This window comes from Barbus barbus (assembly GCF_936440315.1).
Source record: "Barbus barbus genome assembly, chromosome: 25".
Taxonomy (NCBI): domain Eukaryota; kingdom Metazoa; phylum Chordata; class Actinopteri; order Cypriniformes; family Cyprinidae; genus Barbus; species Barbus barbus.
In genome coordinates this window covers 7,493,913-7,620,420 of record NC_136753.1, presented here as the reverse complement: position 1 = coordinate 7,620,420, position 126,508 = coordinate 7,493,913, and the positions used below count along the sequence as shown (strand labels likewise).

Below are 126,508 nucleotides of genomic sequence, written 5' to 3'. Positions count from 1 at the left end.
CAAAATTGGACGGTTGAAGACTGGAAAAATGTTGCCTGGTCTGATGAGTCTCGATTTCTGTTGAGACATTCAGATGGTAGAGTCAGAATTTGGCGTAAACAGAATGAGAACATGGATCCATCATGCCTTGTTACCACTGTGCAGGCTGGTGGTGGTGGTGTAATGGTGTGGGGAATGTTTTCTTGGCACACTTTAGGCCCCTTAGTGCCAATTGGGCATTGTTTAAATGCCACGGCCTACCTGAGCCATGTCCATCCCTTTATGACCACCATGTACCCATCCTCTGATGGCTACTTCCAGCAGGATAATGCACCATGTCACAAAGCTCGAATCATTTCAAATTGGTTTCTTGAACATGACAATGAGTTCACTGTACTAAAATGGCCCCCACAGTCACCAGATCTCAACCCAATAGAGCATCTTTGGGATGTGGTGGAACGGGAGCTTCGTGCCCTGGATGTGCATCCCACAAATCTCCATCAACTGCAAGATGCTATCCTATCAATATGGGCCAACATTTCTAAAGAATGCTTTCAGCACCTTGTTGAATCAATGCCACGAAGGCAGTTCTGAAGGCGAAAGGGGGTCAAACACAGTATTAGTATGGTGTTCCTAATAATCCTTTAGGTGAGTGTAAGTCAGAGGTCAGAGCATGCATCAAAATGCATTCAAAATTTCAAAAAGATGCCGTAACATGGTAAAAAATGTGTGTTGACCAAAGTACAAAAACCAACCAAAAAGCCCAAAGCTACTTCAAAAAAAAGAAAAGAAAAAAAAAGCAGCCTACTTTTTGCAGAGTAGCATGTTTCATAGCCCGTAAACACGCGAAGAACAGCTGCTCCCACCAATGTTAGTGCAAAGTTTTGAGAACATAGAAACTGTACTGTGTTTTGTTAATGATGTAAAGAAGACCCATCAGGAGCACAAATGCTTTCAGGACGTCACAGATATCGGTGACGACAAGACGCTCTTCCAAAATGATAGCAACGTCAATGGTTTCTTGGTCAATGGTTCACTTCCCATTGCTCCTCCTCAGTCACATCAAGATGCCCATGTCATCTCAATTCATGAGATGGCTGAAAAAAAAAAAAAAAGAATAAATTCTTTACATACAATTATAACAATTTAATCAATATAGAATACTACTGTACATTACTTCAACTACAGTAATACATTGTTAAAAATATTTAAAAACAATAACAAGCAGCAATAACGAGGCTAAGTAAAAAAAAAAAAAAAAAAAGGCACAAATTACATGAGCATGGATAGGCATATCAGACCAACTGCATCAAGTACTGTAGTTTCAAGAATACAAGGGTGCTTTAACACTAGCACTTTTGGTGTGCACCAGGTTCAGCTGATGTCAGAGTTTGGTTCATTGGAACCATGTAAACTATCAGTTCTTCTACTGTTTATCTGACATTGTAGCCATTAGGGAAGTGTGAGACTAGTCGACAAAACCATTCTAATGCTGTTAATCAATGCTGAAAACACCAGTGGTTTAAACTTTTTTTTACTGGCACATTCTCGCATGTATTGCTTCATAGTTTTACGAAGACTATATTCAATTTACTGTCATTTTAATGTTCCATTTTACATACAACATATTATTAATAAATAAATATTTACTTATATTATCAGTCTTGGCCACGTGTTCACGAGAGTATCATGACGAATATGTGGTGCTGCTGACGCAGGAGCCGGCATTCTGACGTAGAGCATCTATGTGCTGTGCTTTGTTTACGAGCAGAGGAACACACATGCGACGTGGTACTCTTGTGAACGTGCATCGCAAACTAACACAGAAAAGAAGAAATTGTTGAATAAAGTCATTATTTTTGTTTTCTTTGCACACAAAAATATTCTTGTAGCTTCATAAAATTACGGTTGAACCACTGATGTCACATGGACTATTTTAACGATTTCTTTACTCCCTTTACCTTTAAGATCTTGAAGGTCTTATGGGTTTGGAACAATATGAAGACAAGTAATTAAACACAATTTGTATTTTATACTATCCCTTTAACTGTGAAATAACTTTTAAACATGAATCTCCTATAAAATTACATTTCAGTTACTGTGTGTTTGTTCAGTGTGTTTAAAAATGTTCCTGCCACTGATGCATGGAAGGGGTTAAAACATGCATAAACTATTTTTACCTGCAAAATGCACAAACAACTAACACAGCTCTTAGTAAAAATACACAACACAATACTGAATGCTTGTAAATACTATATATATAGAGAGAGAGAGCGAGCATGGAAATACAGAGAAATTAATCACCAAGTACCAAAATTTCAGCCAAACATTTTCTACTGAAGGGAAAAAAATTTTTTTTAGGGTGAACTATCCATTTAACACTATTTTGGCTTTATTTTAGTATTGTGACATTGTGTATCATGACATACAGTAAGTGCTGTGTACTATATTGAAAACTTACGTGTTACAACCGCAGATAACCATTTCTTCTATTACCAGAACCACATCACTGTAGATTGATAGTGCTCATTTTGGTCACCCACAACTATAATGCCAACAGACATGAATTCCTCTTGAGAACCTTTACTTTAATGAAAACAAAGGGAAGCGTTAAAATATGCCTTACAATATTAATAGTCACAGACTCCAATAAGTATGTGCACTTATAAAGTAAAAAAAAAATTACATGATACAATTTGTCCAAGCTCTAAAATGCGAGTCATTCCCATCTGCATAGCACTTTGATGGAGAGATGCAACTGCAGAAGGACTTGCTGAAGTCCATCCAATTATGTGCTGATCTTCAGTGATTCCAGAATACCATACCCATGGAAAATACAGAGACATGTTATAACAACACTATAAATACAAATACAATCTTGACAGAGAAAGTCAAATGTCTTTGCAAGTTTACGTTTCGATTACCAAAATCATATTTTACAATCCAGAAAAGGCTTTTAAAATTACATAACAAATGGGAGAATATTTAGTATAATATTTATATGAAAAATCCTGTGGAAACGCGTGTATTTTGAGGCTTAAGAGTGCCGTGAAACTAACACTGGCATACATTTAACTACAAAATACGACGCTTTAAACCATACTTGTACAACATACGTAATTGTAAAAACTTGTTAAACCAATAAATACAAATATACTTACCAAATGTGTTGGTTTGAGAACATTTTCAAGCTCTGTGGAGAAGCTCACCAAGTCTTCTTTCTGCAAGTCTTCACGAGATCTCGCGATAAGTGACGTTAATAACGTGATATCCTTGTTAAATTGATTCAACACATTTTTTGGGGCAAATGGCTAGTTTGTCAACTTAAGAACTAATTGAGATAATGAAAAATGTTAATATTAAGTTGAATGAACAAATTCATATACTGCAAGTTGAGTCAACTTAAAAAAGTTAATTGTAACAACTAAAGTGCGAAATTATTTTTTACAGTGTATATCTCTATAAAATAGTTTTCCCCCCTGAATATTTAACCATTGACTGTAGCCATTCAGCAGGGGTGCCTTAAGATAACCAGAGGCCCCTGAGCTACAGTATTACAGCAGGCCCCCCTACCCCAGAACTTTTTTTTAATTTTTTTTAAAGCTTCCTGACAATGATTTATGTCAAATTTTTATTTTTGTTTTCTTGTTAATATGTCAGATAAGTTCTGGGGTAGGGGGTGTTTGTGAATACATTTGGATGGGTTAAATGCAGAGCACAAAGTCCGAGTGTGGGTCACCATACTTGCCCACACACCACTTCCCTTTCCCCTTTAAGGCAGCTTTAATCGCCTTTTTGGTAACTTCATGCCTTAATTGAAGGCATAACTACGACATTGCATGCACGTAGTTTCTTTCGCTGTTTGAGACACCTTTGTGCGTGTATTTAAAGAGCGCGCTACGAGCACAGTATCTTTTGCGCGCCTGCTTGAGTTGCGCCTGGCGCGGAGGCGACATTAGAGCGCGCGTCTGAAACGTCTCCCGTTTGATGTGGTCATAAAGACGTTCTGCATCTAAATAAACGCAATCCTTTTCAATAAAAAAAGTGACAGAGGCAGCAGTTGTGAATGGGGTCGCCAACCCTAGCCCCGCCCCTGCGTTAGATATTTGTAACGCCTTAATCTGAAAAAAATCATCGCCTGCGTTAACGCGTTAATAGACATGCATTTTTGAAGACAATACTGAATAAAAAGACTGATAAAAGATTGCATACAGTAGCTAATAGATCTAGTGCTGCCAGGGTTTGGAATCAATGAAGATGATTATTTTTAAATCTTGAGCAACAATCAAATTCTCTGTGCAACAGATAAAGTATTATTACCAGAGAATGTTTTTAAAGCAATTTTTGGCAGTAGTATCACTACAAATACGAACACTTGAACTGACACTGATAAAATTACAGAAGAAAAAAAAATTTAAAAAGAGTTGGCTCATGAAGGCTTTTTTTTGCGCACAAAAATTATTTTCGTAGCTTCATACAATTAGGGTTGAACCACAGATGTCACATGGACTATTTTAGCAATGTCCTTATACTTTTGTGGGCCTTGAACGGTAGTTGCGTTGCTGTCTGTGCAGAGTCAGAAATCTCTCGGAATTTATAAAAAATATCTTAATTTGTCTTCTGAAGAGGAATTTATGGGTTTGGAATGACATGAGGGTGAGTCATTAATGACAGAATTTTTGGGGTGGAGTAACCCTTTAACATCCCACGAAACTTTCCGTGAACTGTTTCCAGCAGAACAAAGACATTCATACAGGTTTGGAACTACTTGAGGGTGAGTACATTTTCATTTTTGGGTGAACTATCCCTTTAATATCAATGGTTAGTAAGAAGATAGTTCGCAAAAGCTTTTATTGTTTTGTTTTTTTTTTTTTTTTTGTCTTTGTAGCCTAATGGATGTCAGTGGGTACCTAAACTGTTTGGTTAGCAAAATTCTTCAAAATATCTTCTTGTTCAACAGAAGAAAAAAGTAGTTTGGTACGGGACAGGACTATCCCATTAAATGTATTAAAATGGTTACAGGTCTCGGTTTTCTAAAAGAGGTCTAATCAAAATATTACCAACTCACAAGACACGTTGAGCAACGAAGAGGCTGATGAACAGCTAAAAAGCATTTGGTTATTGGACTGAAAGAACCGTGTGGGTGTAAAGGACGATCCATTTTCTGAGGCATTGTGAAATGTGTTTGCTCCACCACTTTACCTCGGTGCTGCGGGTCAAGAGGCCTTAACGCTAACAGACACGTGCGATGCACCATTGTGCGCTGGACCACTTTGATACTTACTTGCGCTTGTAGAAGCTGTTCGTGCGGAATCACGGGGGCGTTACACCGTGTCACGGCCTAATGATAAGATCTCATCACTGTGACAGTTTATGCAACTGCCATCCTCTCCCTCCCTCGTCAGCTCTGCTTGTTCCCTTTACCAAAAGCGTGAGAGAAACCGCCCTTACTATCACATTTTCTCGGCACCTGCTTTAACAATTGTTATGTGGGAAAGACGTCCGTTCACGAGGCCTCAGTTGTCATGTCACTGGCCATAATAACATCCATTAAATCAGACTCAATCAGCGCGTCCCTGGAGACGGCAGTCCATGATTAACTGGTCTGTCACCCATCATTTGACGCGCCATTTGTCAGCATCACTCTGCGGCGCGTTGGGTAGTGCTTCAAACTGAAACATTACCGCACGAGCCACATGCTAAGAGGACTGTGCTATGAATGTTTTAGCAGACGGCGACTGCAACGCTACAACAGAAATAGAAACAGCACCAGAGTTGAAGGCTGCCAGGCACTTGGAGCGGGAGTACAGTATGGGGGCCGTTGCTAGGTAACGCCAGAGCCCCGGGCTCGCGCGGAGGAGCATCCTCGCGCCCAATAGATTTGCATCCGCACTGTCATTATGGGCAGTATCGTCGTCATCCTTAAACGCTGGTTTCATGTTACATGTGCAGATTAATTTCGAGCGGTGGGAAGATACACAAAATGCCTCGTTTTGTATTTCGCTCTCTGCTATCAGACAGAATCTTTTGCATTGGCAGAGTTTCGTTCGTGAACGAGTCCGTAGTTTTGAACGAATCGTTCGAAGAGGGTTTCCAGCCTACTGCCTCCCTGTTGGTCAAAAAAGCGTCCCCATATAGACCTTTAATATGTACTTTTATGATTATGTAGTCTGAGAAACTGCGAATTGCTTGAGTGAACTGCTCGAATGAATCAAACTGAATCGACTTGTTGAATCGATTTGATCAAATGAGTGATTCATTTGCGATCCCGGCATTTAGTTCTGATTCTAAAAAGGTCATTATTACTAAAATATCATGGGGAATGATTCTCAGGCCGGTGTATTGGATATTATTTATAATGATGATGATATTTATTTATCAGTTATAATTAACAGCGGCTCGTGCTACATTGAAAAGCTAGCCTTTACACTTCAAACTTGACGAGCAAATAGTATTCGATTATGAACATTTAATTGGTTTGACCACCACTTGACTGAAAGAGAATGGGAACGGAACTGAACAAGACGACCTCGTTAGGAAACGAACTGAATGAAGGACATTCCGTTCGTGAATGAAACTAACACGGCATCCCGTTTGTGTACGCTGAAAGTCGACAAAATGAATTCAGTAAAACTGTGGTAATTTCTCGAATTTCATAGTGTATTAACGTGCATATTTTAATATTGGTTAGAAGACTCGTTTCGGTCCACATTTTGGCGTATTGGTTGAGGAAACCATTAAACAGACAAAAAGACATTTGTGTATGTATTATGATATAATATAATCTGCACAGAACAAATAAAATGTTTTGGTTAACGGGTTCAAAAGATTCGAGTCACTGGGATGAATCACTTTCACCAATATTCTCATTAGCAAAAGACTGGATAGCATTATAATTCCTTTGGCACCCTCTGCCGTTTTTTCAAGTAATATTCTCGTCGACCACTGTTAAATCAGTTGATAAAATACTACAATTTAACAGCTCCAAGTTTGCAATTATAATCAGTTTAGAAAGCCAGCCAAAGGCCCTATATGTGATGAATCATCTCTGTCCCTGGTACTTTTTAGTTTGCCTACAGAATAACTTACTACAGATATTGCAGTCTTGAAGTGCTATCAGTGTCTTCTCTGCAACAAAACTTGCAAATTGCTATTGACAGCACATGGAAAATAATGAGTGCACACAAAGTCGTGGTCATAGCAGTTTTAATTCACACATTTCAAATAAAACAAATAGAATTTCTCTTACACATTGTCTACACACACGCCCACATCCAAGCACTTAAGTAACAAAAGTAAACATGTCAATACATAAAAATACCTTGAACAAAGAAGAGGACAATAACTTTTTAATAGGTTATAATAAACTTTTTTGTTGACTTGATACATTCAGTGAATAAGTATAAAAGGTATATGAGATGACCCTCGGTGTGCAAGGATATCTGTCAGTATGCCTATTGTTGGTAAAAGCAGCATTATCTGGTACAACAGCAAGTCTACCAAACCACAATTTCATATCATTATCCGTTTTATAAAGATATCGAATTAAGTTTGCATGTCACTGTTCTCTTTAAAAGCTCAACTGCCCAAACACAATTTCATTATATTGGTCAGTTAGATATACTGATATATAGATATTTTCTGATGTGGACATAAAAAGAGGCTTTCTTGTAAGCCACTTTGGTAAGAAAGCATCTGCCAAAGAAGATAAATGGGAAAATGCAAATGTAGACTTGGCATGACATGGGGGTAAAGGCATCATAACTACTCTCTTTAAAAGCCATAACAAGATAACTGACTATAGCTTTACACCATTTATTTCCCACAACTGCTATCACTTCAGCTAAAGGCCTTACACAGGAGCACATCGAACACTCAGACTCGAAGTTTAACACCCTCAAGTAACTTTACAGTAACATAAGAAGGTAATTACTTGTCGAAAACAGGGAGTAAATGCCACTTTTCATGTTTTCAAGAGTGAAATTTTGTGCATTTACAGATTTTTACCCAGTGACAATGCAATGTATATTTTGTTGATTTGCAATACACTGATTATAAAGGTGTTACACAGCTTTTATGGCAGGCACTTACACTTAGAGCAAGACCCCATAGTTTAACGGCTAAAAGCACATAAACACCATCTGCCAAAACAATATGCTTTTTAATCATCACACGGGACAAAATAGTGATACAACCATGACACCTTTCCCCTTGTGATTGCCACGGACAAACTTTCTCATTACCTCTAAACAAGAACCACATTTTCACCAGTTACCACACGTTTTCACTCAATAAAACTAGTGGTGCAGACTGCTACTCTATAAATATATTAAATATGCATTTAAGGATACAAGTGATATTAAATGGCTAAAATCCATCTATGTTTGCTTTTCGTAAAAAGCAACTATTTTAAGCCGACACGGAAATTTATTGCTTGATGTTTTTTCTTGGTGAGGGAAAAAGATGCAGAGGACTGAGAAGACAAACAGAATGACCCTGACATTTGTGGGGGTGGAAATGACCTGCAACATGTTCCCTGAACACTGTGACTGTAGCAAATTGGTTCTGCCTGCAGTTCAGGCCTGGTCCATAGGTGGCGCCGGTGTACTATGGTGCGGCTGAAAGTCTGCTGGAATCCCACAGTGGTTAAACAGTGGGGGTAGAAGGTGCTTGGTTTGGGATGTTGGTGACGAGGGCAAGGATGAGGGGGTGGAGCGAGTGACAGGCACAGTCTGAGGCAAAGCGGAGAGGGCCGAACTGGGCTGAGAGGGAGCTGAGGGCACGGGGGTCATTGGCGTTGAGAGGGCTGTGGACATTAGCAGGCCATCCGAGGCAATAAGGCTGTGAAATTGTGAGGAATCGTTGAGGGGGAGGGCGAGAACGCCCCAGGAGCCGTGAGAGATGTCCTCGTCCTTTCCAAGTGGCAGTTCACTCAGATCTGCTTTGGAGTTATCCATCTTGGCTAGAAGATGAGGCTGTCTCTGTGAGTATGTACTGTCTGTGAGATGCCCCACAGAGGATGGAGGAGTGAGAGGGGGTTGTGGTGATGGAGGTGATGGGGGGAAAGCATCTTCAGAGGTGGGAAGCAGACTGGGGTCCAGCTCCAGGCTGGAGAGAGTCTCAGCAGATAGCCGTCCACTCAGTAGATCCACAACTCCACCCGGCATGCTTCGACAATCTACAGCTTCTACAGCACCAAGCTCAGCCATTCCACTTAGACATGCAAGGGATTCTGGGTATGAGCCCATGGCCTGCAGAACGCGAACTAGTTCTTCGGCTTCCTCAGAAGTGGGCAACAGCTCACTATTCTTGCCTGTTATGACAAAACAAACATGAATTATAGAATACCAAATGACTGTAAACAGACATACGAAGCAAGGAAAGTAAGTAGATAGAAATTATCCGAAAAAGACAGAAAACTATGGAAGCCCGTTTCCGCCACTGAATAAAAAAAATTTAAAAAAGATTTATAAAGATATTATTTCTCACAATTGCGAGTTTATATCTCGGAATTCTGACTTCTTTTTAAAGTCCAGCTCTTTTTTTGGGGGGGGGGACTGATATGTTCTCAGAATTGTGAGTCAGAAAAAAGTCAGAATTGTGAGTTTATATCTCATAGTTCTGACTTTATTTCTCAGAATTGCGACTTTGTGTCTTGCAATTGCAAGTTTATTTCACACAATTCTGACTTTATTTCTCAGAATTGTGAGTTTATATCTCACAATTATGAAAAAAAAAAAGTCAGAATTGTGAGGTAAAAAGTCGCAATTACATTTTAAATTTTTTATTCAGTGGCAGAAACGGACCTCCATAGAAAACAGATATTATAAGGCTAGGTAAAAATATACATTTTCTGATTAGATATAAATTCTTAAAATTCCATCATCAAAATTTTACTTTATGGCAGGGTTTTCTACAGCCCCACAGAAAGAGAGATCATATTTATTCTGTCTGCAGCCAAACCATATGGCAAATAACTTTATTTGGATCATGTAGTTTATTATGTAGTATTAGTGTCAATAAAGACATTTATAATGCTACAAAATATTTCTATTTCAAATTCAAATAAATGCTGTTCTGTAAAACTTTCCATTTACCAAAAATCCTGAAAAAAAAAAACTTTCTTGGTTTCCACAAAATTAAGCTGTTTTCAACACTGATAATAAGAAATTTCTTGAGCATCAAATCAGCATATTATGATTTCTGAATGATCGTGTGACAGTAAAGACTGGAGTAATGGCTCCTGAAAATTCAGTTTTGAAATCACATGAAAAAATTACGTTTCCAAAACGTCAAATAGAAAACGTACTTCAAATTGTAATAATATTCCACAATATTACTGTTTTTACTGTATTGTTGAACAGATAAATGAAGCCTTAGTAACCTTCTTTCAAAAACAATCTTACCATTAAAATTTTTTTTATATTACCTTCAAAAAGATCAAAGTCCTGCAGGTCATCAGGGAGTCGAGGAAGAACATCTGAGAAATCCTCCTGATTCAACTCCAGGTCATGTGGAATGTCGCTGATGTCATTAGTGATGTCATCTGGAAATTCATCTGCACTTAAATCAGGAGTTAAAGGACTCCTACAAAACACGAAGATGATGAGTGCACACTTACAGATACACACAGACACACACATTCAAACAGACTTGGCTCTCACCTTATGCCAGAGGGCTGAGTGGGCAGGCACAAGACGGAAGGCATTCCCAGGTTACCCTGCGGTTGCGCGGGAGGAATGGGTTTCTGAGGTCGCCTTGGTGCTCCTCTCTTTCCTTTCTTCTTATGCTTCTTAGTGAGTGCTGGAGGCTTGGCTTTCTTCAGTGGTCTGTGCCGCTGAATCTGCTGGTGGTGGTGGTACGTTCTCCGGCTGATATCACCTCGAAGGAAATTGTCCTGTGAAGTACCATTAGCACACACGGTTAAATTAGTTACTAGTAGTACTGTCAAAGGATTAATCGCATCCAAAATAAAAGTTTTTGTTTACATAATATATGTATGTGTACTGTGTATATCTCTCGTTTGGCTCTGTTCGAAGGCGGTCGCATTTTTCTTCCCTCCCTCCCTCCTGAACTTCCCTGCTTGCTCTCTTGTATTGTCCTGTCCTTCTTAAGAGACTCTCGCTGCACTATTTACAAAACCGAAATTATGGATCTGATCAACTGGTCTCTAAATGCAATTGACACCATCTTCTCGAGTAGGAAAGCGGGATCTGGAGAACCGAAATGTCCCGCTGGGACGTTTGCTGCTGGCTACACGATGGACGCATGGGAGAGATGGCGGGTCGTGTGTCTGGCGGCTCTCTCCGTGGAGGACATTCGGACATATTCGGAACAATGATAACTGGGTTTCTGCTATTTGGATTAGGCGTTGCCCTAAATTATCAGAAAATTAAGGAGACGGGACTGGCTATCCAAAACCTCTCACGGCTGCCCGTCATGAAAAATTGATGGACATGGAGATCAGAATGGACAATGAGAATAGCTGTGAAACTGGAAGACAGCTGTTCGCACTAAGACAAAACAATCTTATCTCTTTCCGGCTTCCCACAACAGAACGGCTTGGCAAGGCCGCTCTGGTATCAACTCTCCGGTGAATACTGCAGGGAGACGCTCTTTCTTCCATTCCCTCCTCCCAAAAACACCTTGTTATTGTCGGGCGCTTGTGCTCTGTCCAAGGACGTTTCCATGGCAATTGCTATGTCGCATCACAACCTGCGAACTGAGTCGACTGGTTTGGAGTGCTGGCGAAACGGATTTCAAGGCATACGAACTCACACGAACTTACACATACACACACTCATACACCTCCCTAACCCCATCCCACGCCTTCGTCGCTTCATCCTGTCAGGTGTTAACGGGTCCGTGGGTTTGCGCTGTAATGGCTGCTGGCCGGATGGCTGTTTCGTCTGAACTAGGATTACTATGCAAGTTATGTTCCTGTGTTGACTGTGCTTTATGCTGAGGTTTTTTGTCTGTTCTCACACTGCACTCTCTTCCAAGAACGCAGTGCGAGGACACTTTTTTTTCTCCTCTCTTTCCTCATGTTATGCTGTATTTCTTCTTCTCTATTGCATTTCGTTGCCTTGTACCTACATGTGCAATGACAATAAATTGAATCCAATCCAATCCAATATTTATTATAAATACATACATACAGTAAATATTTTGAAAATATTTACATGTATATATTTATATTTAGGGGCCAAGCATTGCATAGGCACCTATTATATCCGTTAGCGTTCTTATTCTTCCGTTTCTTCCGCTGTGGAAGTCTATGGCAGCCCATAGAACTGATTGCGGGAAAGTTGTAAAATTTGGCACACTGATAGAGGACAGTCTCAATACTAACCACAGCAAATTTGGAGTCTCTAACTCAAACTCTCTAGCGCCACCACTTGTCCAAAATTGTAATTGTTACACTAATAACTTTGGCCACAAAATGAAAATTACTTTTCCCTCTGAATCCTTGGCTCAAGCAGAGTCGAATGAAGTCTAAAATTAAAAAATCGTAAGGTTTAGTTTTTTCGCTATATTAAATTGTTCATAAAACCTACTTTGTCGAACTCGTCCTAGACGGTTCGTCCGATTCTAACCAAAATTGGCTCAGATCATCTACAGACCATGCAGGCAAAAAGTTATGGAATTCAAGTCGATTCATCCAAGCGTTCTCAAATACAACACTAACGAATTTGCAGAAAAGCACGCAAAAATGTATCTGAGGCTATATCTCCGCAAGGGTTTGACGGATTGAGACAAAACTTGGTGTGTGTTATAACAACCATGACCTGAGGCTACCTGCATTGTTTCGGCACTGTGCCACCTAGTGGTCAGGAGATATGAAAAATGCTTATTTTTGCTTATAACTTGTGAATGGTTTGGCCAAAAATCATAAAAATGGTAGACTTTAGATTCGGTGCATCATGCCGAGTCCAACCATATCCAGTTTTCCCATGTCAGCCATTTTGAATTTTGTAGTAAAATGCTATATTTTACAAGCGCATTAATGTATCGTTATGAAACTTGGTATGGGCAAAGTCTCTTTAAGACAAGTCATGTCACTCGGCGGCCATCTTTGAAACATGCAGCTCCTATCACTTTGTATGGGAAACATCAAATTCTCCAAAACTGTTCACTAAGTTTAAGATTAAATTTCATATTTGAAATCACCAATGAAATTGGACAACAACTGTGTCAGAAATGTTGTTTCTTTTGCTCAAGTAGCGTAAAAAAGCTTATTTCTCAGGCTAGATCAGCCAGTGCGCATGCGCAGTCCTGAGCGCGCGTCTCAGAGCGCTGACTGTTTCTATAGCAACCGGGACTTCTACCTGCAGCTGCAGTGACGCGCTGACTTTACAGATAAGCGATTGGCTCTTTCATGCAGTAGTTCATTTCGGCTTCCTGCGTTTGAGCAGCCATATTAAGCGTTGCATTTTTCCCCATTCAAAACTATACGAGTGACATGTCTTGGGTATTCTATAGTCTTTGGTATGGGTCATCAGCACGATGCCCTGAAGAAGCCTGAGAAGTTGAGGCAGCGCCACCTAGTGGTAAAATCAAAGATTCAAATGCTTATAATTTTGGATGGGGTTGATTTATTTTCACGGGAGTCACCTTTTTAGACTCCTGAATCCTTGCCAGCTATATACTATTTTGATAGTAAGTGGTACAAAAATGCAAACAAAGTCAACAGTCATTTTTCATCTACCTACACACAAATATGTCTATAACTCCAAAACAAAATAAGATATTTTCACCAAATTTGGTGCACACTCTAAGGACATGTAAAAAATTTGGTGGGATTGTGCCTCTTGGTGGCGCTATAATTGAACAAAACATGAAATTGCAATTGACTATAATAGGGTATTATGATAAAAAAAAAAATCTTTACGAATGTATTGGTGTACCATTATGAAACTTTCCATTGAGACCATGACCGGAAAGTACGCAAAACGTTGAGACAGTGCCACTTTGTGGTCAAAAGATATAATGAAATTTCAAATAAATGCTAATAGCTTTCTGTGAATTTTGCCTATTGTAATGAAACTGGCATTAATAGATTCCTTTATTCATGCTGAGAACAGTGATACCAATGTTGCCGTAGTCAGCCAAACTTCCTGTCCGCCATTTTGATTTACTTTAAAAACCTACTTTTTCGAACTCCTCCTAGACCGTTGGTCCGATTTTCACCAAAATCAAATCATACCATCTTCAGACCATGCTGACAAAAAGTTATGGATTTTGTGTTGATAGACAAAACAGTTTTCACATACCCATACCACAACAACAAATTTGAGGCATGATACCAAAATGACACTTGCTTTGGCATATTGACACCAAACTTTGTGTGTGCCACTGTCACCTCACACAGGACACACCACATCGATTTGATAACGGTGCCACCTGTTGGTCAAACGTGATAAGCCAATAAATCATATTACTAGAGGTTTATTTATGATTTTTCAGCCATTTTGACTAAAACAATCCTAAATGGCTTCAATTACTCATTTCTGCAGTTGGTCTGGTGCTCCATGCTATGCTTAGCTCCTCATTTTGCCGCTGATGTGCTTGGCCCCGTAATTGCTGCTTGCAGCTATATTCTTATATTTTATATTATATATAAATATATTTAACATAAACATAACATTTTTCATAAATATATACATCCATGTGTTTGTATTTATATATACACATAATAAATATACACAGTACACATACATATATTATGTAAACAAAAATTTTTGGATTGCGCTTAATTGTGATTAATCGTTTGACAGCACTAGTTACTAGCAAAAGTTTTTACGCAATAAAATAGTCTTCTGTTTCTCACCATTTTCTTGGCATGCTCATCACAAAGTGGCGTCTGGTGCGTGATGTCAAAGACAGGGATGGAACACTGAGCTCCATCTGCAAAGCGAGCGGTGCAGCTTGAGAACAGCTGCTGAGAACGGTTCTGAAGGATATCTACAGAGTGCTATTAAGGACACAACACAGGGAACACAGACAATCGTAAAACTTTAGTCAATCACCAAAGCAGATGGTTTGTTGAAAAGTCACAGGACAAATTGTTCTGAAATGAAAGCGGTTTGCTATTACTTTTACGGGTACATTTGAGTTTAGTTCCGACTAATTCAAAGAATAAGAACTTTGAGAGGATACGCTGAAAGCAGTGCCTGATGAACGGTAAGGCTGAATTTCTGCAGTCTTCACCTTTCACGACAGCCGAACACAACCCTGAGTCATCTCCAGCCAATGGTACTGCAGTGCTGTGGAGTCAAAACATGCAAGAAAACAACCACTGCAACATAAATCTTACAAAGTAGAAAACTAAATCATTTGAGTCAAGTACTGAATGCTGTGTCATGCACATTAGGAGTGTAAATCAGACATTTCGTTATGACATGATCTGACATCGTTTCTCTTTTGATAAGCCGTTAAAATATTTTCGCAATACAATTACGATTTCATAAGATTCAGAGGCCTACACCTAACATATCTATATTAAGATGATACGTGATATCTTACACAGCCTGTTGCATTTTTATTAACTCACAAAAGAAACCAAAATATGAATAATTAATTTTACTCTTTGAAAACTGCTAATCCTGTCTCTCAATTGGGAAATCTACAACTAAAAATACATTTTAGGTTTTTAATCATTTAGAAAAATATAAATAATAAATACTGAAAATAATCAAGTTGCTTATGAGATGATCACTCGTCTGATGAGAGCTCATCAGTATCTTGTGTAATGAGATAAACAATGACAAGTCAAGAAAGATCATATCGATGTATTGTTTATTTATCCCCTTAATGCACATGTGCAGTTTTACCTGGAGGGCGTGGAGGTCTTTTTATATTGTTCCTGAAAAAGCTGTGCAGTGTGGTGAGGTTCCTCTCTTGCTGCCTGCAGCAGGGCTTTACGGAGGGCATGCTGGGATCTCCTCTCTCTCCTGAAGCCCCTCTGCTCTCTGCAAAGGTGCATGTGTTTTTGTCTCAGGTATGAGCAGAAGCCTGCCAAACGCTCAGCACGGGAACTGCTGGCACTATGAGACGGGAAAGAGAATTCTCTACATCAGCACTTTTCAAACTGTGGGTTGCAATCCTCTGTTGGTTCACAGTGTAAGCATTCATGCATTGCCAGAAATATGAAAACAAAAAACAAGTTTGTTGGTTATCATATTTAGATTATATATGTCACAAATCAAGAAAGGTTTTTCCTGAATTGAAGAAACAAACATACACCACAACCTGATGACTTAAAATGATGTAAAATAAGACAAAACAAGCATTCAAATTAGCTAAAACAACCAAAAAATTCATAAAACCTTAAAACTCCATCTGTAATTTATAATGAAGCAAGTTTCAAGTTACATAGTGTAGCTTCAATCGTTATGCAGTAAATCATGAGCAACTGAAAAAAGCAATACAAATTCAATGGTTCAAATTAGTGAGAATCCTGAAGAACATTCAGCTGTTGAAACTTCTGGAAAACTGAATTTCTGGAATACTGTTGTGGACGATGGGAGGGGGTCAAAAAGAAAAAAACATTACCTTTAATGATTAGTGAAGCAATTTAAGCCTTTATTGAAGGTCTATTCAATGTTTGTCCCATTTGTGAGAAAGGAGGACATAATTACTGATTTGAGATTAGATTATTCTATTATATGAGAAAGAAGCCATGGAGTAAAGCAAGCTGCAGTTTAGCAATCTTTGTGTTTGGTAGATGGATGATTGTCAGACTAATGGATGACTGTACCTTTCCCCAAAGTGCTTCTCTTGTAGTCTCTGGCACTGATATGACATTAGTTTCCCCACGTCTCCATCTTCCTCTTCACTGTCTTCTGACCAGTCAAACCCTAGAACACAAGTTGTGTCTGTCATGAAATCAAACTAAAACTCAAATAAATTTTAAAATCTCAGGTCACAATTACCTACCTAAATGTGGGTTTAGGTCTTGGTACCTCCCCCTGTATTGGTCCACCAATAGATGGAACTTCTGCAAACATGGAGCTTGTTGTTGCATGGCAACTGAGTGCATTTTTAATAAACATCTATGTATGTCATCACGGCTTGGTGCCATCCCTGAAGCTGCAGGGACAACCTTTTTGTCAAATGCATGATTAAAGTCCAGTTTAATTTTGTTATCAGCTGGAGCCAATTCTATTGAGCCCTGAAGAGTTGATGAGGTTTTGAATAACAAACCTGAACGAACTGCGGGGGATTGTGAGATTTCAGCGAGAGGGGAGGAGGGAACTTTGGGTGTTTGTGTGGTTCTTCCAGTCTGGGGAGGAGTGAGGCAAGGACGTGGAAGAGTTGAAGATAAAAGAGAAGAGGTTCTGAGATGGTTTGGGAAGGCTGGATCCACACTGTGATCTTGCTGTTTCTGCTTGTGGTTCATAGATTGGCTTTCTTGGGGCTTCTTCAGGAATGTGCCACTTGATTTAAAAAAATTTCCCCCCCTGCAAAAGGCGAAGGGATCTGAGGGGAGTAGACAAGCTAGGGAGGGTGGTGGGGATGGAGGTAAAAGCTCAAGGCCGTTGTGGGTCTTCAGAGCCAGGGATGGAACAGTAATGTTGAGGGCCAAAGACTCTATTGTATCTTGTTTCTTCTTTCGCTCCTTCTTGGGAAGGACACCCATAACCTGAAGGTGACTATTACAATACCTAAAAGACAAACAGGTTCTTTTTTCAGTATTCTTTAAACATGCACATTCTTTTCTTTGAACATTTGTTAATCAAAAAAACCTACTTTCGGTCATGAGCCTTGGGTATGGGATTGGTGCAGCGCTGGCTATTGTACTTGGCTACATATTCGCACTGCCTGAAAGGAGCGGTCCGGTCCTCAAGCACATGACGGATGCAGAAAGCATAACCGTTGAGCCGGCGTTGCTTGCAAAGCTTTGGGCTATATGAACACAGAGGCTTGTGGTCCACCTCCGAGTAGTGGATGTGTTTGCCTTCATACATCCCAGGGCTGGAACTCCCCGGAACATCAGCTGATGAAAAAACGGTACGTGAATGAGACAAAAATGTGAAGTCAATTCTGCTTCTTTTGGAGTGCAGGAACAACAACCGTTTGATAAGACACATTCATGTTTTTTACTCAAAACTGAAAATGTGCCTTACATTTACTGTCAATGTTATGTATGAATTAAAAAAATATATATTTTTTTTAAAAAGGAATCTATTGTGTTCACTTTATTCCTGGTATAAAATGGGTTAGAATACAGTGCACAACTTCTGCCCTAATTTTTTGCCCCAATTTGCATATATTGGACAGTCGGCGTTGACAGATTTCCCAGCAAATTGCATAGTCTATAACGGTACGGACTCAGTTTCAGACTATAATTTTATCAAGTTGGCATATATCAAACATGTTTGATATTTTGAGATGATTTTACAACACATACTCTTTTGATTTATCATGCATCTCCTATCAATGAGGCACTTTTTTAGTGAGATTGTTGTGTTCTTTGGTAAAGGGTGATCCTCAGTGGTCTTCCCTGTAACATTTACAAAATCGGCAAGTGTGTGATGCTTAGTATTTTATTTTTGTAGTGTGTTCCAGCCTTTCCTGTAATATTCGTTTTATTAATCTCAATTGTATACAGCTACCGTTGACCCTGCAGCTGCCCTAAACTGTATAGCCTGCAAACACTTAATGATAGTTGACATTTGTAGAGCACAGAAATCAAAGCTCTCAGCACTTCCATTATTATTGTGCTCCTTCATGGTGTATAAGAACCAATGTATACGAAACTACAAAGGTTATGTATCAATAATGAAACATTCAAACAACTATAATAAAAGCATAGATATAAAGACAAGCTTGCTTATCTGCAGGTCACGTCACATTGAATTTAAAGTAGCTTTCGATATATATGTTGCAGTCACCTCTAACATCGAACAAATCTGAACTCTGCGTTTCAAAGCACTCATCAAAGCATGCAGTGTGTAGGCTGTTCAGCACAAACAGCTCAACCCATTAAATATTAAAGTGACAGGAAGCAGGAAAAGTAGCCCCTGTTTTAAGCAATCAATGACACATGAGAAAAACAGCTAGTGTGAGCAGAGCTTTTAGCAGGTGAAGCACTAAATCAGAAAACGATGGCTCATAAAAGCGTTTGGGCAGAGTACAATACGTTTGACATGCAAAGCAACTTTGAAAACGCAAGGGGACGGTGGACAACCCGCCTACTACTCTATCATGTACTTGGGCAGCACTATCAGTTACTTTTGAGGCAAGGATTGAGCAAGTTGGGTGTAGCGCCTGAAGTAACAATTTAATTCTTTTTACGGAAGATACGGCCAAAATCAGCGCGGCAGAATCTATTTCTTTGTTGCGCCGTTCAAATATTTCGAACGCATTTTGAAACTTTGTAACTGTCGTCGGAATATTCATTTAAGCGCGAGAGAGACTCGGGACCAATAATAAGCAAAATACCGGTCAAAAAAAATACGCGTTGTCCACGACCGGAGATATTTGTAAGTTTGGGGAATTATTTATCAGGTAAATTTAGATTAGTTTCACGGGTTTAAGTTGTAATAATATTGCAAGAAAAACAAATATCAGATACATATTTTGACGGCAAGTATTCCTTTATTTCTGCGCAATTCGTAGTTACCGTTGGCCTGTGAAACCTCCCGAATCCCCCGAGTCGAGTAACGAGGCGCCCGCCTTGCAGTGCGTGATAAGCGGGCTTCCGCCTTTGCTTGAGTCCGTTGCTTCCCGGCAGCCGCTCAGTCCCCGATTGCTGCGGCCTGTGCTAAAGAAGCTACGCGGATCGTTTCATACGGTCGACGGCTGCTACTTTCAACGGGGATTTTCCGCCTCTACCTTCACGCTTTACGCTAGCAGATGTAGTTTTTTAACGCGTGGATATAATTTTATACGAATCCTACTAGCATATCTTTGTCGATTATTGAAATAAAACTAGCCGTACACAAGGAGAAGGGGGTGTTGGTTTAGTCATCGGATGCGAGGCTTCTTACAGCACAACTACAGGCACTGGGGGGACATGACAACAGCCAACAGTGCAACAACAACCTCTGCAACCATTTTGGAATTCAACTTTCTATGTTCATTGTCGGCTTTTAGAAAGATGACAGATCTCGCACACACAGAATATAGATTGAGCGTTTGAGTGTCCGGCTGTCAGGAGTGTTCAGACCAGCGTGAAGTTGTGTTTAAGCCGCAGTCATTGATTTTAAGTTTGAGGGATCTCCCCCAAAGTCTTTTCCGACAGCCTCCTCTCACGCGTCTCATTCATGCCTGGAATGACATCACCAAATTCAATGCAATCTCACGTGCGAAGATAACTTTCTTGTCAATCACATTTTCCCTTCCTTGCTATCAATAAATGTTATCAAGATGGCTTGTGATCAAGATCGACATGGCTTGTGATATAAACTCTGAAGCAGGTGTTAGTGGGGGGTAAAGAGATTTTGAAGTGACTAAGATTGCCCCCTATCAACCTTCTTCAGTGATGTAAAAAGTGTTACATACTTTAGGGCATGTAAAAAGTATTATCAATAAACTGGAACTCGCCATAATCAATCACTCTGCTATTAAATGTAATTTAAAATATTGAATTAAATTTAAAATTAATTCAACAGAGTTGTCAAATTAAATATTTTTAGAGCAAAACAGGCTGTTGCATTTAATCCAGCATCATTATTAAAAAGAAAAACAATCAAGATCCTTTTTTTAAAAGCATTTTCTCCTTCCACTTCCATCCTACATTCTAAATGAACCAAAGCAGATTTTTTTTCTACTGTGCCCCTGCTTTGAATAATTTATACCAGCGATGTGAACGGTGACGATAGTATATTGATATAATACATTTTTATTTATCATAAGAGCTTTCCAAAACAAAGCAGACGTCATTCAGCCAAATCATGGGAATGAAAACTTTACAACACCCTTCAAAGCCTATTAAATATGAGCAAGATTCATTTCACACTTTTTTACTGCTCTGGTGAAGTCTTGACTATGCAAGAGACAAACAGCAAAGTATGCTGAAATCCAGGTATGTGTTTGTACATGTACTTGACGATAGCTACTTTTGTTCATATTATTATGGACAGATTGGTATGCCTGAAAGAGTTTTAACAAATTGAGGGCTCATCAACTGCTGCTGCTCCCTCTGTCACAGCCTTCACACACTTGGCCATTGTCTGAGAGGCTCTGCTGATGGGGTCTGTAGAGGAAGACAATTGAAGGCAATGGTAAACTACAGGTTTGAAGACATACAATTGGTTACAACATTCTATTCACACAAGAACTTATGAAACTAACTGAATGTATTTGTTACTCTACCTGTCATGTAGAAATCCTTCACAGTGAGTTGAGGAGGGACAAGAGGAGCTGCAAGTAATGACTGATTCACAGCCTAAGGAGAACAGGAGGACATTATTGAACTGTTTTAATAGTGCAGACTTAAAACAAAAACTAATATAAATTAAAAAAAGAACACTGACCTTTGAAAGCTCATGGGCCTGTTTGAAGTAATTGGCTTCCTCTACATCATCATATCTCACCAGGTTAGGAGAGACCTCTTCCAGCCGCCTTCGCACCTCATCCACTGTGTCATATGGCAGTGTGACTCCCGCCAGCTGGGCAAACAAAAACATGAGATTTTCTACTGACCAACCTGAATTTTATTCTAAATACAGAGGTATATGAACAATATTATACACTATTAAAGACCAGGTTTTGAGAGCGTACCTCAGAAATAGCACGCAAAATCTTCCAGTCCTCACGTGCCATACCAGGAGCAGTGACTGCCACTCTGGTCTGCTGGGCACGGCCCTCTGTGTTGACGTATGTACCATTCTTTTCGGTGTATGCAGCACCAGGCAAGATGACATCAGCCATGCCTGCACCTACATCTCCATGGTGACCTGATAAGCATGTAATGGCATTAAACCCAAAAGAATATATATTTGGATGCAATCCGCTTACCATCAAGGCCCCAATATACTCACGGCAAAGTTGTTTGTCGTTCTTTGCTTAGAGGTAAAATGTTGGCCTGATTTTTTTTTTTTTTTTCCAAAATGATGTCACAACAGTTTGTTAGTTTATTGGGGCCTTTAGATTGCAGTATAGAAACAAAGTCTACAGTATACAAAATATGGAAGTGTGTTTACTGACCCTGGTAAATGATAAAGCTATCTTTGGGAAGATCTGCTCTGGTGATGCAACCAGCATCGGCTCCCAGGAGAAACAGTACTTTGGGAGGGTTCTTTCGGATGGCATCAACACCAGGTTTGTAACCCAAGTCCAGGGCTGCCACTTGACTGGCCACCCTGAGGTCACAAACACACGTATAAGACAAGGTAAATACTTGTACTAAAAAAAATAAAAAGTGTCAAAATTCACAATTCTTTAAATCACACAGAACAGAAATGAACACACTTATGACAGTATCTGACCTGTGTAGCACATTGAGCACCTTCCATCCCTCCTCAACGCCACTGCTGGCCCGAGAATTTTGAGCAATTGTGGACACAGCCTTAAAGATGGCTGCCCCATCCTCCCTCTGGAGAGAAGAGCTACCCACCACTACGACAGGCTTTTTGGCCTGAGCTAGGACCTGAAATACAAAAACAAAATTCATTCAAAATTCTGACATCATGCTTACAGACAACATATGACTTAAAGCTTCAAATAAACTCCAACACCAATATTAAATGCTACCTTGCAGAACGGGTGTGTTCCAGCAGCGATCTCCTGCAGAACTTGTGTGGTTTCACCTAAATGGTTGTAAGAGTAGCTCAGGTCCACCTTATGACCCACCATGGCCACCTGGAGCTCATTATGCAGCCAACTGAAAGATGAAGACAAAAAAAAGAAAACAGTGAGGTGGAGTAAAATGACACCTAATCAACTTTTTACAACTGTTGAAAATATATTGTACAATGGTTATACCTCTTACGGACACGTGAATTGAAGAGAGGAGCCTCATAACGCGGGTTTGTTCCAACCAAAAGCAGAAGGTCACACTCCTCAATGCCAGTGATACGGCTGTTCAAGAGGTAATTGGAGCGCAGGTCGGTTCTAAGGAGACAAAATACCAAAAAGGTTTAAATCCTTAATAGTAAGATTGAAAGGTTAGTTCAAACAAAAACTGTCATCAATTACTCACCCCAGCTAATAGTTAAGACTTTTTTCACATAAGACATCATGAAAATAATCCAGTTCTTGCTTGACGAATAAGTTTCGTTCTCCATGTATGTGTGTTGATGAATGTGAATAAAAGCTTGAATTAAATTTGTTCATCAAGAAATCCATGCCAAGACCTGGATTAAACATCTTGATTTATATGGATATGTTTTATGAACTTTTAGAAGCTTGAACATTTTGATGGATTGGACTAAATTATTTTAATTTTTTTTAACAGAGCAACATGAGGGTGAGTAAATAATGACAGAATTTTTATTTCTGGGTTAAATATCCATTTAAGCTAATCAGTACCTAAAACAACAAGACTGGTATAGCATGATCAGAAGTTGCATTTTGAATAAAGAACAACATTTTTATATCTGAAGAAATGAGTGGTGCTTACATTGCAAAGAAGTTGCTGAAATATGGTCACTAGGCTGATACTTGCTTGCACAAGTTAAACTCATCATAAGAGCAATGACACTGGTTTTCAAGTAATTATTAGTAGTTAGTAAACGTTATAGTACTCCAAACATCACTATGTGAAGATATTTTATGACTGAAATCAGGACAGACATCATTCTCATTTCGGTCTCAAAAAAGATAAGTCTGATCAGATGAGTACTCACCCGGCACCTGCCACTGGGAAGATCTCCTCAGTGCAGAGGATGTCACTGTCCAATCTGTTCAGTAGGTCCTTCAGAGCCACCAGTGCCTCAGCATCTACCATCCCACCAGCAATAGCTCCTACCTCAGAACCCTGAACTCCCTGGAGCTGAAAACACAAGTCACAACCATTGAAATCTGTTGTCTTCAAACAACAAAGCTGGCTGATTCTGGTTTATATGCAATCACTAACTGCTCCAGCCACACGTGTAAGAACATCCTCCCAGGTGGTGACTACCAGCTGTCCACTGGCATCCTTCACCATAGGCTGGGTCAAGCGCTGCCTCTTCAGTCCATCATATGCAAACCTTAGAGAGGGTGAGCCAGAAACAAGACAGTGGACTGCACATGAGTGTGTGTAAATAGAGAGAGAATGTTTTCATATTTTAAGAGCTTGTGTGCTCACCTGGTCTTATCGGATATCCATTCTTCATTGACATCCTCATTCAGACGGGGCAGAATTCTCATGACCTCACCACCCCTGGTGCTCACCACAATGTTGGAGCCAACAGCATCAAGCACATCAATAGATTCAGTCTTTCTGTAGACACATCAGCAAAGCATGTTCAAAATGCAGAAAGGACACACATTCACCAAGTAATCTACTATTTAAAGGCAGTAGATTTAAAACAAAAACAAAATATAAATATAAAGGATCAAAGTGTACACAGAAAAACAAATAATTTCTCAGGATTGTACCTGGTCTCCCAGGGTCGTGAAGTGAAGGCGTAAGGTTTGGATGTCAGTGCTCCAACAGGACACAAGTCAATCACGTTACCAGACATTTCAGACATGAACATCTTCTCTACGTAGGTACCAATCTGCATGGAGTTACCGCGTCCTGTGGTTCCCAGGTCCTCCACACCAGCAACCTCACTGGCAAAACTGTGAAGTTATAAAAATATTTTTATATTTGATGAATCGCTAGAGTGATTTCTTTAACACTAAAAAACTCTGTCTGATCCTGAAGGAAACAGGGATGAGTACCAACAAAAAAAAAAAAAAAGTAATCAGTAATGCTTTGCACCGTATGCCATTGTTTTACAGCAAAGGTGTACCTGACTTTATACGGTAGCTATCATGGAGTATCATTAGATAAATTCTTCTGCTTTTATTGTAAACGTAAAACCTAAAGTAAAATATCTATAAATTCATAATTTATATTCAATTAATAATTCAATGTTTCCATGGCACATAAACAAAAGTTATTTTTGGTGGTGGCGGGGCCTGTAAAAGCATCCACAGGGCAAGCAGATAAACTACTAATCCAACTGGGTCATCAGAAAAAAGAATATTGTTGTTGGGGCTCCGCATTACATACATTTTATGCATTTATGCAGCCTTCAGTATAATAAACCTCCAACTCACCGAACACAACGTGTGCAATGTATACAGCGGGTCATGATTGTTTTAATAAGCGGGCCGATGTTCTTATCTTCAACTGCTCTCTTCCCTTCTGTAAAACGGCTTCTGTCAGCACCAAACATCATTGATTGGTCCTATATATCCAGCACAACATCAAGATGGGTAAAAACTGCATTAGGGATAATTCCATTCCCATTCTTGAGTGCATACTCAAGTTAACAGTCAAGTTCCATTAAACTGCTGTAAACATTTATTTTATTTTTTTTACCTGAAGATCGCACTCTCCTCCCTGATCGCAGATTGGACAGTCAAGAGGGTGGTTGGAAAGCAGGAACTCCATGACTCCCTCTCTATCAGAGACACAACAAGAAATACAAATGAATAAATGCACTATGTAATGTGATGCATGAACATTATTTGTAAAGCAAGAAACTACTCAAACCTGGCTTTCCGTGTTTTCTCTGAGTTGGTCAAAATGTTCCACCCCTTCATGACAGGCATTGCACATGCTGCAACAGGCTGTTGATGAAGTATAGATTAAAAAAAAAGTGCTTATACAAAGACTCGTCATGTATTTTGATCGATAACGTGATGTTATAATCATAGTGCATGTTACCTTTGGTGCTTTCTCAATTTCCACCAGACACATGCGGCAGTTACCAGCCACTGACAGACGATCATGATAGCAGAAACGAGGAATCTGCACACCTACTTTCTCACAAGCCTAAACACATTAGGCATGTCAACATATGACATGGAACGTACGATTTAACATGGAATTAATAAAAGGAAAATGTCACTGCATTATCACCTGTAGAACAGTGGTCCCTGGCTCCACCATGACAGGTTTTCCATCTATAAACACTTCAACCATATTGCTTGAGGCCCGGACTGAAGTCCGCACTGTTGTAAAAACAAGCCAGTGTTAAAAAATGACTGACAAGTTGCTTAGAATTCTTAAAGAAGGGCATTACACTTGATTTTCAAAGATAAAAAAGAATGCAAATTACCATTGTTATTGGTGGCAATGGAGCTGGAATGGGCAGCACCTGCCAAAGCCCGACTTACTGCTGGCAAACGCAACATGTCGCTGTAGAAGAAAATGCCAGGTGATTAGAAGAACACGTAACATGTTGATCCCCAGTATTTATTGAATAGTATCTACGTTAACAAATATGCCACTCTACTTTGAAACACAAAGGACACTGTAAAGAAAGACACAATATAATCATACTGATCAGACCTTAGATATGCAATTGACAGTATTAATTAGAAATTCTTTACTTATTCAAATTTCTGCATAGTGTAGACAGTCAACACAACAATTCATTTGGCAAGGATTACAAAACCTAAGATTTTATAACACCCATAACACAACATGTTTCTGCCCTAAAAAAAAAAAAAGCATGAAGGCACAATATTTTTAAAAGAACGCATTTTAAACATATATGGGTATTGCACTGTTAAGGGGAAGTAGCTCAAACACATAAAATGTAAAACTAATGCTGTTGACATTTCCATCTGTACACACTGGTTAGCAGGCTAGCACTGCAGATTAAGTTACTCAAGGACAGGGAGAACGTTACTGTGAATTACCCATGTTTCGCATGCATTTACAATTCCAGCCGTCATACACAAAGTAAATATCCAAACAATATGCCCTTTACACTTTAATCAACAAAAAAATACCATCTTTAACGCTTACCTTGACGCTATTTGGCCTTCTAGACCAGAACAGCGTTACGACCGCAGGTTCAGTTATGAATGCGCACTCGGGTGATTTCGGAGATGACGGAAATAGCCGATGCACATTAATCTTTGAAAAAAAGACAAAAACATTTTATTAAGTCAGATTATTCTATAATATAGGAATGAATACACGTATGTTGAAATACATTCATATATTAAATACATTTTATATGATTAATCTAACGTTTGTCGTTGACCTTTTACATTTATTCGTCGTCATTTCCGCTCATAAAAGACGTCGTGTCCTACTCTTATTTCACGTTAAAAGCCAAACAGTCAACACGGTTTTCGGTTTCTGTGAAAAACGGGAGATGAGTATCGTGCCGTCTTTATTGTCTATAAAAGTTAAGCTTCCCATACCTAGAGCAAATTGCTGTCAAAAATGATCTATTTTCGTATATTATTGCAAAATATGTCAAGAGTGGGCGGAGTCATGGCGTCAGCGGTATAAAGACCATCTCACGTTCTTTTCTCGTTCCTTCGCTCTTCCTCCGAGCTCAGAAATCCACGTCTGTACACGAGGTCTCACCGGTAACTTATAACAATGGGCTTTGGTGATCTCAAAACACCCGCTGGACTCAAGGTTCTGAATGAGTTTCTGGCAAACAAAAGTTACATCGAGGGGTGAGCTGTTTTAAGACTTTATTTGTCTAGTCCTCTTAAGTTGGCTTGTAACGACTTGTGATTGTCCTCTTTTTCTAATGCTGTAATACTAAAATAATTTTGGGTGCAGTTATAAATGTCATATGTCATGGTTATTAATATTTTTAGCTATAAATAATATGGCATTTGTATGTACAATCAAATATTGTAGCCAAACCCCCCCCCCCACACACACACACACCAGTGTTTGCCAGGCGCCACATTTTCATTGCTTGTACTGTGGATTCATTTGTAAATATTACGCAATTATGTCATTTAATCCATTCATAAATACCTCTTATTGCTTATGGAGAAAACGCCAGCCTCACTACACATTTGATGGCTCAATACACATTTTCTTAACAGGTATGTGCCCTCTCAGGCTGATATTGCAGTGTTCGATGCTCTATCTGGCGCCCCCTCAGCTGACCTCTGCCATGCTTTGCGGTGGTACAACCACATCAAGTCTTACCAGAAGGAGAAGGGCAGGTAATGTGAAGCTTGTTTGTAATATTTAATGTTTTGCAGGAACTTCCACCAATATGTGATGATTATCCTATCACCATCTTTCGCCTGAGTGACTGATGCACAATCTTTCAAATTCTGATTTGGCTGGGAGTTCTCAGACTGTTAGGTGCTCTTGTGCAGCATCAAGGAATCACTCCCCTTTTCTTACCTTTTAGCCTTCCAGGTGTGAAGAAGCCTCTCAGTCAGTACGGCCCTGCTGGTGTGGAGGACACAACTTCAGCAGCTCCTGCAGCAGCTGATGAAGACGATGATGACATTGATCTGTTTGGTTCTGATGAGGAAGAGGTGAGTTCAGTAGCAGAAGGGATGGTGTGTTTTGATAGAATTGTCTGGTCAAATGATGATTTTTCTCACCATCTTTCGGCTGATGTTGTGATGGACAACCTTTTCTTACTGAAAACCAGTGAACCAGAAAAATGTTCATGCAGTTGCAGTGTGTTTGATCATGGACCTGATCATGGATCTTTCTTTACAGGATGAAGAGACCAAAAAGATCAAGGAGGAGAGGCTTGCAGCATACAACTCAAAGAAGTCAAAGAGTATGTATTGTCTCTTAAATGCACACTACTGGTCAGAGGTTTGCAATAATTGAGTTACAGTTTTTGAAGTCTTTTATGCTCACCAGGGAAATCAGAAATCATCCTAATATGCTGCTTTGGTGCTCCGTTATCAGTAATGGTTCTTATCAATGTTGAAAACAGTTTCTGCTGCTTAATATTTTTGTGGAAACCATTAAATTAGTTTTTTTACCTAAATCTTACCCAAATAACTTTTAAATGTAGTGTATCATGTTATCCACATAAGCAGCTGTTTTTAACATTAAGAAATGTTTCTTTTAACAAACAATTTGTTTACAATTTAACAAATTAACACAACAGCATATTATTATTATTTTTTTATTTTGAAGGATCATGTGGCACAAGACTAAAGTAATTGCTGTTAAAAATTTAGGATTTTTTTTATTTATTTTTATATATATATTAAAATAGAATACAGTGTAGTAATATGTTGCCGTGTCAGGTTTTTTTTTTTTTTAAATCAAAATCAGCCATGGTAAGCACCATAGACTTCTTTCAAAAACTTAATTCTAATTGTTCCAAAATTTGACTGGTAGTGTTCATATAGTAACGTTGTGACTAGTTTAGTGATGACTTCAAATTACCATCTTTCGGCTGAATGATGTGATTGACACTTTTTTTTGCCTGATATTCACTAGTCATTTAATTGATTTATTGGATTCCTGTGTTTGCGTTGTCATTGATTGTCTCTTTAATGTCTGAGCAGAGCCTGCACTTATCGCCAAGTCTTCCATCCTGTTGGATGTCAAGCCCTGGGATGACGAAACTGACATGGCGAAGCTTGAGGAGTGTGTCCGCAGCATTCAATTGGACGGTTTACTCTGGGGACAGTGTAAGTCATAATATAGTGCATGCAAGTCAAAGTTTTGTCCATATTTTGTATTTCAGTACACTAATTGTCACCTGACTTCTCCTTTCAGCTAAGTTGTTGCCTGTTGGCTATGGCATCAAGAAGCTGCAGATTGGCTGTGTTGTGGAGGATGATAAAGTTGGAACAGACCAGCTGGAGGAACTTATCACAGCCTTTGAAGACTATGTGCAGTCCATGGATGTGGCAGCCTTCAACAAGATCTGAAACCCCAGTTCAAAGCATTAATCAAATAAAAGCACTTCAAATGCACTTGAGTTTTTTTTTTTTATTTTGTGTGGCTTCGACTTAAATATTATTTTTTTATTTTTTTTTTGTAAATGCACTGAAATGTCTAAAACTGTAGCAAATTGTAACCAATAATTTAAGGTTGGCTTGATATTTGTAGGCCAGTTTATTTTTTTTATATTCTCATGTTTAGCATGACTGTGGGAACTATTGCACAAATTCACAGTTTGCAACATTTCTAATGTTACTATCAAGGCATGTAATCAGACTTTTATAGTGGGCGGATTCCCGCGCTTTACTCTTACGTCACTCCATGAGCAGACCTAGGCTAAATCCGGATACCGATGGGATCTAAGTGGAATAACATCTATAATCGGGTGACAGCACGGTGAAGACTGCAGCCACATTATGTTAATGTATTTTGTATTTCATAAATAAGGGAATATTTACCATGTCACAGTCCCGCAGTCCACGTTGTCATGCTAAGTGTCACTAGCGTGCTAAGTGAACTAGCCTAGCTGGCTAGCTTAAACTACAGTTTGTGTGTTTCCAAACAGTGTGGATGGTCTGAAACCGTGTAAAATGTAAGCGTTTTCAAATACATTTTACGTTAAAGTGTATTTATGTGGTAATATTGGGGCGCGCTGTTTAAATGGCCGTGTTTGTGTGTGCAGGCCGGTATATGAGTAGTTGCAGCTGGACCGTAAAAAACACTTCAAATTAATGACAAGTTTATTATATACATGTTTTAAAGTATCAAAACTGAGTTTTAAGATTCAAATAGTGCTTTATTAATGTATCTTTCGTTCTTAACATATTATACTAATACTTATTCTTAATGTATTACTCGTATTATAGAAGTAGAATAATAAGCAAGTGCACTTACAAGAGACTTTTAAGTGTTTTCTAATTCTCCTTCGATGTATCCTGTATTTTTAGATGCGACTTTTAACTTCCCACACGTGGCTGCACACATCTACGCGGTGATGTGACACGGGAACATTTATAGTCATCCTCTCCTCCATGTAGGTGAGCAAATAAAGTATATTTGTATTTATTTAGTATGCCTGTTTATCGAAATGTTTTTTTTTCTTTATTATAGTTTATTTATAAAATACACACGCATACAGCATAAGTCAGTAGGTAATTGCATAGCAGTGAACTTACGTTTCTGCAAGGCCAAGAGCAAGAAAGATAAAATATATTGGAAAAATTAAGTGGATTTGCAAGAGAACACTGTAAATGCATAATAAAAATGTTAACAGTGAAATAGTTCTGAATGTCCTACCTATACGGTGTGTGATACAATTATACAGTATGCAACTCCCTCTTGCTCTGTGTTTGTGTGATTGCTTCTAGATAGCACCATGCCCTTGGAGGAGGGACCACAGTCCTCTGCTAGAAGTAAGGCAGTTTTTATATTTCACCTATGGAGAGCCCAGAGGGACTATTAAAATACTAATTAAATTATCAAAAGACCATTAGGATAATAAAATAGATTTTTATAATAGAGAACTTTTAAAAGTGAGATGAAAACCCTTCTATATGTATGTTGTTGATGTAAAATTATATGCCTCCAATCAGACTATACAGCATTTTAGTACAAGTTGAGCTGTCATTTGTTAGAAATCTAGTCAAACTAGACAAATGCCAACATGGGCAGGTTGTGAGACATGTCCTTATATTCTCAAAAAATTATGAATAAGACTAAAAAAAGAGAAAAAAATTACTTGGAGGCTACCTAGACTACAATAAATATAGGTAAATGATGAAGATGAACATTGTTTGTGAGGACTTGTTGCTTAAAGATATCTAATAAGAACATTTTAAAGGTTTTAAAAGTATTTTAAACATTTGAAAGATCATTATATCTGGTATTGTCTTGGGTCACCACTGATGTCCAAATTCCAATGTAACATCTGTGAAGCAAAACTAGTTGAGAAGCACTGATTTAGAGAACGCATATAAATGTTTTGTCATGTGTTGTAGAAGCAGAGAGGCGTCCACCTGACATGTCCGGCAAGTGAGTTGTCTGAAAATAAATTTGCAGCAGTCTATCCAATCTCATTGTGTTTATATTACAAATTTAAAACAAATAAATATTAAAATCTATTATTTACCCCATCTGAAGGACTAGTAGAGGAGAAGAGCCTGTTGCTGGTCCTTCCAGCTCCCAAAGACAGGGTTACTGCAGCTGCTGTCAAGTTCTGTACAATAGTGTGGAACAGGTACGTAACTCTCCGTCATTCCATTGAAATACTGTTGTGGTCAAGGTATTGGTCAAAGTATTTGTTAAGTTTGGGTTAATAGTTCCATTTTAACAATTTAATGTGAATCACTATCAAATATAATTATATTGAGGTTTAAAGATTCTAATATGCATTTATGATACTCAGACCTGTTTATAATTATTAATATTATGACGTTCAGAGTCATTATGGCTTTTTTGTAAACAACTTGTATTCTGCAGCACATCTTGAGTGCCCAACATAGAGAAGTGGTACGAGCTGCTAGAGCTAATGTGTCTTCTGGAAGTTTGTTAGAGAGATTCCTCCAGGATGTGCTTCAGTATCATCCTCATCGCTATAGTGATACACGGTAAGCTATCCACATCAGATTTCTTATTTAGCCTTGTTGGCATGTTCTCATAACATACTGCATACTTTGAGTTTTGTGAATTGAATGTTCACTTACTGTTTTTGACACCTCTTTTTCTCTGTAGGCCCACTCATGCTGATCTACCTTCGCTAACCACCCCACTCATCCCAAAGGAGGTGCTCTCAGAGGTGTACTGTGGATCAGACGATGATGGTGTCTCTGTTGGGACACGTGAGGAGATGCCTACTTCTGATGAAGAGTCCTGTGAAATGCTGCAAATTGCAACCTCAACCCCAGCAGTGATGACTGACCTTACTGCATCTACATACATACAAACCACTTCCCAAAAAGGAAAAGTGGTGCCTGAACCGCCTCCCCCTGAAAAGCACTCCCCCACACAGGGTTTTTTGCATAGGACTAGTGGCAGCTCTGCCAATGATGACAAACCGAATACATCACAATTGACACTACCTGTTCAGAGACAGAGTTTACAAAGAAATCCCTCTGGGCATCCCTGTGCTTCAGAGGGTCTGCCAGTCGCCAAGACTGGAGCTGTTGGACACAGGAAAGCACACAAGAAGACTAATAAGGATAAAGAGGGGAGCGACTCCATTACAGTTTCCCGTGTCCCAACAGCTGCAAAGTGCATTACCTCAAAGAACCAGCCTTCAACCTTTCGATCAGTGGCAGAAGAGTCCACAATGTGGATTTCAGCACTGCCACCTTGGAAAGGCACCCATAGGGAACAGACATTCAGTCATCTATCTGACCAGATTCGAGATGTGATAGAGGAGGTTATTGAAAAATACTGTTATGGCCACAGTCTCAATGTAGATCAGCGGGAGGATGATGGTAGCTTCGTTCTGAGTCCTCAGTCTATGAGTCAATCCAAAGGCAGTGAAGAATGGGACAATGCAATACAGATGGCGTTGGGAAAGACAAAGGCTGAAGAAAAAAATTTAGCTGAGTTACTGGAAGTGCATATAAACCTTGAAGACCAAGGATACCAGACTCAGCTGCACACAGCCCTAAACACTGTGGGAACACCTGAGGAAAACATGGAGAGTTCTGCTGAGAAGGTGTTTCCTGATCTGCCCCACATACCACAGTCTTTTGTTGGCAAAACATTGACACAGGTGATGTTTGAAGATGACATGAAGATAGACTCCATAGTGAAAGAATTCCAACAAGGCCAGTTCCGTTGCTATTTTGACAGCGAATCATTAGCTAGGTTTGGGAAGCACCGTAAAAAAAGGAGAAAGAAAAAGAAGCAGGACAAAAAAGAGGAGGCAGATAACGCTGGGTTGGAGCCTACAGACATCTTGCCACTCATGGATCACAATGAAGAAGACCCCAGGCATTCCACTATTTTGAAGAAATCTAGGCCAAAAATTTACAGACTTGCATCACGTTGCCAAGTGGTAAAGGTAAGCCACGGTACACAGACCATCCCTCTTATATGCCCTGTGGTGCGGCAAAAATCATCACAAGAAACATTCCCCTCAGCACACAGTGAAGAGCCCCAACAATACCCCAGCCCTGAAAGGACCCCTGACATGAAGACCAGACTCTGTGCTTTGAAGCTTCCAGCTTCTTACTGCAAGATAATGAGTCCTCTACAGGCCAAAACTGTGGTCTATGTGCTTTCTTCCCCAGATGGGGGTCAAGGAATCTCCAAGCCTACCCCTATTAAGAAATCAGGAAGGAAACGTAAGTCATGTGATAGTGACGTTGGCCTGAAGTACAAATACAAAAAAACACCTCTTAAGTTCTATGACCCTTTGACCAATAGGATCTTGAAGAGTCCACCTAAAGGCATGTCTTCACCCAAATCTCTTTCACATGTTCGACAGCTATTCCGTAGCCTAAGCCCAGATATTAATAAGGAGAGGCAGGGCCTGGGGCAGGGGCAGTCATCAAGAGGTTCTCGGAAGGGTCGTGGTAGGAGCAGCATGGTTGATCTATGTACTTCCACCTCAGACTCCATTCTGGATAGCGGTGGCCCCTCAGAACCTGGTTCTTCTTTGTCTAGCAGCCGAAGAGCCTTATTCACCCGCTCCTCTATTTCAAGTAGCAGTTGTTTCTTCCTTGGACACCTCACGCCATCTACCCATGTGGATGATTCTTCCAAAGCATTTTCTCACTCTTGCGCGGGCAGTTCCTATAAAGTTGGAGGACTAGAACAAGAGGAACACCGCCAACAAGCACCAGTTGACCAAATGCCAATCAGACGTAGCTCACGGAGGGCTGGACCTTTGACTCCAGTCAAGAGACCATCAGTACCCCCTTACAGGACCAAGAGGAAGTCACCCAAACCACAGCGCAAAGCAAAATCACAAGGCAATCTCCAGCAAACTGTTGGCTCCCGTATATCTGCAGAATGTAGGACATCTCCCAGAAACAAAAGCCCTGCTCGGTCCTCACTTAGATCATCGGTTTCCTCTAAATTGGCGATTCAGCCGGTTATTACATCCTCTTCTAAACAAATAAATACAATGCTCAGTGCCAGTCAGCAGAAGAGAGTGAGGGGGAGGACCGCCACTGTACATATAGCAGACTGAACATTATTAGACACCAGCCATGAGCATAAGCTGTCTTCTGTTCTTCAAATGCTGTATAGTTTTGCACAGTAGAATTTCAGCTGACTGATCTAGTTGAAGTTCATTTCTGTCTCTATATGTTTGTTTATTTGTTATATGCATTTTTTACTTGTAATGAGTATATTTTTTAAGTTTATAATGGGTATTTTCTCAAAGGTTGATGGTTGTAAATTAAATTTATAATTAATATTTTTGTCCTTGATGATGATATATTAGAGCTTGTTTTTCACAATGGGTTTTGGCACTATTACATTGTCTTAAAAATAGCAAACCTACAAATGCAAACATTGCTCAAGTCAGCAATACACAGCCTACACAAGGAGCAAATGTGCTCTTTGGGAATCAGTCATTCATTCTCTCTCACAAACACACAATACAAATGCCTTTATAGAGATAAAGGTACATCTTTTGTTGGCATATATTATTGCACTAACACTTTGTCTAATGGTTGTTGAGATCAAAGCATCTAAACAACCCAGCAGCCATAGTGAAGGTTTGCGATCTTCCATGAAAGTGGGCAGAAGCTACAACATTGTTTTTAAAAATATAGTGAGGTTGGTCCATTGATGTTTCTCTCCTATCTGGCTGGAGAAGAAATTAAATACAAATGTGTCTCCTGAGTGACCGTGGAAGCCTGAATATAAATATATATCTTCACAAGGCCAACATTTCATATAAACACGTAATAATGCTCTTCACAGAGAGCAAAACATCCAAAAAAGTATAAGGGTCTATATACAAATAATGTAAAAAACAGCAGTAAATAGCAGATTATATCCCTTTGTGCAAAATTTTAGTGGTATGGGCTGAAAAAAAAGAGATATATAGAAATGTAATAGAGGAACAAATTTGAATGTATAAGGCAGCAATGAGCTTATATAATATATATTTTTAATGTAAAATACGTGTGCAAATAGTGACAGAAAAAGGTATGCTTAATAATTTCTTTAAAAAAAAATGTAGTCGGTCCGTCCATGTGGTTTGACATAGATAGCCTATGCTTTTAATGAAATGTCTAACCAATGTCTTTATTTACCTATAAAAGACCAAAGCTTTTATTTCAGAGCTTGTGGGCTAGTGTACACTCATTCTAGTTGTCTTAATGTATTGAGAAGAAAATGGTAAATCTCCAATTAGCTAGGATGAGTGTGTTGGCGAGTGTACAAAGTGAGGATGGTTGACGCGTCAGCGCAGCAGAAGATGCACTGCGCAATCGCATTGGCTTCCCTCGCGATACGAGCTGCTTGGACACCGCCTTCCATCCATCCGAGCTGCCACCCCTTCGCCTTCTTCCCAGTCCTCCCCACCCCTCAGCATCCCAACCGTGCTACCCACCCCAATGCTGCATGAAGGATTTCCCCCTCTTCCCGCGGGATCGCTCTCATAATAATGGACTGCGACGCTCGCTGTAAATTGACGCGCTAATGACATTTTATTTAGTCTTCAAATATGAATCATGCGTCTGATATTCCATCTGTGTCTGCTCGCTAGCATATTTATTTTTGTGCCATCTTCTATCGCCTCAACCTCAACGGGTAAGTACAATGTTGATCTTGCGTAACTTTATTATTTACATAATACAACGTCTTCATTGGATATTTGCTATACCTTACGTTGGTATTAGTGCAAGGTGTTTTTCCAGCGCCTTTGTCGCGGTTGGAAATGCCAGCTAAATACGCAGGCTTTGATTGAGTAGCCTCCATTACTTAACTGTGTTTACGGCCGTTTATACGTGTCAATCTATGCAGAGGGGGGTAAAAGCTTTTGAAGGCCTCTGTATGGGTTGACAGCCCCATTAGTGTGGTGCCGGATGGGAACATGGTAAGACTCAGTGAGGCGCGCTGAATCTTAATTCGATTACCATGACAATAGATTATTATTAGCTGACATGATGCAGGTCTAAAGCTTTTACAATTCAGATATCAGATGTCCAAAGATGCAGCTGATAAAGTTGAGAAAAAAAACTGATATGGTTATGTTTTGCCAATAAGTGTCTCTTATTTCTCTTCTGCCATTAACATGTATCATGTCTTGCCCTCTTGTCTTGAATGTGTGATCAGATTTCAGTGTTTTATTTGGTTATCAGCCGTAGTGCCTCCGTTCGATACCCTGAGATCTGCATAAGGAATATCTGTGCGCAGCTTCTCTGCAGCATCACAGGGCTGCAACTGCTGGCACACGTTCATATATAATTGACGGGATCCCTCTCCGAGATGGAGACTGTAAAGCAGTAAACCGTTTCCTCCTGTCCTGCAGTTTCCAGCTCTGTACAGAATGAGGATCTCAGGGATCAGCACGTGTCTGAGACCCCGCGAGAAGCGTCAGCGGCGGCACTGGGCAATTCCACAGGAAGAAAAACCGGCGAGCACAAGGTCACCATTACATATCCCTCCCGGCTCATCTACTACTTGAATGAGGAGTCGGAGAGCACGGATCATGACCTGGACACTCGGGCGAGGAACCAGGGCGGTGATGGACAGGTGAGACATGGACTGTCTTGCAGTGTCAAGATCCCCAGCACTGCATATTTTAGCCCCCACCAAATCTTCAACACTCAAACTGCTAGGAGCTGCTGGGAATGGTGCAGTATGTCCAAATTCTCCGAGCTGATCCAGGTTCACCAGCCCTCCCAAACAAATCTAACGCAATTTCGCAAAAGAAGCAGTTTTCACTCCCCCCACACTCTCTGTACCGAACAGACGTTGTGGGATTGCATTGTGCACACACTTTCACTTTTCTTTTGCCAGTGCAGTATTTTTGCTGTAAAACAGCACAGCTGTGTGATTTATGATGCTCTGGAGCAGATGTTTTATCTATAGATGCACTTAGAGAGATTTGCTTGCTGTGAATGTGATTTAATGTCTGCAGAAATTAAAAGATTTTTTGAATAACATTTACAGGCTTTGCTGGCAGGTTTGATATAGTAACATATGTTTGTTTTGTGAAGTGTTAATGAGCCCCTGTTTATCTCCCTGACCACAGGATGTCCACCTGGCCCAAGCAAGTTTCCAGCTGGATGCCTTTCGCACCACATTCACTTTGGACCTTACTTTGAACAAGTAAGTGTTTGTGTGTCTGAGTAGTAAAAGACTGATTTGGTTCCAAAAACACAGAATTGCTCTGTTGTTTAGTTGTGCATTGTTCAAATATCACATTTTTTAAATAGAAAATAGATATGCATTTTTTCCCTTTTGCATTAATAGGTGCATGGGGATTTCTAATTGGGGGGATTTTTCATTTATCACACAAGTTTAGTCTATTCAGTCATCTCCTCCCTGACTGCACCTTTACATTCAAGGTATTTGTTGAAAAGCAAAGAATATTGTGGTTTAAATATTGTCCGAAATGTGCTGTGTTAAAACTGTGTCAATGCTGCATTAATTCACTATTCACAATGCCTATGGCATCCCAGCTAACAGAGAACATTCTCACAACATTGGCTAACATTTTGGCAAGGTTCTCTAAGTTATCAACAAGCATACTTCCAGTAACATTAATGTAATGTTTGTTCAAAGTTTAACAATATTCTCAAAATGTCAGCACAGCAACATTATTTATTCATCACTAATGGAACTATTTTTAAACGTCAATATTCATTAGTTTCAGATGGTTCTCAGAACATTCATATGTAACTTAACCAGAATGTTTGATAAAGTGATAAAATGTAACATTCGCTTAATTTTTTCTTTAACATTCTCACAACCAAGAATTTTTTTTAAAAACTGTATATTTCATTCAGGAAGAACATTCAGGAATATTGTTTTCATAACTTAATGGGAACGTCAGCAAAACTTTCTTAGAACATATTTTTGTTAGCTGGGATATGAGGTGCTAGCTGTTTAACAGAGTGCCTCCCTGTTAATTTACATGTATTTATTTAGCAGATGCTTTCATCCAAAGCAAATTCAAATCAGAAGCAATTTGTCATATAGTCAACAATATTTTTAGTATGCAGTACCAGGTTTAGTAGAAAGCTAGATTAGGAAACAAGCTAGAGCGAAGGTAAAATGCTGACAAGAGGAGAAAGTATTTTTTGTAGTAAGTGCTTTGGTTGTGGAGTGCTTAAGTGCTTGCGGAAGAGGCGTGTCTTCAGCTGCTCTTTCAAAGTTGTGAAAATCACAGAAGATGGGTTGCAGTTTGGCAACTCAGAAAGAATTCTTCATTTATTTTTGCACATATTCCTTCAAGCAAACAAGACTTGCATAATTAAAATGAGAATGTAGCACATTTTTATACTAGGCATCATCTGCTCTTTTCAAAATTCAGAAGCACAAATAGTTACGTAGGTACATTATTTGATCACTAGTCTTATGATCAACTTTTCAGATTCCACATCATATAACCAGGAATAGACAATACTAGAGATTTTAACTGTTTAAAAGAATGAAAAATTGATCATTTATTCACTCTCATATCATTCCAAACCTGTCTGACGTTTTTCTCCTGTGGAACACAAAAGAACATATTTTGAAGAGGTTTTTAGTCCTTAAAATGAAAGACAAGGCAGACCAGTGTTTTATCCCATTTAATGTGCACATCATTTCATATTTAAACACATTTAAGTCATAAATAAGAATTATTATTGCTGCCTTTTTTCTTTTTATGGGATGAATTAGATGCTTGCATGTGTCCATTTTTGCAAACTAAAATACATTTAGGCTGATTAATTGTCAGCTTGTGATAGCTCTAAAAATAGGATGAGCTGCAACAACAGAAGTGTGTGTGTGATCATGAGATTAAAGGACTTTTCTTTTTCTGTTTTCTTCAAAAAATGTTTTAGAACATTTGATGGTGAATCCAGCTAGTGATGCTGTTGTTGATGCCACAATTTGCTATTTAAAATACATTTTTATGTATGTTAACTATGCTTTAACAACCCTATGTGGCAGAATAACTGATGCAGCTTCTGATCTACTAACAACCTGGAGGTCCCATAACTAGAACAGCTGATACAGAAGACAGTGTTCTCCCAATGCGTGCTTATTAAGCACATAGGTCCATTGGATCCATGGCTGTAGCTTTATTGTGGTGTTGTTAGATAATTAATGCAAGATTGCCCCTTTGAATTCTCTCTCTCACTTTGATTTTAGTGATCTGCTCTCTTCAGATTATATGGAAATCCACTATGAGAAAGACAAGCCCATTCTCTCCAGGGTAAGACACAAAGAGCAGCAAATATCAAACAGACCCCTGAACATAACAACTACATAGCAGTGATAAATGTGCGTTTGTTTAGGGTGGGGAACACTGCTACTACCATGGCCGCGTGAGAGGAAAAGAAGACTCCCGTGTAGCTTTATCCACCTGCAACGGGCTTCAGTAAGAAACCTTGCTTTGTTTAAATGTGTATGTGTGAGATAAAGAGAGTGTAAGAGGGAAAATCTGACCTGGAGACCTACTGTGAGGCCAGATGGCAGTTGGTACACATGAAAAGATTTGAATGTCACCATGTTAGTGTGTGGTTGAGTGTCACAGAGAGCAGCCAATGGAGAGAGCAAAGCGTTTGTTCGGTTAGAAAAGCACGCTTGTGGTTTTCGTCTTGTTACTTGACAAGTGATTTGACTCACTACGGTTTTATCTGTCCTTATTCCTGTATCTTTTTTCCGATTGACATCCCTGACTCTCTTTTCCCAACCCCCTTCTTTTGCTTCACTCTTCCAGTGGGATGTTTGATGATGGTAATTTTGTCTATCTCATCGAGCCTCTGAAACAGACTCACTCCGTGGTAAGATCACATCATTATAGCTTATCCTTTTTGATTTGATAGCTCGTCTACAAATGTCACCACATTTGTACTTTTAGGAAACAGAAGCACGACCCCACAGTTTGCGCCGAACATCATCGCTCCATGTGACCTCTGTCCCAGGTGACTGGGGTAAGTGTGCCAAGGACTTGGTAATAGATATATGGCGAGATATTTTATCCACACCCTCATCTCCATGGTTACCTTATGTCTGTTTCCCTCAGCTGCTGATGACCCAGTTGAGGAAAAAGAAGAGGAGAAACGTATTTTTGCTAGCATGCCTTGGCTAAAGAGAAGGAGGAAAAGAGCTGTAAGAATGACTCTCAACATTCAGTTGAAATGCTACCTCATACTTAAACGTTATGCTTGCTGAATGTATAATTTTGATTTAATTATTTTCCAAGATGCCACGTAACATTTTTGAGGAAATGAAGTACCTGGAAATAATGATTGTCGCTGACCACAACACGGTGGGTTCATCCACAACACATTACTGTACAAGCATCCTGTATAAATTAGCTTAGTCTGAACATGTCTTTTAATCATTTTTATACATTTCTGAGTATAAAACACTGAAATTGTTGCTAGTTGTTAAAATTATCCACTAGAGGGCACTGAATACAAATGTTTCCATATTTTTCACATACTGCAGAACCAAAAATGTTCAGAATCCACCTTGAAACTTTGTTTTTTCATCTCTTGTTTTTGCAGTTTAAAAGGCATAAGAGTAAAAAGCATACCAGGAACTTTGCCAAATCAGTGGTCAACTTTGTAGACGCTGTATGTTCGCATATTTATTGCTGTAAAATATTTCCCTAATAGTCACCCAGCTTATATTCAGCTTAATCTAAAATTCAGACAATCTTCTCTTTAGATTTTTAAGGAGCAGTTGAATACGCGTGTGGTATTGGTTGCTGTGGAGATCTGGACTGACAGGGACCGGATTCCGCTGAGCGTGAAACCATTGGAAATGTTAAGAGATTTTTCAAAGTACAGACAACAGAACATCAACATCAATGCTGATGCCGTGCACCTCTTCACGTGAGTTGCAGTCTCTTGAATGTAAAAGTTGTGGTAGCCTGGTGGTTAAAGATGATGGCCAGTAACAGAAAAGATTCAGTTCAGTTGTGGGTGTAGAAGAGTAACTGAGAAACGTTAGTTTGGGTCATTCTCAGGAAATGTGTGTGCTAAGATAATGCCGGACTTACATCACAATATGTCATTTAACACTGATTAGTGTATAATGCTACTTTAAAAATAAAGCTAAAAATTACATTTTTTATGACTGGAATATCAGCCAATTTGCATATCCTTATTCATCAACATTAGAGTTAAATTTAAATAAATAAATGTAGCTTTTACTGAAAATAAAATATTTAATTTCACTATATATATATATATATATATATATATACAGTCATGGCCAAAAAATATCGGCACCCTTGGTAAATATGATCAAAGAAGGCTGTGAAAATGAATCTGTATTGTTAATCCTTTTGATCTTTTATTAAAAAAATTCACAAAAATATAACCTTTCATTGGATAATAAGAATTTAAAATGGGGGAAATATCATTATGAAATAAATATTTTTCTCTAACACGCATTGGCCACAATTAACGGCACCCTTTTATTCACTACTTTTTGAACTCTCCATTTGCCAGTTTAACAGCTCTAAATTTCTCCTATAATGTCTGATGAGTTTAGAGAACACCTGACAAGAGATCAGAGACCATTCCTTCATCCAGAATCACTCCAGATCCTTTAGATTCACAGCTCCATGACGGCGCTTCTTCTCTTCAGTTCACCTCACTCATTTTCTACAGGGTTCAGGTCAGAGGACTGGAATGGCCAGCAGAAGCTTGGTTTTGTGCTCAGTGACCCATTTTTGTGTTGTTTTTGAGGTTTGTGTTTGGATTATTGTACAGTTGGAAGATCCAAACATGGCCCATTATAAGATTTTTAACAGAGTCAGTCACTTATTGATTTTTTTATCTGTTGGTATTTGATAAAATCCATGATGTTATGTGTCTAAAAAAGATGTCCAGGACCTCCAGCAGGAATATAGACCCACAACATCAGAAATACAGCAGTATATTTCATTGTACACGTGGGGTACTTTTTATCTGTGTTCACCAAACCCATCTTGAGTGTTTGCTGCTAAAAAGCTCATTTTTTAGTTTCATCTGACCATAGAAGCCAGTCTCATTTGAAGTTCCAGTCGTGTCTGATAACTGAATATGCTGGAGTTTGTTTTTGGATGAGCTAGGAGAAATTTTCTTGAAACCTTCCCAAACAACATGTGGTGCTGTAGGTGCTGTTTGACAATTTTTTTAAAGGTTTTCTGACTCCGAGACTTAACTATTTTCTGCAATTCTCCAGCTGTGGTCCTTGGAGAGTCTTTAGCCACTCAAACTCTCCTCCTCACCGTGCATTAGGACAATATAGACACACGTCCTCTTCCAGGCAGTTTCGCAACATTTTATGTTGATTGGACATTCTTAATTATTGCACTGATGGTGGAAATGGGAATTTTCACTGCTCTAGCTCTTTACTTAAAGCCACTTCACTAATTTGTGAAGCTCAATTATCTTTTGCTGCACATCAGAAATATATTCCTTGGTTTTTCTCATTGTGATGGATGATTAGGGAATTTGGGCTTTGTTTTCCCTCCTATTTATAATATGGGAATATACTTCAGAGATATTTTACTCATAAGAATTTCTAGGGGTGCTGTTAATTGTGGCCAATGTGTATTAGAGAAAAATATTTATTTCATAATGATATTTCCCCCATTTTAAATTCTTATTATCCAATGAAAGGTTAGATTTTTGTGACTTTTTAAAATAAAAGATCAAAAGGATTAACAATGCAGATTCATTTTCACAGCCTTCTTTGATCATATTTACCAAGGGTGCCGATATTTCAACCTTATTTTGGCTGTGTGATTCAAACAAGAGTTCCTTTGACAGACTTTTTAAGTTTATACTGGGCAAATCATTATTGCATTTGTTTTGGAAAAACCATAAGCGATTGATTTTTTTTTTTTTAAAGCAAAGGAACACTGTTCAGTACAATGATGTTAGATAACAAACCATTATGATTGTCTGATAACATGTAATACAAAACCTTTTAACTGTAACACAGTTGACGCAAAGCATGTTTTTAAAGTAAAATAGGAATTAAAGCTTATTAAAGGGGTCATATGATGCTTTTTTAAAGATCATTATTTTGTGTATTTGGTGCAACAGAATATGTTGACATGTTTTAATGTTCAAAAAACACATTATTTTTCAAATACTGTACATTATTGTAAGTCCTCTATGCCCCGCCTCTCTCAAATGCTTAGTTTTCTACAAAATCCCTCCTTCCGACTAGTGCAGTCTGCTCTGATTGGTCAGCTGACACAGTGCATTGTGATTGGTTGAACAACACAAGCCGTGTCGGAAATGTAACGCCCCTTTCCATAATCGCGAGTTTTTGCTTTCAAAATTATAGTAAAGACAGTAAATAATGTCCTTAGTTTTACCATCAGTTCAAGCTCGAGAGGAGAACAGAGTTCTTTCTTTGCGTGAACATTTGGGCTGCATTATGCAAATATTTCCACATCTTGATGTCAAGATGTGGGGGCGTGTTTTAACGAGCCGTTTTAGGGGGGCATGGCAATCTTAACTTTGATAAAGAATATCTCTTTGGTTTTGAGACTTTAGTCTTTGTAACTTCAGGGAACGTAACTATGCACAATCAGCTTGTAACACTCCAAAGAGAAAGGAAAACTTGAAATCGCATCATATGACCCCTTTAATGAATATATTTTTCTCACAGTGTGTGATTTATAAGGCTGCCAGAATTTACCTATTCAAATGACAAATGTCATACAGCACAGTGTTAATCTTACTGTTAGTAATAAAAAAGAAAACCTGCACATTTCCGGCGCAGATGACACAGTGTCCTAAGAATAAAGCTGAATACCATTGTTTGGTAATATAGTTACAGAAAAAGGAGAACTGGTGACAATGTTAAAGATCTCTTTCTGCTTGCAGGAATGTGACGTTTCATTACGGTCGGAGCTGTGTTGCATATATTGGTGGTGTGTGTTCCAAAGAAAAAGGAATTGGTGTTAATGAGGTAAGGTCAGTCAGTCTAGATGACAAATAAAGTGTCATCTTACCTCTGCTGTGATGCACTGCTGTTTCTGTTCCTCCTTTTCAGTTTGGCAGCACATGGACAATGGCTGCCTCTCTCTCTCAAAGCTTAGCACAGAATCTGGGTATCCAATGGGATCCTGTGATCAGGAGGAGTAAGTTTGTTTCACCTCCAGCTGTCAAACTACTGGATTTCTTACTTGTTTACTGTAAGACTTTAGGATTTAAAGTCAACTCACAGGCTTTCTCACTCACTCTTGTGTTCTCTCAGAGGAGTGCGGCTGCATGGATTCATGGGTGGGATGTATAATGGAAGACACTGGGTATCGTTGAACACACACATTATTCTATAGCCTCTCCTGACTACCTGCCGGGCATTTTAGCTCCTAGTTTTCTGTCATATTTCTTGATTTGCGTAGGTTTGTTTTTCTCTTTACTCCTCCGCAGAGTTCAACACCCACGCAGGTTTTCCAAATGCAGCATTAGTGACTACAGGAACTTTCTACTAAGAGGTGGTGCTTCATGTCTGTTTAACAAACCCAACAAGGTAGGCTTGAAGAATAGTGTGGACAACTAATAAAAACATGAGAAAAACACAACACTTTCACCTGCATACAAGTGCAGTGAATTATAATGTCATGTTTTTTGAAGCTTTGAATGGGTGCCGTCAGCATCAGAGTTCAAACAGCTGATAAAACATCACAATAATCTACTAGTAATTCATACATCTTCAGTCCAAAATTGCATGTTTGTAGTAAAGAAATCTATCATTAAGATGTTTTTAAATTCAAACGAGTCGTCTATCCATAATATTGCTTTCACCATTGGATAAGTCATCTCATCTGAATCAGGAGAGAAATATGCACAGATCAAGCACAATTGAAAAGCAAAAACAGTACAAAACAGTTCTTTCAGTAGATTTTGATGTGAGAGGACAACAGGCATTATTATGAATTATAAACTCATATTTTGGTCAGAAGTGATGGTTAAAATGGCTAAATGTGACCCATGCTGGCAAAATGAGTCAGAATGCGCATGGTCTAATTTTGAGCTACAGGCAAAAGAAGTGAAAAATGTCAGTTTTGGTTGAATTAGTTCATTAAGTCCTCTTCTAGTGATCCCAATGCTCCAAATAGTAATTAAACATCTAAAATTATCTTTATTTGTACGTTTTCTGGGAGGAGTACGTTTTCTCTGCTCACTTCTGGACGAAAGCTGCTGCTTATTCTGTTAAGTTGTAGGCTAGGTATATTGTTGCAGAGCGCAGCATTTCATCTTTGTGAATATTCATATTGAATTCTCGATGACATGAGTCCAAACCAGTGAAATATGATTTTCAAACCCATGCTGATGAAAAGAAAATAATCGCGCTGACTGACATTTGCAAAGCGTGTGCATAAGACATGCCTCTGCGAAATATGTCTTGGCGAGATTCACACAGACATTATCTGCTATGTCTTACATGAATGTTTAGTTGGAGAAAAATCTGATATGTAACATTATATTACATCCATGCATCATAGTAAGTCTTAATATAGATCTGCCTCAATGTTAATCAAACATTAAAAGATCAGATGGAATTTTTTAATAACATGGATAAAATGAAAAATAACTATATTTTGATTTATAATATAGTAATTATTGTTAAGAAAGGAATTGGAGGAAAATATGCAACGTTGCTTGGTGATTTTCTCAATATCAAGTTCAAATTTTTGAAAATTTGCTCATTCCGACTAATTTTGTCAGCACGAAATGTTGGATTTGCTTCTTACAAACATGCAGTATTTCACTTCACAAGATGTTAAATGATTGACTGGAGATGTGTGGATTACTTGTGGATTATTGTGATGTTTTAATCAGCTGTTTGAACTCTTGTTCTGACGGCACCCATTCACTGCAAAGGATCCACTTGTGAGCAAATAATGTAATGCTAAATTTCTCCAAATCTGTCTAAATCTGGGATGGCATGAGGATGAGTAAATTTTGACCTAATTTTACATTTTGGGTGATCTGTTTCTTTAAGACACAGTGGAGGGTGTCACCACTATGCACTTCTGTTTATTAATGTATGCTACGTTTTTGTGCTATTTTGAGATCTTATACTCCAACTAATCTGTTTATGGATATACGTGCCTTTCTGATTGTTCTGTTCATTTACCTGCGATCCACAAAAAAAACGGGTCTTCAACAGAAAGCTGAAATTCTGAAGCAGGTTTGATGTCAGTGGTTCTCGCTTGTATTGTGGCGGACTGTCATTGACATCAAACAAAAATCAAGTACATACAGTCATCATATATTAGACGTGATCCTGGATAAACTTGTGCTTTGTGTTGGCAGCTCTTTGAGGCTACAGAATGTGGGAATGGTTACGTAGAAGTGGGAGAGGAGTGTGACTGTGGGGCCCGAATGGTAAGCACTTTTTTTTACATAAATCATACTTCCATACAGACAATAGCAAAACATAATATTTTACTAACCTTTTTTGGTCTGTGTGCACATATTTGATCTGGTTATGCAGGAGTGCTATAAAGACTGCTGTAAAAAATGTTCTTTGTCTAATGGAGCACACTGCAGTGACGGCCCCTGCTGCAACAGCACATGCCTGGTAAGACACTTTGCTTTTGCCTCACTATTCATCATAACTTCCTCCATCCTCAACTAATGAGTATCTTATAATGCATTGAACATTTGTTTCTCTCAATCCCTGTCCCTGCACCTTTTTCAGTTCTACCCGCGTGGATCCAGCTGTCGATATGCTGTGAATGATTGTGACATATCAGAGACTTGTTCAGGAGACTCGGGACAGGTCTTGCTATTTCTTTCAATTCTATTCTGTTTTTTCTTTTTTTATGTCAGCAATTTAAATGTGACATTAGAAATATAAAAGAAATCTAATGTTTTAAAGGGAAATATAATGGTATAAAGGTTTGAACAGAAAGAAAAGCATCTTCGCAGAACCACACAGTGAAAGAATACTTCAGTAAAAGAAAAATTTGGGTAGTATTAGACTTTTGTTCTATACAGCCCATTAAAATGTAATGGTGATTCACATGCACATTTTCTGATATTCCCTTGCAAAACAACATTTACAAATTAAATTAATGTTTTTATTATTATTTCCTAGGATTACACAAATTAAAGTGAGAGTCGCTAATTAATTTATGCAGAAGATGCTACAGTTTCTACATGACAATCACATCGATGGTGGTGTTTCGCACAATACACCCCCAAGCTTCACTATTTGCCATAACAGAAGGCATGTTATTCACTAAATGACAGCCTGCCTGCAGTTTTAACACTTCTAAAATTATGAAGGGCTGAAGGAGTAACTTTGATAGTCCAGCTGCTATCAAGTAACTAAAGTAAACCTCAATTAATATCATAAAAATACGTAGATAATGCTGATCTAAATATTAAAATACTGTTGTTGTTTTTTTATCATTGAATCAAAAATACTTGTAAATATCTTTGTTATTCTTACAGTGCCCCCCTAATCTTCATAAGCAAGATGGCTACTCTTGTCAGCTCAATCAGGTCAGATATATAAAGCTATTTAAATACATGGAAGACCAACATTTTGACTATTTTCGATCAAACCTTCTACAAACTTTTTACTACTATTCCAGGGTCGCTGTTATAGTGGTGAATGTAAGACCCGGGACAGTCAGTGCAAATACATCTGGGGTCCAAGTGAGTGATACCGATGACTTCAGAGTGCTTCGACTCTTTAAAAGCACTTTAAAATAACTGCAATCCACCCTCTCTGTCTTTCAGTAATGTTCGCTTGTGTTTCCTCTTTTTCTTTTCTCTGTCTCACTCCCTTCGTTCTTTCTGTCTATTTCTCTTCTCTCAGAGGCTGGAGGGTCAGAGAAGCACTGCTATGAGAAGTTAAATACAGAGGGGACAGAAAAAGGGAACTGTGGGAGAGATGGAGACAAATGGGTGCCCTGCAGCAAACAGTGAGTCAGTTCCCCCAATTATTTGGAGAGCAGGAATATGCGGCACCATGAAAATTTAATATGATACAAAACCAGGTCAAGTCTAGATGGCGGCTCTTGTTCTGCAAATTTCTTGGGCATGTGCTTTGCTATTAATGCATTTTTACTGTCAAATGATAGAAAGCATTGAAAACTTTGTGTCTTTTTAAGTTTTCTGTAGGTACACCAGGTAATGTTAATGTGTTCTGTTACAGTAATTAGGATTAGGGCTTCTCGACTAAATATTCATTTATAAGTTGAACCTAATCACAGTATCATTTGCAGACTTTGCATGGAGGAATTTAACTTTCATCATTACTCAACAAGTAAAATAAAATAACAAGTGAAGCACTGTCATTTGTGCACACCTTAAGACATAGAAAAGATACATGTTAAATGCATAGGGGATTTACATTTGTTCAATTTCATTTCCTGTGCATTTTGTATTAGGAAATATAGAAACATAGAATGTTTTCTTACAAATGAGATATGACTATTGCTAGGTTGATCAAAACCCTTAGATGTAAATTTTTCACTATTTTTCTTACCTGAGACTTTAAGTTAAACATATTCAGATATTCCTTGTTCTCTGATGTTGGTTAATGGTAAAATGGCATGCAGGTAAACATATAAAATTCTTTTTTCAGTAAGTTTTTTTATTTATTTTCTTATATACAACTTCACCAAAAAATATTTTGTCATAAATGGCCATTTTAGCAGTGATATGACATTTCATCTTATATGAAAACTTCTAATATCTGAAACTGGATGAATTAAATAGCTTTATATCAAGCCAACCCTCTGCAATTCTCTTATCAAACCCCAGGAGTTCACAAACCTTGCATTTGATAAACCTTATCTTTACCATTACCAGTGATTGGAATGGGTATTTATTTGTGTTACATGTACTCACATGATGTGAGTTATCTGAAGTTACTGATAATATCGAACTTGATCTCTGTGGGTGTAAGGAATTGAGAAAAAGCAGTGAATGCTTGCTCCAGCAATAAATGCTGTAAAAATCTATATGTGAATCCCACATGAAATTTGCAGAACAAAGGTTACCGTCTAGACATGATCACATAACCATCTCTAATACTTTCCAAATCCTGTGGATTTACAGTGATGTGTTCTGCGGGTACCTGCTGTGCACTAACATTGGGAGAATCCCAAAGATCGGGACCTTGAAAGGCGACGTCACTCCCACCACATTTAACCATCAGGGGCGACTGGTGGACTGCAGGTCTGTTCCTGGATCTCTGCAAATATTTTTCCAATATGAAAAATATTTAACAAAACTCCTGAAATACTTCTTTCTTTTATCTCTGTAGTGGGGGACATGTGCTGTTGGATGATGACACTGATCTAGGGTATGTGGAAGATGGTACGCCGTGTGGCCCCTCTATGATGTGCCTTGAACGGAAATGTCTACCCATCTCCTCCCTGAACCTCACAGCCTGTCCGTCTGGCCCAGGTGGCCGAGTCTGCTCTTCTCACGGCGTGAGTGAGCACCATCTGACACTCTCTGCTGCTTAGATGGATCTCACACCATAGTCAGCCTTGAAAATGATATAGTTTTCCAACCCACCAATGCCAGAAATCCACTCAAATCCACTTACAACTTTAATCCACAATTTTAACGTCAGGGATTGAATTCATCCCCTGCATTCCGTTTATATCCATCTTCATAGTTCATATTACATCTATTCCATTACAATTGAAAATAACATTTTCATAGGTATCCAATATCTATAAGAAATGGGTCAATTTTTGTTTTAATTGTGCTTAAATCTGCTGTAGGACAGCACACATTGTCAATCAGTAAACTCGCCAATCAGACACACTGTGACTGACTGTGGAGCCTTTTGTGGAGACATGTTGTTTGTTGATGTCTTAGGAAGGGTGAGTTTTGAAGAGTGGGTATTGAAATTGGTGAAAAACTGCTGAGGGTTTTCACACTTTTCAATGCCAAGGCCTCTCAAACATGGCATCCCCCTTGCGAGTGACCTCCTTCTTAAAATATAAAGGCAGCTACACTAACGTTCAAAAGTTTGAGGTCAATAAGAAATTAATACTTTTATTCAGCAAAGGTGTGTTAAATTGATCAAAATTGACAGTAAAGGCTTTAAAAATTTTACACAATATTTCTAAAAGATATAAAATAAATGCTGTTGTTTTGAACATTCTATTCATCCTGTAGAGTCCTGTAAAAAAGTATAATAACTAAATTGTAATAAAGATACGACAGAGCTATATATGTAATGAAGAAAAAAAAGTATTAATAAATAATTACAAATTATTAAAATATTTTTATGTATAAGTTTATTATTTATAAGTTAAAAATAAGTTTTTTAATAGAACAGTTATTTTAAACTGTAATATTATTCATTTTTACTTTATTTTGATCAGATAAGTGCAGCCTTTGTGTGCATTTTATTTTTCAAAACATTAAAACCGAAACCAAACTTTGAACAATAGTATGCATATTTTATTGTAGTGTAAAAAAAATCGTATCAATCATAAATTGTAATTGTGATATTATAAAATATTATTGAACATTACTGTATTCATAAAACCTGAAGAGAAACATTTCCAGTTAAATTCAGATAAATTCAAATACTTTTTAGTTAAACTGGCTATTCTGTAAATATTATGCTTACAGGGTCACACACAAGTTTTTGTCCCACTCTTTTAGGTGTGCAATAATGAAGCAACCTGCACCTGTGATGCTACATGGGCAGGGACTGACTGCAGCATGCACGACCCCCCAAAAGAACCGCCTGTCATCGAGGACCCGGGTCCCAAGGGTTCGTGACCTCTCTTAATTCTTTAAACCAAAAAAAAATTTACCATATACATACAAAGAACTTACAGCCTAATCCTCAAATGCATACACACCTTAACTCCAATCCACTGCAAAGCCACTTCCAAAGATCTCTGCTTATTGTAGGTGCCCATTTTGATATTGTGACTTTTCCCACTCACAAGACTTTCACAAACACTAGTACGTGTACAATAAAAAAAAAAAATGGGGCCTTGAGTGACATTTTCTCTGCTGAATCACCCCTATTTCCTCTACACAGTGAGCGTGGCCACAAACAGGCTGATAGGGGCAGTGGCAGGGACCATTCTGGCCCTGGGGGTGATTTTTGGAGGCACAGGGTGGGGAATAGAGTAAGCACCTCTTAACCCTTTAACGCCACTCCCCCAGCAAGAGGGAGATCCTGTGATCCCCTGTGTGTGCGCGTGTACCTGCGGTTGTTTGTACGTGTTCTCCCAGTGGCTTTGTCCGTTGTGTTGAATGTGATAGTGCCTTGTATTTTTTGTTGTGTAATTGGACCGATTGATTGGTATATCTCTTATTTTCTCCTCTCCCTTGGCTGCTATTATCATGGATATTTTTATTATCACCCTGTGTTAATGGAGTGTTGCGGTGCTTCCCTTTCTGGTCCATGTGGGGCATTAACACAGAACAAAAGATTGAAAGCGAGAAAAGAGGATCAAGAACGAAGAACAAGACGAAGAAGGTGGAAAAACATGAGATGACTTGGACTGACATTGACATAAGATGCCATAGCGTCTTTTAACTGACACAAAATCCCCTCAGAACTGGCCCACTTTCTGAGCTGAGCTAAATATTCCACTGAAACTAGGTCTGACGTTTGTGTGAGTGGGTGAAAGTTCACCATGAGTGTGTTTGTGGGTTAACGTTTCTTTGTGTGTCTGTGTGTGCGCGCGTCTGTGCATTTGTTTTCATCAGTCCTGTATTGGTAGCGTAGCTCAAAACACCTCGGTGCTTTAAGATCTTACCTTACAGTCCTTACAATCTTTGATTACTCCCCTGTGCCAAAATCTACAGCCCCTAAATTCTCCACACCCATGTCCAATAACATCCCACACACACACTATGCTATCAAGGGTAAATTGAGCGTAATCTACCCTACGGATTAAACTCTTGACTGAAATAGTGTATAACATAAGTGAAGTCCAACATTTGATGTGTAAACCCTGCATGCTGTGCAGGTGCCCCCTGCAGCTTACATCATGTTTCTCTCCCATCATGCCCTTCTACAGGTCCTAGCGCCACCAACCTTATCATAGGCTCCATCGCAGGGGCCATCCTGATGGCAGCCATAGTGCTGGGGGGGACGGGATGGGGATTTAAGTAAGAGCTGCACCGCATGCTTCTTATTGCCTGCCGGCCTGGAACAGGCTTACTCACACTTAAACATACACACTCTCACACACACTTTTGCATTCATGCACACAACACTTGCCACTACACACTCACAATCTCACATATACAAGGGCCTGGGCTTCTGCTACAGACAACAGATACCAAAACTAGGTCATCATTTAAAGTGCCAAATTCTGAGCTACATGCTATGATAGAATGCTAAGGGACGATATGTGTAATTTGTAGTTTTTTTTCTGTAGCAAAATATGTCATTGCAAGTTTCTTAAATGTAACATTTTCTTAAGTATACTAATACATTATTTACAGGCGACAGCAGATGGTAGTTTAGCTCATTAGCACATGCTAGCTAGATGTTTAGTTGTTGAAAAATTGCCCACTAAAATGATCTCTAAAAAACTAAATTACAGCTTTAGTCTAGGTCTAGACATATAACCCAGTTGGTTTAGCGCTCTGTAGACTGTAGCAGAACCTCGTGCAGTCTGGCCCATCGCTTGACATGCATGCGAGCAAAATGGTAAAATGGATACTGAGCAAGATGTTTAATGACAGTTAACATCAGTATCAAAGAGAATGTGTAGCCTTTTTTGCTAACTACATGCTAACATTTAAAAAGTATATAATATTAGTAATGCCATGACCAGTTTTATGTAGTAAGGTGGGAACTTTTGGAGAAAGTAACATTGTATGCTTACTTAAAACTACACTATGTAACTTTTTTTTTTTGTTGTTCAGCATAAATCCATCTTCCAAACTATGTTTTGCCTTACTTTGAATCACTATATTGTAAAGCGGTCAGGATAGATTTCACAGGAAACTGCATAGTTCAGTCATTCATATGTGTGCGTATACATCGTATCTGTATAAATAGCAAAAAAAAAAAGGTCCGACCACAACAAAGGAACCTCGTACCGAAAAGAGTTTGTGAGTAAAAATTAAAGCGACAGTATCTACAATAAAAACGAATCAACACTTTCCAGAAATAGGTTTAGTTTGCGCATTTACTGTGCACTGACTAGATTCACAAAACAATATTTATGTTGCTAACAGTGCCAGTCTCTAAATCAGTTACTACTTTGGTCTTTTATGTAGCCTACTAGCCAGGTAGCTACCATTATGCCTTAATATCAATTATTATGTCTAATGTAAGCATTAAATTATCTTTTGTAATGTTAATTTAAAGGGAACCCTGGGTATTAAAATTTAATATAACGTAAATTATGTCTCTTACTAAAATATGTAGTAAAAAACCCATGTAAGGTTTACATTATTTTAAAAATCCACATAGGTTTATACAGGTAGTGCTAGTAGCTCACTGAGTGCAACCATTTCACATCATCAAAATAATGGCGCCCCCACAGTCCAAAATGTGTATAAAACGATGTGGATTTTTTAAAAATAACAAATCTTTTGTGGGTTTTCTACTACATATTTCAGTAAGAGACACCATCTATGTTATATCAAGCCATGCAAGTCTTAATATTAAAATATTAATATTAAGACTTAAAATATTAATATTAAAACCAATATTATTAAAACCTTAATATTGGTTACCTGTAAAACAACTTTTTGCAAAAAAAAAAAACTACAACCCGAATTCCGGAAATGTTGGAACGTTTTTGAAATTTGAATAAAATGAAAACTAAAAGACTTTAAAATCACATGAGCCAATATTTTATTCTCAATAGAACATAGAGAACATAACAAATGTTTAATCGGATAAATTATACACTTTTAGCCACTAAATGAGCTCGTGTCAAATTCGATGCCTGCTACAGGTTACAAAAAAGTTGGCACGGGGGCAAGAAAGGGCTGAAAAAGCAAGACATTTTGAAAAGATTCAGCTGGGAGAACATCTAGCAACTAATTAAGTTGCAACTAAGTTAATTGACATCAGGTCTGTAACATGATTAGCTATAAAAGGGATGTCTTAGAGAGGCAGAGGCTCTCCAATCTGTGAAAGAAGGTGTAAAAAGATTGTGGAATACTTTAAAGACAACATTCCTCAACGTCAAATTGCAAAGGCTTTGCAAATCTCATCATCTACAGTGCATAACATCATCAAAAGATTCAGAGAATCTGGAGAAATCTCTGTGTGTAAGGGACAAGGCCGAAGACCTTTGTTGGATGCCCGTGGTATTCGGGCCCTCAGACGACACTGCATCACTCACTGGCATGATTCTGTCATTGCCATTACTAAATGGGCCCAGGAATACTTCCAGAAACCACTGTTGGTAAACAATCCGCTGTGCCATCTGCAGATGCCAACTAAAGCTCTATCATGCAAAAAGGAAGCCATATGTGAACGTGGTCCAGAAGCGCTGTCTTGTCCTGTGGGACAAGATTTAAAATGGACTGTTTCAAAGTGGAAAAGTGTTCTATGGTCAGACGAGTGTTGTTGGAAATCACTGATGCCGTGTCCTCCGGGCTAAAGAGGAGGGAGACCTTCCAGCATGTTATCAGCGTTCAGTTCAAAAGCCAACATCTCTAATGGTATGGGGTGCGTAAGTGCATACGATATGGACAGCTTGCATATTTTGGAAGGCACTATGAATGCTGAAAGGTATAGGTTTTAGAGCAACACATGCTCCCCTCCAGACGACGTGTATTTCAGCAGGACAATGCAAACCACATACTGCAGCTATTACAACAGCATGGCGCATCGTTAAACGAAAAATACATCAAAGATGACCACGAACTCTTCAGCAGCTGGAAACCTATATCAGGCAAGAATGGCACCAACACCAAAACTCCGTAAACTCATAACCTCGAGGCCCAGACGTCTTCAAACTGTTTTGAAAAGAAGAGGAGATGCTACACCATGGTAAACATGCCCCCGTCCCAACTATTTTGAGACCTGTAGCAGGCATCAAATCTAAAATGAGCTGATTTTGTGCATAAAATTGTAAAAATTTCTATTGTGAATAAAATATTGGCTCATGTGATTTGAAATTCTTTTAGTTCTCTTTTTATTCAAATTTAAAAAAATGTCCCAACATTTCCGGAATTTGGGTTGTACTTACCTGCTTATAAGATGTTTTTTCAGATATCCATATTTATTTAATTGCTTATTGGTTTATTATGTGGAAGTACCGTAAGCCATCAATTTCATCTGTGCAGAATAGCAGAACCAAAGCACAAGTCACCAAAAAAAATGTCCTCCAGAAGTAACTTTTTTTGCTTTAACTGCTAATGGGCCGAAAGTTACATAGTGCAGCTTTAAAGATTCCAGTAAATGTGTGTAACATCAAACATGTTGACAGATGCATTTGGTTGAAAAACAGTATCTAAATGTAGATGTAAATGTAGATTAGCAACTGTTTGTCTGAGCACATGTAAAACCTGTCTAATGGCCAGCATAGACCCAACTAGGGGCAAGTTCTGGGAAGCTAGCTTTGAGATCTGGAGATCATACAAGAGGACTTAGTTCACCGCAGCATGCTCGTTTGCACATAGCATCTTGACTGAGCCCATTTAGAGTTTGCATGTGGACTGGCACCAAGCCAGAGCTAAAGCGGAGTGCTATCAGAGCATCGCACAAAGGCTGGGCTCACCTCAAGTGAAGGGAGGGGAGGGGAGGGGAGGGGTGTTTGTTGTTTTCCTTGCTTTGAGAAGCGGGGTGGGTTGTTGGGGTGGGCAGGGATGACGACTTTCTGACCCGCTCTCCTCGCCGTGATCTCTCTCTCAATCCCCCCTCCGTTGTCTGAAAGGGTGAGAGTTTGAGCGGAGAGGGGTGGAGGTTGTGTCGTAGGCAGCCTTTGTGCCATGGCTGGCTGCCACGCCCTCTTATCTCCCGGAAGGCCCTGGGCCCCCCTGAAAACCTAGAACAGAGCAAGAGCCCTCACCCCCCACCCGGACTCGCCCGGCACCACTGCCTTTACTGCCTGCTTCACAAAGACCTGGTACAGACACACGCGCTGCACTGCACCTGCATGCTACCCCAGTCACCCCCCCCCCCCCCCCCCCCCTACACAGCGATAGTGGCGTCTCCCACCTAACCTCTCTATGGACAGGTGCATGTTAAACTGCTGGGATGCCCCACATCAAGCCACGCTACGGGGAGGTTGTGTCAAACCCCTGTTGTTGTTGGTGTTGTTGCAGTTCTTGTTGCCTTTCTTGTTGTTTCTGGTGGTATCGTCGTGGTTCATGTTGTGGGTGTGACATCCTTTTCTGACCCTCGATGTTGTACACTCTTTCTTGCTGTTTTCTCTGTCTATGTCCGTGTTTTCTCCCAGGAGGTAATGTTCTTTTTCCACATCCCTCGTTGTCTTTCTAACACATACTCACCCACAGTCAGTGGAGGGACACTCTGTGTCTCTCCTTGTTGCTGCAAAGAATCACCGTTTTTACCCACCGCAACCTGACGGCAACTAAATATTACGGATAGCTTTCGATAAATGATTCGAATTGATCAAGAAGTTAAAGAAACGACTACCACGTGGTTGCTGCGGGTTAAGGCGGTAAGATGGGCAGCGAATTGTATGTTGATGTCTCTGGCATTGCCTGCACTAACCCCCCTCTTGTTTGTTTTGTCCTGTTTGTCCTCATCACCAAGAAATGTCAAGAAAAGACGATATGACCCTAACGCCAGTGCCATCTAAAGAGGCTAAGAGAACCTTGCCTAGTGTGCCCCTGGGTTCCGTCAGAACCCGCCGGACTGTACCCTCTCCTGCTGCTGACGCCGCTGCTGACGGCGTTGGCGTTACTTGAATAAAAAAGGACAGAAAGCGAGAGAAGAAAGGGACCGAACGATCGAACATTTTTCATCCGAAGTCACGTAGAACTGCTTCTCTAGCGCTGCCCCCGTTCCTTTGCCCCTCTGGCCCTGAGCATCCACACTGAGCCGTTTAGCAACCCTGATAACTGGTAGTGGATGGTACCACTCATCGGGGCATGACTTCACGTTTACACGCCCCGAACTCCGGTTCCGACCCAGGCATGACCTTCAGCTGTGGACCTCGCATGGCAGAGGAGGGACACCAATGCAAGACAAACATATTGTTAATTAAAAAAAAGGAGAATGATTTGAAGTTCCAGTAGGTTGGTAACACATCCATGTGTGTTTCAATGTGCTAAATGGCCACGTCCTAAGAGAGGCACCCATATCGGACAGACATTTCAAGGCATAACTTTAATGTTTTTTGTTATTTCAGCATGTTATAATTGCAGGCATTTTCTGTAGTATTAATGAAACAAAGAAACCCAAACAAAAAAGAAAAAAAATCAATCCATTTGGCCAGCAGCGTATACTGCTGCATGATATATATATATATATATATATATATATATATATATATATATATATATATATATATATATATATGCCTAATGACGTCAATTACTGTTCCCCTTGAGAAAAAATAAAAAAAAATAGAAAAGAAAAGAAAAAACAATTAAACTGGCTGGGCCTTGTAGGTCTGCCCTGACCTGAATGCCATCACTGGCCAATCAGAGAGCTGCATGATGTAACTGCACTGGGGGAGGAGCCCACACAGCCTGCTGCGCTTTTCAAGGTATCTGCATGTCAAAGGAAAAACAGTTAACATTTACTTACTATGCAAAGGGGAAACATTGCACAAACCCTACGGTTTGGTTAACAATGAAATCGATCTCAAGCTAGCAGATTATTAATAAGGCAGTCTTTTATATGCTCGGCCATCTATGTTTGACATTATAATAAGCTTCTGATTACTTAAAATGAATGTTTCTATGAAAATCTCAGCTTCTGAAAATGAAAATGTCATTGTCATCTGTATGGGACAGCATAATTGAGGCACTTGTTATATTAAAATGATATTATTAATAGAATGGGGCTGTTTCAGTAGAGAGAGCTCTAGATTGGGGCTATGCCACTGGAATAAGAGCAGAAAGAGAGGGTGTTTTTCTATACCATCATTGATCTACACCATCAGGTTTTGGAACTCATCTTCTAAACCCTGAGCCCTTTTACAGCCATCTCATGTTCCCATGGAAACATTGCCAAAACAACAAATAATGATAATAAAAAACTTGACAACTCAGATCTTCTTTTTTTTCCTAATTTTGACATCAAACACGTCATCAGTTCAGAAGTCTTTCTTTTAGTACATTCAGTTTGTCCCTTTTATTGGTAGACTTTGCATTCACACTGAAACTTAAAAACACTCCATATTCAAAATTTTTCAGAACCCATAAAAAAAAGTATGTGTACTGAAAAAAATATCAATGTTTATTTATTATCCAACAGACTTAAAAAAAATAACATCCAAAAAAAGTCTAGTATTAAAAAACAATCAATAAAAAAACAGCATATACAGTAAATTCACTATAAAATCACACATTAGGCATGAATTATATAATTTATTGCTCGATATTAGATTTTCTAAATTTATTGGTAATGGTATCAGTGTCCAATATTGACTTCTGCCTATATTAGTTTTCCCTACATCATGTCTTTCAACATGTGCACATGTGAAATGCTGAAATGTTTTTTTTCTGTTTATCTCAGGGCTACAAATGTTCATAGTTGTAGTATGTGTATAATTTTGTTTTAAAAACACTCTTAAATAACCGACTTCTCATTTACCTATAATCCATAGACTACAGTTCTGTTATCTTATTATTTATATTTTTGTCAAGAATAATCTAATCAGACAGTAGGCCTGTATATATATATATATTTTTTGCTATATGTCGTGACTTTTTCCTTAGTTTTACTGTGACAAAATTGCAACGATCTATAATATTGGTAAGTTATTGCTGTGGGCTATAATTAAGGGTCACCTGGTCATTATCTCTAAATAAACCCAGACAGACCCAAATCAAAGCAAACACTTCTATATTAGGTGTTAAACACTCTTTGACCATGGACAACTCACCAATTAATTTCAAATGTTTTCATAGTGACAAGAATATAATTATTGCCTTTTCTGTATCATCTGAATGTCAGTATCAGTGCCTCTTTAATATTAACCAATGTCATATCTCATATAAATAGCGACATCTTTAAACCCATTCATTTTTAGATTTCATTAAATTGTGAATTATCAACCATCAGTACTGTAACGTAAGCCCCAGACACAGATGTCAGTAACAGAGAATTGGTGTTTATTTGAGCAGGTGAGTAACCACGGTAGTGCAGAGGTGACTGGAGGTGAGTGGCTGGACAAGGAAGGCTTGTTAGATGAAGGTGACTGGTCTAATGAGCTTGGTCCTTTCTTCCACAGGTATTGGATGCAAACAGTACGGGGAGATTCCTGGAGCACACTGATAACGGAGACGCCCAATCTGGCAGGAGAGGAACACACAGGAGGTAAGTAGCAGAGGGTAAGTTTCAATTGCATATACTCAGCGAGCCGATGTCTTGGAGAGCAGTCCACTTCGTTGTGTATGGGATCGGACGCTGGAGTGAATGGAGTGTGTGCTTAAGTATTGGGGTTGATTGCTGTGGTGATGAGGTGCAGGTGAGCGTGATAATTAACAGGATGCAGGTGAGAGTGATAGAGACGCTGGAGACGGGCCGTTCTGTGACAAGCACACTGCGAGCATTTGCTGTTATGATTAACCTTGTGATGGAATGAGAGATGGAAATTGGCTTGTATTGGTTGCAGGTAAGGGAAAGTTATTCTGGCTGCCATCATGCCAAACTGGTGGTCCTTACAGAAGTGACAAGATGAGAAACAGAATCTCTGACTCCCTCTGCTGCCGTCATTAGCTTTTCTTTCTGCAGACTGACCGACCCTGACGGAGAGGAAACAAAAAACGGCCACAAAAATTATATATTTATTTTAAATAATTTATTAACATATCTTAAAAGCATTTGCTGCATTTTGGATATGCAACTAATTATAGACAATACTATTAAGTATTATTCAAAATTACGGCACAAACCTGTGGCTATATATAGAGAAAGCTCATTTCGAAGTCGCTGTACAAGCTCACAAAGTTCCTCTTCCTCGTCCATCTCTGAGTCATCTGAGTCTGAGTGCTCTTCCAGAGATAAATCAGACAAGGATCGATGAAGTAAAGAAAGTCTTTTATGCAGTAGCTCCTCCTCTTCCTCCTGTTCCTCCCGTAGCCCCTCCTCCTCAGCTTCCTCTTGCTGCCCTGAAGCTGTATGGTCATCCTCTTCTGTGTCATCCAGATTTGTGGAGATGTCTTCTGATACCTCATAAAGAGTCTCCTCATCCACTTCTGTTCTTCCTTCCTGATATGCTTCTCTCCTCTCCTGAACCCGCTCTTCTCCACTGGAGCTGTCTTGAGGTTTTAAACACCCAGGTTGAGTCCAGTCGTTTTCACTAATGCTGGTCATGTTCTGGTTGAAGGTCTGAATGGGAACGAAAGTCAATTCTAAGCTGATCTCTGTCCCTCACACACAACATCTGTGACAATGACAAAAAAAATAACTATTAAAGAACCTGTTATATGTTCCTTGTCATTCCTTGAATCTGCTTAATATCTGTCATATTTAAATGAAACTGGTAATACCTCTGCACTTATTAACTAATTTATTATTACCTATTTACATTTATTAGATTATTAAAATAAAATGTATATTTTTAAACACCCATTTGTATTACAACATTATATTAAATTCAGCATTTATGTTCATTCATTTATTCAGTTAAAATGGTTAGCAAAATATGGCTAGCTGTGGAACAAAGCAATATGTAATTAGTTAAAATGGGAAATGAGATTGAAACAGATTGGATGTAAGCCTTTTGATAATAAATATATTAAACTTGGTTATCGTGCTTAAACTGAATGCGTTCTAAATATATTTAAAACACATTCAGTTTATTAGTACAATTACATACCTGTTTCATTATGTATAACTGACAAATATGCATTACATTTAGTTTCTTAGTTTATATTAAAACTGATGGAAATAATTCAAATACAGAAATCTTAGATTTAGGCCCAGATATTTTTGGACTGCCCTCTTTATGACCCCTCTCACATGTCTGACTCTGTCCAGTTCTTCTTCCAGATGCTGGTTATGTTGGTTCATTTCCTCCATCATGCTCTTCAGCTCAGTACATTTGTCCTCCAGTGAATCATGCTCTGACTGGGCTGCAACTCTCCACACTTGAAACTCTTTCTCCAGGAGCCTGATCATAACATCACAAACACACTGAGGCCCAATACAATTACAAAAATATGGCATGCAAGACTGTCTGTTTTTTTGGTAATACTCAAAAGATTTATTTTGGGCCCACCATTTATCTCTCTGCAGATACCTCATGGCCTTCTGAGTAACACTGAGGTCTTTTTGGAGAATAGCTGTTTCTCTCTATAACACCATAAACATAAAAAATAACCCCAGGGGTTTTATTTATTATGTATCATTATGATAATCTATGTGAATTTTACTTCTGTGAAACGTTGCAGGTACGTTACCTGAGGATTCTCTGTCTCCTCTGTCTGCAGACCTTTAGACTCTACTGGAACCGCAGCAGGGGTGGCAGTCAGACTAATTTCAGGAGCATTATGCATGTCTGGATCTGCTACAGACTGCAGCACTGGAGAAGGGGCACTGCAAACACACATTGACACATGAAATCAACTATATGCTGTGTTCCATCAATGAAAAACACATGGTGTACACACAAAATGTGTACCTGTATTGCAGCTCTGCATTAGAGCCTGCTCTCAGGGCTCTCTTCCTCTCTGCTTCTCTCCGAGCGTGTCGAGGTACCAAAGCATGTCGAGCACTAGAGGCCAGTGATGCCACTGACTCCTTCCAGGATGGCTGAACAAAGAATAATGTATATAACCATAATATAGCATAATTAAAAGAGCAGAAGTATTGTCACTATTTTTTGTCATTTTATATTTCAAGTAATTAATTAATTATTGATAGCACATATTAATAATTCCTGAGAATACATTATACTGTATGTGTGGTAAATGGTAAAATGGTTCCTGTGTCCTAGTAAACCAAATGGCTTAAAATAATAATAAAACATACACACACACATTTACCATTTTATTTAATTCATTTCATTTCATTTGCCTATTCCAGCCTACAGTTCACATCACTCTATCCCGGTGGTTTTCAATCCTGGTCCTCGGGACCCACTGCTCTGCACATGTATGTCTCCCTTATTTAACACACCTGATTCAGATCATCAGTTCGTTAGGAGAGAGATCCATGAACTTAACTAAGCGTGTCAGATAAGGGAGACATACAAAATGTGCAGAGCAGTGGGTCCCCAGGACCAGGATTGGAAACCACTGCTCTATCTTTCTATGGATGCACTTATGTTGTTATTAAAATCCTGGCCTAAGGAAAAGCTGCTGAATGTTCAAACTCTATAATGTTTCTAAACAAACAAACACTAAGTTAAGGCATTTAACTAAAAACCCCAGTTAATATACATAAAACATCATATGTTTGTTTACACACCTGAGTGCAATATTCCAGTACAGGATGAGAGGGTTTGTGTTTCCTGCTGCGTCTCTCGGTCAGAAAGCAGCTTTGGCACAGATGTACGTTCAGGCATTTCAAACAGCGATACCTATGGACAGGTCATACCATTATTATCTACCAGAGAGCATGCATGTCAACCCCAATACAAACATACTGTAACAGTATTATTTATATACTATTATAGTTTTTATTCGTATTTTAAATTCACTTTTATTTTATATATTTTCTGTTTTGATTTTATTTTCAGTAATTATGTATTTTTGTAATTTATGTTTATTTTATTCATTATTGAAGTTTTAGCTTTGTTTTTAGTTAACAGTAATAACCCTGAAACCAGTGTTGCCAAGTCCACTTTAACACTGTGGCCGTGGGTTGTTTTTCATGTCCGCAGGTTGAAAAGACCCCAATAACATGATATTTAGCCGCTGCAATGTGAATTTTACCATGGGAACCTCAGAGTAAACGTGTTTTACCCCCCAGAATGCGATTTATACTGGGGGACTCCCTTCTAAACACCACTGAGCTAGTATGGGCTAGTTTTGAGTAGCAATTGGGCGGGTTATGTTGTGAAAACCTGGCAACCCTGCCTGAAACAGATATATTACAAACACTTTTCTACACACTATATAGTGTACATGCACATAGCTGTGGGTCAGTAGACCAGCTTAAAACCCCATCAAGTATGAAAAAAGCATACCTAAGGCCAGTGATAGGAAAGGCTTTACAGGCATGGCAGTGGACTCTGTGCAGTACAGCTTCACTCACTGAAATCCTGTAGAGAGTGGACAGCCATAACAGCAGCCGGGGTTCTGACTGCAGCCAGCCAATAAAATGCTCTTCAGTCACACGTGCACTATTTACCTGAGAGAAAATCGGTATTGAATGTTGCTAAATCAGGGATTTTCTAACTTTTGTAGCCACGGACCACAAAATTGGATGTTCCTCTTGTGAGTGACAAACTTTCTAAAATTAATAATTAATTCAGAAGGTTGGAATAATTGAGTTTTTTATGTTTTAGAAGAAGTATCTTATGCTCACCAAGGCTACATTTATTTTAAACATAAATACAGTAAAACAGTAATTAGTTACTGTACTAACAGTAATTAGTTATTAGTTATAAAAATATACTATACCCCATTAAAGCAAGAGCACACTGCAGCTTCAGCTTGACCAAAAACATGGTTTTCCTGAACCACTGCTGGAACCTTAATCAGAACATTTTTAGTTAGCAATTTGCTAGAAGTGGGTCTAATTCATTGGATTGTTTTTCTCACCTGGCTGAGGTCTTCCAGCAGGATTTTGAGTGCACTTCGACTGATACAGCCCCTGTCACTCTTCCCACTGTAGCTCTCAGCTAGTCGAAACAGAGCTGCAAAAGAGACAAACGCAGACTCTAAGCAATGTTGCCATGATCCTAACTACATTATTTCATCCTGAAAGATAGATTAAATCTGAAGAGGTGATAGAAATTAAGTGAATGTGGAACAGACCTCTCTGTTTAGCTGAGAGAGTGTCTCCACAGAGGGCGATCAGCGCGACCTTCACTGACCTGAGCAGAATAACACCAGTTTGCTCTCTAAAAGAAAGCAGAAAGTTTAAAGTGCACATGCATAAATACAAAAACAGACTATACAATGTCGAAGCAACAGAGTTATCGTTCACCTGTCAAACAGTTTAAAGAGAAGCCTGGTGGTTTGATCTGTGGCTTCAGGGACCGCCTCATTAGGAAGTTCATGTGAAATGCTCTGGAATAGTTCTTCTAGATGCTGCTGTACATCTTTTTGAGCAAGACTAATCATTTGTTCCCCAGAACTGCACAAAGTATTTATAACTGGGCGCAAATCCTGCAGTGACACCAGGTGCACTGAAGATTGAAATGAAAGACTCATATGAGATAAAAATTTCAGGTGGGTGAGATAATATAATGCTAATGCATTCAGCAAGTAAACATGGAAAAACTCACTCTGACATAGTTTTTGTAATGTGCGAAGCTTTAGAGCAGCTCGATACACTGCAGAACGAATTTCATTTAGACCTTCTATGGGAGAAATATATGTGAAATGACACATGAAAAAAACACAAAAGAGAAGACTACCAATAATTGCATTAACTGCAAAACACAACTTGATTCAAGAAATTGATGGGATCTTTTTCGATAAATGTATTTTAAAAATAAAAATATAGCTTGCATTGTTGTGCCAGTTTCATTGTAAACACACACTCAATATAAATAATAATTAATAAATATCTTATTATGTACAAACCCGCAGCACTGCTTTTTACACAAACATTTTTTTTCCATTTTCAGTCTTTTATTAATGGAAAGAGGGATCAAACTTACCAGTGCTATCCAAATCCATAACAGTCCACTGCTCAATAAGCCACAAGGTTACTAAACGAAAATAAATAAATAGCCTAATGACACTTTTATTTACGTTTTAGAGTTATTGTAAATGCTGTTTATTACACTATTATTTACATTTTATTGTAAATACTGTTTACAATTCCAAAAAATAAAAAAGTTATTACTGCTTCATTGACTATTCACAACAGAAGACTAGGCAACCTGGAATATCTGGCAACCCCACACTCGTCTTGGCGCGGCCACGAGATTTTAGAAAGAAAACGTCATCTGATAAGACGGTGGGTGATTTACATGGAAAATTGCAAATGTAACAAAGTATTTATTAACAACAACATATCTCAAGGCGTCTATGTTACTATCACTGCACATTAAATAGACTGCAATATGTCAAATTGTGATTTAAGTAGTGTAAATAAGTTAGCTACTGCCTCTACTACGAAAGCAAAAACTATTAATAAGTCGATTTAAACCATAATAGTGAACATATGGCTCACCTGAACGCTGTAACATGAAAATGTTCCTTGTGTGAACATCGAGCCTTTGTGCAACATACAAACTTGCATGCACAAGCTGCCACTTAGCTGGTTTGTATTACTTGGTGTTAATAATGCATGAGCAGAGCTTTTGTTTCATTTAGTCCATGTCAGTACTATTGGCTATTAGCTTATTTACTACTTTTAACTCTGCATATTATTATTGTATAACATGCATCTTTGCTTTGAAGTGAATAAGAACAATTTACTGTGCTTTGCATTCAATTACTAGCTATTATTACACAGACTAACCTCTCTCTTCTTCTTCTCTCCAGTTCTTCAGGGCTGATTTTAAACTATGGGTGAAAAAGAATCATTTAACAGAATTCTCCAAAATAAAATTTTCCTCATGGAGACTTTATCTGAAGATCCCAATATCATCTTGCAGCATGTGCAGGAGGCCAAACTTATTACTAAACGTGACTACAACAACCTCTCAGATATTACTAAAAGAGAGGAGAAAGTCATCAACCTACTTGACAAACTCATGGGAAAGGGGGAGGAAACTTGTTGCCAGTTCATAGACCTTTTAAGAAAGGAGAAGATATTGGAAGATTTTCCCAAATTAAAGGGTCAAGCCGTTATCATGTCAAACACCCCTCCAGTACAGGAGGTGAAGTTCATATTTGAAAGGTTCAGGCTTCTGTAAATGCAGCGGTCATGTTCTGTTCCATTGATGTGCTTTTATTTCAGGTCTCTCAGTACAAAATAGAACAAATTCCACGTGGTATCTGCGTAATCATCAATAATGTAGATTTTGTGACCATGGCTGAAAGAAGGGGATCAGATGAGGACCAAAGTTAGCTTTTTAAACATTTTTTGATGTAATTATATAGTAAGCATAAGATACTTAGAAGAAATAGTTCATCTTGCTGATATTTTACACACCCTCAAGCATTCTAAGATTGATGTGTTTGTTCCTTCATCAAAACAGCTTGGTGCTTGGTGTGCCCGCACCAGTTTCACCGCCCTGGATGTAATTTTCAAATAATGTAAATGTAATGTAATTTACAAATTTTCATTTTGGGGTGAAATATTCCTTAAACTTATTTACTTTTAGTCATTGTGTGAAGAAAACTTTAAATAATTGGATTTGCTTAAATAGTTCTAATTATCTGTTGATTTATACTTTTAGAAATAGTTTTAATTTAAATTTTTATTCAATTATAAATTATAATATTTATAAATATTATTTATTTGGAATAATTTGTTCAGCTGGATTGATGAAGTTGCTTTTATTCTCTTTTAAACCCCAGAGTGTCTTGCCGAAGTGTTCAACTGGCTGGGGTTTTAGGTGGTGGAGCACAGAAATAAAACTGCAGCTGAGATGAAGAATCTCCTCAAGGAAGTGGGGAAGACAGTAGATGGAGACTGCTTTGTATGTTGCATCCTCTCCCATGGCATAAAGGAAGGAGTCTGTGGAACTGATGGTGCTGTTATTTCTGTTGATGAAATAAGAAAGCCTTTCAATGGCAACAACTGCCAGAGGCTAGCTGGCAAGCCCAAGCTGTTTTTCATACAGGCATGTTGTGGGAATAGAAATCAACAATGTGTGCATGTCCAAGCAGATGCTCCAGATGATGGAGAGTCAGAGATGGAGGTGGATGGTGATGACTTTGATATCGCAATCCCGGCTGACACGGATTTCCTTATTGCCAGGTCAACCACTGATGGTCACTATTCTTATAGAAAGCCAGAAGAGGGTTCTTGGTTTATTCAGTCACTTTGCCGAAACCTAAAGAACCATTGTCCAATGTAAGTTAGTAACATGCATTTTTTATGCAGCATTTTTATGTTCATCATGATAATTTGTCAAAGTAGAGAAAATGATTACTTGCACAAAATCTATATGTACTTTAAAAAAAAGTAATTTTGTATTCATTTTATGTTTCCAGAGGTACAGACATCCAGACCATCCTGCTTAGTGTGAATAATGAAGTTAGCAGGCAGGGATTTAGGTGCAAACAGATGCCTGTCCATGAAGTCGCCATGAGGAAGATGCTGGTCCTGCTGCCAGTAAACCACTGAAAGCTCCTTCAGTGTACCACATGGCTTGATATGCATTATGGTTTTATAGGATCATTTTTAAGGCAATCTATACTTTACTGTTACATTGCTTTGTTGATGTTCATAAAGTTTGTTTTTATATCAGGAACGGGACTGTTTACAAGGGAATCATGAGCCGTTTGAGATCAATTTATTTTTCAATTTTATAAGTAACTTTTTGTTAAAAAATAATTACTGCATTTTGCAATGTTTTACACATTTGTACTGTTATTTTAATGTTCTTTCTTATCAAATTCAAATACGCTGATCCAGGTATTTTATAATAAAATAATTTTTAAATATGTAAATTTAATGCATTGAGAATTAAATGTATTTTGATATTATGTTACTCATAGTCTTATGCAATGCAACACATAAGCATACATATGTAGGGTAGGACAACAGAAAATGTATGTGTCAAATGCATGTTTAACAAAAGAGCTGTTATTTCTACAAACTGTAGAAATGTTCTTGGTTAGGTCTTGTCCTTCCCAGGATTAGTTTAGTTTATTTTGTTTTGTTCCTGGACTTCCCTTGTATAAAAACAGAAAAATATCAGCAAAAAGATGATTGTCATGGGGATGAAACTTCCTTCCTTCCTCTATTATTATACACAAACTCCAGCTCTTTCATAAGTGTTCTTAATTATGCACGTACAAGCCTATAATCAAAAAGAACCAGTTGAGACTAATTTGTTTCTAATACAGAACTTTTGCAAATATATGCATATTAAACAAACCGTAACAAAAAAAATAATTTCTGCATGTAAGTCATTTAAGTGTTTAAAATACAAAAACATGGTGCATTGCCCCTATATAATGAAATGCACTTGACATTATCCAATTAAAATAGGCATTTATCAACACATAAATATGATGGTGTAAGACCAGCATAAAGAGTATGTGCCAAATGTAGGCTTCACAAAGCACATTTCCACAGGCAGGACCAAGAAATGATATGATAATCACTTATAAATGCCCATCAAAAAGAAATACATTTACAAAAAGCAATTTATCACAAGTTTCCTATCTCTTCAAATAATTTAATACTTATCAACTGTGGATTATTTATTGAAGCATAGTTTGTTTAGAGATGCATACAAACAGCAACGTGTTGATGGTTCATCGTAAAGATGGATCATTGTCCTAAAAGTCAAGTCAAACACTCTCAAGTAGAACATTTCTTAATTTTCATTTATTTCTATAAACACTGAATGCTTTCAGAGCTCTCAGAAAGAAGTCCGCACCTAAAGACATATTTCATATATTTCATATTTCCTTTCTGGGTATAGGCCTCTTGAATTTACATGTGAGTTTTGCGCTCACATAATTCCTACAAAGATTATGTTTGGACATTATCTGTGGAGTCTGTAGTGCAAAAACATGGACAATAAGGCTTATTCAATTCTTATTTATTTGAGTCAAAAATAATAACCTATGATAATGGTAATAAACAGTTGAAACAAGCACAGCTGATACAACTTTTTAATTTCTGAATTCTAATGCGTTAGTTAAAAAAAAGCCCATGAAACCACGATCCTCCTGCAAAAATATTGAATAAAACGTTAAAATATACTTACAGGTGATAATGACATCCATATTGATCTGACTACTTCAGACCCCTACAGAGATGGGAGGAGTTATATTATCTGAGATGTTAGTCTGTTCATTTTTTCTAAGTGAATGTTTTAAATGTGCTACATTTATTTCAAAGCGTAATATTACTTTAAAATTTAAACAGTGTCCCCAAATGACACTGAAAATTAAATCAACTTTTTCCCAAAATCAGAGATTGTAGGTTTTGTACTATACTTTTTTTTTAAAGTATAGTCTATTTAAAGTGAATTATTACAAATTAACTTCTGAGTGGGATAGCTCTTATTTCTTATTATCCATCTTTCGGATGAGACGTTAAACCGAGGTCCTGACTCTGTGTTCATTAAAAATCCTGGCCAAATTTGTCCATTGGCCTCCGAATCATCCCCATACACTGATTGGCTTCATCACTCTGTCTCCTCTCCACCAGTAAGCTGGTGTGTGGTGGGCGTTCTGGCGCAATATGGCTGCCGTCGCATCATCCAGGTGGATACTGCATACTAGTGGTGGTTGAGGAGATTCCCCCACTTCTATGTAAAGCGCTTTGAGTACCCAGAAAAGCACTATATAAATGTAACAAATTATGAATTATTATTTTCTGAGTTTCAGGCACAGTACATGCAATACAGGGATCCAGATTAAGCTTCTTTACCAAACAGAAAACCTGTTTCACGATGGACAAAGCAAGGGTCTATGAGATTTGTTTATGATTCAACTTTAAATGCATTTTTTGTAAACCTTTAATTTGAGATATGACCATCATTGTTTCATCATTCTACTTCTGCTTTCAAAAAAACAAAGTAAATGTAAGGCATTTTTGTTTTTATGTTTTCAGCTAAAAGTAAAAGAAAGCTTTTGTTTTGTCATTATACTGTACATCATATTTGTTTTATTTATTTATTATAAGATATAAGAAATATAATAACCCTCAGGCCAACCAAGATGTAGATGAAATAGTTTTTTTCATCGGAACAGATTTGCAGAAATGTAGCGTTACATCACTTGCTCACCATTGGATCCTCTGCTGCCGTCAGAATATGAGTTCAAACAGCTGATTAAAAACATCACAATCTACAATCATTAACGTCTTGTGAAGCGAAAAGCTGCGTGTTTGTAAAAAATGTTTTTAACTTCAAACTGTTACCTCTGACTAAACTCTCGTCTGAATCAGGAGAGAAATGTGCACAGATCAAGCACCATTTACATCAGAAGCAATCCACAACCACTCCAAACAAATATTTTGATGTGAAAGGACAATAGGGGATGGTCTTTTCTACTGTAAGGCCTTTTTTACTGGACTCTCATTCAGACACCACCCATTCACAGCAGAGGATCCATTGGTGAACAAGTGATATATTGGAATGTCAGAGGAGGAGTTAATGTTCAGCAAAATTCTATTTTTCGGTGAACTCTTCTGAACATCGAATGCAAATAGGGTCTTTAATTCTAACATAAGCTTCAAAATCAAAACCTTCTCCAAACCAAGACCACAACTCACCAGTGACAGCCACTTTCCAGCTGTTTGCAGAGTTCCTGGATATAGATGGACCCATATTTTATGTGGCGGAAAGATTTGTAGTGCTCAACCGTTGCTATTCCAGTGACAAAATCAGCATCTTTAGGGACACCGTGCGATGCTGCACTATGAGAATCCTCCTCAAATGTTCCTTCTTTTCTCTGGTGTTCTCCTCTCCATCTGTCATCCACACACCTTGCTGGGCCTCTTTACCCTGACAGGCTTGAATGAAGAAAAGCTTCGGCTTGTTAACTAGAGTGTGGCATTCAGCAAAAGGCTGTTAGTTCACGGATCGGAACTGGTTTTCCATCTATTCCCAGAACAGAGCCGTTTCTCCATGGGACAGGATGCAGCAGGCAAAAGCATCCATCTGAGTGATCCCTCTCTGCAAGCTCCTTCATCACATTCTTCATATCTGATGCTTGCAAATCATCCCCTCAACTTTGAAAAACACGTTCTCAAACACTCTAGTGAGATCATCTAGAAGACAAAGGAAAATGCACAAAGCCATATTTGACAAATACAATAGCAGATTATATTAAAGTATCTAAAAAAAAAGGAAAATTACATTCTAGTTGTGGTAGAAATTGAGGCGATCACAGACTCGAGTTGAACTTGGAGACGAGGCGTGGCGGCAAAACTTAACTTACTACATGAAACTCGCAACGGAAAAGAAAAGAAATTAAAGTAAAAGAATAAAGGGATGTAAAGACTAGGTGGTTTTTCTTCTCATCATGGTGTGTAGTAGCAGCTGGCACGTAGGCCAGAGCACGTTCAAAGAGCAGCGTCAAAATGCAGTGGCAAAAGCAAACAGAGAAGAGCAAAAAGAGAAGAGAGCAGGAGAGTTTGATGGTGTCCTGAGTTTTTAAACTCGGCTTCTGGACACATCCCATCTGGTGTCTTGACCAATTAGATAGGCTATTATCTTAGGGGTGTTCCTTCCATCATAAATCAGCATGTTATCAGTCACATGGTTTACACACTCTTGCAAAGTATACTTTTGGATGGGATTTCTATAACCAGAATATGATACATTTCACAAAGAATTAATTGGAAGAAACCTTTCAAGCATGAAGATCCAAACACACACATACTAAACATGAATACCCTTAAGCTATTCAATAGTTATTAAAAAAGACCTACCCAATATGTGATTAAAACATGAAAGTCAAAAGTGTGGGTTACACACATAATATGGGGTTATGCATAGAAATGTCCTTTATGATGATTTTAGGTGCATATGAAAAAGAGAGTCTCTGTGCCATTCTGTGGGCAACAAAAAGGTCAAAAGGGGTTTGGAAGGAATTTCAGTCTGGTTCTTTGATTTGGGTGGGGGAAGACCTGCCCAAGAGAGTCTGTAGCTCGTGATTTCTATCACAGATTTACATGTGACGGCCATCTCTTTGACGATCTCCTTCCTGTGTTGGACTTATTAATAAGTATTCTTTTGTCTTAATGTTGCAAGCTGTTTGTGAAAGAGGCTTGCTGGTTAAGTTTTCTTCAGAGGGCTGGCGCTAGGATCTGGACAGATTTATGACATTGTCCTGTTTTCTTGGGCCTCTGTGGAATTTCGGCTCCTCAGGTTTCGATGTTCTGTCTCTGATATCCTACAGTACATTATTTTATTCGTACCCTGCGATACATGAACAGTGTTGATCCTGCATGTTGTCATCCGCGATCGTGATGACCATCCGTAATATGAGACTTCTCCCGCTTGCATTGTGATGTGTAAACCCTCGCTTCGAGTTACCCACAATACTTATTTTTAAATATTTTATAAATCCCTCCATGGAATATTTATTAATTCCCATTTAGTGGCCTTCTGTGTCCAAAATTGCACATAAACGTCGTAGGACAAGGTCTGTTATAAGCTGTGTCTCATTTAGAAGTCTGCGTCCTCCGGAGGTCTCATTTGAAGGGTGCATACGTCATCGAGGCTGTCTCATTTCAGAAAAGCAAGTAGGACACTCCGAATGTGACCTTCTTTCACAGGAATTCGGAGGATGCATCAGGTGTATCCTTCGCTGCTACAGATAACCCACAATTCTTTACGTCGCCATAAACAACCATCCTTAATTTGAAAAATGCCGGCAGATGTACACACAAACACAGATGTGGTGTTTTCTACTTAACTTAAAGTAGGCCTACCTCCAGTAAAAACAGATAAACTTTGTTCTTTGTATTCTCTTTTTTTCTCTAACAGATGTCTGTTGTATGTACGCTGCAGCTCCTCAAACATTGAGCAAAATAAGTCTTAATTCTAAGTCTTAATTAATTCTAGGTTGAGGACACTTCGTATACATTACGTATCCTACAGAGGATGCAACCTCCGGAGGACGCAGTCTTCTAAATGAGACACAGCTATTGTAAGACAGTGAGCAACTCCGTTTGTTTGTCTAAGGGAGCAACAGTAACTAAGGAGAGCAGGGCTTACCGATAGGTCAATTGTTCCCTGGGCGTTGCATTAAATGGGTGCCCACAATTCCGGATGTTAAATACTCGCATCACTGACTCGATGAAAATACTAGGCCTACGTGATGAGGGAACTGATCCTGGAATTTCTCTACAATTTAATACATAACTATCTGAAATAATTTTTCTTCAGGACATGTAAATTTCCAATAAATTTATAAATATAAATTTAATATCCATATAAATGTATTTTATATTCTGTCAAGAGATATTATGACATATCAGAAAAATAACAATTTTAGAAATCTGCTAAAAAAAAAAAAATACTGTGTGGATTAATATTGATATCAGCCCAAATACCAGCAACCTAGCTGGTTTTCATCATGGCTGAAGTTTCCAGACTGACCTGTGTTTCCATTAAATATAAAAGCTGCAGTGTCTCTTGTATTGTTCACAATAACATCTGTTGATATTCACTACAATTTTTATTTCTTTGTGCACAAGATAGGAATGAATACATTCTGAATAAGGTCAAAAGGTCATTAAAGTTAACAATACATTAATCATTTGAATCCATACATACAATATTCTTATAAAACACTACAATAATTTCATATTCAAATCACAAAATAACCACTTTCACCTATCTAACAATAGAGATGATACTTGCTTTCATGCAGTGAGTTTACAGACACGCTAGTACTGTGGGAGTGTGAAGTCAAGCTTTAGACAAATGTGAAAGAAATGATAGAGAAAATAGAGAAGATCCTTGATGTTATTTACCATTGCCTTTACATTTTATTTCATTGATATTCTAAGGAGATCAAGTTTTTTTTTTTTATTTTAATATACATTTATAAGTGTGTATCCTACAAACTAAACAGCTTATTTTTTAAATTGGAAAAGTATATGGGCACCAAATATAGGACGCTGGCTGAAATAAATGATAATATGTCAATGCAGAAGACTTCTATTTTAATAGATATAAGATCTTTGGCAGAGTTTGGGGACCTTTCTTTAAGCATGGTGCATGGTGAGGTGAGTCTAAGAATAGAGGTAGCAGTGGCACTGGACATTATTGTAAGAAACTGGGAAGTTTTTTTTGTTTCTTGTACTCATGCATTTTGAGTTAAAATTTAATAAAATAATAATGGAAAAAGTCCACATAACAGGGTCAGAGAGAGGGTGGAAAATTACATTTTGTGTTTTGTGATGCAAAAGATTATGCCATTATATACTAAAATAATATTTAACAAAAATTAGACCTTTAACAATGTTTAATATTAAAATCCACTCTTTTCTTGACATCAATGATTTCTTACAAGTGTTAAGTCTTTAAAGACTTCAAACTCTCTGGGTTTTACGTTCATTCAGATTTCCAAGGAAGACATTAATAGCAACAATATGCATTGTTGCTATTAATATATGCATTTACAAACAGCATTCAAACAGCATAATGTATGCATTTACAAACAGCATTCAAAACTAAATCATTTAGACTGCTGGTATAAAACCATCATGCATTTATAACATTAGTTTAAAAATATTTGTTCCCAGTATCAAATATAAATGTTCTATTACTTTTAAATTGCATTGTCTAAAGAAGATCACACAACCAGAACTCAGTGCGGTAAACTTTAACTCAAAGTCTTATTTAATAATTAGATCAGACTCATAGAGACAGCAAGATCAATTTGAATCTATAGTACCAAAGTGTCTTGATCCTTCCAGAAGGATTAATTGAGTCCGAGTAATGGAATAACGGAAACTTCTCCAACATGAATCCAGTCACACAAAAGTCAATCAGAAGCTTCAGTCCATGGGCAGGACCAGCTTCTTGGTGAGGGTATATCGAGGTTCAGGCATCTGCTTGCGGCCCCTCAAACTTTTTAAACTCACTTCACGGTTTACGTTTGTCAGGATGGACAAGATATCCTCTTTTCTGTCAGAAAAAGCAGACAAAAACATAACTCTATGGACCCACCTAAATCAAACCATCAAAAAAAAAAAAAAAAAAAAAAAAACTGACCCCAAACTTTTGAAATGGTAGTGTCAAATAAATTCTGCACACATGGGTCAAACTGGTCAATGGGTTGACAGGTGGAAACTAAAGGTTAACTGCAAAGTAAACTCACCCATCCTTACCGCATCACATGGTCATGTGCAATCATCATATGGAACTGGAACATGAATTTCTACAAACCCACCCACATACATCTTTCATTCAAGACATGACAGAGTCTCCTCTTGAACTCACCTGGGGCACAATTTCTCCAACTGATTACAGAGCTCCTGGATATAGATAGACCCGTCTTTAATGTGGCGGTAGGACTGGTAGCGCTCTACTGTGGCCATTCCAATTAGTGTATCAGCTTCTATAGGAATAGAGTAGGCTGCAGGATTATAAGCATCTTCTTCATATGGGTCTTCTTCTGTAGCGTTTCCTGGTGCATCTGCTGCCAATAAACCATTCTGACCCTCATTTCCTTGACAGGCTTGAATGAAGAAAAGCTTGGGCTTGGATGCAAGTGTACGGCATTCAGCAATAGGCACTGTGAGTTCACGGATTTCAATCTCTTTACCATCTACACCCAACACTGTGCCCTTCTCTCCATGCGAAAGGACACAGCAAACAAAAGCACCCATACAAGAATGATCCTTTTTTGCAAAGAGCATTATCACATCCTTCATATCTGAAGCTGTCTGATCATCCCGAACCTCAACCTCAAAATGCATTCTGCGAAACACTCTGCTAAGGTCATCTACAGAAACAGAGAGAGAGAGTATGTTAATTTAGAAACACATTTTTAAGGATTCCAGATAAGATGCAAATGCATGTGCTGGAAATACCTTTGTCCTTATTCGTTCCTGTTCTGTTGGACAAGGAGGACCTTTCTTTAAAGTTGTAGTTGTTGATGATTAAACAGTATCCAAGAGGTCGATGAGTCACATTATAATATTCCCCCATCTACATGAATGTAAAGCAAATCACGTTGAAATTACATTTTTTATTTACTTAACACTTCACAAACAGCCAGTATACACTGGAAAATTAAAAACATTTGTTTGTGATTAGAGTTTATGCTATTGTTTGTAACTTCTAGAGACTATAAAAGCCACTAAAATAGTGGTGCTTCAAATAGTTATTTAGAACATTCAACTATGTTGTAACAATGAAACAATATTAAGAATGAAATGTAATGTAATGTGTCTTATTTACTCTGGATTCAGTGTCTGAATCGGTAACAAGCGAGCCTCTCCTCACTAAGGAAAAACATATGGTGAGAGATATAGAGATATATGCAAAGAGCATTATTGTTCAGTAATGTTTTGAAAATTTGTATGAGAGTATAACTTACATGCATTTTCTATGTCCATTTGCTGTGAGAAAGCCAAAATTTGGAGGGAAGAGAAACAATAGAGGTTATTTTGCATTGAATTGCAGCATATTTTATCATTTAAAATGTATTTGTCACCAAAAAATAAATACTGAACTGTGTGTTGAAATGTGACTACAACTATTATTAAAAAACAGAACTGGTATTTTGAAGGCACTTCATTTTGAAAATGCTCATTTACATGAAAGCATTAATTTCAGGAAGTTAAAAATGCCAAGTATAAGCTGTGGTTCTCAACTGGTGTGTTGTGACCACAAAAAAATGCCAGCAGGGGAAAAACAATAGTAAATGCAATTAATAAAATTTAAGTTTATTTAGTTTATTTAGCAAGATTAACAGGTTTATAAATTTAAAGGAGCGGAAATTTGGCTCAAATTCACCTGCTACTTGGTTGAAGCAGCCAAATTAGGACAATGTCAATAGATATTAATACATCTTCAATGTATTAATATCAATGTCAATACATCTTGGATGGACTGAGGGCGAGTAAATTAACAGCAGCTTTTCATTTTGGAGTGAACTATCCCTTTAAGTAAATTTTCAATTTTTTTTCTAAAATAACATATATCCACATCATAAAAAAAAATTGAGTTATACTATGTGAAAATTATGTGTTCAAATGCATCTTAATGTATTTGGCATACTTACACAACTTAGCATACTTTCATCAGGAAAGGAAACTTGCACATTACCAGACACTTCCCGTAGAGGAAGTCTGCCTCCTATTGGACAAAAAAAAAAATGTTGTTTATGTTTGGAGAAATGAGAAAAGTAGATATTTAAGTAGTAGATAACTGATTTGATTTTAGCAGTAACCTTGTTCCTGGGCCCTGTATTCCTCTATTCTGCAGGCCAGCTGTTTATCACATTTGTCTAAAATACAGTAAAGTTCATCCAGGTTGTCTTCCCCAAGCTTCTGTAGCTTTTCCATCTCAATCATAACATCTAGAAATGTCTGTATAATTCACATAAAATGTCTTGTAGTAACAGGTTAAAGTGCAAACCATAATAGTCACAGTTTTAATTAAATAATACAATTTACAAAGCTAGTCAAGGTAGCAACTACGTATACCTCTTTCGCAGTAATTTATTATTTGTAACCTGCATTAACATTATTACTCCAGGGCTCAAAATATATAACTCACAGCAGATGTTCCTAGTTTTGCCCTTGGAAGCTCCACAAGAAACTTCACTGCACGAAAGTTTTCTTCTGTCATATCTTCAGATATACCAAACAGCATTTTTCTGTGATGAGAAGAGAGACAAAGTCTCAGTGAGTCATAAGCATTGTGAAATAAAATCTTAACAGTATAGTAAGTACAATACAAGGAGCCCTTTCTAAGAAAACGAGGTGGAATTGATAGCATTCATTGGCAACTACTTCTATCTAGTTTGTCTAGTTTAGCATGTAAGTGCACTCTATCAGCTTAAAAGGGGATTTTTAATCGCGGTACTCTACATTTATTGTGTGTTTTCTTCATACCTATAGGCTGAGACACCTTTAGATGCGTCACGTTGTAGCAACTTTCTTTCCACATTATCTTTGGTCATTTTCAGGATGCCTAGCAAGTCAAGGCGTCCAATTGTGATCAGAAGCTCTGGGACGAGTAACCCGTCATCAAGCAGTGCTTGCTCATCCAGTCGTTGGAAGAGATCTTTGGCATCAGTCACTGTCTCCAAACGTTTCTTGGGAATTAGGTCCATACACAGGAACTTCAGCTGGGCCACTTCACTACTTGTCAGGTTCTCATCAATCTTGTGAAACTTCTGAAGATCCATATTCTGTAACAATGTTGAACAAAGACTCGTTGAAAACAACTTGAGAAAGTCCTTACTTTGGCATCTGTCTGGTAGCCGTTAGTTCAGTAAAACATGTCACTACTTGCCCAACCCAATATGAAAAATACCCTTGTGCTGAGAACAGCATACAAAACCACGAATTCAAACACTTTTGATTCAAAAACACATATAGCCTTGAGACAACCTTTCAGTGTAACAACTAACCCCGGTTTAAGTGTATATTTTTGGCCAGTTTTAGTTATTTGTTTAACGTATTTTAAATTCGATAGTTTTTAAAACTACTATTCTAGCCACTTGGGCATCACACGGAATTGTATAAAATGTATACGTTTATACTAAATATTTCAGATGTGTATCAAAAATCGCACTTCAAGACACTACTACCATTGCTTTAAAAAGTTTGTTGTCAAATACGTGTTTGTTCAGCGAGTCGAATGCTACAAATAAGTGCGATGACAAACGAAACTGAACTGAACTAGGTTATAACGAACACAATCAACTTAAATGATCAAAACTCCTCTTACCTTTTTATTTACATCCAACTGAAATAAAATGGTAAACTGTCGGAGAACCAAAATCAAGAGCGTCTGAGCGACATGCTAAAGCTTCTATGGTTCCACTGCTTTACTTTCAGTTTCAGCCTCTCAAGCCTTTCAATTTCAACAGGAAGTGACATATCTCGTCACAAACGTATTATAATTGTGGGGCTTACCCTCGAGCTATTGTGAGTTACCAATAATGCTTCAGATTTTTAAAAAAACATTTTCTAAAATGTAATTTAAAAAAATGTTAATGTTTAAAATGTTTAAAAAGTCAAGGCTCTAATACTTTGACACACTAGAATGTTTACTGTTTTACTGTTTCTCAAATAAACAGCTGGCCATCCAGACGAACCAAATACTTTTACAGTAAATAAAAAACAGAGCATGAAGTCATTATACCGAGGCACTATTAGAAGAAACTTTTATTTTCAATCTCTGCTACATCAGTGTATTAGTATCTGCTACATAGTTTTGTTATTCCTATGGAACGTTTTGGGAGTCTTTTTGGGACTTTCCTGGAGGACTTTGAGATGCAAAGGGAGCAAAGAAGTCACGAGCAAAGGAGAAGACATCTTGAGGTTTCTTCAACAGCAGGAATTGCAGGAAGTCTGCCAATAAAGCCTTTAGCTCAGGGTGTTGTCTGACGTAGGAGGAGTAGTCTGCTTTGAGTGCCTCCTGTGTCATGAATGAATGGAAATGAGTCACAAATTTGATTATTTGTCGAGACATTTATCGTATGTGGTTCTTTGTCTGAAATTCATAAACATTCTAAAGAAATGTATTTCCAGGTAGAAATTAGATATTGAGTCTCAGAGTTTCACCATGGGCTACATGGACTTATACATACACACATATATATATATATATATTCCAATATCCTTCAGTAATATATAACATCAATTAAAAGCTCATTAAAAGTAACAGACACCTTTCTGTCAAGAAACTTTGAGTAAAGCTCCATGTCTTCCTCCCAAATGAGTGGCTTCTTCTCAAACACAGGAATCTGGTCTTTCTCCACTGAAATTAAAAGCAAACACATTTTACTTTTACTTTATTTTTGACTGTAAAGATTAATTCTGTTCACAAAGGAGCATACTGCAAAGTGATAAAGTCTTCAAACCTCCATCAAGCAAGAAAGGCAAATGCAGGAGCTTCATAATTGCAGGTGAACCCAACAGCACTCTGCTTGCTAGATGCCTAAATATAAAATATTTTAGGAAAATTGAATGTTCAAAACTCTAAATATACATACATTTTTTCATATAGTTGTCTGTTATAAAGCAATGAAACATCAAGTTGAAATTTGTTTTTAAATATATATAATATATGGCATATTTGTTTGAAAGACGTTAATCAATCTACCATTCGTATTTACAGTGTCTACACCAGATATGACTGTTGACACTTGTTGAAACATTGTAAAACATTTGACCTTTGTGTCACTATGTCATAAAAACAATGAGTCATTATTTTACTGTCTGAGATTTGTCGCTTCTGTGATGCCACTCGCTTCCAGTGTAGACACACTGTTATGAGAAACAGATAAGATGATGAAGAGATTATTCTACCCATCAGGCAAGAAATAGCAATGCCAAGTTCCTGAGGAGTCCTTTGCAGAAGAGACAGTCCTTTCAATCCCAAAGATATCGACTAACTCTTCCCCAATCATCTGCTTCTTGCACCCAAGTGCTCTCTAAAGCAATCAGTCACATGAAAGAATAATAAAAAGCACATCATCTACAGTACTATCATGCATCTACTGTTCACATCGATTTTTAAATAACATCCAAGGGCTGAAATATAAGCAATTATCCCCCTGCACGTACATAAACTGACTTAGAAAGCACAGTATCTGCATCAAATGACAGGAATATCATGTTTTCTGGAACAGTCTTCTGCCGAGCCAGTATACGCAGGATCATTAAGTTGGATGCTTCAGACACAAAACCCTTTAGAGAGCTCAGTGGAAATGTGTGGGTTTGTGTCTTCACTCCCTAAGGAATGAAAGATGAGACTTTCTTATTATTGGCACAAATATTGAACACAAACTGTCAGTAAAACTGAATTTCAATTCATTTGGACTACATGGTCAGACACTAATGTATGCATTAAAGGGTTACTCCACACCAAAATGAAAATTCTGTCATTAATTACTCACCCTCATGTAGTTCCAAACACGTAAGACCTCCGTTCATCTTCGGAACACAAATTAAGATATTTTTGATATGTTTTCTACGTTTATTTACGCTTTGATTTGAACGAAAACAGCGTATCCGTATGGTGCGGCTGACAAGGAACAGCATACGCTGTTTGCGTTCAGTGGATACTCTCCAAAATGGCACTACGGTGATGCAGAGGAGACAAATTGTTGAATAAAGTCGTTCTTTTTGTTTCTTTGTGTACAAAAAGTATTCTCGTAGCTTCGTAAAATGACAGTTGAATCCCTGATGTCACATGGATTATTTTACAGATCTCCTTGCTACGTTTCTGGAGGTCTGACGGGTTTGGAACAACATGAGGGTGAGCAATTAATGACAACATTTTCATTTTGGGGTGGAGTAACCCTGTAATGTGCATTTAGTTTTTTTTGGGCACAAATGGAAATAAATGCATTCAACATATGTTCAATACATTCAACACTCACCTCTTTCTCGGAGATGATTCGGTTTACCACTAGCTGATCATCCTGTTTAACAATATGTACTTTCCGATCCACAGTCTGCTTTTCTAACTGGAATATTTACAACACCTCAGATTTGGGTGGCTTTACATTGCAGTTGATTATTACATTCATTATTTCTATAATATTAAACAGAATCTGTTGGTTAACAAGTATTGATATAAAGGGAATGTACCCCATGCTTTTCATAAGCTTTGCTTTACAAAAGCCTTTTACCTTTACATATTCATGATGATTCTCTTCCAGTATCTCAAGATTTCTGGATATGTAGGCTGGTAACATATAAGGGAACAAATACAGGGTTTAACATCTTTGAGTGAGATGACACAGATGTCATTTGTCTTCTAACTAATATATAATGAAGAGAAGGAACTGGTCATTATATAATGTAAGCTGACCTATAATGGATGTACCACAAGGAATGTCATCAATCGTTCCATGACTGTTGGCATGGAGCAGATAACATAGCTCCTCATTGTAGCTCGCCTTGGTGACACTCACAGAGAAGTCTCCCAGCTCCCGGCCCGAATCTGACACAGTCACAAGTGAATCTGCGAACAAACACTGGTCCAGATCCTTGGGTGCTGCAAATGACAGCAGAAGAGGCTTGCAGTTCAAAGTCAATTGGTATCATATACTGTTAGTCTTGACTGAAGATTCATTTACAGTGATTACTGTTATAAGGATCTGAAAGTGCTTCTGAATAAACATTCAGTACATGTAATGTAAAGGCACATTTATATAGTTGTCAGTGCATCATGCTTTATCACAATTAAGTTATCATGGAAAATTAGCTGTTCAAATTACATATTAAATAGAAAAAAATAATAGTACAATGCAACTTAATGAATGTGAGGGTGAGGGTGAATGCCATTAACAGATGGTCCCCGACCCTAAAATAGCACCTTTGACAGGCAAACTTTAGAAGTGACATCACTTTCTAAATCATAATCATGTTTAATGACTTACCAATGCTGTAAATAAACTCCACTGCATTAACCGAAGCTTTCAGTTCTTCAGTTTCATTCTGTGTTGATTCACTCTCCTCCATGTGTGTCTTAGAAAGTCCAGATAAATTACAATAGTTATATTTATATTACCTGGATATTTGAGATCGTAGCAGTTGAAGATTTATTTAATCTATGCGCGTCTTTTTTTATTTTTAAGTTAAGTTACCTGGATTGTATATTGAGTTTCAACCGTTCAGTCCTTCAGCAGATGTCGAACAAGCAGGAGCTAACGTTACTTTGCTAATGCTATTAAAAATATCAGAATAAACAGAATCAACCAACTTACTTAAATTACTTCAGTATTACAGGAAATAGTCCAAACTACTAACAGCGTCTACAGTAAGCCTTTAACTCGTTTTTTATACGGTCTAGATGTGGTTTTCGTTCATGTCTCAAACTTATTAGCATCTCTGGTTTCCTTAGTAACGCTGTTGTCAACATTTACCGTAAACCTTCTTGTAGTCACGCCACTATTTTCACAGGTATCCAATACAGACACATATTTGTTAATAATTCATTAAGTTTATTATGATGAACAGTTCATAAATATCTGTGCTTATTGTACCCTAAGTATTCAGAACGGATTAAACGTCATTGTAAATGGGATTCACTGCACATCTCCAAAACACAGTCGAGGGTAAGGAAAAACACCTGCTTTTTAGCATGAGAGGAAAGCTTGTTTAAAAAAACAAAAACAAAATGGAAAAGTTCAGACAATGCCTTTCAAAGTCTAGCACGTTCTTAAAATTAAATTCAAAAATAATGCCCAGGTCTACTTAAATATTTCTTTCAGGTCACAGTTCAAATTCACATTAGAGCTTTTCCAGGACAGTAATAATACGTAGGGAGCAGTACATGTCTAGCTTGGAATGGTTTCAGTGGTTGCTTCTTTCAAACGTCAGTGGATGAAAGCCTTAACGGTCCTTATAAATGTCCTTCCGTCTACGCAGCTCCTCTAAAACACGGGCGCGATATGATGTCCAGTCCTCGTCCTGATTCTGCTGCAGACCCAGAGCCCGGTGGAGATCCTGGGAGTGACTCCGCAGGAAGGGATTGTATTGCTTCTCCTCCGCTAGGGTGGATGGACACTGTATGAAGAGAATGACTTTAAAATCAAGCTTGGCTGGTAGGAATAAGATTTAGAGTAATATAAGGTGTCTAGAGATGTAACAATTATATAGGAATGTTTTGATATTAGGACTTTTGTCCTCCTTACTGTGCAAAGTCTCTGACCCCTCTGTTGAAGCACCCACTGTAACTTCTGCTCCCGCACAACATTGCTAGGCTCCACTTCAGCAGCAAACAGTAGGTTATCTTCAGCATACTCGTGTCCTGAAAAGAAAGACTTACTTATAACCATGAAGCTTTTCCTTAGACACACCCAAATATCAGTTTGAAAAAACATAAAACCAAAAAAGTTGTACACAAAAACTAAAAATGACAAAGATTTGCCACACTGCAATTAACCCTTGCCATTAACTCATAGGGTTAAAGGAATAGTCCACCCAAAAACAAAAATTCTGTCATTTACTCACCCTCATATGTGATTTTTTTTCTGAAGAATGTTGGTAACTAATAAAGGCTCGTTTCCACTGAACGGTACAGTTAAGTACAGTACGGTACAATACGCAACTATTTCCGTCTCCATTGTCCGAAGTTGTGAATGGTACCAAAATAGCGAACTGTGTATTTTATGATTTTATATATTCACACAGACAATAGCCATTTCTCAATATACGTTCTTGTCTGTTCTTGTGGACTTGTGAAAGGTCATTGCCCAAAAACCCGTGTAATTTTCAAAATATTACTGTTATCATGTCATGAAATGTAGTTTTAAGAGTTTTTCAGGAAAGATTGTAGTTGTTTAAAACTCAAATCTGCGGTTTATTTATAAAGATAGCACCTATTTGGAAAATTTTCTATGCCGATTTCGGAGCTCCATGCGATCACCGGGCGCTCAGTGCTCATGTATCCACATATAGAAGCCTTAGCTCGGCTAGTCCTTCCAACATTTGCTGCTGGCTCTGATGTCTCTGTAGTGATTAAACATGAGATACAATTCATTTTGGGTATATTTAACAGGCATCCGTGGTCTCATGAATCTGTTATTTGTTCCTGGTCATATCGTTTTGGCAGAGCACAAAAGTTATATATTTATTTTGAACTTTACCGTAGTACAGTGCTGACTTTGTAGCATACGTTTGACTGAATTGTTTGCTTTTGTTGCTCGGTGGATACAAACCAGTTTTGGTTACCATTGACTTCCACTGTATGGACAAAAAAAACACAATGGACGTCAATGAGAACCAAATTATTTGGTTATCAACATTATTCAAATTATCTTCTTTAGTGTTAAACAGAAGAAAGAAAGTCCTATGATGACAGAATTTTTCTTTTAGGCTGGACTTTTACCTCTATATTTCACAATGCTGTGAAGAGATTTTGTATGCCAAAGTGAGATTTTAGGAACCAATCAGAAATACATTAATGATTAATTTATACATTTTGTATAGTTGCAGAAACTATCATGCATCGTGTTAGTTTCAGTGCCCGAGGGAAACAGTTTCAAAGTTGCCATCAAAAGTTTCAACTGAAGTCACGAAGAGACAAATACAATCCCGTAGTGTTCTGTACTCGCTGATAAATGTCACTACTTGACTATCCAGGATTTACTATTCAAGAGTAAAATATAAACAGTGAGAAATATAAAACAAACAGTAACTGGATAAAACTCTGGTGACAACTTAAAGTGTGAAAAGCCCATACAAAAAGACTGTGTTTCCTTACCAGGCCAAAGCAGAGTTTCATCGTTCAGCGATCCCACTGTATCCAGAGATGACAGCATAGTTGAGGCATTACCCTCAAACATTCTCCCTACAAGGGATGGAAATGAGTCAGAGCTTTAAATAGAGTAAGCTGGATTTAAGAATGCTGAATTCTTGCTTGCAGATTTGGCATGACTTTCTGGGCATTGATACTGGATAATTAGTCATTTAAATAATTGAAATGTATACACACAATGTTAAACACTGCAGGCAGGTAACAATAACACTACAAATATTTTAAACAAAATTATATAATGACTTTTTTAGTGCACACTGAGATAACACAATGATTAATGCCGTACTCACCACATCCAGAGAGGAATACCAGGTCCCCTGAAAACAAGCTGCTGGGGCCACCTATCGCTCGGCCATCAAGCAGGTAGATCATGTGACCCACTGTGTGGCCAGGGGTACAGAAAGCCCTGAAGTGCAGCTGAGTTCCAAAATCTATTGTGTCTTTGTCTGAAAGGGGGCTAAACAATAAAGAAAATCAAATTAAGTGGTCTGTTTCATGCTCTTAAGTAATGCCCAATTGTTATATCATAAACCGTAAGAATAGGTTTAGTTGAGTTACAAAACATCAGACGTAATCTCTCAAACAATCACCTCTGTATTTTTAGATGTCCAAATGTTTTTATATTCTAACACATTTTGGATACATTTAAAGGAATGGTTCAGCCTAAAAGGAAAATTCTGTCATCATTTACTCATCCTTATGTCGTTCCAAACCTTTATGCATTTCATTAATCTGTGGAACACAAACGAAGATGTTCTGAAAATTTTTACTGGCTGTATTGGACTACACTGACTTTGACTGTATGGACAAAAACAGTGGAAGCATTCTTCAAAATATATTCTTTTGTGACCCCAGAATAAATAAAGTCATAGGTTTGAAACAACATGCGGGTAGGTAAATAATGACAGAATATTCATTTTTAGAACTATCCATTTAACAGTTAAAATGATACATGATGGAACAGCAGAAGATATTTAAAGTTACTGACTGTGTAAGGCCCGGAATGTTGTCCATAGCGTTCCCATACACTCGACAGGACCTGTAAAGTCTCTTTAGAGCCCTGTTCCCTCCACTGTGGTCCCTGGTTGGGAAAAGTGTATATATAAAGTATAGTTTGATTTCATTTTGATGTTTAGATATTTAATCTTGATTCTGTTCAATTCACCCAAAAATGAAAATTCTATGATTATTTACTCATTCTCACGTATATATAAAATATTTTTTAATATTCTTTCATCATTTTTGTTTATCCATAGAGAGTCAATGCAACCAATATTTTCAAGCTTTAAAAAGTGCATTGAGACATATTTAAAGTATTCCTTAAGAACTGAGCAGTTTAAGCCAAATATTCAAGAGAGATGAATATGCACTGATCGATGTTTATATGTAAATAAACATCTAAATTACATCTTTCTCCATCATGTCTCATTAATATGGATTTTAAAATGTATTTTTGTACTTTTTAAAGTCAGCAAATTTTGGTTGTGTGGACTTTCAACAGATGGGCAAAAATTCTGAGAGAATATTAAAATTTTGTGTTCCGAAGATGAGGAGAAGTCTAAAGGGTTTGTAATAACATGGAGGTAAGTAAACGATGACAGAATTTTCATTTTTGGGTGACCTAACAATTTAAAGGTAGTTAAATGCTTCATATGTCTTAGAACTGGTTCAATGTGATCTTACAAAGCTAAAAAGGCCTTCATACTAAATATAACTCATCAGTCTTAGAATTCTCACACAAACAATTAAGCCTTAACCATCTGTATGTAACATATCTAGTTACTGATTAAACTAAAAGATTGTCATAGCTCCTGCTAATACATTCATTGTGAAAGTTGTAGAGATTTTTTGGCAGTTTCAAATGTGGTCTTACCAGTGCTTGTGTGTACAGAGAACAGCTTGTAATGTCACCCCCTCTTCCTCTAGGCATGCCTGTGTGGGTGTAAAGACACACCATGAAATGAGATCAAACAAAACCGGGGCTCTGGGTAATGTCATAAGTAAGATAAGATGTGACTATACATCACACATGCCCAGTAAAGCATCTCTTCATGTATCTGTTCTTCTTCTTGTGTGATTTGCGGCAGCTTAGACGCTACATTCATGTATATGAAGGATCCTAGATATTTTAAAAATGACTTCCCTAACCTTAAAGGAACACTCCACTTTTTTGGAAATAGGCTTGTTTTACAACTCCCCTAGAGTTAAACAGTTGAGTTTTACCGTTTTTTAATCCATTCAGCAGGGTCTGGCGGTAGCACTTTTAACTTTTCTTAGCATAGATCATTGAATCGGATTAGACCATTAGCATCTCGCTCAAAAATGACCAAAGAGTTTCGATAATTTTCCTATTTAAAGCTTGACTCTTCTGTAGTTACATCGCGTACTAAGACCGACGGAAAATGAAAAGTTGCGATTTTCTAGGCCGATATGGCTAGGAACTATACTCTCATTCTGGCGTAATAATTAAGGAACTTTACCATGGGTGCAGCAGGTGCAGTGATATTACGCAGCGCCTGAAAGTAGTCCTCAGCTATATCATAAGTTACCTAGCTGGGGAGACCTGGAGATCGGCTGAATGGATTCAAAAACTGTAAAACTCAACTGTTTAACTCTAGGGGAGATGTAAAATGAGCCTATTTCCAAAGAAAGTGGAGTGTTCCTTTAACACGAACTAACTGATTACTCAGATCACAGCCATTCATAAAAAACAAAAAAACAAAACATGAATCTCTACTTTTGCGCTTACAAGAATGAAAAACTGGAATCTTTTCATTACAATGACAGATTTCCAATAAAAATAACTGACTATTATTTCATCTTACACAATTATGGTAAACCAGTGAGGAAGAACGAGCACTTTCCACAACCACATGGGTTTGGCAATTTCACTACAGTAAGACACATAATCCAGTAAACTATTTCTGAAACCACTGCACAGTTGTTTTGAATCCAACCTGAACAGGCTGAGGGTCAGCGGGATCAACCACAACAGCCATATTTGATGCAGTGTCAATGACCACATAGCTGTAATTGTCTGATAAGATGGGCACTGGTATGATCTTGATGCCTGTTGAAAGTAATAGAGTGTGACTTTAGGTATTGATAACCAGCTGTTGAGTGCATGATGGAAAAGGTGCTTCTGCTCACCGTTGATTATAGTAGGTTGAGTTCTGGAGTGGCCGGCAGGGTACCGCTCCCGTGCTTTCCTCATCTGCCTCTTATGAAATATGTACCCGAGTTTGGTCCGTGTATATAGAGAATACCTGCAAGTGTTTTAAAAGAGGACACCTGAGTGTTTTATGCCATTGTGTATGTTCCTCTATGAAACTGTTCCCTCATGGTATTGCATTAATAACTATTGTAACTATGATATTTGAGTAGACATGTTTTAGATTCAATCTAAATAATCAATCAGGTTAGTATAGAAATCTATTCAATTTTTATTACAACTAACATTACTAATGGTTTCTAAAAGTTTAGGCTACTGTTTTTCATAATAATTACGTTTAGTTTAGAGAAACCTAACTTCATTGATCTAAGCCCCAAACCCGAAAATTACATTTAAACTGTACATTTTCATTATGGACATGCATCATTGACAGTTTTGACAAATCAGTGCCTTAAGTTAACATTCGCTACGTCTGCACAGATAATACATTAATATTTCAATAACACGTACAAAAACGGTTAATGTAAACATCATATACGGTAACTTTAGGTGAGGATAAAAAACAGTAGCCTACTGAAAAAAGACCGCATGAGGATAAACAAGCCTCTTACGCTATCCAAAACAGTGGTTTCTCTGTGCGAGCCATCAGTTTAGCGATCAGGCTGTTTTTCCATGCACTTATTCTGGCGCATTTAAAAACACGACAGATGTAAATCCCTCCACATACTGAAGCAGAACAAAGTAAATACACTGCCCAGTCCGGAAGCGCCATTATAGTGGGCGTGCCGACGATGACGCAATTAAACAGCACAACTACGATTGGTCAGAAGTAATCACCGTAAAGACTCGTATTTTATTTCATTTTTTTCTATCTCGTTCATGCATTATCAGGTGCATTGTTTGTATCAGCTATTACTGGGTGATAACATTTTCATTGACTGTTTTTTTGTTGTTCTTGCACATATCATATTGCACTGCACATTGCATGCATGTTTTACACAGTTTCTGTTTACCATTTTAATAAAAATACCTTTGACCAGGGGCTGTTTCTTCATTAGGGAGACAGGGCGACGCACCAGCAAAGTGTGAAAGGGAGGAGTTTTTTTCTGTTACATTCAACCACTGTCCCTGCATCCCAATGTGCATACTATCCACTCTCTCTACCCTATAGTATTGAAATGTACTAATACCACAGAATTTAGGATGGATAGTCTGCACATTGGGACGCAGGCTCCGTGGCTTGTTCCTGGAGGGCTAGCACTAACGTGCTTGCGCCATCATACATAACCTTGATTGTGGAGCGATTTGTGGGAAACATACCTCTTATAATTATCTTTAAACTGAAGTAAGGACTAGTTTGTATGGCCTGAATAAAGCAAACCGTATCTTACCAGTAAACGTTGTATGTGCGCCCAGATCCAATTCCTCCCACCTTATATATACGGTATATGTAAGGGGGGAGGCGCTGGATCTGGAGGAGTTGGATCTGGGCGTGGAGATGGGTGGGTTTAGGGATCATTTATTATTGCAGAAAAGTTTTTGTGAAAATCATCCACAAACTTTTTTAAGTCTTAATATTTTCCCCTTTGTTACTGGGAAAAATCATACTGAGATGTATTCCCAGCAAACATAACGTTCCCCTAACGTTATTCTAACGTTAGAATAGCCAAAAACTAACGTTCTGGGAACCAAGAATTGTTGGGTTGTTGATCATGGCACCCTACCTAGACAATTTTACACCATCCGCCACTGCTTTTCACTCTTAGCTTATGCTTGTAGTCCTGTATTCGTCTAGAGAGGTTTCACTACACTTCTTTGCCTGCAGTTGCCGCAGTATGCTATACTGTGGGGTACATTTAATAAATAAACGTTTGATATTGAATGCAATTTAGCACCACCTGGTGTAAGAAAACAAAAGCGACCGAACTAGCAGAGAGCACACACCCCTTGTTCTAATACAAACACGCAGCCTGGGTGTGTCTAGTTCACCACCGCACCTCGACAGATATAAGTTTTTTTGGTGAAGCGTTACGTAAAGAGAGCAGACAGACAATATTGTTTTAGATGCCGTTTTAATTTTACTGAGAGCCAAAGCCTAACTTTGGTATAACAGCTATCTTGTGGCTCATTTGTTCTGAGAATGATGTTTTAGTTGCACGCGATATGTTTCAGGCTGACTCCACCTGCTGGCTTGTAAGCATCTTGAGCACATTATTACACTGAACGTCATCGCCTGACTGCTCGCTGTACACTGAAGAAGGTGGATCAGTGCGTCAACTCACGAGTTTTTATTTTAAAAGGCTCAGTTTGAAGGATTACATCGTCAGCTTTTTCTTTCTCTAAGCTTCAACATCGTTTGTCAAAGTTCTCTGGATTTCAGACAGCGCGTGGTAAGATTGTTACTGTTTTATTTTACCATCACGTGCTCTTGTAATGCTTAAGGCACAGTTCGACAGCTTTTTAAATCGATTGATTAATATATGCTTTAACAGTAGTAAAATAACTACGGTGACCGTGGTAAATATTTGCGAGGGGGGGGGGGGTGAGGCCAAAAATATGTGAACCGATGTGAACATGTTCAACAGCTGTAGAGTACAGTTGTGACATTTTAGCTTGTATTTATAACTTAACTGAAATATTTAAAGGTGAAGTTATAATGGAGAAATATGTGAGTAAGATCACACACTTCTAAAATGCCTTCCTACCCCCTTAGGGGTGGAATATCTACAGTTTGTGGCTTTGTTTCAAATACTCTGGGCTGCCTAATTAAACATCATCACACATTGAATGTAAGTGTGGTGCCCAAAACAGCTGTTTAAGTAGGCAGCTTACTAGATATTGAAACCCAACCTGTTTTGTGGATCAGTTAACCACGTTGACTATTCAATACATATATAATATTAAGAACCCATTTACTGTTCCAGATCAGGAGAAAAAACAACAACAACAGTAAACATAACTTTATCTCTGCACAACAGTTGTCTGAAAAATGGCCGATTACATAACATTTTGGCCAATCTCAAGTACTAGGGTGGACCAGTAAGGAAATCAAAGTGTCATTTATTTTCCATTTTAAATATAATAGGTTGCTTAGCAGAGAACATAATGATGTAACAGTGTGTGGCAGGCTTGCTTGAGTCATGCTGGCAGTGTTGAACTGATACCAGTCTTTTCCAGTCTGGCTTGAATTACACAGCACCCTCCATGTTTTTGTAAACATTATAATCAGCCTACATAGAGATGTATACACGGGAAAGTACTTCCATGTGCCTGATTTGAAAGAAAAAAAGTGACATTAAACCTGGTTTTATATTGTTCATGGAGTTCTGTCATATATCCTGGTAAATGTTGGTTCATTTAGTAACAGCCTATGACTCAGTTTAGTTGCTCTCTAAAGTCCTTCCTGAACTTGAAATGCAGAAACGCCTTTCCTCAGGATACTTTCATAAAATGACAAGCCGATTCACTTTGAATTGGGCTGAATAAGATTTTCCTCCGCCGATGTGAGCCTCATGTTGACCTCACTGTGTGGTCGGTCCTGTGTGAGCTGCTTTACCCCTGTTTGATAACAGGAAGTAATGTCTTAACCCAAGTAATGTTTTAACATATGCAAAAAAAGTATCATTCAAATTTCAAACTCTCACTCCCTAAACTGAGCATAGGAAAATGTCGTCACTGAGGAAAAACTAGGTGTATTTATCACTCACTGTAAGGCCTTTCATGGGCTGTGCCTTGTTGGTTGTTTCCAGGAAGACTGTTTAAAGACTGTGTGGTTAGTTATTTTTTGCTGTGATCAGTACTGTGAGAGTGAAAATGGCAACATAATATTTGAAGCTTTGGTATTTCATCAGTTTTTCAGAAATTGTACTCACAGATCCAAAATATTGTAAGTTGATATGTTTCATGAACGTCATTGTAGGGATTACAAATGGAGAGTGTAGACGTGCAGTCGCAAAGTGAATTTATGTCCACTTATCTGTGGTTTGCATCTGTGCCTCTCAAACCCATAGATCTTGATGGGAAGAAGCAGGAAGGATATTCTAAGTTTAGAGCTCTTGTAGAAATGTTGTCCTTAAGTATTAAGATCATTGTACATTTCCATCTGAATTGTTTTCAAAAATGAAACTTGTCAGTGCTGAACTTCTCACACTTGCTGTACTATATTAATTATGTTATCTGCTTTTTATCCACTTTATTAACTAAATTGTAGAGCAATAATTTTAGAACAATTTGGAACCAGTAATATCACTGACAAATTTAACTAGGTCGATGTTTCAGGATTGAAATCATCAATTTAATGTTTCAACAGATAATTTTTTGTTACTTTTATCTTTAATGGGTTAGTTCACCCAAAAATGAAAGTTCTGTCATTAATTACGGTCCCCTCATGTCGTTCCAAACCTGTAAGACCTTCGTTCATCTTCGGAACACAAATTAAGATATTTTTGATGAAATCTGAGAGCTCTCTGACCCTCCGTAGACAGCAATGCAACTGCAATGTTCCCAGGTCCAGAAACGTTTTTGGCTGAACTAACCCTTTAACTTTTGAGCTGTAAAATGCCTCTCCTCGTGCATAATTTCATGCTCTAAAAGACATTCAAAATTAAAATAATTTAAAATATTCATTCTATAATTACTTACTATTTCAAGTTGCTGTTAAGTGTTTTCAAATATAAATGGATTTCTACTGGGATTTCATCTAAAAGCGAGAGACAACATCAGTCACTGCAATCTAGAATGAACCATTAGTGACCACAGAGTGAACTACTTTTGTTAGTATTGAAAAGAGCTGAGAGAGTATGCATGTATCACAGAAACCGGAAGCTCATTCTTGCCTGTGAAATGTTTTTGGAGTTGGATGATGAATGTTTTCCTGCTTAAAAACAATTATAGTACTACTAAAGGGAAAGATCATCTTAAGCTCAGTTATAGGTTGTGTTCAATAATTGACAGATCTTGGGGTGAATGGATCAAAGTATAAAAGTCCCACGGTTTAGCTTAAGGCGGCATTTTACATTTCAAATGCTTCTTGTATTGTAGGGTTATTTGAATATATTTTAGGGCTGGATGGGGGAATATTTAGAAAAGGCAGATCAGTCAAACAAATCTTCTTGGTAATCGCACTTGACCATTAACATGCTCCTAAAGAAAGAATAAAAGTAAATGCATTTCTCTTTTTGTTTTGGAGCAAGTCTTATTTTATAATTTTCTGCACTTTAGTAACACAAATGGTCATTATGGTATCTCATCTATCCACCAGGTGTTAAAGCAGCATGTCAAGGTCAGATTTCCCCCCGGGTTACGATGATTCGCGGCTGCTTTCTAACCCTCAGCCTGGAGGAGGCTACCCCGCTTCTGCCCCCCCATATGGCTTCAACGCGTACGGGGGACAGCCGCCTTACCCACAGCCCAATGATCCATACCGAGGCCAGCCTGCGGGATACCCCCCGCCAACTCTACCTGTCATTCCTGTCATTCCTACTGGTTTAGGTAAGACTGTTATTTCTAGTAAACCTTCAACTTTTTTTACTTTTGCTATCACCGTGTTCATGGTCTTGAAACATTAGAGAACAATATTTTATGGCCTTCAGATCAGATCAGATCAGCTTTAGGTTTAGGATCTAGTTTATTGCTTAAACAATCCATTGTTCAGGAAATGTTATTTTAGCAGATCATATACAGACCACTGAATTGAATTTTAACTGAAGCCAGCATTTTTCTTAATGCATTCCCTATAGCCTAGCTCTAACCTGATTAGTGTTGATAGGCCAGTGATGTAGTGATTCATTAGATGTCTCTCTGGAATACTTGATTCTGATTGGTCAGTCGCAGCATTCTAATGACACTTGTATAATTTACTGTTGTTCCTGGCAACTGATTACGTACGGATATATCTGTGGTAGTTTCATGTCTCTTATATCATTCCATGCTCTCTTTCTTGTAATGTAATAAAACCATTTAAATGTCCATTTATTTTTTTATTTGCTAAGTAGAGGTATAATGTACAGCCAGCTGCCATTATGACAAAAGTCTTTCAGGGTGAGACCAGGGTTTATTTGGATCGTACATTATCCCTTACATAGTTGGGTATTTCTTCAACTATGAGCACTTTAGGCTTTGTGAACTTTTATATAAAATTAGCTTTCAAACTTTCACTTCATTAATTTGAACTTTTTTCTTCCTTTTTTTAAGTCATGAAAATTCTCACTATATCTCAAATCATTTGTGTTTAATAATGACACACTGAATAATGTTTTCACACTTCTGCCATAGTTTGATGCAATTGGAAATGATGCACAATTAAAGCATTTACAAGTAATATTTGATTTCTATATTTTCTTCACATCTCATATTTTATCTGAGGCATGCTCTTCAATGGCACTGTAAACAAGTACACTAACGTTTAATAAAAAAGCTTTATTGGGTAAAAATGATTTGGTGTGCTGGAAATGACACTCAAGTGTGGGACAGTGGTATTTAAAACAACCTGATATAAATCATTCTCACACAAGAGATATTATGATTATTTGACTCTTTGTCTCGGTTAGCGGGGTTTAAACATGTAATGCTCATATTTGTATGATGTATTTTCGTATTTTAAGATACTTGTACATAAAAGTGCTCAACGTTGAAGAATCTCCCAGTTATATGATGGTTTATTTACACAGACTGATGTGAATGAGGTCATTAACACTGCATTCTGCAAATAGCACTTCAGGGGATGCAGTTTTCACAGAAAATATGATTGTTACAGGTGATAATGAAGGATTTACCACAACAGGAGGATTTGACGATATAAGTGTCCGTCACACTTTTATACGAAAAGTAAGGAACCTTTCTTCTATAATCTGCATAATCTTAGTTTTATGGTAATGTTACTCAGTTGCTATTTCAGATTAATGGAGTTTGTGTGTTTATAATAAATATGGTCCTGAATGGATGAGATAGCAAAATATGTTCTTTCTGTCTTGCAGGTTTATCTGATCCTCGCTGCGCAGCTTCTGGTCACAACTACCATCGTGGCTATTTTCACATTTGTGTGAGTCTGTTAGGGGGGTGTGGTTACTTTCTGTGCTTTGTGTTCTCACAAAATAAAGGATAAATGTTATCTCTGCTTGCTCAGGTAGACTTTGTCATTAAACTTTAATTTGTGTTTTTATTCGCACAGGGAACCTGTTGGAAATTTTGTGAAGAAAAATCCAGCCATCTACTGGGTTTCATAGTAAGAATGAGACGTTTATTCATTTGTGATGCAGAATACTTCATATACAACATTAAATACAAATGTAGTAAAGTGGAACAATGTGAATGACTGTTGAAATTATTTTTTTTCAGTGCTGTCTATTTTGTCACACACTTGGTATTGGTTTGCTGTCAAGGACCCAGGTGAGATGTTTGCCCCATTTTCTGAATCAACCTAATAATAAACAGAACAGATGGCGATATTTTGTACTGCTCTTAGTTTAGTAATGTGACACAGTAAGAATGAGGACACAAAAATCATACCAGGCAATATAAACAAAAAAATCATGTGATCTAAAAAGTAAAGCCCTCATAAAAAGAGCCACTGTAAACATAAGTTGTAATGTGAACCAATGAATTTAGCCCTGTCCTTTGTCACATTTTAGGAGGCGTTTCCCATGGAACCTGATCCTGTTGGCCATTTTTGTGAGTTGGAAGATTCTGAGTCATTCTGAAGGAATTAAGAGGGCGTGTGGGCAATGTTGTTTTTACATGTAATGCTGTAGACAAAGTATCAAGGACGCTAAAGTCTTTAAATAACATTGTCTATTTTTTCTTGTTTTAGACACTGGCCTTATCGTTCATGACTGGAAATATAGCAAGGTGAGACATGTCCATGTACATGTATAGTGGTGAGATACAGTGGGTGGGGAAATGGGAAAATAGCAGGAGTCTCAGGACTGTTGACGCAGTGTTTTAATGGATGTCCTGTAAACCCTCTGTTTACTTTTTGACAACTCCTTTGTCCATTTACTTTGCAATGGTTTTGTTCCCACCCCATTTAATTCTTTGTTCTATTGATGTGTTTTGAAATAACTGCCATGAAAGTAAAAAAAATTAAAGGCCGTATGTGTGTGTATATATATATATATATATATATTAAATTATTTTGGGAAAAAAATTAAAGGCCTAAGTTTTGAATAGTAACGTGCATGTGTGTGTGTGTATGTGTATGTGTACACATACACATACACATACACACACACACATGCACGTTACTATTCAAAACTTAGGCCTTTAATTTTTTTCCCAAAATAATTTAATGCATTTATTCAGCATGTACCAGGAAAAATTAATTGAACAAAAATTAAAAATGTTTGTCAGCTTTATTATCACCTGTATGTATCAAGTAAATGAAACCTTGGTGAGCATAGAGACTTCTTTGAAAAACATTACAAAATCTTCTAGATCCCATATTTTGAATGGTAGTTTATTTTGCTAATAATTCATAATTATGAATTTGTAGCTATTACAGCACTAAGGCGGTTTTCCTGGCCCTGGGCATCACTGTTCTTGTATCTGTTGCAGTAACAGTGTTCTGCTTCCAGACTAAGGTGGGCTTCACATATAATTTGTATACCATTAGCATGACTTTACGTTGTGTCAACATATGTTACCATGCTTTTCTGTTCTTTTATAGGTGGATTTCACTAAATGTTCAGGTTTTTTCTGTGTCCTTGGACTCGTAGTGTTTGTGACTGGCATCATCACAGCTATCGTGCTGTCATTCAAATACGTAAGCATGACTTTGCATCTTGTATTTGCACAGAAATTGTCATTTGATCATTTACCTGACTTTTTCACTGTTTGTTTCAGATCCCATGGCTTCACATGCTCTATGCAGCAATAGGGGCCATTGCATTCACTCTGGTATGTCTATTCACTGCATCACATTCAATTCACCTTTCTTGGAATACTTCAGTTCTGCATGGGAAAATTGCTCACTCGTTCAATCCTAAATTCACTTTGCATTTGTGTGTTTTTAAATGATTAGTTTCTGGCCTATCATACCCAGCTGCTCATCGGGAACAGGAAGCTCTCCATCGGGCCAGAGGAGTATGTGTTTGCGGCTCTCTCCCTTTATGTTGACATTGTCCAGATCTTCATCTTCCTCCTGCAAATTATTGGATATGCTGAGAGATAGAAGCTTTAAGCTGGCCGATGGACTTTTTCTGTTTTGTCTTTAATGTTTATGCACTATGCCGTGTCTTCTCAATCCAGACCTAACTAACATGTACTCAAATAATACAGAACTTGTAAAAGATATCTAGCTTTATACTGATGAAACAACTGGTAAGGGATGAATATCATTTCCAGGATATGATATTATATAGCTATTACTTTGTCATGGAAATGGAGGCTGTCTATTAGAAGTGGGTCTGTATTATGCAAATTTCTACTGGATAGACTTAGATTTGCTGTATTTAGTGTGGATATTACATGTGTGTGTGATACATTTTGGTCGAGGGTAGGCTATAGCTTTTCTGCTCTGTACATACAATCTAACTGTGTTTTAGTTTATGAATTTATAGTATTTATCACAGACATCTTATATACAATATAAAAGTCAACATCAAATCTTTTGCTTTAATTTTGGAAAATAAATGTCTTAATTTTATTCTACACTTAACTAAACTTTCCTTTGTTTAGCATCAAAGATACACCATGAATAAAGTCATAAAAAGTGTTAACTACATATAAATGGATTGTTATATATTTGAATTGTATAAACAAAATAAATCTGTATTTTCTGTTACAATGTTCTCTCATGCCACCTTGAACAACAATGTTGCTAAAGTTTGATATGTAATCATTGTTATTGTGAGGATAATCATAATAAAAGGAACACTTGAGTATTATTTAATTGATTTTAATAGTTACTAGTGGTTAATTTTAATGGTGTTCTGTATGTTTATGAACAAACATGGTGATGATTGCATCAAAATATGCAAAACATTTCAAACAGGCAGCACTGAAATCCTTCAGTTGAGGTCTTCATCAACTCCTCATCCATAAGATCAAAAGATCCACCATAACAATTGCTTGCTTTCTACAATGTCTTTGTTATATCCTGCTCTGTTCACTGTTTCCATGGCAACCCAACTATTACGTGCACAATCGAGCCATTCTCTAGCACGATTGAGTCATTTTGACAAAGTACAGCTTTCACTGCATCCTGGTGTCTGGTTTATATCGCTCGCTCTCGTAATCTCCCTCATTGGCTTTCTTCATTCTCTGTCTGATTTTCAGCTGCTTGAGTCGGTTCTTGTCCACCTGTCTCTTTGCCAGAATAAAACCAATGACTCCAGCAGGCAGGCCGATCATCCTAGAAGAAAACATCTAGGTGTCAGTGGTTTGAAGTACTTTTCACTACTGGTTTATTCTGGCAGAATTTACCATGCATATCCAACTTTCATCATTGGATTTTTAGCCTTTCTTTTAGGGATGTACTCAGGCCTGTTATCTTCCTCCTCCTCATCATCATCATCTTCCTCCTCTTTCTTTTGTTGGTTATTCTTGTTTTCAGGTTCTGCTGCTTTCTGTGTGTTCATAACTTTAGGAGACTCTGTCTTGGTAATGGTTTGTAAAGCATAATGTCCGCAGTGTAGAGTTCTGCTGTGCAAAACATTGTCCTGCAGTCTGGGACCAGCAACTCTTTGCTCACAGCGAGATCCATTCCATAATGTCCTATTTGATAATTTATACAAACCTGAACAAAAATGTGAAAGATGTTAAACAATGTTTAAACACACATTCAGTCTACATTTATTTTCTGCGCAGGTGCATCCTTTCCATATACTGACCTACTAGATCATATATAGAGTGTTTTGTGAACAAGAAGATGGAATGCAGTGCCATTATGAAAGTAGTTTTCTGTATGCAGAGGAAGTGTCTGGTCAGATTAGTAGGTGTGGGTAGTAATCCAGGTCAGCGTGAAGAATCAACTGGGCACAGATTATGTCGATGGTTGAATTATGGGTTAGGAATGGATGGTGGCTTGTAGATAATGGGGCCAGTTTATCATCTGCATCACAGGCTAGCACATATTACTGTAGATATCAGCACATCCATATAGATATGGATAATGCTCATAATTATATTTACATCTGGCAGATGCTTTAATCCAAAACCAAATATGTTTTATTATGGGAATTAACCCCAGTTTCATCCCTAGTCTACACTGTTAGCGCTTTATAGTGATGCCAGTAGGTGGCGACACGTGACCATCTTTATTTAGTCATTGAATAATTGAGCGATTCATTTAAAACCAACTGATTCATTCAGGAGCCTATATTCTGCCTAAAATGCAAGTTTCTTAATATTAATGTATTGTTTACTGAACACGAGTACTTCATCTTCCCAGATTTCTCATTAGCCATATTTATCTCGAACGGTTCTTTGCATACAACTAAATCCAAGTAAGTTACAGTAAATTATTGCTGCATGAATCTCCTCTGTACCTTTCAAGCTATCATTTGGTAATGCACCGATAATTCAAATTAGCAGCGGTGGTTTAAAATATTTAATTAGTAAGATAATAATGTACAGTCAGTTCATTCAGATATAGCAAATTATTCAATTATATGTTCACGTTTATCTACCTTGCAAAGTCGACTTCATCAGCTTCCTACAGGGCGCCGCCATCTTTGTTGTGAAAGGAAGAGAAGCACGTCCATGTGACTTTGTGGCGCACGATGACGCGCATTTTAGGGAGCGTGTTCAATTCGTTCAACCAAAATAATTTTATATTCATTAGTGAAAATACCTTCTTTTAAGGTTTTAAAAAGGTTGCTTATCTATAATTTAAAAAAGTTATTTAAATATATTTTTCCAACAAATATATGGAAATTAATATATTAATTATTAATATATGGAAATGCTCGATTTAACAACCCAAGGCATTTGAACATCTCATTTCTGTTTTAAATACATAAATGAAAACTTGTTTTTCAGCAGATAAACATCTGTATTAACATCTGTTATTATTTATTGCATAATGAACACACTTATATTGACATTACACTTTGACAGCACTTAACAAAACATGATAAACTATATATGCAAAACACTTTATGCATGCCCCTTACTAACATTCTAAAATGTTCTAAAACACTAGAATTAAAAAAAAAAAAACATATTTACAAAAATATTTTTTGCAAGGTCACAAATCCTCATAAAAACGAGAATGGTTATAAACATCGTTATGAAGCAATGCAAAAACATTGTGGGGAAAAATCAAAACATTTACAGAAAGAGAAGGGACTGAAGAGGCACACCACCACTTCCTGAAGGCCATCTCAAATAACATCTCTTCTTTTGAGTATTTAATACAGCAGAAAATGTAAAGGTCAAAATGTTTAGTCATCAAATGTGTAGTTGGGGTTGACCACCAGCGTTACATCTTCCTCCTGGGATTGTTTTCCACTGGACTCGGCTGATCCTTTCAGCCCAGACTGTGTCAGCTCAATCAAAATATAATCCTGATGAAGATAAAAGTGAATACATTTTTTGTTATAACACTTAATGTAGTCTCCACACAAAATATTCACATATAACTTAATCATAAAGAAATTTAAATCACATGAAAATGTTTCCTTACATAGTGAACCAGTCTGTAGATAATTTTCTCGATTATTGCCTTCTTATTGATGAGTTCTATTTCTGAATCGATCTCTGATTCGATTTCCTTCAGATACCAGTTCACTACTTCACTCTTCTTAAGCGCAGTCTCGTCCTCGGCTAGGAGAAATGGCACAATGCAAATTAGATTCCTGTGGGCTGTGTTTGTCTGAGTTTGTGTTGAAAGTGCATAATAATTGCTGAAATGACAGTTTGTTTAGACTTGTACAGCGCTCACCTTCCTCAGCGTGACGCAGATGTAGCACCAACAGGTTAGAAATGCGTTTATACTCTGCAAATGACAGTCGCAGCGAGGGTTTGGAGCTTTCACCATTGACCCCATGACCGTTAATACCATTTGTATGCTCATGACCATTCACTTCTCCATTAACATCTCCATTCACACCGTTAGGTGCATCATGCCCTAAAAACAGCAAGAAAACAGAGAAGTATGTTTCAAACAGACTCATACTTTTTGACTCTAAGGCCCCCTTCGTCCAAAACAATATTCAAGTCTAGGCTTATATGTACATCTGATTCTTCTGCTGTAATAAAAATATGCTTATTCCCAATAATACATAGTTTTTATTTGTTTTTGTTATATTGTAAAGGGATAGTCCACCCAAAAATGAAAAGTCTGTCATCATTTAGTCACCCTCATGTTATTTCAAATCTGTACGATTTTCTTTCTTCTGTGGAACACAAATTAAGATATTTTGAAGAATATTGCTAACAAATCAACATTCTTCAAAATATCTTTTGTGCGTCATACAGGTTTGGATCAACATTAGTGCGAGTAAATGATGACAGACTCCCCCAGTTGAGAAATATTGGTTTAGAAGCATGTTATACTAGACTTAGATTTATCAAAATGACTTTATTTAGAGACTGAATGAAGTGTTTACACGTCTAGAAACAGAGAATGACTCTACCATTCATCTGATTGTCATCTTCCTCCTCCATGGCCTCCGCTTCCTCCTGATCCAGATTAATATCAGGGGTCTCGACCCGAATAATAGACTTGTTCAGCAGCCTGAAAGCCTCTTTGACATGCTTTGGCTGAACCTAAAAGATAGAAACAAGAAGACAGAATTAAGGAACAATTGGTGACAGGCTGTTGAATTATTGAAAAATAATGCACACTCGAGGTGGTGATGTGCGCCTCTCAATTGTGTTCAGCAGCGTCTCTTAGCGGAACTGTATATTTAACTGCTTTAAAAACAGTGACGGTACCACCTTGCTAGTAAGAAATGTCTTGTAGCTTTACATTTGCAAAAAAGTCACTGCACTGACAATACATTTCTATACATGTATGTTTATCTCTGTGTGTGTGTCTGTACAGCATGTATGACCGTGTTAGAGAGCGGAAGAATAAAAGCATGCTTTCCATAGATAAAGAGTTAATTAAATTGGAAAAAGATGGAAATTGTCTGTCATTTTTAACCTATTGTTAGTCATACTTGTTTGCTTAGTGAGTGTCTTTGTGGGTTTTAGTTCACTTTCTTTTAAAGGCTGCAAGGACCTTTGACATAACTTTGTAATTTTCTGTCGACAGACCTGGAGCTACTAAATAGCTCCGAATGTTTACTAATACATTATTAAAATCAAACGTTTCTGTTAATATTAATGGACATGAGCTGACAATCAACTACTATTTATATTTATTTTAGAGATTAGCTAACAAAAATCATTTCAGGAAACAAAAATCATGTTCTCGTCTTTCTCTTTTTTTCTATACACACCTCATCACAACAGTGCATCCTTGCCATGCTCTCAGAAAGACGAATCAAGCTTTCCAGCTGGCGGACTGTGATCCTCCAAGCTGATTTAGTGACTCCTGAGCCGTCCCGCTGTCTCAGACGCTTGTACTGCTCCACAATGAATTCCTCAGACTCCTTAGAGATCTGATACCACACACACAGATCGAGACGCAGATAAGAAATAGCTGACATTGTGACAATGCAACAGCGTGGCGCCAAACACCAGTCCATTCAAAAATTGTTAACAAAGTGTCCAGGTGTGCAGATCTGAACCAAATGCAAAACAAGAAACCTTTTCGGTTCAAGCATGCACCTGCTGGAATTAATTCTACATGAGATAAATATTTTGTGGCCGTTCCCTATTTCAGCCAGTAGGAACATCAGGAAGAATGACGATGAGTTGTCCTGTCACTCACCTTTGGTTTGAACTGGCGAGCAAAAAGCAGGTATCTGCGAATCTCATCTAGACTGTAGACACGTTCGACAGAATTCTCAATTCTGGAGTGGAGATCCACTATACGTCTGGCAATGGCATAATCAGTCACCTGAAATAAAAGACAGAGGCATTTACTAAGAGTCTAACAACATCCTGTCTACAATCATCTTCATATGCTGTTGCATTGTTGGCCAGAACACACATACTCATACCTCATTGCAGTCGTCTACCAGGATGAAGAAGAGATCAAATCGTGACATGATGGGTGCCGTCAGGTTGATGTTCTGTTTGAGGGATTTGGAACGGTCGTATCGTCCGCCCACTGGGTTTGCTGCAGCCAAGATGGATGTGCGAGCATTCAGAGTGGCCTACAATTTGACAAAATTAGTCTTTTATGGAACAAGTATAAAATATCTTCACTACAGTGGTCAGGGATGTGCAATATATCCAGGCAGACATGATAAACCTGTAGATCTCTGTATTATCCTCTCTATTGCAGTTACATTGACACTGCAGTGTTGCATTGTCAAAAAACAGTCAAATATTATTACAAGTTATTACAAAATGCCTCTCTTGACCAGTATTTACGTAAACACAGTTGGTAAGGTCTTAATTTAATGTTAACAGTTGGTAAGAAATGGATGTGTAAGTATATTAGAGCCGTGCATTAAGTCTTAAAGTGACAGCAGCCTAATTTTATCATCCACCTCTAATAAATGCCTTATTATAGGTCTTTATAGCCAAACTGCTAGTAGAAATATGTCCCAAATGCACTGATGATAGTTTAAGGTAATATGTGACCTCTAAATCTGCATTTTAAACTTTGACTCTCACCTTGACCCCTGCTTTGGTGATGGAGATGGTCTGTTGCTCCATAGCCTCGTGGATGGCTACTTGGTCTCTCGTTTCCATCTTATCAAACTCATCAATGCAGCAAACACCCTATGGACAACAATATCAGATCAACAGGGATTTCAGTGACTCGGGACGTACAGGGACTTTACACAAATAATTTGTAAAGATAAACTCACATTGTCAGCCAACATGAGCGCTCCGGCTTCAATGACAAACTCGTGTGATTCCTCATCTCTGACCACAGCAGCTGTGAGACCGGCCGCGGTGGAGGCTTTACCGCTGGTGTAGACCGCACGGGGACTGAACTCCTCAACGTGCCTGAATAACAGCCGAACCGTGAGAATTAACACATAATGACAACTAATCCTTTTTATACACAAATCAGAAGAAAATGAAAAAAACAAACTCTTTGCAATGTCAGTATATTAGAACTCTTAAAATACTGGCTGATATGTGTTCAAGAATAATTATGTTAGTGTAGTCTGTTAACAGTGCTCTGGCTTTACAAGATAAACAAGTCTTACTTAAGGAACTGGCTCTTGGCTGTGCTGGGATCTCCCACGATGCAGACGTTGATGTCTCCTCTCAGAGATGTGCCCTCCATGGTGGTTTTAGGAACACCTCCAAACAACATGAGCAGAATCCCCCGCTTTACCTCATCATTACCTGAAAACAGCAGATTTCATATCAGTAATAATAACTGAACTGCATCATACAATTTAAAAAATGTTCAGTCAATCTTAATCTATTTCGATGAGTAAATCAACTCAACTGCATTTGGTTATACCGCTAAAAGTAATTTCAGGTAGAAATAGCTCTTTAATAGGTTAGTTTCCCCAATAATTTACTCATTCTTATGTCATTCCAAACCCATAACATCTCTGTTCATCCTAGGGGTGGGCGAGATGACAAAAATATCATATCACGATTCAAGATTTTAATCACGATTCTTTGTCATGTTGGTTTTTCTATTTTGCAAGTTGTCGGAGCATTACAGCCAAACTAATTTCCCTGTTATAAAGACAAAGCCTTTCAAGGTAACAAAATATAAAAAAGAATGGCAGATATTTAGGGCAAAGATACACATTACAAATACACATAACATACAAATAAATATTTAGCAGGAGCATTCAAGATATTGAATGAACAAATATAAAGATAAAACCGTATATAGATTGATTCCTATAAAAGCAACTGTGTTTCAGTCAAGGGTAGTGAGTGATTTTTCTCTTTGTGTTTTGGTGTTTTATTAACATTAAAGGAATAATTCACCCAAAAATAAAAATCATTTACTCACTCAAAATTTGTTTCAAACCTGAATGAGTTTCTTTCTTCTGCTGAACATAAATGCTATTTTGAAGAATGTGGAACACCAAACTTCCATAGTATTTTTATCCAACTATCAAATTCAATGTGAACCAGCAACTATTTGGTTACCCACATTCTTCAAAATATCTTCTTTACAAATTTCAGCACAAGAAAGAAATTAATACAGGTTTGGGACAACATGCGAGAGTAAATAATGACAGAAATTAAATTTTAGGGTGAACTATCCCTTTAATGACAGTCCGCAGCATGTATAGTACTGTCCCTTTAAGACCTGCACGCATCTAACAGGTGACCCTGGACCACAAAACCTGTCTTAAGTATACATTTTTCAAAATTTAGATTTATACATCACCTGAAATCTGAATAAATAAGCTTTCCATTGATGTATGGTTGGCTAGAATCGGACAATATTTGGCCGAGATGCAACTTTTTGAAAATTTGGAATCTGAGGGTGCAAAAAAATCCAAATATTGAGAAAATCGCCTTTAAAGTTGTCCAAATGAAGTTCTTAGCAATGCATATTGCTAATCAAAAATTAAGTTTTGATATAGTTATGGTAAGAAATTTACAAAATATCTTCATGGAACATGATCTTTACTTAATATCCTAATGATTTTTGGCATAAAAGAAAAATTTATCATTTTGACCCATACAATGTATTTTTGGCTATTGCTACAGATATACCCCAGTGACTTAAGACTGGTTTTGTGGTCCAGGGTCACATATACAGGCACATTTGCGTTTTACTCTCAGCTGTTTACTTTCATTTTAGACATAATCAACTGAGTCTATACATAAACCCTGTGTGCTTTAACAGTATTAGTGCAAAAGATAACTTAGTTCAGTAATCAGACGCTGTTTGACAGGCTTTTTAGTGCGCATGCTTCGGGTTTACGCCGCACTCAGAAAAAGTGAATGAAATTTTTAACCCGCAAATAATGTACTTTTGCGATTGTGAATAAGTGCAGTGTCCCGTGAGAGTAACTCTACTGCCGAGTTAACACTGATGTGAATATATGTGGCGTTGTACAGTATATTGATACGGCGGCGCCAGAACTGCAGCTGATAGAATATGCGCTGTAGCACGATACTACAATATTTCTTCAAAAGCAGATCGTGGAGACATTTTTATCGTCCACGATCAAAAAACGTCATATCGCACACCCCTAGTTCATCCTTGCAAATAAAGACTTTAATAAAAAGTTAATGAATAGAAATCCACATTATTTAATGCAAGTCTTATGACGAGACACATATATACATTGATCAATGCACATCCATAGAGCACATCTAATATGGTGAGCAGCAGCTAAAATGTGCTTGCTTGATATGTCAGATCCACTTGGTTCATATGGATTACTTTTACAATGTCTTTATGAACTTTTTATGGCATCAAAATTTGGGGTTATTAATATATATCTTATGCGGTTATAACAACATGAGATTGAATAAGTGATGACTTATTTTCGTTTTAGGATTAAATATTCATTCAAGGTAACAATGGCAAATTTTCAAAAATTAATTTTGTGTTTGTGCCCAACTTAGAATAAGACATTGATGTTCAAAGTGACTAACCATGAATGGTAGGGAAGAGGCTGGTGCAGAGGTTGTGGTAGAGGTTTTTATCTTGACTCATCTCAAACACCTTCTCCCACTCCTGTACCGTCATCTGTTTCTTGATACTCTCCGCCGTCTGCTCCTCATCCCGGATTTCTTTACCGCCAAACTACAAACAGAGACATCCCATTAAAATAATCTGGAGTAACAGAAATTAAACCTCCATGACTACATTGGGCTTGACTCTTACTCTGGGATTGGTGGGGGCTACATGGCATGCCAAGAAAGCAAGTTTGTAGGAAAGTTCTCTGACACCCAGCGCTTTAAGGCCACGGAGACCCTCATTCTCGTAACCTTGCACCCCAGCTGTACGAGAGCTGGTCTCAGCACGCACACCTGAAACAAACATAATCAATACTCAGACTTACAACCGCTGTATAAACATCAGTGATGGCTGACTAGATGAGAGGTGTGTACCTGGTGTGGACAGCTGGGATACATCTGGCACAACAATGAGGGAGCCAATGAAGTCACATTTATCACCGGCCTGTGCCGACTCCACAGCCTCGGCCCGCAGAATCACCTCCATACTACGAGGAATGGAGCCCCGTGGCAGCTCAGCCTGTGTCTCCTGGATACGCACCTGGAAACAAGGCAAGTAAAATGTCAAAACACTTTAAAAACAGTACAGCAGTCGATAATGGCACAGGGCTAGTATAATAAAATGTGCAAAAAGAATAGGAAAGATTTATAAAAATGTAACATTCAAGCATGGATTATTGCTTTTTGGCTCTTCCTGTACAGGGCTGCACGATTAAAACTGAAGTTGAAATAATGGCTTAGTGCAATTATCCAATCGCAGACACCGTGACTTAATTAAATAAACATGTACTCTATGTTTCAGAGAAACAATATTAGATTGTTTTTCAAAGTGAAATAATACAATAGTAATATTTGTTTTTTTATATTTTCATTTAATAATAACAACTAATGTTATTTTAAAGCATATTTGAATGTAATCATAAAATTTGTGGCCTAACTATGCAGCCATAAAAACCAGCACAGCAAACCTTGAATTTTTTTTTTTTTTGAACTAGAAATATCACAATTAGCTTTTACAATATAAATTGTTCAGCCCTATGCCTCTAGAAACTGATATAAGAAACATCTGTTGAAACAACCTTTTATTTTTATTACTAGTTTACTGATTTAATTATTTTATTTCCTGGACTTTAGTTCTCCAAGTTTAATTTTAAGATTTATTTGATAAAAATGTTATTGCAAATTATCTTGTAAAAAAAATTGCTTTTGACAATTCACTTACATATCGCATTAAATATTTTGCAGAAAAACAGCAAATTTCTAATTATTTTCTCAAGGTCTAACCAACTGAAAGATTTCCTTACCAATGAGACATCTTGAACTTTACCTATATGCTTTGCACTGTAACTTTTCCATCATTTCAAGAAAGGAAAGGGGGCCAAAACACATACAAGTCTATGGCTTTCTGTCATACCTTCTGGAAGTCGATGAATTTGGATTTGTTTGTATCCAGGAGAAACCGTCTACGGTTGTTGCACACAGGATTGCGGCAAATGCTCGGCTGAGTGTATTTAAACTGCTGCTCCACGTCCTTTATCACTCCCTGACAGTCCAAACACAGGAAGGTCCCGCTCACCAGCTCAGGGTGAACCGGGTGAGTACGGACAACCTGGCCACTGATGCGCACCAGTGAGCCAACCTTCACCACGGTCAACTCACGGATCCTGCAGGAGCCCAGAACAGGAGCACATTAGTTAAGGAGGCATTTAGTCAAAATAACGAGAAACTGATATATTGTTTTGTCAGATATACAGTATTTTAGTTTTAAATTATTAATTAGTAACACTGTCTTCAAAATTCTCTTTACTTGTGTCTGGTTGGTAGATCCTGGAAGGCAACATAGAATTCCTTTGAGGTAGGAACTTCTCCATGATCCCGAGCAAAATTACGCACAGCACGGCACAGGGAGGGGTAAAGTCTAAAACAAAACAACAAAAAAGTTTGACTTTGTACATGCCGATAAAACAATGTGTTATCAATTTAATAAAGCAGTTTTTTAGTTGTCAAAGCCTCCGCCAAACGTCAAGTCAATTTGCACTACATACTCATATTACACACACTACTTTACACAATAACTACACATCTAAGATTATGCATTATGTGCTACATGATCATGTTTCATGGTTTAAAGCATTAATAATTAAATTACTGTGTACTTATATTTCAACGGTAAGACGAATATAGCAAAGTATATGATGACTGAATTCAAAAGCAATGTATGAAAACAATTCAATTTTTTTTCTTTTAACTTCTCTCACACCTGTAGAACTCTTCCTGGATGGCGGTTGCCAGTTCTTGATTAAAGCCCTCCAAGTCGGTAAAACTGACCACGAGTGTGTTCCTTTCCGGCCGGATCAACTCCTCTGCGTCCCGCAGGTACTTCACTTCTCCATCACTATTCTGAAACCTGCGGAGGGGTACACAACAATATAGTGTACAATTCTGATTACGACCAAAAATGTATATAAATCACATCAAAAATATATTCATTATACGTTATAGCAAAGATGATGCATGTTCACGTGCACAAGTGTAATGTTCATGCAAACATATTAATTCTACAATTCCATATAAATATATTTGTAGAAGATGAAATGTTAGTGTACAAGCGTGTAATGTTTCAGGGGAAATATTGTAATTATTCTAACGTATACGGTTACCCATCGTGCAACTTTCATGATACTGAGGAACAATGACAAGCACCGCATTTACTCACTCTTCCAAAAAAGCCTGGAATAATTTTTGGCATTTTTCCGCCAGGTCGTCCTTGATCATCTGGCCAGCATTCGGATTTGTTCCTTGTTCCGTAAGATCCATTTTTTGTAATAAATCGTTATTACAAAGTTATAACAGTAATGTATTCTCTGTCCCGTCTAACACAAGAAGCACATGAGCTGTTTCAGAAGTTTTCGCGCGAAATGCTGTACCATGTGATTATTTTCGCGCCACCAGGATCCAATCAGATTCTTGTTTTTCGGTGCCGCCACTACAATTGGACCAAAGTGGCCAATCATTCTCGAGCTTTCTGTGGGGGTTTTGTTTGGGGGGGGGGGGGGGGGGGCGTGGCATCATGATGAGGTTCTATAAAGATTTAAATAATAGAGAAATGTAAAGAAAATAGGAAAAGTATTAGTTAAGAATGCTAAATATGCTAAATATGAAATGATGAACTAGAGGTTACTCAAAACGGGCGGAGCTTAGCGTCTTAGAAGTTTGATTGATCAGGTACAGTATCAGACCCATATAGTGCAAAAAGTATAAATAATAATCTTGCTGTTTTAACAACCCCATTGTGTATTTGTAATAGAGTGGCTAAAACTTGTTACGTGGCATTATGTATAAAAATGTTTAGTTTTCGGAGCAGCAGTCAGTGTCACGTGATACCAGTTACTGTTCTCTGCGCTGGTGAGATTAAGCCAATAGTACTTTGTGATTACTGAATGGGACATTATTTTGCAATTTTATAGAAATGGCTCGTTTAAACCTTCAAAATACAATAAACTGTCTTGCACAAAGTATCAATACAGCCAAACAAAAACTTTTAACAGTTATTTGAGACATCACTCCGTTACTTTTCCACTGGTCTCGCTTCTGGTCATCTGCCTCATTTAATGACTTCAAAAAAATAAACTAAATTATTCAGTATTTTGCTGTGAAGTGCACTGTATTAACAGTAGATGGCGCTATTACTATATTATATGTAAACAGCCATCTTTTTAATCAAGCCAGCAGATGGCGCCAGTGAGTTAATTTATGCATAAAAATATGAAAAGCATGCAAGTGAAATGAAAAATGTGCCAAAGTAATATTTTTAAAGGCAACATGAAGTATTTTTAAAAATGTGATTACTCTCACAACAGCTCAAATCATAGGGCTTGTGCTAAAACACTTAAATATAGCTTTTATTTGATAGGTAATCAAAAAAAATATCATATTGATTTAACAGATAATGAATAGACTGATTTCAAAATATACCAGTCAAGGTTGTGATAGTTCTAATTGTTTGAATGTAGCCACTTTAACTGTCTGCTACTAGAATGAATTGCTCTTTTCAACAAATTTTACTTAAGTGAAAACAAAAAGAAGAAAATGTGTTGCAAAAGGCAATTCACTGTAGTCTTTCACTCTATTACAGTGTAATCGGATATATTTTCATGTAAACCAGGATATTCAGTGAGAAAAAAAATGTATGTTGGGACTTTGTTTTAATGTGAAAAGTGGGTATTACATACCAAAACATAGCAGTCTGAATAACTATTTATCTAGTAATTAACATCCAAATGTCAAAACATCTTCATAGAATAAAGTCATTTTAGACAAAACTAGACAAAGACTTTCTTTGGAACAACATGCACAGATAAGTAATGAACAATACGGTCAGAAACATGAAAAAGTAAATAGGCTATGGTCAAATTTGGCAATGTTTGCCTGTGACTAATGATAATATAAGTATTGTAAAAGCATTACATTAAAACTCTGATTTGAGGCCTTCAATCATTCTGAAATTACTATCTAGATTCATTCATTTTTCTTAACAAACGAATAGAGGTAACCGTTTCGGTTATCAGATGTGTGTGGCTGGAAGACTTTGTGGACAGATATCTGTATCTGTACCTGGTAGTTTGGTTGGGATAAAAACCACACTTGCTGGTCGATCATAGTAACTAAGAACACATTTTTGTGGTATGTATATGAATGTATGTGTCTGTGAGAGTGTTTAGTGTCTATTGGGCGTATCCTGAGTTGTGGTCATATAAGTAAAGTTAAGTAGGTGTCTTTGTTTTTGTGGTTTCCGTCACGGCGGTTGATTTCATCCTGTGGCGGCATTTTTAAATTTTAACGTCACACTTTCATCGAGACATCCAGACGTCAAAGTGACACTTCAAAAATCTTAATCAATACTGTTATGCTTATTTTAACGGTTCAGTTCATTTGTACACTCTATCAATCTTTCTCTTTGTATGTGGGTGCATGTGTGTTTATGTGCCTTCAATGTGTTTGAAACCCAAACAAGTTTTTTTTTGCAATCTGTAAAATCACTTCACTGTAGACGCTACTCAGTAGATATGATAAACATACGCTAAGGCATTGGCTGAATCACCACACACACCTGAGCCAGGTATAGCGTTAAGGCAAACGGCGTCTAGACGGTTTTGTCTGCAGGGCGTCTTCAGCACATCTGATGTTTCGTAACATTTGGCACAAGAGTTTGAGGACTTTCTTGCACGCTTGCAGTTGCAAGTGTGAGCATAAGATATTGCATTAGTCAGGAGATTTATATCTTTCACAATCCTGCACACAACAGCACAACTGCCAGATCTCCCTGGAGTGAAAACAAGTATTTGTCAAGGTTTGTAAGATGTAAAACAAGATGTGACAGATATCATTTTGAATGTCATAACACTAGAGAATATAGAGTTGTTTTTTTGGTTGGTGGTGTAACCTTGATCATGTGTAGGCGCCCCCCTCCTAAATGACGTTAGCTAGACAAAAGTAACTTGTTTTCTGCGAGCTGTGCTGAAGTCACTCTAGTGTTCTTGTGACTGTATTTGTGAGAAAAGTGCATGTGTGAGAAAAGCATTCAGTGACTTCATTATGATTATTAACCATTTAGAAAAATACTATACTTTTTTTTACGTTATTTTTTACATTTTGTGCTATACATGTACATACAGCTTGGTATCAGCAAGTGAGCTTTGACAAGTACATTAAATGGCAGTGATGCATAGCATATGCAGTGTGTAAATTGAATCGGATTATTTTGGAGTAATTCAGACCAAACACAAAACCAGTCATAAGTGTCAATTTGTCGGAATTGAGATTTATACATCACCTGATAGCTGAATAAATAAGCTATATTGTTATGATAGGACAATATTTGGCTGAGATACAGCTATTTGAAAATCTGGAATCTGAGGGTGCAAAAAAATCTTAATACTGAGAAAATTGCCTTTAAAGTTGTCCAAATGAAGTTCTTAGCAATGCATATTGCTAATCAAAAATTAAGTTTTGATATATTTATGGTGGGAAATTTACAAAATATCTTCATGGAACATGATCTTTACTTAATATCCTAATGATTTTTGGCATAAAAGAAAAATTAATAATTTTGACCCATACAATGTATTTTTGGCTATTGCTACAATCTACAGTCTAGTATTTTTGGCTACTGCTACATCTATGCCATCTACATCTAAGTTTGTCTCTATGTAGTGACTGAAGTTGATTATTTCTTAAATTAAGCTGCAATGCAATAAGCAGCAAATGAAATAAAATGACAATGGATCATCTTTTTTTTCTCTTTTTTGTGATAAATACAGTTTTGTATCTATAATACTGCAAGTGACAGTGGTCTGCACTGTTTGTCACTAATATACAAGACAAAAACTTAATTTTTTTTTTTTTTTTTTTACAGAAATGAATGCAATCAATACAAGATCAAACGTGACAGTAAAAATGATATTCATCAAAGAATATGAAAAATGCATAATGGTTTCTACAAAAATATTAAGAGGCACAACTATTTTTAACATGGGTGATAATAAGAAATCTTGAGCACAAAATCAGCTGATTGAAATTATTTGTGAAGGATCATGTGACATTGAAGGCTGACCACACAGGAATAGATTACATTTAAAATATATTAAAATAGACTTTTTAAATTGTAATATTTCAAAATATTACTGATTTACTGTATTTTTGATCAAATGCAGCCTTGGTGAGCATAAGATACTTTTAAATAAATATTTAAATTTTTTTTAAAAATTTTTAAATATAAACAAATAATACAAAATACTGGTAAAAAATATTTATGCCTGACAAATTTTCTTCATTTACTTATCATCAGCTTAGCTAGTTGATTTTGAAAAACAAAAGTAGATTTTTGCATACATAAATATATATAGACACATAGTGCAGCTTTCAGATACCTCCACCAGAAGCAAGAGAGTAGAGTACAGATGTCAGAGGTCAAAGGTCAGAAAAAAAAGGTCACAGGAGCACTTAGAGCTCCGAGAGCTGTTTGAGGTCAAACAAAGTCTTTTGGTTAGAGTTTCCAAAGAGTGAAAATCCAGCAAGGATTTAATGCTGTTGCTTGCAAAAGCAAAACCCCTATAATCCTGATTTTCAGGTGTGTTTTTAACAGGCTTCTATAATTACACAGGCTATAAATACCTGTAGGGACCTGCATGTTGAATACATATAGGCCATTCGTTTGGGGTAGGCATATTTGCACTTGTATATCCGTGTTTTTAAGCATGGGAATAAAATGACATGTCTGTCTGTTTCAGCACCTGGATGTCTTTGCACCACCCCACATTTCTCTCCTACTGTTTTGTATGTTCCTTGTTTGTTTTGAGTAGATTGGTGGGAAGCTTTGACTGAGCTGGTCTCTCATTAGCACATAGTGAGAAAACGAGTCCTCAGAGGAAGATCATTGTGTCTAACAGCAGGTGTGTGTTTGTGCGTTTCACACAAGGCTGACAATTCATGCACTCTCAGTGCAGCCAGGGCGCCCATTTATCCATCGATTCATGCCGTTCTCTCTTTGTCTCACAGAAAGGGATAGATAAATGCAAAAAATGACCATGCTCATCATTTTCAGGTTAAGGACTATCAGAAATATGCTTATATGCTAATGAAATATACCTGCATATGCTACCATTTATAAGTTTGGGGGCTATAAGATTCTTGATTGTTTTTGAAAGCAGTCTCTTATGCTCAACAAGGCTGTATTTATGTGTTTGAAACAAATAAAAATCAGTTATACTCTTTCATTACAGTTTTAAATAACTGTTTTATTATTTTACAAATAATTTAAACTGCCATTACTCCAGTCTTCACATAATCCTTTAAAGAATATTGTAATATGCTGATTTGGTGCTCAAGAAAAAAAGTCTTATTATTATCAATATTAAGAAAAATGTTGTGCTTCTTAATATTCTTGTGGAAACCTTGATACTTTTTAAGGACTCTTTGATGATTATACTTTAAAAGAACAGAATTTATTTGAAATGTAAAAATTTTGAAACATTATAAATGCTATTACTGCCATTTTTTATAAATGTAACGCATACTAAATGCTGAATAAAAGTATTAATTTCTTTTAAAAAAACAGCATGCTGAAAAACTTTTTTGCATTTCTACTGACATTTCAAGTAATCGTCTTCTATATTAATTTACAGTGTATATTATGAATATGATGTTTACATGATACAATGTTTTGATTAATGCAGGCATATGTTATTTGTCTCATTCAGTTTTTTAAAAACCAGAATATTACCTTAAACAGATTAAGACATGTTTACATGACACATGCATAATTAATCTCGCATGCATATAACTCATTTATATTTGTGTGCCACTATTGTCAACAAATGGAATTGTGACTTTTAATTCCCCAGTCTTCCATTTTTCAGGCAAACATACCTTCAGAATGGCATTGGTTGAGCCACTGTTGCTGTATAAGGTTGGTCCGGATGCTCAAACAAACACATCAATGTTTTGATAGCACCACAGAGCCACTCCTTTAGGGAAATCAACTTATTAATGGCTTCCTTATAGTTGTAAACTATTTTGACATTAATAAAATTACACACTTCACCTTTCAATTAGGAAAATCCGGTAAACCCCTCACCCTCCCCATTTTCCCATGGACTGCACGGCAACCTCAGGTATACCTTTAATGCTTTGTTTTTGTTGTCATGATAGTCTTTTTGTCAGAAGTGGCTTTGTTGAAGTTGGTGGTCTTTGTCAAGGGCGTAGAGTGCATGCTGTCGTTGGTTTCACGAGGACGTGTGAAAATAGGTCCTGTCAATGAAGGACCTTTTTTCCCACCATTGTTACCCTAGACTCACAGGAAAGCCGGTCACTGTTAGGAAGCGCAAACTGTTGCTCACTTACCATTGAGCTTGACCATGAATCTGAATTATGATAACAGGACCTACATAACAGTGGATTAGTCATAAATAATAAAACACACCTGATACTCCACCTGTCCACTAACCCATTTTTCAGTTACTTTTTTCTAAACTTTTCACACAGCAGCCATTTTCAGCCGTTTTAAACAACATGAATTCAGTGACTACATCTTTCAAATTACATTCATTTTTTTTTCACTCAGCCAAAACTAGTGTTGGGTGATATGCTCCATAGGCATCGCCGACACATGATATTATCATGCTTATTTATTTAATTGTTTACTTACTTAAATTCATATCCAAAGAGTGAACCAACTCCAGGGTAAGGCTAAAAGAAGCCTAGTGTTAATGTAATATATTAACTAAACATATATTTTTAGTCAAATAGCATATGGATGTCATGTCATAAAATATTTTTAATATGACTGAATTTGTAACATGATCACAATTTAATAAAAACATTGTACGTTGCTAATTATAATGGTTACATTTCCTCAGTTATTCAAACAGCAGCTACAGAAAACGAGCAAAGAACATTTACATTATCAAAATCTTAATGAGTTAATGCACTTTTCCGGTGTTTTAGCGATGACTCGTATGAACTCCTCTGATTGGTCACTGCATTCGTAAGCTCAACAGAGTGTGTGATTGATTGACGTGGAATAGTGTAAAAACACATAAAAAGAAATATGATGGGAAAAATAAGCTCTAATATGAATTAGATACTACTACTAATCTTGATATCGTCAAAGGCATCAGCCACAGGCGATGTCTATGACTATCGTCGATACACGATAGGCTATTGTACCTAGTACTGTGGTGGCCCATAGGGGTTGTTGTTCGTCTGAATCTCAGTCAGTGCAGTCATAGAGGCTCAAAACAGCAGAGTTTCAGGTGTCAAAGGAAGACTGTACTACACAGAGTAACAAAGCCGAGAGAGAGGCCGCCACATCCACCGTCTCTCTGGTCTTTGTTTGTTCAGATGCCACATTTTATACCTTCTCGCTATCAACAATGTATCAAGGTTGACGCTTTTCTATTTTTTATTGGCCTTATCGTATTTGGCCCGCCACCAATATTTTGCACCCCTTTTCATCCGTTATCTAATGGTGGAATATAGCTGAATCTGCCCTTTTTAAAATATATGGCCTTCCCTTGGTTGAAGGTGATTTCATCCTCCTTGATGTCTAGTGGCCTTTCCTTGGTGTCTGTCTGGTGGCCTTCCCTTGGTGTCTGCACCTGGCATCATGTAAACTCACAATGAACTAGCATGTGAACTCACGATGAACTCACAGTCTATGCTACTTTAACACATTATTCAATACTTTGATATTACATTCTCTTTTTCAGTAATATTAATAAGATAATAACATTTCTGTATTTTACTACTGAATTACACAATAGTACCTTCAGGCAAATTTGAACATTTTGTTTTTTCAAAATGTCAAAACGTAACATGATACAAAACTGAATCATGGGCCTCTCACACATATTGGGTTTTTTTTCCAATCCGTAGTGCTATTTTCCATGGTTTTTCTTTGTAAACATGCGTTTGAGCATTGTGCTTGCAGTGCTCACATCTTTTGTCGCGCATGACACGCCATTCTAAAAATGTGAAGCACAAGTTCAAATAAGTTCAACTTCAATGTCTCAAGACTTTGCGGTTTTTCCCAATTCCACTGCCCACATTTGCTTCAGAGCAAAAACATGCTCTGTGTGAATGGCCCCAAGACATTAATTTGCTACATCAGATGTAGCTGAACACCTACACAAGCATTAGTCCATCTATCCAAAAGGGCACAACTTAAGAATCATTTTGAACTGTAATGTTAACAAGGACCATGCAGTGAATTCTAGTAGAGAGCGGTCATTCTTGTTTTATAAAAGAACATTATATGCCATATTGTTAGTGTTTTTAATTGTTTTATGAGACCGTGTGTTTGTTGAGTTGCTAGAGTTATAGAAGAATGGGTTGTAAAAACTGTAATTTTGTAATTGTAAGATTTACAAAGCTTTTGCACTGACTTGGATTTGGTAAAAAAAGGAAGAGTAAGAGACGGGTTTTTAAGCTAAAGATGTTACTTTCCTATGGTGCTTCATCACAACACTTCTGAAAGTCATTCAAAAGAAAAGCTCACATCTTCCACACACTCATAAACGTCATAAACACACTCACCTCTCCAGATGTGTTAAAACCACACTCACATATAGACAAGCTCACACTCTTCACTCTCAGGTGCTATCAGGATGTTGTTGGACTTTTCAGGACATCCTCCACACAGCTAAGATCGTGAGAAAATGAGTAAATGAATGAGTGAGCGGACCCTTTGGTTGATCAGTGGCCGAATACAGCTTTGTAGAGAGACAGATGAGAGGACCTGACCTGGAAGGAAGCTATTATATGGCATAATCATATTGTGACGGACCCATTGTTGTATTTTTAGCATCCTGCAAACAAGTAGCCTGTGCGTGAGTTATTGTGTGTTTGGGTTCCAAAGGCAACCTGTTTTGCACAGATGTCTGAGCTTGGATGTGTGTTGTTTGTTTGTGTGCGTCAGTGTGTGTTTTGAAGCGTGTTCTCTGTCACAACAACATATGTGTTGCCTGTTGGACCTTTTAACTTTCTTGAAATGAAACGAAAAAAAAAGCTTGTTCCTGTTGTGTTGCAGACAGCAGTACAGTAAATATTCTATAAATAAAGCCTGTTGCATGGCTGATACGTGTAGGCATACATGTCTGTGAGGTTACATTAATAGTTTCATCTGCTGAGACTGGTAGTTTGTTACAAAGCTTCAGTCTAATTCCTGCACATGGCAAAAACAAAACTTATACCTTATACCAAGTTATACCTGCCTGTAATTTTGAAATAAGCAACATGTTTTAAATAAATCAAAGATTTATAGCATTTATAACTGGCTCCTTCTAAAACCACCTGTCCTCATACTTCATAACTATATTGTTATTTTGTGTACTTTACACTACTGTTCAAAAGTTTACGATTACTATGATTTTTTTAAATTGAAATAAATGAATACCTTTATTTGGTAAGGGTGCATTAATGTTATTTTTTTATCTGTCTGTTCACCAAAGAATCCTGAAAAAAAAGTGGATTCCACCAAAATATTAAGCAGCACAACGGTTTTCAATATTGATATTATGAAATATTTCTTGAGCATGTTTCCAAATCAACATAACATTTGACACTTAAAGACCTGAATTAATGGCTGCTAAAATTCTGCTTTGCCATCACAAGAATCAATGACATGTTTCAATAAATTACAATAGAAAACAGTAAATTAAAATTGTAATAACTGGATTTTTGATCAAATAAATGCAGCCCTGATGAGCCCACATGAAGTCTTTGAATGGCAGATCATATTAAACTGCAGATTTCTATTATTAAACAGCCATGTAGATACATATTTTCATTTCATCAAGAAACATTACAGTCCCAATATTTTAAAATATACCTTAAATAAATTGAGTACTTCTAGTCAACGCTGAGATTTACATTACATTTACATTTAGTCATTTATCCAAAGTGACTTATAGTCCAGGTGATATCTTAAAAAAATGTTCACTTTTTCATAAAAGCATGAAATTTGGTACACTTGTATAGTTTGCGGCCCAAAACATTTTCAGAAATGGAGCCATTGCAAAACATCTTGTGGTTGCCATGGCGACCATTTTACTTTCCGCCATAACCAAATGATGTATTTTGTGTCATATCTCCTGAACCAAACATGATAACACAGAAAAAGTGATGTCTACCCGTATGTTTTGATGGTCAAGGTGCGGGCCGGACGGTGACAAGCACAGGCGGGTTGCGGGTCCAGTACCCAAGACATGATGTAAGTCCAGCTTGAAGAGCACTGCAATAGTCCAACCTAGAAATGACAAGAGCCTGGGCAAGAAGTTGTGCATCATGCTTTGTTTGGAAGGTCCTGTTCCTCCTGATGCTGTGCAATGCAAACCTGCATGATAAAGCCGTCTTCACAATATGGTCCTTGAAGGTCAACTGGTCACCAAAGAATAATTTTTGATGAACCTAGCAGGATGATGAAATCGTGCTGTAGAGTCGGATTGGCAGGGAAAACGAGAAGCTCAATCTTTGCCAGGTTGAGCAGCAGGTGATGTTCTTTCATCCATGCCGAGACGTTTGTCAGGCAGCCTGAGATCCATGCAGCTACTATTAGATTGTCTGGTTGAAATGAATGATAGAGCTATGTGTCATCAATGCTAGAATTTAGTAGGAGAAACCATGTGCTTGTATAATGGGTCCCAGTGATGTAGTGTATATGGTGAAGAACTGATCCCTGTGGAAACACTGTGGCCAGTTGATGTTCTTTGGATACCTCTCCTCCCCAGGAAACCCTGAAAGACCTACCTGTGAGATAAGATTCAAACCAGTGGAGTGCAGATCTTGTGATGGTAGACAGGATAATCTGATGATTCACAGTGTCAAAAGTGGCTGATAGATCCAGAAGAATAAGAACTGATGATTTGGAATCAGCTTTCTCTAACTGCAGGGCTACAGTGACCGACGGCAAAGCAGTCTCAGTTGAATGGCCGCTGCTGAAACCAGATTGGTTAAAGTTCAGGTGGTCATTCTGCGAATGAAATAATATAACTGTGTCTATAAAGGTGTGAACCAAATGGTCAATTCCATTAGAATAACAAAGGAATAACAGCATTCCTCAGGAACGTCTTGTAGATAATTTTTTATATTAGAGAAATATTAGACAAATTAGAGACATTTTTATATTACATTGGTGAGCCACCCAAAAGACTGCTCAGCAAAAATACAGTAAAGATGATGATATATGTGGCAACTTTTTAGGTTAGAAGGGGTAGTATGCACTGGCCAGTCTAGACAGATATTGTCTTGACATGAAGTTAAAGTGGACTAATTGAAAGAGAATAACTGCACATTCACTTAAGCATAATGAAAAGCCTATGCTTAAGTGAGTGTGTAGTTGTTCTCTTTCAATTAGGTCATATTTTTTTCCTTCAACTTGCACCTCTGTAGGTGTGTGTTTGCTTTGCCTCACTTGCTCAATGAAGTTAAAGTGGATCATAAAGTGTCACTTGCTGTATTTACATCCACAGATGAGAAATAGGTGGGTGAGGGAAGAGAGGATGACATTACAGAGGAAAGATGGAAGGGTGAATAATTGGTGGCACACAGGTAGTAATATATAGGTTAAATATAATAAAGAAATTAGCAGAGATGTCTAGAGGTTTTACCAAATGTTGTCTGTGATACAGTTGCATGTGTAAATTAAGTCAAGCTGGTTGCCTGATTTGTTAGTGCTTGTGGTAAGCCATTTGTCTGCAGTGTAAGGCTTCTTCAGATGGATTTCGAAGTCACCAAAAACTACAAGTGGACTGCCATCCACAGAGAATGATGACAGCAGCCCACACAGCTCCTCTATGAAAGATTATATATGACCAGGAAGGTGATAAATCATTACAATGCGGCGTTTAACTACTCAGTAGTTGAAACTCAAAATAATTTTTAATGCATAGGGAAGAGTGGGTTGAGTATTTCCAGTTATTAGAAATGAGAAGACCAGTACCCTTCCAACTTGCCGGGGAGTGTGAGAGAAAGGGAAGTTGTTAGAGAGAACAGCAGGGGGTTACAGAGTCTTCAGGACTTATCCAGGTCTCAGTCAAGACCAAGATATTAAGAGTAGACTGAGAAGCAATGGCCAGAATGAAGTTTGTTGACAGCTGACTGACAATTCCAGAGACCCACAGAAAATGACAGAGGTGCAGCAGAAGAGGTGCAGATATGACACAGCTTAGCAATATTTCGTTGCCAATGTTTGAGCTTTGTTGAGAGAGAATTTATAAGAAACATACTACCGCCTACCTGACTCTGAGAGGTCATTAAAATACACTTACTTGAGATGATATTTAAAAATAAATTATTGTATTCTTGAAAACAATCTTTTATTGTACTATTGAATAAAATATTATTTAGCTGGTGTGTGGAGGGCATTCTGGCGCAATATGGCTGCTTTCACATCATCCAGGTGGATGCTGCACAGTTGAGATTGAGATTCCCCCTTCCATGTAAAGCGCTTTGAGTACCCAGAAAAGCGCTAAATGTAACAAATTAATAATTAATTAATTAAAACATCCTTTTATTGTACTATTGAATAAAATATTAGTTAATAATCAAAGAAAGAAAAAAATAATACTAGCCATAATATGGACTATCGTAAATGCTGTGATACTGTGATGCTCAGATACTGTTATTTCCTTCTTACATTGCTGATTTCACCATTAACTCTTCACTTGAACAGTTTATGTTGTTGTATATGGTATCATAGTAATCCTTGACCATCAAACCATAGAGGTAGACATCACCTTTTCTGTGTTATCATGCTTGGTTCAGAAGATATGACACAAAATACACCATTTGGTTATGGCGGAAAGTAAAATGGTCGCCATGGCAACCACAAGGTGTTTTTGTGATGGCTACATTTCTGAAAATGTTTAGGGCTGCAAACTGTACAAGTGTACCAAATTTCATGCTTTTACGAAAAAGTGAACATTTCACCTCAAATTGTGCACATATCACCTGGACTATTATAAATGAGGGCAATGGAAGCAGCCAAAATCAACAAAAGAGCAAAATGCAAGTGTTATGACAAGTCTCAGTTAGCCTAACGCAGTACACATAGCAAGGTTTTTTTTATATATAATATTAAGAATCAAGAATCAGTGCATGGTAAATGGTTTTGTTTTATTAGGTCTGTATGTTGGGTGCCAGGTGTCAATGTGAGCATTTTAATGTCTTCAGTCATCATCTCTCAGTTTTTTCAAGCATGACGTGTCGGCAGACAAAAGAGATTAATTGCAAAACATTTGGGACTTGATGACTTTATGACCCCTTACTTGTCTCCTCAGGTGAGAAAGGAAAAAATGCATCAAAGAACAGCCACCTACATACACTTTCAACAAGCAGGATTCCAGAAACAAAAGCAGTAAACAGTGTGCTGACAGGTCTGTCCCAGTCAATACAGGTTTGCTGGAATGCACTTAAGAATTTGACTGTTATGATGACTGTGTGTGTGTGGGGGGGCATGTGTGTGTGTGTGTGTGTGTGTATTTGCATCATCATAGGACAGACTTCTTTTCTTTGTCAATGGAGCTGAGAGAAGATGCAGTCAGACTGACGGACGACGACAGAAGGAAACGAGTCGGGGAACACATACCAACACGTAACAAATCTACAATCTCTTTATAGAGTTATGTTCCATAAAATACAAACAACTTTATCATCTGGTTCTCACACAATCTGTGTGATGTCTGCACTTGATTCACTGTGCGTCATATATTGATCCTTTTATGGTATGATACGCAACATTAAGTTGCATTACTTTACTTGAGTCACCGTACATGATTTGTTGGGCATGATCATGCAAGTGTAGCGTGTAACGTGTTTAGCGTAACGTTCAGTATGGGCCAATTGATCAGAAGAAAGGTGCGACTACTGGAGAGAGGAAGACAGCACAGCAGGTGAGTGAACAATCAATACAAAGTCTTGTTTTCTGATTCAGTTTGATTTTGTATTAGGAGAAAAATGTGCTCTTTAGTTTTTTGCTCAAAATGTGTGAATCACATAGGTAAACAATTAAAGTACGTTGAATGATAATATCCACACTCTTGTTAGGTTTTTTACAGGTACGTGGACTCCGTTTTGGACAGCAGTTCTGAACACTTTCGACTCAATTGGAAACAGATTCTCATACACTTATGAATAATAAAAGAATAAAATAAAACTCTTGCAAAAACTCAACACTGTGTCAGATTGCTTGGAACACTTCAAATTTAAAGAAAACAATAGACAATGCTTTCACAAAATATTGTGCTCAATAACTTGAATACCTAAATGCGATAAGATAGACAATCAGTTTGATTCAATATACAGAATGAAGTTCTGAATTTTCACTTTCAGTTGCAAATGAATCACTGTCTCCTCAAAACTTAATGATCTGTCCAATGTGAATCAGAGGCTCAAGATTTGACAAATTAATTCAGTTAACCTGAGTTCATGAATTGAATAGACGAGTTCAGAACTGTTGATTCCTTTAGAATAGTACAGGATCACAATTAATGTCTTTCGTTGAGAAATCAAAAAGGAAAAAATAGAAAAAACAAGATGATCTCAATTGAGTCCGAGTCCTGTTTGTCCAAAAGTAAAAGAAAGAATCCTCCTACCAGTTTGATGGCTCAAAACACAGTTCAACAGAGAAAAGGGTTCCGTGGGTGACTCGCCATATACAAATTGCACCTTGTGCGTCCAGCATGAGTCAGGGAACTCTCACAGAAGAACTCGAATCTCACAAAAAAAAAACAACATTGTAAAAACACAAGGCAGAACAATAATTAATCTTCAATTCAAACAATTTCATCATTAAATCACATGTATGCACTTCAAACAACACATTAACTTAACGCTTTAACACTTATTGAACACATTGACACTTAAATACCATATTTTATGATACTTTGTTAGCTCATTAGCATTTTCACACATTCGTTAGCTTTAGCCCATGTGTAGCCTGGGTTACCTGGGTTACACAAGTCAACGGACTCCAATGTTATTTGGCTCCCTAGCCTTATTCAGAATGTCTCCTTTCATGGTCCATAGTAGACAGAAAACATACAGTTTTGGAAAGATAAGCAAATGATGTAAATAATGACAGAATTTTCATTTTTAGTTGAATTATCCGTTTAGTGTTGTCCAAAATTGCATATGGCATTTTATGAAAAACCCACTAATTACATGTTTATAAATGACGTTATGTTATACATGCTAAAATTTAGATAAAGAATCGTCATGCTATAAATTTATAAGGTTCAAGTTTATTTTAGATTTTAGATTTTCATAGTGTTTTTATGCTTGCATGTTTTGGAAGGCACTATGAATACTGAACGGTATATGAAGGTTTTAGAGCAACATATGCTCCCCTCCAGAGGATGTGTATTTCAGCAGGACAATGCAAAAACACATACTGCAGCTATTACAACTGCATGGCTTCGTAGTAGAAGAGTCTGGGTGCTGAATTGGCCTGCCTGCAGTCCAGATCTTTCACCTTTAGAGAACATTTGGCACATCATTAAACCTGTAGCAGGCATCAAATTAGAAATGAGCTCATTTTGTGCATTAACCCTTTCACTAGTGAGTTTAAAATATTCTAAAAAAATATTTTTTTTAAGGCGACCGTTATTGTAGAACATTTCCCCTCAACGTTTCCATGGCGACGCGTCATGCTTGTCATGTGACACACCGCGGCCACCATAACACTGTATGACAGATGGATCGCTTTTATTTAGTTTTTCTTTTTTTATTTAATATATTCACAAGCTTACTTACCATGTCATGAACAATCTGATATTCCGATTCACAAATGTGTGTAAATGAGTGTGTTTTGTCATTTAAACACCTTTATAAATTATCTTGATCGTGATCTGTAACGTGAGATGGGCGCCGCCATGTTTGTTCACGCTGCAGTTCAGAGAGTCCTGTCAGTCGGATTTACAGCATG

At 37.6% G+C, this 126,508-nt stretch overlaps 11 protein-coding genes, 1 long non-coding RNA gene and 2 pseudogenes across 24 annotated transcripts; 6 read left to right on the top strand and 8 right to left on the bottom strand.

Annotated features, from left to right (window-relative positions):
* Positions 1-7,169: 7,169 nt before the first annotated feature.
* LOC306845154 (INO80 complex subunit D-B-like) lies at positions 7,170-19,976 on the bottom strand. 2 transcript variants are annotated; one of them, XM_079377785.1, is made up of 10 exons: positions 19,607-19,976; positions 17,731-17,977; positions 16,918-17,645; positions 16,739-16,838; positions 15,813-16,025; positions 15,139-15,245; positions 14,810-14,943; positions 10,644-10,876; positions 10,409-10,566; positions 7,170-9,292 (listed from the first exon to the last, which is right to left on the bottom strand). In XM_079377785.1, the coding sequence occupies exons 2-10, from the start codon at positions 17,946-17,948 to the stop codon at positions 8,556-8,558; spliced, it is 2,628 nt and encodes an 875-aa protein (XP_079233911.1). In that variant the 5' UTR covers positions 17,949-17,977; positions 19,607-19,976; the 3' UTR covers positions 7,170-8,555. The 2 variants fall into 2 exon arrangements, with proteins under 2 accessions (XP_079233911.1, XP_079233912.1); XM_079377786.1 differs by having other exon boundaries at positions 19,925-19,976.
* A 643-nt stretch (positions 19,977-20,619) lies between these two features.
* Positions 20,620-31,120, bottom strand: LOC306845155 (NADH-ubiquinone oxidoreductase 75 kDa subunit, mitochondrial-like). 3 transcript variants are annotated; one of them, XM_079377787.1, is made up of 24 exons: positions 31,058-31,120; positions 29,577-29,744; positions 29,258-29,494; positions 28,450-28,562; positions 28,244-28,366; positions 26,882-26,992; positions 26,187-26,266; positions 25,988-26,079; positions 25,793-25,900; positions 25,619-25,695; positions 25,445-25,526; positions 25,180-25,310; positions 24,511-24,696; positions 24,218-24,352; positions 24,005-24,119; positions 23,775-23,920; positions 22,912-23,040; positions 22,681-22,810; positions 22,416-22,576; positions 22,135-22,289; positions 21,709-21,884; positions 21,462-21,596; positions 21,301-21,373; positions 20,620-21,181 (listed from the first exon to the last, which is right to left on the bottom strand). In XM_079377787.1, the coding sequence occupies exons 7-24, from the start codon at positions 26,260-26,262 to the stop codon at positions 21,090-21,092; spliced, it is 2,199 nt and encodes a 732-aa protein (XP_079233913.1). In that variant the 5' UTR covers positions 26,263-26,266; positions 26,882-26,992; positions 28,244-28,366; positions 28,450-28,562; positions 29,258-29,494; positions 29,577-29,744; positions 31,058-31,120; the 3' UTR covers positions 20,620-21,089. The 3 variants fall into 3 exon arrangements, with proteins under 3 accessions (XP_079233913.1, XP_079233915.1, XP_079233914.1); XM_079377789.1 differs by lacking the exon at positions 31,058-31,120 and adding an exon at positions 30,656-30,754 and having other exon boundaries at positions 28,450-28,558; XM_079377788.1 differs by lacking the exon at positions 31,058-31,120 and adding an exon at positions 30,656-30,747.
* On the top strand, positions 27,138-29,797 carry LOC306845156 (elongation factor 1-beta-like). Its single transcript, XM_079377790.1, has 6 exons — positions 27,138-27,549; positions 27,934-28,056; positions 28,251-28,380; positions 28,571-28,634; positions 29,380-29,505; positions 29,594-29,797. The coding sequence occupies exons 1-6, from the start codon at positions 27,470-27,472 to the stop codon at positions 29,746-29,748; spliced, it is 678 nt and encodes a 225-aa protein (XP_079233916.1). The 5' UTR covers positions 27,138-27,469; the 3' UTR covers positions 29,749-29,797.
* On the top strand, positions 30,062-35,155 carry LOC306845153 (uncharacterized protein). Of its 5 annotated transcripts, none has more exons than XM_079377780.1 (7): positions 30,073-30,353; positions 30,709-30,798; positions 31,129-31,173; positions 31,759-31,792; positions 31,901-31,997; positions 32,240-32,367; positions 32,492-35,147. In XM_079377780.1, exons 3-7 carry the CDS (start codon positions 31,137-31,139, stop codon positions 34,926-34,928), a joined length of 2,733 nt encoding a protein of 910 aa, XP_079233906.1. In that variant the 5' UTR covers positions 30,073-30,353; positions 30,709-30,798; positions 31,129-31,136; the 3' UTR covers positions 34,929-35,147. The 5 variants fall into 5 exon arrangements, with proteins under 5 accessions (XP_079233908.1, XP_079233906.1, XP_079233910.1 ...); XM_079377781.1 differs by having other exon boundaries at positions 30,089-30,157; XM_079377782.1 differs by having other exon boundaries at positions 30,062-30,353; positions 30,709-31,173; positions 32,492-35,155.
* A 1,268-nt stretch (positions 35,156-36,423) lies between these two features.
* On the top strand, positions 36,424-58,229 carry LOC306844640 (disintegrin and metalloproteinase domain-containing protein 23-like; the record flags this gene model as incomplete). The annotated part of the gene is made up of 26 exons (XM_079376918.1): positions 36,424-36,502; positions 37,224-37,447; positions 37,950-38,026; positions 40,058-40,121; positions 40,204-40,286; positions 40,629-40,692; positions 40,770-40,842; positions 40,935-41,020; positions 41,115-41,180; positions 41,422-41,490; positions 41,585-41,751; positions 44,752-44,836; positions 44,921-45,008; positions 45,125-45,176; positions 45,301-45,400; positions 47,191-47,262; positions 47,372-47,458; positions 47,579-47,659; positions 48,337-48,387; positions 48,480-48,543; positions 48,707-48,812; positions 49,954-50,073; positions 50,162-50,330; positions 51,526-51,637; positions 52,905-52,995; positions 57,581-58,229. The coding sequence occupies 26 exons, from the start codon at positions 36,424-36,426 to the stop codon at positions 57,624-57,626; spliced, it is 2,376 nt and encodes a 791-aa protein (XP_079233044.1). The 3' UTR covers positions 57,627-58,229.
* Positions 58,230-60,640: 2,411 nt separating this feature from the next.
* Positions 60,641-65,796, bottom strand: LOC306844782 (dystrotelin-like; annotated as a pseudogene). Its single transcript has 14 exons — positions 65,778-65,796; positions 65,400-65,474; positions 65,099-65,300; positions 64,927-65,012; positions 64,711-64,805; positions 64,570-64,641; positions 64,134-64,297; positions 63,413-63,524; positions 62,625-62,755; positions 62,404-62,539; positions 62,223-62,296; positions 61,964-62,114; positions 60,895-61,385; positions 60,641-60,744 (listed from the first exon to the last, which is right to left on the bottom strand). The product of its transcript is annotated as a dystrotelin-like (transcript).
* Positions 65,797-66,632: 836 nt separating this feature from the next.
* LOC306844945 (caspase-8-like) lies at positions 66,633-69,122 on the top strand (annotated as a pseudogene). Its single transcript has 4 exons — positions 66,633-66,938; positions 67,028-67,133; positions 67,591-68,089; positions 68,230-69,122. The product of its transcript is annotated as a caspase-8-like (transcript).
* Positions 69,123-74,371: 5,249 nt separating this feature from the next.
* On the bottom strand, positions 74,372-79,772 carry LOC306844489 (caspase-8-like). Its single transcript, XM_079376658.1, has 10 exons — positions 79,626-79,772; positions 78,785-79,083; positions 78,447-78,546; positions 78,118-78,256; positions 77,950-78,023; positions 77,263-77,284; positions 77,124-77,167; positions 76,754-76,871; positions 76,161-76,665; positions 74,372-75,845 (listed from the first exon to the last, which is right to left on the bottom strand). The coding sequence occupies exons 2-10, from the start codon at positions 79,078-79,080 to the stop codon at positions 75,716-75,718; spliced, it is 1,428 nt and encodes a 475-aa protein (XP_079232784.1). The 5' UTR covers positions 79,081-79,083; positions 79,626-79,772; the 3' UTR covers positions 74,372-75,715.
* A 268-nt stretch (positions 79,773-80,040) lies between these two features.
* On the bottom strand, positions 80,041-83,769 carry LOC306844491 (ciliogenesis-associated TTC17-interacting protein-like). 2 transcript variants are annotated; one of them, XM_079376662.1, is made up of 11 exons: positions 83,663-83,769; positions 83,500-83,579; positions 83,293-83,380; positions 82,722-82,907; positions 82,540-82,595; positions 82,288-82,374; positions 81,470-81,637; positions 81,212-81,336; positions 80,764-80,840; positions 80,572-80,660; positions 80,041-80,318 (listed from the first exon to the last, which is right to left on the bottom strand). In XM_079376662.1, the coding sequence occupies exons 3-11, from the start codon at positions 83,372-83,374 to the stop codon at positions 80,124-80,126; spliced, it is 1,065 nt and encodes a 354-aa protein (XP_079232788.1). In that variant the 5' UTR covers positions 83,375-83,380; positions 83,500-83,579; positions 83,663-83,769; the 3' UTR covers positions 80,041-80,123. The 2 variants fall into 2 exon arrangements, with proteins under 2 accessions (XP_079232788.1, XP_079232787.1); XM_079376661.1 differs by having other exon boundaries at positions 83,500-83,769.
* LOC306844490 (putative hydrolase PNKD) lies at positions 83,500-90,138 on the bottom strand. Of its 2 annotated transcripts, none has more exons than XM_079376659.1 (9): positions 89,958-90,138; positions 89,325-89,440; positions 89,132-89,244; positions 88,048-88,106; positions 87,163-87,255; positions 86,465-86,631; positions 86,121-86,207; positions 84,550-84,665; positions 83,500-84,421 (listed from the first exon to the last, which is right to left on the bottom strand). In XM_079376659.1, exons 1-9 carry the CDS (start codon positions 90,116-90,118, stop codon positions 84,248-84,250), a joined length of 1,086 nt encoding a protein of 361 aa, XP_079232785.1. In that variant the 5' UTR covers positions 90,119-90,138; the 3' UTR covers positions 83,500-84,247. The 2 variants fall into 2 exon arrangements, with proteins under 2 accessions (XP_079232785.1, XP_079232786.1); XM_079376660.1 differs by having other exon boundaries at positions 89,921-90,124.
* A 1,184-nt stretch (positions 90,139-91,322) lies between these two features.
* On the top strand, positions 91,323-98,965 carry LOC306844487 (protein lifeguard 3-like). The gene is made up of 12 exons (XM_079376655.1): positions 91,323-91,736; positions 94,607-94,836; positions 96,101-96,171; positions 96,321-96,385; positions 96,515-96,568; positions 96,682-96,732; positions 96,975-97,014; positions 97,154-97,191; positions 97,835-97,922; positions 98,009-98,104; positions 98,185-98,238; positions 98,363-98,965. The coding sequence occupies exons 2-12, from the start codon at positions 94,620-94,622 to the stop codon at positions 98,510-98,512; spliced, it is 924 nt and encodes a 307-aa protein (XP_079232781.1). The 5' UTR covers positions 91,323-91,736; positions 94,607-94,619; the 3' UTR covers positions 98,513-98,965.
* Positions 98,966-99,067: 102 nt separating this feature from the next.
* LOC306844488 (uncharacterized protein) lies at positions 99,068-101,037 on the bottom strand. 2 transcript variants are annotated; one of them, XM_079376656.1, is made up of 4 exons: positions 100,971-101,037; positions 100,173-100,313; positions 99,766-100,078; positions 99,231-99,694 (listed from the first exon to the last, which is right to left on the bottom strand). In XM_079376656.1, exons 2-4 carry the CDS (start codon positions 100,225-100,227, stop codon positions 99,535-99,537), a joined length of 528 nt encoding a protein of 175 aa, XP_079232782.1. In that variant the 5' UTR covers positions 100,228-100,313; positions 100,971-101,037; the 3' UTR covers positions 99,231-99,534. The 2 variants fall into 2 exon arrangements, with proteins under 2 accessions (XP_079232783.1, XP_079232782.1); XM_079376657.1 differs by lacking the exon at positions 100,173-100,313 and having other exon boundaries at positions 99,068-99,694; positions 100,971-101,018.
* Positions 101,038-101,319: 282 nt separating this feature from the next.
* On the bottom strand, positions 101,320-110,952 carry LOC306845325 (DNA replication licensing factor MCM6-like). Its single transcript, XM_079378044.1, has 17 exons — positions 110,744-110,952; positions 110,288-110,434; positions 109,835-109,945; positions 109,442-109,691; positions 108,403-108,568; positions 108,176-108,321; positions 107,944-108,094; positions 105,564-105,705; positions 105,216-105,357; positions 105,019-105,126; positions 104,397-104,552; positions 104,165-104,293; positions 103,731-103,892; positions 102,921-103,053; positions 102,227-102,412; positions 101,969-102,108; positions 101,320-101,849 (listed from the first exon to the last, which is right to left on the bottom strand). Exons 1-17 carry the CDS (start codon positions 110,842-110,844, stop codon positions 101,727-101,729), a joined length of 2,493 nt encoding a protein of 830 aa, XP_079234170.1. The 5' UTR covers positions 110,845-110,952; the 3' UTR covers positions 101,320-101,726.
* Positions 110,953-111,074: 122 nt separating this feature from the next.
* LOC306845323 lies at positions 111,075-125,092 on the top strand. The gene is made up of 3 exons (XR_013781981.1): positions 111,075-111,252; positions 123,864-123,959; positions 124,080-125,092. It is a non-coding gene; the product is annotated as an uncharacterized lncRNA (long non-coding RNA).
* Positions 125,093-126,508: the final 1,416 nt, after the last annotated feature.

What these genes read in the sequence shown, in the direction of transcription:
- LOC306844487 (XM_079376655.1), top strand. Translation starts at nt 94,620, where the DNA reads ATGTCAAGGTCAGATTTCCCCCCGGGTTACGATGATTCGCGGCTGCTT. An exon ending in TGTCATTCCTACTGGTTTAG is followed by an intron (nt 94,837 to 96,100) that starts GTAAGACTGTTA and finishes TGATTGTTACAG; the next exon opens with GTGATAATGAAGGATTTACC. An exon ending in GCCATCTACTGGGTTTCATA is followed by an intron (nt 96,569 to 96,681) that starts GTAAGAATGAGA and finishes ATTTTTTTTCAG; the next exon opens with TGCTGTCTATTTTGTCACAC.
- LOC306844490 (XM_079376659.1), bottom strand. Translation starts at nt 90,118, where the DNA reads ATGGCGCTTCCGGACTGGGCAGTGTATTTACTTTGTTCTGCTTCAGTA. An exon ending in TCAACCTACTATAATCAACG is followed by an intron (nt 89,245 to 89,324) that starts GTGAGCAGAAGC and finishes TACTTTCAACAG; the next exon opens with GCATCAAGATCATACCAGTG. An exon ending in TGAAACTCTGCTTTGGCCTG is followed by an intron (nt 84,666 to 86,120) that starts GTAAGGAAACAC and finishes CTTTCTTTTCAG; the next exon opens with GACACGAGTATGCTGAAGAT.
- LOC306845155 (XM_079377787.1), bottom strand. Translation starts at nt 26,262, where the DNA reads ATGTTGCGTTTGCCAGCAGTAAGTCGGGCTTTGGCAGGTGCTGCCCAT. An exon ending in CAGGGACCACTGTTCTACAG is followed by an intron (nt 25,901 to 25,987) that starts GTGATAATGCAG and finishes TAATGTGTTTAG; the next exon opens with GCTTGTGAGAAAGTAGGTGT. An exon ending in TTACACGTGTGGCTGGAGCA is followed by an intron (nt 23,921 to 24,004) that starts GTTAGTGATTGC and finishes TTGTGTTTTCAG; the next exon opens with CTCCAGGGAGTTCAGGGTTC.
- LOC306844491 (XM_079376661.1), bottom strand. Translation starts at nt 83,374, where the DNA reads ATGGAGGAGAGTGAATCAACACAGAATGAAACTGAAGAACTGAAAGCT. An exon ending in TTGTGGTACATCCATTATAG is followed by an intron (nt 82,596 to 82,721) that starts GTCAGCTTACAT and finishes ATATGTTACCAG; the next exon opens with CCTACATATCCAGAAATCTT. An exon ending in TGCTATTTCTTGCCTGATGG is followed by an intron (nt 80,841 to 81,211) that starts GTAGAATAATCT and finishes TTTTATATTTAG; the next exon opens with GCATCTAGCAAGCAGAGTGC.
- LOC306844489 (XM_079376658.1), bottom strand. Translation starts at nt 79,080, where the DNA reads ATGGATCTTCAGAAGTTTCACAAGATTGATGAGAACCTGACAAGTAGT. An exon ending in ATACAGGGCCCAGGAACAAG is followed by an intron (nt 78,024 to 78,117) that starts GTTACTGCTAAA and finishes TTTGTCCAATAG; the next exon opens with GAGGCAGACTTCCTCTACGG. An exon ending in AATGGACATAGAAAATGCAT is followed by an intron (nt 77,168 to 77,262) that starts GTAAGTTATACT and finishes GTTTTTCCTTAG; the next exon opens with TGAGGAGAGGCTCGCTTGTT.
- LOC306845325 (XM_079378044.1), bottom strand. Translation starts at nt 110,844, where the DNA reads ATGGATCTTACGGAACAAGGAACAAATCCGAATGCTGGCCAGATGATC. An exon ending in GCCAAGAGCCAGTTCCTTAA is followed by an intron (nt 105,358 to 105,563) that starts GTAAGACTTGTT and finishes GCTGTTATTCAG; the next exon opens with GCACGTTGAGGAGTTCAGTC. An exon ending in TCTGCGTCACGCTGAGGAAG is followed by an intron (nt 102,109 to 102,226) that starts GTGAGCGCTGTA and finishes CATTTCTCCTAG; the next exon opens with CCGAGGACGAGACTGCGCTT.
- LOC306845153 (XM_079377782.1), top strand. Translation starts at nt 31,137, where the DNA reads ATGCCCTTGGAGGAGGGACCACAGTCCTCTGCTAGAA. An exon ending in ACCACAGTCCTCTGCTAGAA is followed by an intron (nt 31,174 to 31,758) that starts GTAAGGCAGTTT and finishes CATGTGTTGTAG; the next exon opens with AAGCAGAGAGGCGTCCACCT. An exon ending in TGTACAATAGTGTGGAACAG is followed by an intron (nt 31,998 to 32,239) that starts GTACGTAACTCT and finishes TGTATTCTGCAG; the next exon opens with CACATCTTGAGTGCCCAACA.
- LOC306844488 (XM_079376656.1), bottom strand. Translation starts at nt 100,227, where the DNA reads ATGGCACTGCATTCCATCTTCTTGTTCACAAAACACTCTATATATGAT. An exon ending in CTCTATATATGATCTAGTAG is followed by an intron (nt 100,079 to 100,172) that starts GTCAGTATATGG and finishes ATTTTTGTTCAG; the next exon opens with GTTTGTATAAATTATCAAAT. An exon ending in ATGAAAGTTGGATATGCATG is followed by an intron (nt 99,695 to 99,765) that starts GTAAATTCTGCC and finishes GTTTTCTTCTAG; the next exon opens with GATGATCGGCCTGCCTGCTG.
- LOC306845154 (XM_079377785.1), bottom strand. Translation starts at nt 17,948, where the DNA reads ATGTATGAAGGCAAACACATCCACTACTCGGAGGTGGACCACAAGCCT. An exon ending in AAGACCTCCACGCCCTCCAG is followed by an intron (nt 15,246 to 15,812) that starts GTAAAACTGCAC and finishes TTGACTCCACAG; the next exon opens with CACTGCAGTACCATTGGCTG. An exon ending in CATCAGGCACTGCTTTCAGC is followed by an intron (nt 14,944 to 15,138) that starts GTATCCTCTCAA and finishes AGCACTCTGTAG; the next exon opens with ATATCCTTCAGAACCGTTCT.
- LOC306845156 (XM_079377790.1), top strand. Translation starts at nt 27,470, where the DNA reads ATGGGCTTTGGTGATCTCAAAACACCCGCTGGACTCAAGGTTCTGAAT. An exon ending in CAACTCAAAGAAGTCAAAGA is followed by an intron (nt 28,635 to 29,379) that starts GTATGTATTGTC and finishes ATGTCTGAGCAG; the next exon opens with AGCCTGCACTTATCGCCAAG. An exon ending in CGGTTTACTCTGGGGACAGT is followed by an intron (nt 29,506 to 29,593) that starts GTAAGTCATAAT and finishes TTCTCCTTTCAG; the next exon opens with CTAAGTTGTTGCCTGTTGGC.